Here is a 138,104-nt window from a genome sequence, read left to right as displayed (position 1 = left end):
TTGTCCTTGTGGCCCTCTGCCTCGTTTACTCCTTTACTGTCCTGGGCTGCAGGGAGGGAGTGGAGATCAATCTGCCATGTTCTTCTAGAAGTCGCTCAGTGTGGGGTTTAAATGTGTGTGTGTGTGGGGGGGGGGGGGGTGGGGGGCGCTGGCCCCCGACGGAGGAGGCATTGCTGGGGTGAGGGAGGAGGCGGAGAGGGGTCGTGGATGATGGTTAGGGCCTGGACTCTGGCCCCGGCTTTTCCTTGTGTTGACAGACGTGTTCCATGGGGCTCGTGACGGGCCTGCCTCTTGGGTGGCTGTGAAGGTTTGGCCCGCAGACACGTCAGTGTCCAGCACGTGGCCATGCACGTGGTTAGCGCTCAGGGCTTCTAACTGGTATCACCACTTGTAAGCCACAGAGAATATGGACCTGAACCAGGGCAGCAGCCTGGGCATGTGGGTCAGGCCTGAAAAACACCCCAGGGGCGTGTCTCCTGCCCCACTTGGGGGCAGAGAACAAGGGGCCAGGCTGGAAGATGCGCTCCCCTCCCCGTAGCTCCCCCAGGGCTGTTCCCAGCGGTCCCCACCCAGGGAGCGCCCCACCCCCGCGCCCTGCCCCCAGGACCCACAGACACACAGGGGTCTCTGTGCTCACATTCAGCTGCTGGGATGCGTGAGGGACTTGGCTTGGGGCCTGGAGCGAGGGGTGGGGTGAGCAGGCCGGGGCCTGGGCCGGCCGGGCACTGAGGAGGGCTGCAGGGGGGCGGTGGCCGGAGAGAGGCGCGCCCGCAGTGGAGGCTCGTCTCCTCAGGCCGGCCCCCCGCGCCTGCCTCCCCAGCCTGGGGGCCCAGGAAAGCTGGAAGGAGGGGGGCTCACGTGGCAGGCGTGGCCCAGCCCGTCCTCAGCCCCTCTGCCCGCCGTGTCCTTGCGGGGGGCTGGGACGGGCTCCACCCTCGGGGAGCGGGGCAGAAGGAAAAGACGCACAGACGGTGCCCAGTGGGATGAGGCAGTGTTCCCTGGGTTTGGGGGAGGCCCCGCGGCGCCCACGGGCCCCCTGGGTCTCCCCCCCGCCCCGGACCAGATGCTTCTTGGCCCCCACCTGTAGCCGCGGGTGTGTGTCCCCCGTGCGAGGAACCTGGCGGTGAGCTGGCCGGAGGGCTGGTGCGGCTGTTTATACCTCTGTGGTTTCGGTCCCACAGGCAGCCTCAGCCTCCTGTGTGAAGGCCCAGGGAAGGTGAGGGACGGCCCAGGCCACGCGACATCTGGAGCTGGGCGGGGAGCCACACTCGGGGCTCCGACTCCCCGTCAGCACTTGGGCCCGAACGCGGCCCTGATTCTGGTGTTGGGTGCTGGAGGGTCCCCCGACGCCCCCAGCCTCTCGCGTACACGCAGAACGGACCAGATGGGCTGTTGTCACTCCAGCCGCCCCGCCCACAGGACCTGACACGTGGCAGGTTCCAGCCAGGAAACAGCCCGGGGGTGGCCCCGGTGTGGCATTGGGGTGAATTAGACTGCAGGTTGGAGGAGCCCCCAGGCTGGGTCTGAGCTCCCCCCAGGCGGTGAGCCCTCCTAGCCCATATCCTGAATTGCAGGACAGAAGGAGTCCCAGGGTCCTGCTGACGCTTTGCCCCAGGGCACAGGCCCAGGGAGCCCCAGACCGAGGTCAGCAGTCAGAACACTGCTTTCTCTCTGCCAGGGCTCAGCTGCCACGGATTTGAACTTGCATTGGGGTGAAGTATTTGAGGTCAGGCTTATGGACGGAGGGGAGGAGCTGTGCACCGGGCAGCCCAGCAAGTGGACGCGTGTGGCCACTGGCGGCTTGGGCCTGGCCTCAGACTCTGACGTTACCGCTCTCCGGTGTGACCCAGGGCCAGTGACGCTCTGCCCTGGGGGCCCTGTGTGCGTGAGAAGGGGATTAGATTCTGCCCAGGGTGTTTGAGGAGCAAGCGAGGACCTGGCCTGTGGTCACCTGGGGCAGAGGGCTGGGTCCCACAGCTGCTCTTTTGCCACCGCCCGCCTGACAGGGTCTGTTTTCTGCTAGCACGGATGGTCCAGGTGATTTGGGGGGAGGGGTCCTCAGGACCCTCAGCGGGAGTCCGGTCTCAGTGTTCACTGCAGCTCTGGGTGGAGCTTGGGGCCTGCCACCGGCTGGGGGACTGAGGAGACCCCAGACCCCCACCGCATCTCACCCACGGTCCCGGGGGCTGACGGCCCCCGGCCTCTCCCCACACCCGCCTGTGCGCTGGCCTGCGTCCATCTCCCAGCCTGTCCCCATCCTGTGGTGTCTCCTCTGTGCCTCCGCACCAGACCCCAGCACCCACCCCCTCCAGCCTTCTGACCCTAACCAGGACCCTCCACTCATCTGGCGCGCCGCACCTCAGGCTGGAACACCGGAGGGCTTCTGCCTCCCCCTGCCCTGCCTGGCTGGGGTGTCCGTGCTGCCCGGGCCGGCTACCCATCACCCCCGACCCCAGTTCTCCCCAGCCACTGCCGCCCCGAGGGAGGGAGGCCCCCAGACACCTTTCTGCCTCCTGCATGATGGCAGTGAGCCCTGGGCTCGTTGGTCAGCATGTGGGCCTGGCAAGGGCAGCAGGATGGTCACTGGCCCCCAGAGGCAGTAGCTGCGCACGAGGTGCCCGTGGAGAGATGCGCTGGCATAAGCGGGCCCGAGCTGGGCCTGGGATACCTTCTGTCTCTGTGCCCCCTGCCTGCCTGCCTGCCTGCCTGCCGATCAGGGTTCCCTGTGCTTCCAGGGGGAAGGCAGGAGTAAACGAGGGAGTGATGGGCAGGCAGGGCTGCCCCAGGCTCTCCCAGGCTGTGGTCCCCCGCAGAGACCCTAGAGCTCAGCCTGGGGTGGGGTGTCAGAGGCGCTGGCTGCTGGATCAGCTGTGGCCTGATGCTCTCCAGATCCCTCGCTGACGTGGCCGGGGCCCCACGCGGTGGCGGGGGTGGGGGGAGGCGGGGGGGGGGGTGGAGGGTGGAGCCTGCAGGAATTGAGAGCAGGGCCAGGAGGGGGCTTGGTGGTCTGGAGGCTTCCGAGGCCGGGCCTCTGGGCTGGGAATCCAGGAGACAGTCCTCACCGGAGAGTGCTAGAGCACCGTGGGTGGGAACCGTGGCCCTGGGGGTGGGGCCAGTTGGTTAGGGAGCCTGAGTGTGTCCGGAGACCCGGAGACCCGGAGACCCGGAGGGAGCAGGAAGGCCCGAATGCTGGGCCGGGGGGGGGGGTCTGGGCTGGAGGTCGGAGGGGAGGCTGGGGTGAGCGAGGAGGCTGCAGTTTTCCTACAGGTTTAGTGCTCTTCCCTCCCCGCCGCGCCCCGCCCTCGCCCCGCCCTCGCCCCGCCCCTCCGAGGCCTCCCTGATGGGTCTCTCAGGCTGTCCCCTGTCCCATCTCTGCAGCCGGGGGTGGGGCCTGTGCTTGGACGATGCTCCCACCAAGGATGTCATCGACTTCCCCTCGGTGCCACCCGGGGTCCTCTACGACGTGGGCCACCAGTGCCGCCTCCAGTATGGGGCCTATTCGGCCTTCTGTGAGGACATGGACGTGAGTGTGGGCACAGGTGGGGGCGGGGCTACCCTCCGCAGCCTGCAGCGCCTGCGCTCGGCCCACACCCCACACGTGATGCTGGGGGACTCGGCCTGTGGGATCCGCCTCGGGCTGGGGGGCTACACACCCAGCTCTGAATTCTGGGTGGACCATTTGCCAACTGTGCGGCTTTGGGCGAGACCGTCACCTCCCAGGGCTGGGTTAGAAGAGGCAAAATAAAACCCTGGGGGAGACCCCCCTCCCTGGGGGAGACCCCCCTCCCTGGGGGAGACCCCCCTCCCTGGGGGAGACCCCCCTCCCTGGGGGAGACCTGCCCGAAGTGAAGGCCTTCGTAGCCTTGTTAGAGACCCCGGGTTTGGTGGGGGTGAGGGTCTTTCTAAGGGAGTGGGTGGGGCTGGGAGAGGTGAGGGCGGGTGAGGGGTGGAGCTGGGAGAGGTATGGGCGGGGCTGGGAGAGGTAAGTGGGGGAGGGGGTGGAGCTGGGAGAGGTGTGGGTGGGGCTGTGAGGGGTGTGGGTGGGAGGCTGGGCGGGGGAGTAGGCGGGGCTGGGAGAGGTAAGGGCGGGGAGGGGGTGGAGATGGGAGAGGTGTGGGCGGGGCTGCAAGTGGTGTGGGCGGGAGGCTGGGCGGGGGAGTAGGCGGGGCTGGGAGATGTATGGGCAGGGCTTGGAGAGGTGGGCGGGAGGCTGGGCGGGGGAGTAGGCGGGGCTGGGAGATGTGTGGGCAGGGCTTGGAGAGGTGGGCGGGAGGCGGGGGAGGGGCGGGGGCGGGGCTGGAGGCCGTTCTGAACAAGCCCCAGTGCCGGGTGCCCCCAGCACCCCTTGTTTGGGAGAAGATGGGAAGGGCCCTCTGGGAATCCCATTTTCAGACCCCCACCCTGTGCCAGCCCCACGCAGGGTGGTGAGGGGTGGGCGGGTGGAGGCAGCAGGGAGGGGTCAGGGCATGGCCTGTGTCCTCCCTGCAGAATGTGTGCCACACACTCTGGTGCTCCGTGGGGACCACCTGTCACTCCAAGCTGGATGCAGCTGTGGACGGCACCAGGTGTGGGGAGAGCAAGGTAGGGGGCAGTGTCAGGTGGGGGGGGAGGGGTGGGGCTCCCAGCGTGCCTCTGCTCTGCAGGCAGCCTTGGCTCACGCTGGCTCAGGCTCTCGGAGCCCAGCCTCTCTGCCCTGTCCTGCCTGCGCGCTGGACCAGGAAGTCTCGGCACCTGGGCCCTGTCGTTCCTGTGCGCTTCTACCACTGGGAGGAGTCTCCTCTCTCCTTGGTCTTGTCCTCTGCCTGCCCCGTCCCCCCAGCTGCCACAGTGTCACCAGGGCGGGGATAGCCGACTGGCCTGGGTGCGCGTCTCCACCTGGTCGGCTGTCTCGGTAGTGGTGTCTGAACGGGGAGTGTGTTCCTGTCGGCTTCCGGCCTGAGGCTGTGGACGGTGGCTGGTCGGGCTGGAGCGCCTGGTCCGTCTGCTCGCGGAGCTGTGGTGTGGGCGTGCAGAGTGCTGAACGGCGGTGCACACAGCCTGTGTGAGTGTGGGGCTGGGGCCACCCGGGGACGCGGCGGCACCGCGCTCACCGTGCGCTCACTCTGCCTCCCCCCCCCCCCCAACAGGCCCAAGTACAAGGGCAAGTACTGTGTGGGCGAGCGGAAGCGCTTCCGTCTGTGCAACCTGCAGGCCTGCCCCCCCGGCCGCCCCTCGTTCCGCCACGTCCAGTGCAGCCACTTTGACGCCATGCTCTACAAGGGCCAGCTACACACCTGGGTGCCGGTGCTCAACGACGGTGAGTCCTGCCGACCACGGGGAGGGGCCGGGGGGCGGGTGGCAGGAGCCGGGACCCCACCCCAGCCGGGCCGGGCCGTCCCTGGAGCCTCCAGCCCGTTCCTGACACACAGTGCGACGCCCGCCCCGGCTGTCCCTCACGGCTCTCCCTTTGGGCCCCCAGCCAGCCCCTGTGAGCTGCACTGCCGGCCTTCGAGCGAGTACTTTGCTGAGAAGCTCAGGGACGCTGTGGTGGATGGCACCCCCTGCCACCAGGGCCGGCCCGGCCACGACCTCTGCATCAATGGCATCTGCAAGGTATGCCCGACAGGAGGGGCGTCTCCCACACCGGCTGCCCCGGGTTCCCTCCTGGTCGCTCTCTGGCCCCCGTCAGCAAAGGCCACCCCCCCCACCAGCACTGGAGCCCCTCACAGGTGGATCTTGTACCCCCAGCCCCTGCACCCCCAGCCCCTGCACCCCCAGCCCCTGCACCGTGGCCCTCCTCCCCTCCTCCCTGCCTGCTGTCTGAGCCTCTGAAGCTCGGCCCGCACCTGCACAGCCCCTGCCGGGAAGCCAGAGCCCGGGTCAGCCTCCTACTGGCTGAATGACCCCAGGCAGTGGTGTCCTCTGTGTCCTCTGAGAGAGAAAGTGGCCGGTTCTGCACCCCTTTCACCGGGTTCGGTGACGCCGCTGCAGGGGCATGCAGGGCCCCGAACCTGGCAGATGAGTGTCAGTAATGCCGGCAGCGTGTATGCTCGCTTCTGGCGTCAGCCCCGGCCTCTTCCCCACCCGTGTCCCAGCCACTGTCCCCCACCCGAAGCACTGGGGCCCAGAGTGGCAGGGACACGCTTGCCCGGGGCCTCTGATACAGATTCCTGTTTCCGGGAAACTTTCGTCCACACTGGGGGAGCTCCTGGGGTGCCAGTGCCCCGCCTGCTGTAGCTCTTTGTGAAAGGCCCCCCCCCCCCGTACCTCGTGCCCCCTCAGCATGGCCTCGCTACACGCGTGGATCCCCCCGTGTCACGCCCGGGGACAGGCGGAGTGGGGGCCTGCTCCCACCCCGGCGGACCCCGGCGGACCCTGGCGGCAGGGGCCAGGGAGGGCTGCTGGCTGGTGGCCAGGCACTGGGGCCTCCCTCCCGTGTGTTCCAGAACGTGGGCTGTGACTTCGAGATTGACTCGGGTGCTGTCGAGGACCGCTGTGGCGTGTGCCACGGCAACGGCTCCACCTGCCACACCGTGAGCGGGACCTTCGAGGAGTCTGAGGGCCTGGGTACGCGGGGGTGGGGGGGGTGGGGGGGTTCTCCTAACTCGGCAGCCCTGCCTGATCCCCAGGGTCCCGCCCGGGCTAGAGACTGGAGGCAGGGAGACCACCCCGCTGGGTCCTCTCGGGCGTCGGGCACCTCGGCCCAGACACAGAGACGTGTACTCAGGGGAGTCCTCCTGCCCCGGGGACCCCGGGTTGGCTGATGAGGCTTATGGGTGGCGCCAGCCCCTTCAGAGGCTACCGCCTTCTTGTGAGGCTTCAGGGAGCCGCCCCCCCCCCCCAACTCCACCCCCTCAGCCGCGCGAGTGCCGGCTGCGTGTGCTGGGTGAGGGGGGCTTGAAGGTGAGGAGCTCACGGCGACAGGTGACGAAAGCTTTCGGTGTGGCAGGTGCGGTTGTGGGGGGCCCAGCAGGCTGTGAGGAAGGAGGTCCTGACCCAGGGAGGTGAGGGGAGACTTCCTGGAGGAGGGGGGAGTTTAGCTGGTGCGTGAAAGACCCAGGTGAGATGGGAGGAGCGATTCACGCAGGAAAGAGCTGTGTCCCCAAGGCCCGGGTGCATCTCTGTGCAGGCACCTGTAAGGAGCGGGGCCTCGGGCGCTGGGCCAGGACGCTCGGACCCTGGAGCCCCATTCATACCCCAGCAGGACCCTCGGGCACGTTACTTAATCTGTGTGGGCCTCAGTTTCCTCATCGGTCAGATGGGGGTGACGGCAGCCCCTGCGTCACCGGGTAAAGCGCATATAGAGTCAGTGAAGGAACGGGAACGGGCTGTGTGGGCGGCACGGAGGGCGTCCCCGGGAAGGGCCCAGCTAGCCTAGGCATCCAGGAGAGGCGTGAAGGGGCATGGGTCACGGGGGCAGGGTTTGGGGGTCCCCTCTAGGTTCAGGTGACCTGGGACGCGTGGGACCCTCTGCCTTCTGGAGGAGCTCGGGCCCCCGGGCTGGTGGTGGGACCTTTGCCGTCGGCAGGCCGGGTGGAGCGGGAAGGGGGCGAGGGAAGGGGACGGCGAGCCTCTTCGCGTCTGTACACCCCCTGGCCAACAGGGTACGTGGACGTGGGGCTGATCCCGGCTGGCGCCCGTGAGATCCGCATCGAGGAGGTGGCTGAGGCCGCCAACTTCCTGGCCCTGCGGAGCGAGGACCCTCACAAGTACTTCCTCAACGGGGGCTGGACCATCCAGTGGGGCGGGGACTACCCGGTGGCGGGCACCACCTTCACGTATGCGCGCACAGGCAACTGGGAGAACCTCACGGCCCCCGGCCCTACCGACGAGCCCGTCTGGATTCAGGTGCCTGCCTCCTGAGGCCCGGGGTGGGGGCAAGAGCCGGGCCCCGGGGGCCCAGCACCGCCTGCCCCGTGGCGAGACAGGGCCCTGGGCCTCCGCCTCCCTTCCCCCGTCTCTAGGACAGCCCCACGTCGTAGCCCCACGTCGTAGCCCCACGTCGTAGCCCCACGTCGTAGCCCCACGTCGTAGCGCCAGGTCCCAGAGGTGGCTGGGGCTGGGTCCCTTCCAGTGATCGCTCTGGGCAGGTGGCAGGACGCCTCGCGCTCGTGGCCCCGGGTGGGCGGTGGGGACGCCTCGTGCTCATGGCCCTGGGTGGGCGGTGGGGACGCCTCGTGCTCATGGGGCCACCTCGTGCTCGTGGCCCCATGTGGGTGGTGGGGCCACCTCGTGCTCGTGGGGCCCCGGGTGGGCAGTGGGGACGCCTCGTGCTCATGGCCCCGGGTGGGCGGTGGGGACGCCTCGTGCTCATGGCCCCGGGTGGGCGGTGGGGACGCCTCGTGCTCGTGGCCCCAGGTGGGTGGTGGGGACACCTCGTGCTCGTGGGGCCCTGGGTGGGCGGTGGGGACGCCTCGTGCTCACGGGGCCCCTTGCCCACCCGCCTTAGCTGCTGTTCCAGGAGAGCAACCCCGGGGTGCGCTACGAGTACACCATCCACAGGGAGGAGGATGGCCACGGCCACGGCCAGCCGCCCGAGTTCTCCTGGAGCTACGGGCCCTGGAGCCAGTGCACGGTCACCTGTGGCACAGGTGAGGAAAGGGGTGGGCGCGGTGCCCGGCTTCAGCCTCCGGCTGGCTGCTTACGTGTGGTTCTCGGGCCCCCGTGTCCAGAGCGGGGCCGCCGGCAGCCCTGTCCCTGGGTCCTTCGGGGGAGAGGCCGGCACAGGTCGGACACGGGCTGAGCGCCCGGTGTGTCTCAGCTGCTGGCACTGTGTCCCCAGAGACGCGCCGGCTGCCCCTTCCTTCGTTCTCGCTGCTCGGCAGGCCCCTCACCGGTGCTTCTGTCCCACGCCGGACACCGGACTCTCATCCTCACAGTCTTCCGTGGGCTCCTTCCTCCACCTCCTGCTGCAGACGGGCTTTGCGGCTCCTTCCTGGGCGGCCCAGAGCCTGGTGCCCCCTGGCTGCTGCCCCAGGAGGGGCTTCGCAGGGGGGATCGGGAGGAGGAGGAGAGGTGGGGAGGAGGGAGCCAGGACCACCAGCGTGTCCCCACCCCCGCTCTGAGCCTCCGGGCCCCGTGGCCCGTTCCCCACACGCACTCATTCCTTCCAACTCTGTGAGACGTGTGACAGTGTCGCTGACCCCTGTTCCCCGCGGCTCGTCACCCCCAGTGCCCCTCAGTGTCCAGGGATCTCAGCACCAGGAGTCTGGGACAGACGCCTGCTCGTTCCTTTTTAGTTTTCAGTTTTTTGTTTTGAGAGACAGCACGAGTCAGGGAGGGGCAGAGAGGGGGTGGGGGGAGAGGGAGAATCCCAAGCAGGGTCCACGCTGTCCACGCAGAGCCCGACTCGGGGCTCAAACCCACGAGCCACGAGATCATGACCTGAGCCGAATAAAAAATTGGACACTTCATCGACTCAGCCACCCAGGTACCCCTCACACATTCCTTAAAAACCTTGTGTGACGATAAAGTGGAAACCGACACACGGAAACCTGGCAGAAATTTTCAAAAGCTCTTAAAAAGTATCCTGTCCCATAGAGCGTCTTGACGTTTACAAACGTGACCGCAAACCCGTTAGACCGGGCCCTGGGGGTCAGCGGACGGCCGCTCCACAGGTGGGCGGCTGAGGGGCGTGTGGCGCTGCAGGTCGTGGGGTGCCAGCTGGAGCACCAGTGCAGGTGGCTCGGGGTGGCCTTAGGGACCCAGGGCCTCTCTCCCCATCCGAGTGTTCCCCTCACGTGTGTCAAGGTAGCCCCGCCCTCCCCCTTCTCGGGGTCCAGGCAGGAAGAAGGAAGGGGCGAGGGGCTGACCCCCAGGGGAGAGACTCGTGTCCTTTCTCCCTGTGTCCTTCCCTCGCACACGGGAACTCCCATGGGGAGTGTTCTTAGCAGGTCCTCGCAGAGAACCAGAATTCTGTTAGGGGAGGAGGAGTGGACAGGACGGAAGGCTCAGGCCAAGGAGACCTGGTCTTCTGGCCTGTGAGGGAAGCAGGGGAAGGCAGGGCCTGCTGGACGGTCCCACCACTGGAGACAGTGTGGGGTACGTGTCCGAGGGGAAGGGTACAGTCGTGCAAAGGCCCAGAGGCAGGTGGTGGCTGGGGGACAGGAACAGTGACAAAGGCGGGCTGGAGAGGAATGTCTGTTCGGGGGTCTGGTGAGTGGCCTCGCTCCGCCTTTTCTGAGCGCTGACCCTGCTGGGAGGGGAGGCTGGGTTTGCACGACCACGTGTTGTCCTCACACCCTGGCTTCGAGGCGGGTGTTACTCTTCCTCCCACTTACAGATAAATACACGGAGGTTCAGAGAGGCCAGGTGAGCCGCCCAAGCCTCCCAGCTAGGACGCCAAGGGGCTGGGCCCTCAACGCCACGAACCTCCACGCTCTGGTCCCCATCTAGGGGTGGAGGCGGAGGCCTTGTTCTGGGAGGGTTCTAGAGGAGCGGGTGTGGCCTTGTCTCTGGGTGCGGGGCAGCCCGGGCAGGGGGCACCCTGGGGGCCGGGCCCAGGCTGAGCCCCCGCGGCCCCCCAGGTATGCAGAGGCAGACCGTGCACTGTACCGAGCGACAGGTGGGGCCCGTGGACGAGAGACACTGTGACCCCCTGGTCCGGCCTGATGACCGCCACAGGCAGTGCAGCGAGGAGCCGTGCCCTGCCCGGTGAGCCCGCCCTGACCGCTCCTGGCCCTGCCACAGACCCCGCATCCTGGGCCCACAGGAGGGGCTGAGGGAGTGGGGCTAAAGGCCCAGGTCGTGGCCACCACCACCCCAGCCTGGAGCAGCTGGCCTAGGATGTCCCTGGTCACTAGGGTTTGGGTCTTGCCCAGCCCCCCGGGGAGGTCCTGTCACTGGGCTTCGGGGCTTGCAGCTCTGGGAGATTGTCCCCTGGGCCCTGACCCAACCAGCCTGCACCCCGAGTGCCTGGGAGATTGTCCCCTGGGCCCTGACCCGACCCGCCTGCACCCCGAGTGCCTGGGAGATTGTCCCCTGGGCCCTGACCTGACCCGCCTGCACCCCAAGTGCCTGGGAGATTGTCCCCTGCGTCCTGACCCGACCCGCCTGCACCCCGAGTGCCTGGGAGATTGTCCCCTGGGCCCTGACCCGACCAGCCTGCACCCCGAGTGCCTGGGAGATTGTCCCCTGCGTCCTGACCCACCTGCACCCCGAGTGCCTGGGAGATTGTCCCCTGGGCCCTGACCCGACCCGCCTGCACCCCGAGTGCCTGGGAGATTGTCCCCTGCGTCCTGACCCGACCCGCCTGCACCCCGAGTGCCTGGGAGATTGTCCCCTGGGCCCTGACCTGACCCGCCTGCACCCCGAGTGCCTGGGAGATTGTCCCCTGGGCCCTGACCCGACCAGCCTGCACCCCGAGTGCCTGGGAGATTGTCCCCTGCGTCCTGACCCACCTGCACCCCGAGTGCCTGGGAGATTGTCCCCTGCGTCCTGACCCGACCTGCCTGCACCCCGAATGCCTGGGAGATTGTCCCTGGGCCCCAACCCACCCCACCCCGCCTGCACCCCGAATGCCTGGGAGATTGTCCCTGGGCCCCAACCCACCCCACCCCGCCTGCACCCCCAGTGCCTGGGAGCGCGGCCAGGCTCTGCTGATGTGGCCCGTGTGCCTCACAGGTGGTGGGCAGGGGAGTGGCAGGCGTGTTCCCACTCCTGCGGGCCCGCGGGCCTCTCCCGCCGCTCTGTGCTCTGCATCCGCGGTGTGGGGCCGGATGAGCAGAGGGCCCTGCAGCCGCCTGCCTGCGAGCACCTCCCCCGGCCCCCTGCCGAAAGTCCTTGTAACCGTGAGGTGCCCTGCCCCGCCACCTGGGCCGTGGGGAACTGGTCTCAGGTGAGTGTCAGGATGGGGGGCCCGCCCCCAGCTCCACCATCGGTCTTCAGGGGGCCCTTCCTGGCGGGCCTCACGGTGGGAGGGCGGTGGGGGCGTCCCCCGAAGCCTCGGGGACTAGGCTGCCCTGGAGAGCCACCACCGCACGCCACGGTCTGGGGCTGGACAGGCCCAGAGTCGGCTGGCTGAGGCCTCCCGCTCTGCCCTCGGCCAGCAGGCAGGGCGCCCTGGGCCCTGACCTCCCCTGGCCCGAGCCCCTCTCTCCGGCCTCCTCTCCAGTGCTCGGCTACGTGCGGGGATGGCGCCCGGCTCCGAAGCGTCCTCTGCACCAACGACACCGGCGTCCCCTGTGACGAGGCGCGGCGGCCGGCCGGCAAGGCTACCTGCTCTCTGCCGCCCTGTCCGCGGACCCTGGACGTGCTGGGCCCCGAAGGCTCGGGCAGCGGCTCCTCCTCCAGCCACGAGTTCCTCAACGAGATCGACTTCATCCCCCCGCGCCTGGCCCCCCGCCCCCCGCCCCCCTCGTCACCCGAGCCGACCGGCGTGGGCAACGCCATCGAGGAGGACCCTGGGCTGGGCCCGCCGGGGCCCGTGTTCGTTGACGATTTCTACTACGACTACAATTTCATTAACTTCCATGAGGACCTCTCTTACGGGCCCTTGGAGGACCCCGCCCCAGACCTGGCAGGTGCGGGGGACCGGACACCCCCGCCCCTGAGCGGTCCCGCTGAGCCCCCCACAGCCACCCCCCTGCCGGCCTCAGAGCTTCCTGGGACGCCGGGAGGCGGGTCGCCTGCCCCTTGGCCCGGCCAGGCTGGCCTCTCCCCGCCCCCACCCTCAGAGCAGACCCCCGGGGACCCCCTGGTCAATTTCTTGCCTGAGGAAGACACCCCTGTCGAGGCCCCAGACTCTGGGCTCCCCAGCTTGCCCCGGCCCCCCACTCCAGCCGGTGGCACGGAGAAACCGGCTGCCCCTGGGAGCCAAAACAGAGTCCTGGGAGGGGAAGACAGCCAGAGCTGGACGTCCCCTCCGTGGTGGGAGAGGACCAACGAGCTGTCCGAGGAGGAGGGTACCGGCCCCCCCCAAGGGCCCCACCCCACCCCACCCGCCTCACCCGCCACGGGCCCCAGCCACTCCTCCCCCAGTCCCGACGCAGGATCGCTGTGGACAGCTGGGACTGTGGCCTGGGAGCCAACTCTGAACGGTGGCCTGGGGCCTGCGGACAGTGAGCTGTGGCCCAGCACTGGGGGGGCTCCTGCCCCTCCTCCTCCGCCGGTCGCTCAGCCAGAGACCCGGGACGGGGACGGCACCCTGGAGCCGGGGCCTCCCACCCCTTGGACCCCGGCAGCACCAGGAGCCTTCCTCCTGCCGGCCCCGGGCCCAGGACTTGTGGGCCCCGAGTCCCCTGGTTCCGTGGTGTTCACACCAGCTCAGGACGGCTCGGCCAATGGCAGCATCATCCCTGAGGCCCAGCCAGACCCCAGCCTGGCCGTGCACCTGCCCCCCGCTGGGAATGCCAGCTGGGAAGTGGGCAACTGGAGTGAGGTAGGGGCCTCACCACCTCTATCTCCTCCTCTGGGACCCGGGGACCAAACCCTGCCTGTGCGGGGGGGGGGGGGGGGGGGGGCGGGAAATGTCTCAGGTCACGCCCTCCGTGTGCCCCCGGGGGCAGTCCACCCCATCAGGCCCGTTTCTTGTCTGAGTGGTGAGGTGTCCGGGGAGGCGCCCATCCCTGGAGTCCCCAGAGGCCCCCAGTGGCACGGGGGTCCGCCGGGAGGGCAGGTAGCACAGATGGGGGCAGCCGGGGGCAGCGTCCCTCACACCCGGCTGGCAAGCTCCCTGGACGGGGCGGCCATAGCCCCCTGCCCCCCGCGGCCCCTCCCCGCTCAGGCCGGCGAGGGTCTGAACTTGACAGGAAGAAGCTGGCAGGTGCCCCCCCCCAGTGTCACTGTTCAGTTCTGTTCAGACCCCTCATCCTGGGTGGGGAGGGACAGGCAGAGACGGGAATCCAGACTCCCTTCCTCCGTGACTCTGGGGAGCAGTGAGCCTGGTCACGACGGCTGGGTCACCTCGTGCGTCCCCTGTGGGCACAGACCGTGGCTTGTGACTTTTGGTCCTCACGCACGGTCTTCTTGGGAGGTGGGTGGAGAGCCCCCCTCTGCAGAGGGGGAGACTGAGGCCCTGGCTGCACCAGGGTCCCCGCCCCCCACCTGGATGGGCAGCCCCTGGCTGGGGATCTGCCCGCCCTCACGGCCCATGCCCTGGTCCCCAGTGCTCCACCACCTGCGGCCTGGGTGCCGTGTGGAGGCCCGTGCGCTGCAGTTCGGGCCGGGAGGACGACTGTGCCCCCGAGGGCCGGCCCCAGCCCGCCCGCCACTGCCACCTGAGGCCGTGTGCCGCCTGGCATGCGGGCAACTGGAGTAAGGTACGCGGGCCTGGGGTGGGAGGCTCCCGGCTGCCGTCCTGTGCTCATCCGGTCCCCTGCCTGGTCCCTTCTCGGTTCCCTGTGACCTGCCCCAGCACCGCCCCCCCCCTCCCCCCCCGTACCTGCCGTCACCCTCGGGACCTCATCGTCACCCGCTCTACGTTGCACTCTGTCCACCTGCCCCGGGCCGGGCGGAGGATGGGGTTCCGCGGGCCGCGTGCGCATGTGCGTGGGGTACGCTCACCCGTGCTGCTCGGCCCGCAGTGCTCCCGCAGCTGTGGCGGAGGGTCCTCGACGCGGGACGTGCAGTGCGTGGACACGCAGGACCTCCGGCCTCTGCGGCCCTTCCACTGCCAGCCGGGGCCGGCCATGCCACCGGCCCGCCGTCCCTGCGGCGCCCAGCCCTGCCTCAGCTGGTACGTCTCTTCCTGGAGAGAGGTGAGGCCTGGGGGCCGGGGCGGGGCAGGGGTGGGGGTGGCCTCGGCCCCTAGAAGCGCCCTCAGCCCGTTCCCTGCCGTCGCGCCCTCCTAGTGCTCAGAGGCTTGTGGCGGTGGCGAGCAGCGGCGTCTGGTGACCTGCCCGGAGCCGGGCCTCTGCGAGGAGGCCCTGAGACCCAACAGCACGCGGTCCTGCAACACCCAGCCCTGTACCAAGTGGGTGGTGGGGCCCTGGGGCCAGGTGAGCCGCACGCGGAGGAGGGGCGGGACAGGTGCCCGGCAGCCACCGCTCGGTCCTCCGCCCCAGGCGTTCCTTCTGGTCACCGCAGATGCGGGCGGTGGCCACACAAGGTCCCCGCCCTGCTGCTGGGGAGAGAGGAAGAGGACCGGGCGGGTCCTCTGGCGCGGAGGACTCTGGGGGTGAGGCCCGAGGGGAGCACCCGACGCAGGGGGGCGGCAACGGAAGCCGTGAGCCTTCAGGGACCCGAGCAGAGGCCTAGGCGGCAGCTGGGGTGGAGGAGGGGCCGGCGGGGGGCAGCTCGGGGGTTGCAGCACCTCCGGCCACCCAGTGACTCTGGGCCGGTGGCTCTGCCTTGCTGGGCCGCTGTTTCTTCGTCTTCGACGGCGGGGTGTGAGGGTTAACACGATGAGGCCCTCAGCCCAGGGCCTGGCACCGAGTGGCAGAGATGAAACCTGTTTGTAGGGTTTTTTACAACCTCAGACCCTAACAAATCAGAATAAAGCCCGACTCCGGACGGAGGGCTCCCCTTGAGAAACTTTCTGCCTCCCCCCCTCCCCCACCGCGCTGCCCGGGGCCATGGTGGGTCCTCCGGGCCCTGGCTCTGGCCCTGGCCTCCACGCAGGTGTACCTCCTGCAGGTGAATGCCAGGTGGGCTCTGAGGGGGCATGGGGGGGGCCGTCAGGTGCAGGGACTGGCTCCAGGCGACGCCCCTCCTCCCCCCTCACCTCTGCCCCCCCCCACAGTGCTCATCCCGTCACCTCTGCCCCCCCCCACAGTGCTCATCCCGTCACCTCTGCCCCCCCCCACAGTGCTCATCCCGTCACCTCTGCCCCCCCCACAGTGCTCATCCCGTCACCTCTGCCCCCCCCCACAGTGCTCATCCCGTCACCTCTGCCCCCCCCCACAGTGCTCATCCCGTCACCTCTGCCCCCCCCCACAGTGCTCATCCCGTCACCTCTGCCCCCCCCCACAGTGCTCATCCCGTCACCTCTGCCCCCCCCCACAGTGCTCATCCCGTCACCTCTGCCCCCCCCACAGTGCTCATCCCGTCACCTCTGCCCCCCCCCCACAGTGCTCATCCCGTCACCTCTGCCCCCCCCCACAGTGCTCATCCCGTCACCTCTGCCCCCCCCCACAGTGCTCATTCCCGTCACCTCTGCCCCCCCCACAGTGCTCATCCCGTCACCTCTGCCCCCCCCCACAGTGCTCATCCCGTCACCTCTGCCCCCCCCCACAGTGCTCATCCCGTCACCTCTGCCCCCCCCCACAGTGCTCATCCCGTCACCTCTGCCCCCCCCCACAGTGCTCATCCCGTCACCTCTGCCCCCCCCCCACAGTGCTCATCCCGTCACCTCTGCCCCCCCCCACAGTGCTCATCCCGTCACCTCTGCCCCCCCCCACAGTGCTCATCCCGTCACCTCTGCCCCCCCCCACAGTGCTCATCCCGTCACCTCTGCCCCCCCCCACAGTGCTCTTCCCGTCACCTCTGCCCCCCCCCACAGTGCTCATCCCGTCACCTCTGCCCCCCCCCACAGTGCTCATCCCGTCACCTCTGCCCCCCCCCACAGTGCTCATCCCGTCACCTCTGCCCCCCCCCACAGTGCTCATCCCGTCACCTCTGCCCCCCCCCACAGTGCTCATCCCGTCACCTCTGCCCCCCCCCACAGTGCTCATCCCGTCACCTCTGCCCCCCCCCACAGTGCTCATCCCGTCACCTCTGCCCCCCCCCACAGTGCTCATCCCGTCACCTCTGCCCCCCCCCACAGTGCTCATCCCGTCACCTCTGCCCCCCCCCACAGTGCTCATCCCGTCACCTCTGCCCCCCCCCACAGTGCTCATCCCGTCACCTCTGCCCCCCCCCAGTGCTCATCCCGTCACCTCTGCCCCCCCCCACAGTGCTCATCCCGTCACCTCTGCCCCCCCCACAGTGCTCATCCCGTCACCTCTGCCCCCCCCACAGTGCTCATCCCGTCACCTCTGCCCCCCCCCACAGTGCTCATCCCGTCACCTCTGCCCCCCCCCACAGTGCTCATCCCGTCACCTCTGCCCCCCCCACAGTGCTCATCCCGTCACCTCTGCCCCCCCCCACAGTGCTCATCCCGTCACCTCTGCCCCCCCCACAGTGCTCATCCCGTCACCTCTGCCCCCCCCACAGTGCTCATCCCGTCACCTCTGCCCCCCCCACAGCGCTCATCCCGTCACCTCTGCCCCCCCCACAGCGCTCATCCCGTCACCTCTGCCCCCCCCACAGCGCTCATCCCGTCACCTCTGCCCCCCCCCCACAGCGCTCATCCCGTCACCTCTGCCCCCCCCCACAGCGCTCAGCCCGTCACCTCTGCCCCCCCCCACAGCGCTCAGCCCGTCACCTCTGTCCCACCCACAGCGCTCAGCCCCCTCACCTCTGCCCCCCCCACAGCGCTCAGCCCCTCACCTCTGCCCCCGCCACAGCGCTCAGCCCCTCACCTCTGCCCCCCCCACAGCGCTCAGCTCAACTCTGACACCCCCACAGTGCTCAACCCCTCAATCTGCCCCCCCTCAGTGCACAACCCCTCACCTCTGACCACCCCCACAGTGCTCATCCCTTCACCTCTGTCCCACCCACAGTGCTCAGCCCCTCACCTCTGCCCCCCCCCACAGCGCTCAGCCCCTCACCTCTGCCCCCCCCCACAGCGCTCAGCCCCTCACCTCTGCCCCCCCCACAGCGCTCAGCCCCCTCACCTCTGCCCCCCCACAGTGCTCAACCCCCTCACCTCTGCCCCCGCACAGTGCTCAGGCCCCTACCTCTGCCCCCCCGCACAGTGCTCGGCCCCCTCACCTCTGTCCCCCCCCACAGTGCTCAGGCCCCTACCTCTGCCCCCCCCTCAGTGCTCAGCTCAACTCTGACACCCCCACAGTGCTCAACCCCTCAATCTGCCCCCCCTCAGTGCGCAACCCCTCACCTCTGACCACCCCCACAGTGCTCATCCCCCTCATCTCTGCTCCCCTACAGTGCTCGGCCCCTCACCCCTGCCCCCTCCCCCCCCACAGTGCTCGGCCCCTCACCCCTGCCCCCTCCTCCCCCCACAGTGCTCGGCCCCTCACCCCTGCCCCCTCCTCCCCCCACAGTGCTCGGCCCCTCACCCCTGCCCCCTCCCCCCCCACAGTGCTCGGCCCCTCACCCCTGCCCCCTCCTCCCCCCACAGTGCTCGGCCCTTCACCCCTGCCCCCTCCCCCCGCCACAGTGCTCGGCCCCTCACCCCTGCCCCCTCCTCCCCCCACAGTGCTCGGCCCTTCACCCCTGCCCCCTCCCCCCGCCACAGTGCTCGGCCCCTCACCCCTGCCCCCTCCTCCCCCCACAGTGCTCGGCCCCTCATCTCTGCCCCCCTCCCCCCCCCACAGTGCTCGGCCCCCTGCGGTGGCGGTGTGCAGAGACGCCTGGTCAGGTGTGTCAACACCCAGACCGGGCTGCCCGAGGAGGACAGTGACCAGTGTGGCCACGAGGCCTGGCCCGAGAGCTCCCGGCCGTGCGGCACCCAAGACTGTGAGCTCGGCGAGGCTCCACGTGAGTGCTTCCTTGCGGTGGCTGTGCTGGGGTGGGACGGGGCACGAGGGAGACGGGACCCTCCGTCCAGCTGCCGCCCCCACGGCACTGGCTGGCTGAGAACGGTGAGGCCGCGGGTACCAGGCAGGAGCCGGGGCCGGGCGAGGGTCGGAGGCAAGGGGGTCCGGCCCACCGCACCCCGCGGGCGGCTCCCTCTGGCACAGGAAGAGGGGCGGCGGCCGACCTGGCCCCCAAGTTGCCTTGTGGCCTGGAGCAAGCTCCTCCTTCCTCTGGGTCTCGGTCACCTGCCGAGTGAGGCCAGGGACGTCCCTGGGACGGTGGAGCCCCGGCTCTGGCTGAGCCCCCCGCCCCCCCGCCCCGGGCTGGAGGAGGGTGGCGGTGCAGTCACACACAGCCGCCTCCCTTCCAGGGTCCTGCTGGCTGCTTCCCGGCCAGCTGCGTCCTGCTGGAGGCGGGCCCGGCCAGAGGTGGCTCTGCACACACGCGGGCGCACAGCCGCCTTCCGGCAGCCCCGGCGGCCCGAGCTGTGCCGAGCACGGGAGACCGGGCTCCTCACCGGCCGTGCGGCCTCGGGCCCCTCTTCCCGGTGCATAGAGGGGCCGAGGGCCCCCGTGCTCGGGGACGGGGTGGGTAGAGCAGAAGCCAGGTCCCGGGCGGGGGAGGGCGGCCCTCTCTCTCTCTGCTGCCCGGTCCCCGTCAGCTGCTGCCGCCACTGCACCCGGGGGGTCAGGAGGAGAGCCCAGCTGCTTCTGTGCCCGTCAGCTGCCCGCCCCCCCCCCCCCCGGGACATAGGACAGTGTGCGGTGCTCAGGCTGGCATTCGGGGCCTCCGGGCTGTGCCCCCCACCCCGGCTGCTCCCTTGGGCAGTTCCACCCAGGCCGCTGCGAGGGGCGGTCTGGCCTCCTCAAATCCCAGCCTCAAGGCCCAGCGGAGACGCCACCCGCCCTGACCCCCAGCATCTACTCAGCAGCAGCTCACGGCCCCTGCTGCACGCAGCCCGGGCCCCAGCTCCTTCCTGCCCTTCACGCTTGGGCTCAGGGCCAGGGGCACTCGGGCAGCCGTGCTGTCTGGGGGAGAGGGTAGCAACAGAGGCCTTTGGGGCCTACAGCCAAGCTGGCCAGGTGTCCCGGGGGCCAGGGGGCGGGCTGCGAGGAGGCGACGGGGGGAGGGGGGCTAGGTGTTTCCTGACCAAGTGAGTAGTTGAGGGTGGAGGCCAGCTGGGGGTACTTGGACACCGAGATCCTGGAGCCCCAGGATGTTTTGACGGTTTGTGGGCTGGTGTGGCAGGACGTTCAGAAAGCCTGGAAACTCCGGGGTGTGCGGTCACCGTGGTGAGGCAGCTGACATAGCGTGGCCCACATCCGCCTGTCTGTGGAGGTGGGGGTTGTTGGCAGAGGACGGAAGTGCCCCCCCAGGGGTGAAGAAGCTCGCCTGAGGTCGCACAGTGGGAACAGGATGCAGGCCCGCAGACGCCGCAGCTCAGACCCACGGCCAGGAGTCGGGGCGGAGGAGCCAGCCTGCTGCCACGTGCCCTCTGTGTGGCCTGGGGGACGTCCCAGGCCCGCAGCGTGGCTGCCTTCTTGCTCCTCCCGCACCCGGGCGTCTGCGGCACCGAGCCGGGCAGCCGGGGGACGTCAGTGGCAGCGGGGGCGAGGCCGGGAGGGCTGGAAGCAAACCACTTCCCGAAATAGCTCCGATAAGCACAGGGCGGGAGGGCCAGCCAGGCCCCGGTCTGCCGCCTCCCTCTGTCCCTCCGTCCCTCCTCGGGGGTTTGTGTGGCCCAGGTCACGCCAGGGAAGGGGAGGGGCAGCAGGCTCTTTGCCTTCTCAGGAGCCTTTGAGATGGTCCCGGGTGGAGTCTCGGGGCCTTTCTTCTGGAACCCTGAGGGCAGGCAGGTGGGATGGGGCCACAGCAACTGGGGACTGGCACCTCCGGGCCCAGAGGGCTCAAGCCCTTGGGGGTGGCCGCCAAGCCCCTGAGGCTCCTGGCCACCCTGATCCTGGGGACAGCCCAGGTGGAGGAGGGAGGGGTGCAGGTGTGAGGGGAAGGGAGCAGGTGTGGCTCCTCCTGAGGACCCCACCCCACCCCACCCCACCCCAGGCTGCGAGCGGGATCGCCTGTCCTTCGGCTTCTGTGAGACCCTCCGCCTGCTGGGCCGCTGCCAGCTGCCTGCCGTCCGCACCCAGTGCTGCCGCTCCTGCCCCCTACCAGGCCACGGGGTCCCCTCCCGCGGCCATCAGCGTGTCGCCCGCCGCTGACCCACTCCAGCCAGGCCAGGCCGCACGAACAGACCGTCCCAGACGCACGGACCTCATGCCCCAGTGCGGGCTGCACCCCAAAGGTGCTAACCCGGCCCGCTGACGGCGGGCTAGGGATCTCTCACCCCAAGAAAGGTATTTTTTTAACAGTCTGCAGAACGTTATTATTGTTATACATAAACGAGCACTATGGTTTCGAGCACGGCGTGACTTCCTCTTGGATTGGGAGAATTTCAGGTCAGACCCCCTGGTCTCTATCCTCCTGACTCACCACCCTTCACGTGCTCCTCGGGGAAACCCTAGAATAGGTGCTCGGGGGCCTCCTTGGGAGGTGTTATGGCAGGAGTACAGCTTGGCAAAGGCGGGGGTGGGGCGGGGGTCCTGGGCCACGCTCTTTCTGCCCCTTCAAGTCGCTCGCCCACCCCCCACGTCTCCACTCCAGGAGAGACCTGTGTTTCACAGTGAACGGGTCACACCCTCCCTCGAGCAGTAAGGCCCTCTGGTCTCCAGCAGCGGCTGTCCCCTGGGATGACCGCGATGGGGTCCGGGACTCCCTGTCTGGTTCCTGGATGATGGCGATGGGGTCCGGGACGCCCTGTCTGGTTCCTGGCCCTCGCCACTTCGGCTGTTACCTGCACCAGGGGGAGAGACGGGGTGCAGGTAGGAGCAGATGGGCGGCCCCATCCTTCCTGGTCCCCGCTTGTCCCTTTCCCACATCTCCATGTTCAGAGACAGATTTGGGGGGGGGGGTTCCTGCCCCACCAACCCCAGCTGCTGGGCTCCTGTGACACTGACCCGTGACCTAGCACCTGCCCACCAGAGCTCCCTTCTTGCCGGACAGACCTAGGTCCGTGGAGGCAGGCGTGAACAGCAGATGGCAGGTGGGCACCAGGTGCTCTGGGGAGTGTTCTGGGCTTGAACCAGGAATGAGGAGGCGGGGGGAGGGGGGGGCGGCCCAGCTGCTCCTCCAGGAAGTGGCCTGGGTAGGCGCCAACCCTTACCTCTGGCCGTGAGTCTTGAACTTGACCCTCTTACACGGTGCTCACAAGCCCTACTCCTGGAGAGTGTAGACCCCTTCTTCACTGGGGGACACCGAGGCTGAGAGAGGCCCCGGCCCCCGGCCCCCAGCCCCGTGCACACCGGCGGACACCACATTCAGTTCCACGGCATGTGCCGTTCACAGCGGTCCTTGGGCCGTGGTAGCGAGGGCCACGTGGCCACTTGTGCATCAGAGGCTGAAGCCACCAGCAGGCGTCTGTCCCGGGGACTGGTCCCCACGTGGAAGGCACGGAGGGAGAGGTGCCCAGCTGCTCCCGGCTTCCCGTTCTCCGCACACAGCACCCCTTCCGGTAACACCCCTTCGCCGCCGGCTGCAGAGCCCCGCCCGCTCCGCGTGGGTCTGGCCCAAGCCCCCTTCCACCTGAGCTCTGGGCTGCCCCCAGCGGGAAGACGGCTTTGGCAGAGCTAGTCACTCTGAGGTCACTTCAGGAAAGCGAGTCACGGGGGCTTGAGAGAGTCCCAGGATCCTGCACCGGGGGAGGGGCAGCAGGCTTCCTTCCTGTGTTTGCAGTAGCTCTGGGGACCCACGCTCTGTGACGGCCTCTGTCCGGGCGCCTGACCCACACTGAGCAGGGGCGAGAGCCAGAGGGCACGGCACGGGGGTCCCGGGGGTCCCAGTGCCGGCTCCGCTCCCGCTGCTGTGGTCGTAGGAACCCCCAGCCTCACAGAGTCTGACCTGGAGACTCTCAGCGGGCCCTCGTCTGCTCTGTCCGGGAACCCTCCCTGGAGCCCCCTCCCCCACACCGTGGAAAGACATTTGGTCTTAATCACTGTGGTGTGTTTTTCCGATGATGGGGGCTGAGGGGGATGGTGTCCCCGGTGGCAGCCGAGCGGTCAGCCCAGACGAGAGGCAAACAACCCATGACTCAGGCGGGGCACGGCACAGCTGTGACCCGGGGGGGCTGCTCCAGACACAGGGCGGCTCCCGGCCGAGGCCCCCCATTTGCCAGCTCGGCCTCGGCTCCCGGGGCTGCACCGCTGACCGAGGCGAGGCGTCTCGTCCCTCACGCCCCGAAAGAGCAAACCAAGGGCACGGACCTAAACACCCTGTCCCCCCAAGCCCTGGGGTGAGCCCCGCCACGAGTGATTATAACCACGTTTCAAACCACAATGTTATACAAATTAGTAGTTTATTTGGTGTTTTAGTAGGACCGTTCCAAAGTTTAACTGGAAGACGAGCACAGAAGCTGCAGAGACATGAAGGAAAGTCACCTGCCAGCAGCCCCCCTGCCGGCACACCCCCTCCCGCCCCAGGCTGACCGCCGCCCAGGGCACCTGGGGAAGACCACGCGGCACAAAGCCAAGGGTGGGGATTTGTGCAGTACACACGTTTAGCTTCAAAAAGGAAAACGCGCTGGCTATCTGCCTAGAATATTTCCTATATGGATACAGTGGAGGGAGAATCCAGTCTCGGTCCAGCCCCAGCGGGTGCCGGACAGCTGCCCGCATGGCCGCAAGTGACCAGGGAGGTGCTACCTGGGGAAGCAGCCCCAGCATGAGCCAGAGGCGGGATGCCCGGGGCCCGGGAGTGGGGAGCCACGTCGTGCTCAGGTTTATACACAAATACAGGGAGCCGTACACAAGACTCGTTATATAAAATAGATGTACGTCATCTAGAAAAACCTCGATACAAAGTCTATAAAAATATAAACTGTAGTGAAAAAATATACAAAAGTATTAACACGTTCAACCCATGAAACAAAAACACATCCACGTGCAAGCTGGCGGGTGCCCCCCCCAACACGCTGAGGGAATCCCCTTGGCCACGGTACACGCGTTTGGGCAAGAAGTGTCGCCACGAGACCCAGCCTGCAGGGGCCCTGGGCCGGTGCCGAGGCCGCCCCATCGGGACGCTGCCCGCCCGGTGGAGGGGGCAGGAGAGGGGGCCGTTCCGGGCCCTGTGGTTCTGGAGCGACGGCCCCATCCTGTCCCGTCCGGACCAGGCCAAGCTCCCCTCCTGCCCTCCGGACACCCAGAGGCCAGCACCCCTGGCCCGTTCCCCCGACCCCTCGGCTTTCACACCAACTTCCGGCCTCGGACGACCGCCTGGAGGCAGCAGCACAGCCCGGCCAGCCGCTCCCTGAAACCACGACTCCAGCCACATACAGTGGGAACCTGGGCCCGATCCACGTCTTTAAGATGCGTCTTTCTGGGGCAAGAAGGACAAAACCAGCAGCACCGTCCCCTCCGGGAAATCGATCCGGAGACTACGGTCTGATCCGGCCGCACATCCTCACCGCTGTCCCCAGGCCGGCAGCTGCGTGGGGGCCAGGGCAGGGGGTCCGCGAATGGCAGTGAGGACGCCACCAGCCACCCCCAGGAAACGAACAACGGTGCAACGTGTGTGATACCCGAAAATCAAGTCAACCAACCTACGGACGCAAACTCAGTCTGTGGAGATGCGGACCCGGCTTGGACCCCGCTCAACGCTGGTGACAGGACATCCCTACTTGGGAAAAAAGCGCTTCAAATTCCATCGGTTCAGCACTCAGGCTGCATCGAACACATCAACTAAGGGCTGTTTCCAACTTCTCCAGGTAGTGTAAAAATCCCACTTGAAGTCATTTCTTTCCTATTTGAGCAATACTGTGCCAGGAAACAGTGTCACACGTCCGCATCAGGGACGGTCCTCGCTGTGATAAAGCAGAGGTCCACTTCCTTGGGCAAGGCCTCTCTCCGGGGCTTCAAACGGCTAGCGCTCCGCCCCCGGAGCTGCCTGGGCGGTGTGACCCCCACGGCCTCGGGGATGGACAAGGACGCTGCCAGAGAGGACGCCCGTGGGCAGCACCGGGGAGGGGACCCGAGCGGTGCCCCAAGCCCCGGCAGCCGCCTCCCCCCACACCAGCAGGTGGAGGAGACCTCGACTGTCACCCGGAACCTGCACCACGGCCCTGCTCTGTCCCCTCTACCGAGGCCCCAGGGCAGGGCCTGCTTTGCGGGACGGCTCCCTCCACAGACGGTGACTCGGAGCCCGCCAAAAAGAAGGATTTCACAGAGATCTGCGCCAGGCAGAGGGCAGGCTGAGGGCAGGCGAGCCCAGCTGGTGCCCAGGAGGGAGTGTGGGCTGTCTGGAAAGCCAGGCCCTTCGCTGCTTGGAACGCTGTGCACGGAAGGGCCAGTGCTGTTCCAGAGTTGAGGCGAGGCCGCTCGCCCGCAGGGAAGGCGTGTGGGTTTTCTACAGGCCGCTTCTGAGCGTGGGACGCACTTGCTTTTCTAGGAAAGGCCCCTTTTCACCACCCTCGTGCCCCCGGAGCAGCCACACTGTGGCCCGGGAGCGCGCGAAGCACAGTGTGGCTGCTCGGCGGAGGCCCTCAGCGGCGCCGGGTGCAGGAGGAGCGAGACAGGGAGGCGCCTGGGACGGGGTCCCGAGGGCGCGAGCCAGTGACCAACCCAGCTGACACGTGCAGTAAACAGGGCCTGGAAAACATCCAGCCAGTTCACCTGGGGGCGCACAGACCACGCGAGCCGGGGACAGGCGCAGCCACGTGCCACGGCACGGAAGACAGTTGTAAACAGGACAGACCCCACCGCGAGTGGAAAAGGAGAAAGTGCGGTGTGGCCCTGGATGTCTGCCCGGCAGATCTCCAGAGACCACGGGCGTTACATTCGGGCTTTTAAAGGAGCAGAGACGTCTCTGCGGTCACCCTTTGGCACACTTTGGTTGTGAAGGCAAGAGCAGCATCGTGGGGGGTGGGGACGGGGGACTCAGGTGTCCTCCTCATCGCTGACCAGCTCACCCTTATCAGGGCTGGCATCCCGTTCACGCAGGAAGTCCTCCCGGATGGCCTCGAGCTCCGTCAGCTCCAGCCGGACCTTCTCCAGGTGGTAGGCGCGCCGGTTCCGGATCTGGCGCAGGGGGAACGGGTTGAGGTCCCCAAAGGAGATACCGATCAGTTTCCTGGAAGGACACAGGACAGGCACGGAGCGTCAGCAGGGCAGGACACAGGATGGGACCCCAGCAGGTGTATCACCTGGAGGCCAGCCCTTCTCACGCACAGGCTACGGGGCTGGCCCTGAGCCACGGCCTGGACTCAGACACGCTCGCTCTGTCGTGGGGCAGGTGACGTCCCTTCCCTTCCTGGTTTCTGATTCCTCGTCGATAGGCTGGGATAAGTTAGTGACCTTCCTGAGGTCTGGGGTCACCAGAGCTGCCACCACAACACGCACACAAGGACAGCGCCTGGCACTTGCCTGTGACTGCAGGGCCGGCGAGCCTGAGCCTTCGGGACCAGCAGAAGGATGGCCCGGAGGGCTGTCCCGGGCCTGACCGGGGAGCAGCGGATACCCAGGCCCACCTGACAGGCACCGTCATACCCAGGAGCCACACGACGAGGCTCCAACACGTCTGCAGACAGATGTGCACTCTATGGGTTTCCTACTCTCCTGGGATCAAGGCACTGATTTACAGTAAACGGTTTAAAATCACAGAAACGGGGCTGTAGCTGCTGGCCAGTGGTTTAATAAGATCAGAATGAGAAGGTGCCCCAGGGCCTGGGGCCGGGTGCAGCCCCCGATTCATCCAGCCCAGGGGCTTCTCTTCCCAGCCACAGGGCCCTGGCGCACCTCCAGACCCAGGAGAGGCGGTGAGGACAGAGCCAGCGGCCACAGGTGGCCTGCCACCATCCACCCACGTGCGCTGCCTTGATGTAAGTTTATTCTAGAAGGTGTAACGTTAAGGGAGGGTGCAGCCTTTGGCATTTCTCCCTACTGAATTTCCAAACACCTACTCCTTAGCCGGACTCCAGAGGACTCCAGAGGACTCCCTGCGTGAGGTCAAAGGTCAGGAAGGCCACCTTCAAATGCCAAGCTTCCCAGACTGTTCTAGAACACGGGCACGTGGGAGAACAGGACAGGCCTGCACAGAGCCGTGCCTCCTACTGGGCTCCACCGGCCGGGGCCGCAGGGGTCTGTGAACGGAAATGTGAGCGCAGACCCGGGACCCAGGGCCACACGACCAGCCCCTTTTCCTACAGCCACGAGTCGCAGACTCCACGCACCTGAGAGCTGGCCTCCAGCCCCCTCTATGGGAGGCAAACAACACTAGGTTATTTTCACAGAGCCTCTGGTGGGACCGTGCTGCCGGGGCCTGTTGGCCCAGCGGGCAGGGCAGAACACTCAGCTCTGCGGCCCGGTCAGGAGATGAGAGATATCCCATGGTCAGCCCAGGCTGAAGGCCCCAGGGGCCCCGACTCGAGACTGGTTTAATCCGTTGACCCGCTGTCTCCTGGGCACACGGGACTCAGCACCCGCGCCCTCCTTTCTCACGGAGCCGCTCGGTTATGTGGAATTGCTCCCCTGGACCCACCAGCCCGGGGAGCTGAGTGAAACCCCCGGGTCGCCACCCAGCCACGGGGACTGAGTTCCTGAGGCCAACGGCCGGGCGGCTGTGCCCGAGGCCGCTCACGAGGTGGCGCTGCAGAGCTTGCGGGAGGCGCTGCCGGGAGGGTGGGGGGGGCACATCCTGCAGCCTGGGCCTGAAGGGAGGTTAGGGGACCCCGACCTGATGGAAGGGTAGCACACGCTCTCGGCCTGCTCTGTCTCAGGCTTTGCTCCCTGGCTTTTCATTTGGCGAAACCGAGGCCACTGTCGCCGATACGTCAAGCTGCCTGAAAATCCTTACAAACCGCGATGCCTTCTGGGCTGTCGGGCGTGGCCTCAGCCATCAGCCCCTTGGCTCGCAGCGTCCCCTCCCCGGGACCTGGGCCCAGCCCCTGCCCCAGAGCCCTCCTGCGGCCGGGCTCCCCCGGCGCCGGGGCCCTGAGGGCCTGCGGCTTCTCGCGGGGCCAGCCAAGAAGAGGGGCACCTGCCAGCTTGCTGGGGGGCCCTGCGGGCTTTCAAGCAGGTTGTGACACATCAGTGGATGAGAAACCCACGTGGTGAATCATGACGAGCGTTTTGTAACAGGAAGTTAGAAACCTCAACATCTAACACAGACCTTTAGCAAGAACCACAAACATTTCAACAAACCGTTTCACTTCTGTACGCTCTGGCACGGGCAGCTCACATTCTGATATGAAATGGTCTTACGAGCTACAGTCCAAAAAGTCTGAGGGGCGCCGGGGGGGCTCAGTCGGCTAAGCGTCCAACTTTGGCTCAGGTCACGATCTGGCAGTCTGAGTTCGAGCCCTGCATCGGGCTCTGCGCTGACACCGCAGAGCCTGCTTCGGACCCTCTCTCTCTCTCTCTCTTCCTCTGCCCCCGCCCCCGCTTGCATTCTTTCTCTCAGAAATAATTTAAAAAATAGTCTGAAAACGTACGTGAGCCACAGACACTTCTCTGCGGAAAGACTCATGGCTTCCTCACGGGTAGACAAGCCTGACGTGGAACACGGTCATGTGCAGGGAAAGGCGGCCGGCCCTGTACCACACGGACAGCAGTGAACCGTACCCCGCCTTGGCCGTGGGAGCCCCTGGCGAGTTCCCAGGACAGCCGCCAAACGCGGTCGGGGGCACACGCACAACACGGACACGATCCGCCGAGGCCTGGTGCCCGGGCCAGAAGCCCAGGGTTCCCCAAGCTCCACTTCCTGTCCCATGCTCTAGTCTACCCCCTCCGCCCCCCGCCCCCCGCCCCCTTTCCCCAGGCCCCGGGTCTCCTCTCCGATGCCAGCCCTCCTGTCTTCCCGACACTTGGGGGATGAAGCCCGTCCTGCTCCGCCACGGCCCCAGACACGCTGCCTCTCCCCTCCACTCCTCAGGATCCCTTTGCCCAGGACACCCTCTCCTTGGGGTCCCCCCGGCCCCGCTCACCCCCACCTTTCCCCTGCACTTGTCCCATCTGGGCTCCCCCCACGGCAGCCCTGAGCCTGTCACGCCAGTGGTCTCCCCTAGGTTGTTCACGGGAGATGTCCGTCCTTGGTCACCGTGCCCCCCTGTGCCCCGGACGCTCGGTAAAGGCTTGCTGGACAAATAAAAATGCTGCTTTGCTGCTGGGACTGATGTTCATTGGAGAAAAAAATAAACTGTCCTCCTCTATCCTCCCCCCGCCCCTCCCCATCACTGGAAGCCACCTGGTGTCCCCAGCCCGTCCCCACCCTTTCCTCGGGAAGCAGGGACCAGCGCTCCCGCTCTCGCCACGCCCCCCCGCCCCCAAGGACGCACCTGGCGTCGAGGACAGTGCGCGTGAAGTGACGGAGATACTTGAAAATGGACATGGAGTCCTGCAACCTCAGGATCTCCTCCTCCTTGTACTTAAAAAGGGCCAGGGCGAAGCGGAAAATGACCTGTGGGCGGGACAGAGACACCTGTGAGCAGAGGCACGCCTCGGCCCGGGGCGGCCGCTTCCCGTGACCCCGGCCCCACGGTGGCCCCTCACGCACCCGGGCAGCTGGCCACCACCGTGCTGCCCGGAAACCCGGCGAGCACACCCACCTTCGGTCCCTCATAGAGGAAGGAGTCCCAGATCTTAAAGAGGACGTCACTCACGACGCTGTCCACGAACACCACCAGAAACCAGTTGAACGTGATGAGGGTGCAGTCGACTTTGTGCTGTTCCAGGTGGCTGTGCAGACGGGGTAGCTTCTCGCTCAGGAGGTCTCTGAACACCCGCTGGTCCACCTGCGGAGGGGGGCGGGGCGGGGGGCGGGGGTGCGCCGGGCCTGAGACCCACTCGTGTGCCCCAAACACCCAAGAACACAGGCCGCTCTGATCCGCTCCTGAGCCGGGGGAAGAGTCGGCCCGGCCGCCGCACGCGAGATCTAGGGTATACGGGTCACAACCGAGTCCCAGGCCCAAGAGTCAGTGGGTGGGACAGCAGCACGGCCGTCCCACGGATGTCACGGGGCGCGAAGCGCTGCCTGCACCTCCCAGCCGCCGCCGCCCCAGGACACCTGCACGGACCGCTCCAGGGCACGCGAGGGCGCCATGTGATGCAGCCGGTGCCTGCTCCCCTAGAGGGGTCTCCCCGGAAGCCTCGCCCCTCTCAGTGGGCAGGGTCAGCACCACCCGCTAAAGACAGCGCCTGCGCATTTGAACGACGGCCTAGGGACAGCACGCGCCTGAGGCCGGGGCCCAGGCCAGTGCCGGCCACCTTCAGGGGCTGAAGGTGGGCAAGGGAGGGCAGCAGACTGTGGGACGTGACCCCGGGATGAGTGACCACCGGACAAGTGCCCACATAACAAGTGACTGTGGGACGAGTGACGCCAGGACGAGTGTCTGCGGGACGAGTGACCACGGGACGAGTGACCATGGGATGAGTGCGGGACAAGTGCCCCCAGAATGAGTGTCTGTGGGACAAGTGCCCACGGGATCAGTGGCCCTGGGACGAGTGACCACGGGACAAGTGACCCCAGAATGAATGACCGTGGGACGAGTGACCATGGAACAAGTGACCACGGAAAGAGTGACCGTGGAACGAGTGACCACGGGATGAGAGCAGGACAAGTGCCCCCAGAACGGGTGTCTGCGGGACAAGTGCCCTCAGGACGAGTGCCCACAGGACAAGTGACCATGGAACGAGTGACCGCGGGATAAGTGACCCTGGGATGAGTGACCACGGCACGAGTGACCCCAGAATGAGTGACCGCGGAACGAGTGACCACGGGATGAATGCGGGACAAGTGCCCCCAGAACGAGTGACCACAGGACGAGTGACCATGGAACGAGTGACCGCGGGATGAGTGACCCTGGGATGAGTGACCACGGAACGAGTGACCACGGGATGAATGCGGGACAAGTGACCGCAGAATGAGTGACCACGGGATGAGTGAAGGGCAAGTGCCCCCAGAACGAGTAACCGCGGGATGAGTGACGGGAACAGACTCCTTCTGCCAGGAGGGGTGGGACTGGGCTGAAGAGGAGGGGCGAGAAGCCGCCCCCACAGCGCGAGAAGCGCCCTGTATCCGTCGGGCGGCAGGTGGCACCTTGCGCTCGAGGCTGTCCAGGCGCAGAGGGCCGGGTGCAGAGCAGCCGGCAGCAAGCACCGCTCGACCCGTGTTCAGCCCCAGCCCCGCCGGCTCGGGAGGTGGCGGGGTGCGGGGGGGGAAGGAACGCGCCGGGGGACACCGGGGGACACCAGGGGACACCGGGGGACGGGGTCCTCGGCGCCGGCCGGGTCCCGGTGCACGGCGGATGGAACGATGGAGAAGCCGCGAGCAGCTGGCAGGGATCTGGGAGGCAGGGTGCCGTGGGGGCAGAGGGGCACACAAGCTGTCCCCGCTTCGGGGCGGCCCACGCGGTGCCCCCTGTAGGACACATACAGTCCACGCACTGCCCCGACGGGACGCGGCAGCCACCGAACGGGGCAACTCGCCGGAGCCGTGACGCGAAGCAGCCAGGACACCTCACGCCCCCAACGTCCATACCTAAGGGGAGGTGGTGGGGGAGGAGCAAAAAGGGAGCACATCAAAATGCCAACCGTGGTCTCCCTGGTAGAGTAACGCGGTTTTCGTCCTCCTCTTACCGTCTTTCTGTGTCACCTGCTTGCTCCTCGGGAGCTTCTGCGACTTTCTCAGTTGGGGAGAGAGTCTCTTCAGTTTACGATTCCCTTTCCGTGACAACACGAGGCACAGTTCATCTCAAATCCACATACTTAAGATAGGTCTTTCCCTTCTGCCTGTTGTAACTGCGAGTTTTTTTTTAATTCTGAACATTATGACAGACCCTTAAAGCATCGTCTGAATCTGACGTCAAGCACTCCACAGGAGGGGAGTCTGACGCTCATCTTACAGATGTGGAAACTGGGGCACGGGGCGCCCGGCAACGTGGCCACGCCCCACAGGGGGGCGGGCCTGGCTCAAGGGAACGAAGACAAAGGCTCCTTCCTGCCGCTGGAGTAAGTTTCGGAGTGAGACCTTCTTGTTCTGAAACACAGTCATCTGAGATTTTGAGTCTCTGAAGCTACTGGCTCCCAGGCGTCTGTGATACACAGAACATTATTTACTGGCCCCCTCACTCCCACAAAACAGTGACTGCTGCCTGTTAACTGCTCACTTCCTAGTTTACACACTGGCGAAACTAGCCTCTCAGTCGCTTAGCAAACTGAAGCGGTCACCGGAGGACCAGATGACTCTCCTGGGATCACTGGGCCCAGAGCCCAGGCCCTGCTCTCCTCCCCGGCCTTCCAGGAGGAGTGGACAGAGGTCCAGACCCCAGCCTGGGCCTTGGTGGTAGCTCCTCAGGCAAGGCACTTAGCGTCTCTGAGCTCCGCTTGTCTCCCAAGGAGGAGGGGGACCGTGATGCCTGCCTCCGGATGGTTTTGTGCAGACGCGAGGGGGGCTCGCTAAGTGCCCCCGGCCGGAGAGCTCGCTCACACACGCTCCGCGCGCACCGTGCCGCGTGCCCGCGATATTGAAATGAACGTCAGGGCTGCTGACCAGCTACAGGACCAGCAGGCACACGGGGAGGGTCCCGTCAGACAAGCGCTGTCCCCGAGGCCCCGGACCAGAGCAGCGGGCGGCCCCAGAGGGGCAGGAAGCGGCACCGAGGAAGCGGTGCTCAGCGCTCAGAGCAGGTGCTCTCCAGGATGCAGGCGGGCCAACGGTGACCTAGGGAGTCACGTCTTCACCCGAGGTCAGGGCGTGACGGGCGAGCAGGTGTTCCGTCACAAGGGGGCACGGCAGACCCCAAGAGTGACAGTTATACAGGAAAGCAGGGCACCCTGGCAAGGGTCAGGGGTCAAGGGGGAGCAGGGATGAGAGCCACCAGGCAGGTGGCAACGACCAGAAGCTAACCGCAGGGATGCAGGGGGCGAGAAATGAGGGGAGTCCAGGCTGGTGGGCTGGCGGGCGCAGAGGGCAGGCAGTGACAGAGGCCACGATGGACCCGGTCTGAAGGCAGATGTGCAAATCTAAAGCAAAACTCAGGCAGGGGCCAGCCAGGCGGACAGAACCTACTCCCAGCATTTACAACCGAGACCCTGAGGGATTTTACCCAGGCAAGTCACACAGTGACAGAGAAGCTGAGAAGCCAGGCGGCTGCTGGTGGCCCAGAGGCAAGGGCAGGAAGTCACCCCCAGACTGGAACAGGGAGGTCCCTCCCGCACGGGGGCGGGGATGGGGGACAGGAGACAGGAGCGGGCACCGCGGAGTCAGACCCGCTGACGGGCGGTGCCCGTGATGAGCGAGGAGAGAACTGCCGGTGCCCGTGATGAGCGAGGAGAGAACTGCCGTCAGTCCCCTCCTGCCACCCGCCCATCCCCCGCCGGTGCCTCTGCTGCCTCCGCAGGGCCGTGAGGGTCAGGCCGACGAGCAGGACTGCTAGTTGGGGAGCAGGGACGGCGGCCCCAGCCCGGCCCAGGGGAGGGGCCCCGGGCTGCTCTGGAGCCAGAACCGCCCCCAGGAGACAAGCCTGGGCTCTCCCGCCCCCTCGCCCTCGGGCCCCCTCGCCCTCGGGCGCCGGGTGCTGTGGGCACGTCTCCCGCCGGGGGGGGGGGGGGTGACTGCCAGCCCCGCTGCCAGCTCCCAGGAAGGGAGTGACCACGGCGGAGCCCCGATGCAGATGCAGCCTGTCGGCATGAGACACAGGTCTGTCACAGGGGTCCCTGCTGGCCTGGCCGAGACTTCCTGAGAACCACGCGGCCATCTGGGACCCGTCCCACTCGAGCCACCTTCCTGTCCCTGGTCCGGGGGCTCCCCCGCCTCCCTGCTCCCTCCCTGGTCCTTCGCAGGTGCCCCCCCTCAGAAATCTCTGGCTTGCCTACTCCTGTCCCCGGGCTCCCCAGGAAGGCTGCACTGGGGAGAGGGCACGGCTATGGGGGGGGGACACCTGTGCTCAGGGAGGGAGACAGCAGGACTGCAGGGGATGGGGGGAGGGGGGGACAGCGTGTGCTGGGGAGAGAGCAGGGCTATGGGGGGGGGACACCTGTGCTCAGGGAGGGAGACAGCAGGACTGCAGGGGATGGGGGATGGGGGGGACAGCGTGTGCTGGGGAGAGAGCAGGGCTATGGGGGGGGACACCTGTGCTCAGGGAGGGAGACAGCAGGACTGCAGGGGATGGGGGATGGGGGGGGCAGCGTGTGCTGGGGAGAGAGCAGGGCTATGGGGGGGGGACACCTGTGCTCAGGGAGGGAGACAGCAGGACTGCAGGGGATGGGGGGAGGGGGGGACAGCGTGTGCTGGGGAGAGAGCAGGGCTGGGGGGGGGACACCTGTGCTCAGGGAGGGAGACAGCAGGACTGCAGGGGATGGGGGATGGGGGGGACAGCGTGTGCTGGGGAGAGAGCAGGGCTATGGGGGGGACACCTGTGCTCAGGGAGGGAGACAGCAGGACTGCAGGGGATGGGGGGAGGGGGGGACAGCGTGTGCTGGGGAGAGAGCAGGGCTGGGGTGGGGACACCTGTGCTCAGGGAGGGAGACAGCAGGACTGCAGGGGATGGGGGGGGACAGCGTGTGCTGGGGAGAGAGCAGGGCTATGGGGGGGGGACACCTGTGCTCAGGGAGGGAGACAGCAGGACTGCAGGGGATGGGGGGAGGGGGGGACAGCGTGTGCTGGGGAGAGAGCAGGGCTATGGGGGGGGGACACCTGTGCTCAGGGAGGGAGACAGCAGGACTGCAGGGGATGGGGGGGGGGGACAGCGTGTGCTGGGGAGAGAGCAGGGCTATGGGGGGGGGGACACCTGTGCTCAGGGAGGGAGACAGCAGGACTGCAGGGGATGGGGGATGGGGGGGACAGCGTGTGCTGGGGAGAGAGCAGGGCTGGGGTGGGGACACCTGTGCTCAGGGAGGGAGACAGCAGGACTGCAGGGGATGGGGGGGGGACAGCGTGTGCTGGGGAGAGGGCACGGCTATGGGGGGGGGACACCTGTGCTCAGGGAGGGAGACAGCAGGACTGCAGGGGATGGGGGGAGGGGGGGACAGCGTGTGCTGGGGAGAGAGCAGGGCTATGGGGGGGGGACACCTGTGCTCAGGGAGGGAGACAGCAGGACTGCAGGGGATGGGGGATGGGGGGGACAGCGTGTGCTGGGGAGAGAGCAGGGCTATGGGGGGGGGACACCTGTGCTCAGGGAGGGAGACAGCAGGACTGCAGGGGATGGGGGATGGGGGGGCAGCGTGTGCTGGGGAGAGAGCAGGGCTATGGGGGGGGGACACCTGTGCTCAGGGAGGGAGACAGCAGGACTGCAGGGGATGGGGGGAGGGGGGGGACAGCGTGTGCTGGGGAGAGAGCAGGGCTGGGGGGGGGGGACACCTGTGCTCAGGGAGGGAGACAGCAGGACTGCAGGGGATGGGGGATGGGGGGACAGCGTGTGCTGGGGAGAGAGCAGGGCTATGGGGGGGGGACACCTGTGCTCAGGGAGGGAGACAGCAGGACTGCAGGGGATGGGGGATGGGGGGGGACAGCGTGTGCTGGGGAGAGAGCAGGGCTATGGGGGGGGACACCTGTGCTCAGGGAGGGAGACAGCAGGACTGCAGGGGATGGGGGGGACAGCGTGTGCTGGGGAGAGAGCAGGGCTGGGGGGGGGGACACCTGTGCTCAGGGAGGGAGACAGCAGGACTGCAGGGGATGGGGGGGGACAGCGTGTGCTGGGGAGAGAGCAGGGCTGGGGGGGGGGACACCTGTGCTCAGGGAGGGAGACAGCAGGACTGCAGGGGATGGGGGGAGGGGGGGACAGCGTGTGCTGGGGAGAGAGCAGGGCTATGGCGGGGGGGGACACCTGTGCCCAGGGAGGGAGACAGCAGGACTGCAGGGGATTGGGGAGGGGACAGCGTGTGCTGGGGAGAGAGCAGGGCTATGGAGAGGACACCTGTGCTCAGGGAGGGAGACAGCAGGACTGCAGGGGATGGGGGGGGGGGGACAGCTGTGCCCGGTGGGACTTTCCCCGCCCGGTCACACTCAGCCAGGCCCGGGGTCTGCAGCACGCCCTCCTCCTCGTACGTCTGTTTCAAGGCCCAGCACGCACGGGAGCCCCTCCCCCACCGAAGTTAAATTCACCACGTGTCGGCTGGACTCTCCAGGCCGCTGACTGACACGCGGCGTTTCTAGCCGTACCTGGGACCCCAGCAGCGTCTTGGTGTAATAGTCTCGAGGCATGAAAACTTCCACTATGGTGACCAGACACCAGAACGCGTCTTCTTGCTCCAGGTACAGGAGGGCCACCGCCACCAACCTGTAAACAGACGGACAGCGGACAGCAAGGTGAGGGCCAGCACCCCGCACACCGGGGCCCGGGCCACACGGCTGGTCAGCCGCAACGCGCCGTCTGCTTACACAGCCGCGGCCATCTCCGGTCCCCCAGCAGAGAACAAGCAACTTCCTGCACGAGCTACACATTCGTCCTTTTCTTTCTTTTTTAAGTCATCTCTGCCCCCAACGTGGGGCTCAACCTCACAACCCCGAGATCAAGAGTCACGTGTTCCACCAACCGAGCCAGCCGGGTGCCCCAAGCGAGGCACGTCCGACTCTGGATTTCAGCTCACGTCATGACTGCATGGTTCATGGGTTCGAGACCCGTGTTGGGCTCTGTGCTGACAGCACAGGGCCTGCTTGGGATTCTCTCTCTCTCTCTCTCTCTCTCTCTCTCTCTCTCTCTGCCCCTTCCCCCTCTCAAAATAAACACTAAGATAAATGATGTTTAAGAAACAAAGGTACTGCTCCCGCCAACCCTTTCATTTGGTTTTCGTTTAAGGATGCTGAAATTCTTTCCCAATGATCAACCAGCCTCGTTAAAAAAAAAAAAAATGCTTAGCTAATGCAGCTCTTTTGTGCACAGAAAGTCCAGGGGTGAGTGTACGATGGGCTACAGACAACCACTCCGAGGGGCTTTCAGAAGGAGCTGCGGCCACGGTGTGCGTGCACGTGGGGGCAGGAGCCTGAACAATGGTCAGCTTGCTCGTAAAGGAAACCTGGGTTCAGCCGTTACACTGTCCCCAGTCACGGACCTGTCCAGTGATCCCAGGCTTGACTCCCAGTAGGCATTCAGGCAGGATCTGGACACAAAGCAACGAGAAAAAAAGCCCTTCTCTCTGCATCTGAAATCCAAGCGCCTCTGCTCTGACAGCTTCTGTGCCTCGCTTACGGGAAACCCTAACCCTACTTCTCCAAGGCCGGTTACGGTCTTTTTCTTCCTCACGTAAAATTACGATGGGTTCACCTCGAATTAAGACCTTAAAACGAGGGACGTGGGGTCGGCGGAAGGGGACGCCTCAGGCAGGCCTGACCGCACGGGCGCAGGCAGGTGGCCACGGCAGGGACGGACAGGAGAGACAGCAAGTCCACAGCACCCAAAGGTGTGGGGAGCGGGGCCAGGGGTCTGCAGTCAGCGCAGCCTGCAGGACGTCACTTTAACCAAGTTTCAAGAAGGTAGGCCTGGATCACTCACAAAGGCTAACATTCTTCTACCCGAGTTCTGGGTTCTCAGGAGGCACATGTAAAATATTTGGGGGAAAACCCCAATAAAATGGTTAAAGTTAAGAGGCCCTAAGGGTGACGGGGTGCGGATGATGGGGGCAATTTTCTGGAAGTTTTACTGTGGAAGAGGAGGTTCCACGGCAGCGCCAGACGAACGGGGCGCCAGCGTCGCCCCCAAACAGGCGTGCCGGAGGGATCCGCTGGCCTTCAGAGGGTCGTGGCTTCTGGAAACTGTTAGACTGGGTGTTCCACATGAATCGTGGATTCAAAGAGAACTAAACCGTTCCTTACACAGCATCCTGTTTACAGCTTTTTTTCTTGTAACGGGGGCGCGAAGGGGCAGCCGAATCCATCGCTTTCGGGGCACAGACAGCAGCATATCCGTCCTCCCCACCACAGAGGCAGGTGACTTCCTTGGCAACTGCCTAGTGTGAACACGCCAGCTGAAACCTTCCTTCTGCAGCACGGCCACTCAGACACAAACACACGGCCCTTACTGGAGGTCAGTATCTGGCACAGAGCGGGAGTCAGGGCCTGCGAGCGGCCAGAATTAACCGTCAGCATCCACAACTCAACGCGTGCCCTTGGCTTATGGCAAAACTCCTAACGCACGCAAGCACACACGGCTTCTTCACGCCTCGACGGATCTCCCGCTCCCACTGCGCGGACAGAGCATCACTGGACGAGCGCGGGGCCAGCGAGTGCAGAAAGCACGTCAGCCACAGACGCCAGGCGCCAAGCAGCCACGGCACGCAGCCCCCTGCGGCGCAGACCCCGGGGCCTCCGGTGGCCTCGTCCCGCCCCAGCCCGGCTCCGAACGACGAGCGACGAGGTGGGCGGCCTCCCAGTGTCCTCCGCCTATGGGAGCAGGGACGTGCGTGAGACCCGCAGACTCTCGTCCACAGGTGCCAGGTTCCAGCCAGCCGCAGAACCATCTGGGGCAACTTCTCAACTCACGAAGATGCTGGATGAACGAGGAATGGCCACCAGCATCCGCTTCGTGCGTCATGAGCGTAGAATCGTATAAAATTATAATTGAAAAGTATAGTCAGATCAAACTTCTGGTCGAACCCTGAACCTCGTGAGGAACCGGAACAAGAAACGCAGTTGCTTCAGATAACGTGAGTTTGGCAGTGGTGTTGTCTTCGTATTTTACTTTTTTCAACTTTATTCAAGAGAGAGACGGAGAGAGATCCCGAGCGAGGGAGGAGCAGAGAGAGATGGAGAGAGAATCCCGAACAGGTTCTGAGCGGTCAGCACAGAGCCCAACACGGGGCCTGAACTCACGAACAGGGAGATGGTGAGCCGAGCCGAAATCCAGAGTCGGCTGCTCGAGGGACCGAGCCAGCAGGCGCCCCAGGGGACACCGCGTCACTCAACCTAGCTGACTGCAACTTCCCCGCAGGGGAGGGGCCCGTCCCGGCCGGTGGGGGGCACGCAGGAGCAGCGTGGGGCCGACACCCACCTGTTCAGACCCTGGCAGTAGCCGATGTCCGGGTTCCGCCAGGAGAAGGCCAGCAGGACGTTGCGAAGCTTCTGTATGCCCTCCGAGGTGGGGCAGGAGTAGTGCTTGTTGTTGGGCAGGGTCCGCAGCAGGTCAAGCTCGATCTGCTTGGAGGCCGGGTTCTGCTTCTCCAGCGCCTTCTGGAGCAGCGTCTGGAAGTACCCGGGCTCGGTGCTGCCCTTGAACTTCCGGGTGTGGAGGTCCACGCACCACTTCCACACCTTGGAACGGTGCTCGTGCGGGATGCCCGCCCGGATCAGGTTCTTCAGCTCCGGAGAGCACGCCATCTCCCTGTTCATCGTGCTCGCGAAGTAGTTTTCCCACTTGACGCCGGTGGACACTTCCTGGTTTTCCGTGAGGTGCAGCGTCTTCAGGTCCAGCGCGCGGACCTTGGCCACCAGCTTCTCCTCCTCGTCGTCCTCTGGGACGGTCCTGAACCCGTAGATGTCGTACTCGCTGTTGAGAAAAACGGGAGGAAGATAAAATGATGTGACTTCCACAAAAACAGCACGACGGCAAAGAGCGCCAGCCACGTGCACGTGGCCCCGTGACCAGGGCCCGGGCGCTGGAGCGGCCAGGAGAGACGGAACTTCTCCGTAAACGGGGTCAGGACGACCGGCTGTCTGCGCGGGGGCAAGTTAGACTAGACCTCTTCTTGATACCAAGAGAAAAAGGGAATCCGAGGGTGTGGAAAGCACAGGGAAGACGCCGGCGTTACTGGGAGATTCGGCCGCGCCGATGCACGCGTGTGTGTGTACGTCACACCTGGACGGACGAGAAACTTTTGTGTTGGAAAAGCGTCATTTTAAAAAGCGGAAAGACGAGGGAGAAAACATCTGTGTGGATATCAGGGATGTGGAAGGCAGGACAGCGGCCCCAAGGACGTCAAACCCCAGGGCCTCACACCCGTGACGAGGTCACCTCACAAAAGGCATTCACGGCGGGGAGCTCACCCCGGGTGTTCCAGGGGCCAGCGTGTGCACAGGAGCCCTTCACGGTGGGGGTCAAAGGAGAGGGGCCGCGTGGCCCACTGTCGCCGGCTGCGGAAGGAAGCGGGGGCCGGAGCCCGGGGACGCAGCGGCCTCCAGAAGCAGGGGCTGAACGCCACGCCCGGCGGCCCGGGGAATGCGTTCTGCCGACAATCCCGTGACCATGTGCCGCGGGGAAGGAGCGCAGCCCAGGACACGTCGGCCGCCGGCAGGAGCCTACGTGCGGCGTTGGAAGCCGCGAAGCGTGTGGCGACCCGCCAGGCCGGCCACGGGAAAACCGGCACGCGGGCCTCCCGTGCCCTGCTGCTCCGGAAACCCGCCCTGGCGCGGCTGCAGCCGTGTTCCCTGCAGGTCGGGGATCCCCCTTCCAGTCTACACCCGGCGGGACGGGAGCTCGCACACAGACAGGCAGACCCACGAACCACGTGTTCGCCCGCCTCATCTGGTAAAGGGAGCACGGAAGGAACCACGAGGGGAAGGAATGAAGACACCGAGGTCGGGGCACCACACGTCCACCCCTACCGGGAAGGTACACGAGGCAAGAACGACATGCCAGGAGCCACACGTATCCCCCTGTGCGATTTCAGGAAGTTAACGCTGAGGGCAGGCAGCTGCGAAAACACAGAACGTGGTGGGATGCGCATATTAAAAAGTGTCATCAGGGGCGCCTGGGTGGCTCGGTCGGTTGAGCATCTGACTCTGGATTTTGGCTCAGGTCGTGATCTCGCGGTTCGCGGGTTCGAGCCCCGCGTCGTGCTCTGCGCTGACAGCGTGGAGCCTGCTGGGGATCCCCTCTCTCTCCCTCCCTCTCTGCCCCTCCCTGGCGCATGTGCACACCCAGACACACTTCCTCTCTCCAAGTAGATACACTTACGAAAGAGGGCCATCAGTCAGAAGTTAGAAACGCGCCCTGGAGTGTTTTAAGGTGAAAAGACAAAACGAGTGGCGTTTGCCTTAAAGTAACTGCAGGAAAAAACCTTGGGGGAGGGGAAGACGAAACCAGACCGGCCAAACACTGGTAACTGCTGACGGTACACGTGGGGTGTTGCTGGCCGTCACTCCGTAGGCTTGAAATTTTCATCAAGTAAAAACGAGTCCGTGCGTACAGTCAGCGTCCTAGTTACACGCGGTTTGAACACGTACGATGGACACAGCGAGGGCCCGACGGCGCACGAGGGGGGGAGGAAGGACGGTGTCTCCAGAGCCGCCGGCCGGGGGGCTGTCCGCGGGCCCTGTCCTCGCCCCCGGGCACCATGACCGTGGCCGGCACGTCTCCCCCAGAGCCTCAGCCTCCCGTGCGGCACGAAGGTACACGCACCCGCCTCGCCGAGCCCGCACGGCTCCCGGAGCACAGGCCTCGGCAGCGCGGGTGCCGCGCCTGAGCGCAGACGCGGGGAGGCCGTGCTGACCAGGCTTCACCGGGGCGGGAGGTGCGAGGCCCCTGCAGCAGGGCCGTCCCGGTGCGGCCGGCGGAGGAGACAAGAGGAGACGGGACCGAGTCTGCAGGTTTCTCCGTGTCCAACGTCTCACGGATCTCATTTTTCAGAAACTACTACTTAAGGACCCCAGGGGGAGAGCCGGCACGGGCTTCCAGACTCCGCCATTTTCTAACATGTGCGACGCCGCGCGTGTCCAAGTGTGTCCGCGGCACACGTCGGAGCCTCGGTGGGAGCTGGGCCGCCGAGCCAGGCCACCCAAGCGTTTTCCCCACTCGGGGGCCCCCGTGCTCTCAGACGCGGCGACGGCTGCCATGTTCACGCTGCCTTTCCCGCCACGATGCCGTCGGGTGCAGCTGTGTCTCGGGACGGGGCGCCCACTCGCCGGGACACGGCCTCGTGTCCCGCTCCCCGTCAACGGCCGCCGTGGCTGCAGCAGGGGGCTTCAGGAGGGGGTCCCGCCGCCCGCCAGCGCCTTTACCTGACGAGACGAGGCTTCACGGATGCCTGCTCCGGCTGCTCGGGGCCCTCCACCTGCAGAGCGTCCTCCAGCAGCTGGGCTATGACCTCGCGGGAGGGCCCCTGCTCTTCCGAGCACACGGGCGTCTTCACTTCTTGCAGCAGAATCAGGTATTTGCTTTCTATCTGGCAGAGCTTGGCTTCCAGGCTGGAATACTACAGACACGTGGCGGTTACCTCCGTCCCGACCGACGCGGGACGCGCAACCCTTAGGTCCGTCCGGCGGCCGGCGAACGACAAGCCCCCAGCTACCAGGAGGAGAGGCGGGGGGGGGGGCCGTGTGGAGGACAAGAGATTGATTCATGTCACCGGCCACCCGTCACGTCCCCTCCCTCCCGGGGCTCCGGCACCAAGGACCCGATGCCAACACCCACATGGGTCCTGGACGGCCGAAGGGAGCAACGGGAACCAGGGCACGAGCCGGTTCCTGAGGTCATGTCGTGTCCCTGGCACGTGGGCCGTGAGCAGGCGCCCGCGTGGCACCCACACTTTCCCAGGGCCCCGTGCCTGGGACCAGCTCCCGTCCGCCGCCGCCTCAGACAAGACAGACGCCGAGGAGAACACGCAGGCAAAGGTCGGGGGACGGGGGTGACGGCTGTCACGTTCACGCTGCCTTTCCCGCCACAATGCCATCAGACTCTCGCACCGCCACCATTGGGCTGGCAGCGAGGTGTTCTCCCCCTTCCCCGTTTACAGGTGGGAAATCGACCCCCACCACAGCTAAAATCACAATCCGAGGGCCTTCATTTGGGGGCCTCAGAATAGGATTTAAGCCGTTCTGTGAATCCCGTTATACGTGCAGACGGGACACAGCAGGGCGCCTCGGATGAGACCAAGCACCCAGCACTCTGCGCTCCCAACGTTTCAGACACGATTCGGGGTCGTGACCACACCCCCACCGGCAGCAGGACAGGGTTGCGGGCACCCGCTTCCGGAAGGCTTGAGTCCCCCGCCACCAGGACACAGAGCCGCGCCCGACCCACCTTGGCCATCAGATCCCGCTCCCTCCTTTCTGCGTTTCTCCGCAGCGCCGAGAGCTCCAGAATTTCCTTGTTGAGAAACTTATTCTGGGTTTTATACCCCTGGAGGCTGTCCTGTTGGAAGAGAAAACCCGTCGATTCACACCAGCTGAAGGCTGATTATTCTACACGATTAATATTCCGCCCCTGCAATCAAACGGTCCCGCTGAATGAGTGCCGACACCCCGACCACCGCCGCGGCCACCAGGACCCACGTCCCCGCTCTGTGCAGACACCTGCCTGCACTCACGTCCCTCACGCTCCATTCTTTCCTAAGCAGAGAGACAGCACACTTTCTGCGGGTGCTCATTTTTACTCACCCACTTTGCACACCGCACACGCCCTCAACTAGAGACCCACACCTGCAACTGACAGCGGGTGAGGCGCTCCGGAGAGCACGTCCCTCCCGTGTCCACGTGGAAGACGTCAAACTCTGGCCCAGCTGGAAGGGAAGTACAGCGAACCCAACATACCCTTCACCTAAATTCACCAATGGTTAATGTCTGCTGCATCTGCCATGTTTTAAGAGGCCTCACGGGCCGGCGACAAGCTCTACCAAACGTGGGGACACGTTTGGCTCTGGCCTTGAAGCCTGAGGACAGGAAGCCTGAGCCGGACACGTGCTGCCGAGCGCAGCCCTTCATCAGTGTGCTTCTCCCGCTCTGCCGGGGCTCCCAGGGAGGCTCTGGCCCCTCGGCCTTGGCCACAGCCACAGGAAAATTCCGGGGCCGGCCGGGAGTGGCCAGGGAAGCCGCGGGCTCCTGGACCCTCACGGGACAGAAGCCAGGGCCGTTCCCCGAGACGTGCCCCACGCTGGACATCGCCGTGGGGCTGGCGGCCCATAACCAGCCTAAAACCCGCAGAAAATGACGTGTCCGTGATCCCTTCAATCGCTAACATTTGTGGGGCACTTGCTAGGGATTATGGGTCGGCATGACACTCCTGATCTGCCTGCACCACGACAATTGCTGGGCAGCCGTCCCCAGGTCTCCGCTGCCCAGGTGAAGACGGAGCCTAGGGGCCGGGATCCGGCCTCTGAGAGCCAGGCCGCTGGACTCCGGGCCACTGGCCACGCCTGACTGATACACGCACACCTTCTGAGTCCGTGGGACCACATGTCATGACAGGCCCGCGAGACACCTAAATCTAGCCCCACAGAAGGCCCCGATCCCCTTCCGCGGCCTCAGTCTCGCCCTCCTGGTGGGTGAGAGCTGCTGGCGGCAGATGGAGGAGAGGGAGCGCCGGGCCAAGCGCAGCACGTGCCCGAGCCCGACGGACCGAGGCCGAGTGACACAAGGGGGTGGGTGACAGCAGGAGAGCAGACTAACAGTGTCTTCCTTGGGAGGGCCTGACTGTTCATCACAAGGACGGTCTCCCTGCGGTGACGATCACAGCAGGGAAGCCCCGTGAGGCACCAGGAGCCCGATCCCCGCGAGACCCCCGAGGGGAGGGCTGGGTCTCAGGTGAACACACTGGGCAGAGAAGGGGCCCAACCCGCCGTGGGGGGGCTCACAGGCGCCACAGCTGGGCTCGAACGCAGGCCAGGTCTGGCTCCAGAGCTGCGTCTACACCACCACGAGTGCCGGCCCACGTCTCTTCCCCGCTGCTCACCCTCAGTGCAGCTGTGGTTCTGCCTCTGTCTCTGCTCTCAAGCCACACTGGGTGCCACGGGGGCGGGGGGGCGGGGTGGGGAGGGACACACCGTGCGCTTCCAGCAGAGCGCAGAGCCCGGCGCGTGGCCGGACAAACGAACGAGGCCGCAAGCGTGAAGGCCCACGCGGAAGGAGCAAATCGCAGGAAGGAGGACAGGGCGGCACAAGGGGATGGGGACACGGTCACAGGACGGGCAGCCCCAAGTCACAGCGAGGACAGCACCCGCCGAGCCGGGCTATGGTGCCGGACAAAGCAGGGATCGACCTGCTCCGGGCACAGAATTACGGAGCCACGGAAAAGGTCTGGAAGGAAGCATGAGAAAGATAAACTCCTTAAATTCTAGGCTGGAGAAATATGACGACCAACGTTTACTCCCTCCTCAAAATACCCCGGAAAGTGACCCTGTCTGTATCAGACCAATGAGAAGAGCCCGCAGGTTCCAAACAGCACGAACCTGCGGGCTGCAGACACGGACTCTTGACTGAGAAACCCGGAAATGACGGTGACAGTGACATGACAGAGTGCCGCCGACACACACAGACGGTCCCCCACAAGGACGTTTAACTCGGGGACAAAGGGAGCAATCAGCGTGGGAACCACGCAGCATTAAGTGCTGGAGGACACAGAGGACAGCAAGTCCCTACTTCCATCCACAACCCCTCACGCTGCGTTCAATTCCTGCAGTGCCACGGAGAGCCACGTAGGTGAGCGTGTGGGGCCGGAGAGCCAGCGCAGGGGAGAGGGTGTGGGGCCGGAGAGCCAGCACGGGGGAGAGGGTGTGGAGCCGGAGAGCCAGCACGGGGGAGAGGGTGTGGGGCCGGAGAGCCAGTGCAGGGTAGAGGGTGTGGGGCTGGAGAGCCAGCACAGGGGTGAGAATGCGAGGCTGAAGAACCAGCACAGGGGTGAGCGTGTAGGGCCGGAGAGCCAGAGCGGGGGTGAGGGTGTGGAACTGGAGAGCCAGTACAAGGGTAAGCGTGTTGGGCTGGAGAACCAGCACGGGGGTGAGGGTGTGGGGCTGGAGAGCCAGCACAGGGGTGAGGGTGTGGGGCCGGAGAGCCAGCGTAGGGGACAGCATGTGGGGCCGGAGAGCCAGCGCAGGGGAGAGCGTGTGGGGCCAGGGAGCCAGTGCAGGGGTGAGGGTGAGCATGTAGGACTGGAGAGCCAGCGGAGGGGTGAGCATGTGGGGCTGGAAAGCCAGTACAGGGGTGAGCGTGTGGGGCCGGAGAGCCAGCGCAGGGGAGAGGGTGTGGGGCCGGAGAGCCAGTGCAGGGGTGAGGGTGTGGGGCCGGAGTGCCAGCGCAGGGGTGAGGGTTTGGAACTGGAGAGCCAGTACAGGGGTAAGAGTGTGGGGCTGGAGAGCCAGCACAGGGGTGAGGGTATGGGGCCGGAGAGCCAGCACAAGGGTAAGCGCGTTGGGCTGGAGAGCCAGCACAGGGGTGAGGGTGTGGGGCTGGAGAGGCAGCACAGGGGTGAGAATGCGACGCTGGAGAACTGGCACAGGGGTGAGCGTGTAAGGCTGGAGAGCCTGGGCAGGGCTGAGCGTGTGGGGCCGGAGAGCCAGCACAGGGGAGAGGGTGTGGGGCCGGAGAGCCAGCACAGGGGAGAGGGTGTGGGGCCGGAGAGCCAGCGTAGGGGTGAGCATGTGGGGCCAGAGAGCCAGTGCAGGGGTGAGGGTATGGAACTGGAGAGCCAGCGCAGGGGTGAGGGTGTGGGGCCGGAGAGCCAGCGCAGGGGTGAGGGTGTGGGGCTGGAGAGCCAGCGTAGGGGACAGCATGTGGGGCCGGAGAGCCAGCGTAGGGGACAGCGTGTGGGGCCGGAGAGCCAGCGCAGGGGAGAGGGTGTGGGGCCGGAGAGCCAGCGCAGGGGAGAGCGTGTGGGGCCAGGGAGCCAGTGCAGGGGTGAGGGTGAGCATGTAGGACTGGAGAGCCAGCGGAGGGGTGAGCATGTGGGGCTGGAAAGCCAGTACAGGGGTGAGCGTGTGGGGCCGGAGAGCGAGCACAGGGGAGAGGGTGTGGGGCCGGAGTGCCAGCGCAGGGGTGAGGGTTTGGAACTGGAGAGCCAGTACAGGGGTAAGAGTGTGGGGCTGGAGAGCCAGCACAGGGGTGAGGGTATGGGGCCGGAGAGCCAGCACAAGGGTAAGCGCGTTGGGCTGGAGAGCCAGCACAGGGGTGAGGGTGTGGGGCTGGAGAGGCAGCACAGGGGTGAGAATGCGACGCTGGAGAACTGGCACAGGGGTGAGCGTGTAAGGCTGGAGAGCCTGGGCAGGGCTGAGCGTGTGGGGCCGGAGAGCCAGCACAGGGGAGAGGGTGTGGGGCCGGAGAGCCAGTGCAGGGGTGAGGGTATGGAACTGGAGAGCCAGCGCAGGGGTGAGGGTGTGGGGCCGGAGAGCCAGCGCAGGGGTGAGGGTGTGGGGCTGGAGAGCCAGCACAGGGGTGAGGGTGTGGGGCCGGAGAGCCAGCGTAGGGGACAGCATGTGGGGCCGGAGAGCCAGCGCAGGGGAGAGGGTGTGGGGCCGGAGAGCCAGCGCAGGGGAGAGCGTGTGGGGCCAGGGAGCCAGTGCAGGGGTGAGGGTGAGCATGTAGGACTGGAGAGCCAGCGGAGGGGTGAGCATGTGGGGCTGGAGAGCCAGCACAGGGGTGAGGGTGTGGGGCCGGAGAGCCAGCGTACGGGACAGCGTGTGGGGCCGGAGAGCCAGCGCAGGGGTGAGGGTGTGGGGCTGGAGAGCCAGTACAGGGGTGAGCGTGTGGGGCCGGAGAGCCAGCGCAGGAGTGATCATGTTGGGCTGGAGAACCAGCACAGGGGTGAGGGTGTGGGGCTGGAGAGCCAGCACAGGGGTGAGAATGTGAGGCTGGAGCACCAGCACAGGGGTGAGGGTGTGGGGCCGGAGAGCCAACGTAGGGGTGAGCGTGTGGGGCCAAGGAGCCAGCGCAGGGGTGAGCGTGTGGGGCCAAGGAGCCAGTGCAGGGGTGAGCGTGTGGGGCCGGAGAGCCAGCGCAGGAGTGATCATGTTGGGCTGGAGAACCAGCACAGGGGTGAGGGTGTGGGGCTGGAGAGCCAGCACAGGGGTGAGGGTGTGGGGCTGGAGAGCCAGCACAGGGGTGAGGGTGTGGGGCCGGAGAGCCAGCACAGGGGTGAGCGTGTGGGGCCAAGGAGCCAGTGCAGGGGTGAGCGTGTGGGGCCGGAGAGCCAGCGCAGGAGTGATCGTGCTGGGCTGGAGAACCAGCACAGGGGTGAGGGTGTGGGGCTGGAGAGCCAGCACAGGGGTGAGAATGTGAGGCTGGAGCACCAGCACAGGGGTGAGGGTGTGGGGCCGGAGAGCCAACGTAGGGGTGAGCGTGTGGGGCCAGCGAGCCAGTGCAGGGATGAGGGTATGGAACTGGAGAGGCAGCGCAGGGGTGAGGGTTTGGAACTGGAGAGCCAGTACAGGGGTAAGCGTGTGGGGCTGGAGAGCGAGCACAGGGGTGAGGGTGTGGACGTGGAGAGCCAGCACGGGGGCGAGCGTGTGGCGCTGGTGGCCGACCATCCCGCCTGGACCCCAGGGCCACACAGAGGCTCCAGAGAACCTTCCTCCTTCTTGAGCTCTCGTGGACTTTGGAGCCACAGGCTTCAAAAACTGGGGACAAATGTTGGAGGAAAAGGTCACGAAATCACCAGGTGACCGAAACCAGCCTGCCCACCGTACCACAGAAACGAGAGAGTAAATAAGGGCGAGAAACCTAACCCGGATCAACTCTGTGGGTCCCCACAGGGAGCTGCGTGGACACAGGACAAGCCGCTCCATCCCGCACGTGCTCTGGCTGGGCCCGCGTGTGTCCCCACAGAGCATGCTCGGCGGGGCCGGCAGGCAGGCGCTGCCAACACAGGCACGCTCACAAAACGTCAACTCCAGTCCACGTTGAACAAGGTGGCGTGAAACGCACATCACCCGCGCGGCGCGGGTCGGGCACGTTCCAGGCCGTGTGCGCAAGCAAGGCCGGCCCACTGGCAACGCTGCCTGAGACGTGTCGCCGAGAAGCCGTCACTACGGAGGCCCTGCACGTGTCCCAGCGATGCTGCTTCAGCCCAGTGTTAAGTCCTGTTTTAGGGTTCTCTGAGAGACCCCCCCCCCCCCGCCCCGCCGCCACGCCTGCCACTTGCCATCCTCTGCACTGGCGGGGGCAGGCGCTCCCGGGCACACAGCGGGGCCTCGCCGACAACCTCAAGGTGGCGGACCTTGGCCTCCGAGGATACACTACAGTCAGGGGCCAAACACCCTCGGTGCCAAGGCGTCTACACAACGAGGGTAGCCAGGTGAGGAGCGTGTTGGGGACGGGACACACCTGCGGCTGGAGACCCGCGTGGGGTCGACTGGACTACACCCAGGGTCCCTGCGGGGCCTGACGGACAGACCACGGGCCCTCAGCTCTCCTGGCGGGGGGGCGGGGGGGGGCGGGCTGGCAGGCCCCTCCGCAGGCACGGAGACCACCCCTGCCTCACCCCTGCCTCCCACAGCAGCGCGCTCCCCCGACCTGCCAACGGGTCCGCATCCTGGGGACGACCCAGAGACCCAACGTGCTCAGGAAGCAGCGCCCTCCCCAGGGCCAGCGTGGCCACAGGGGCGCCGGCTCCGAGCGGGCCTGTGGGGCAGCCGACCCCACGCTCCGCTCCCCCACCAGGCACTGAGGCCGGCACCCCTGCGCGACATCGAGGGGCCGCCCGCACCGCCCGTCTGAGCCCCGCCCAGCAGCCGGAGCCCACACCCCACTTACTTTCAGCCTGTCCAGCTCCGGCTGCTCCCTGCCGGCGGGGGAGCCGGGCACCCCCGTGGGGGATGACGTACTGTCCTCGCTCTCGCTGAGCTGGCGCGAGAGCTTCATGATGACCTCGTCCTTGGCCTGGATGGTCTCCACCAGCATCCCCAGCTGCTCGCTGAGCTCGCCCACCTTGCCCTTGAGCGTCCTCACTTCCTGCTGCAGACTCTCCCTCTCCAGGGTGAGCCTCTCCAGCTGGCCGCTGAGGCCCAGGATCTGGTCGTCCTTGCGGTGCAGAAGGTCGAGCGCGTCCTTCGGGACCCCCTCGGAGAGCCGGCTGCTGGCGAAGTACTTGTCATACTGGGACGACCGGACCGTCTGCTGCAGCAGCCGCACAAGCTCCTGGAGCCGGAGGGGAGAGCGGGGACCGTGAACAGGTGCAGGGGGCAAGGCGGGGCGGAGGGAATGCGGAAACCCCGCTGGGAGCGTGTTAGTAGCGAACCTCCTCTCGAGGGGTCTCGGAAACAGGGAGGAAGAGACGTTAGCCGGCGGAGCCTGTCTGCAGAGAACGGTAATAGGAAACAGGAAACAAACACGCGAACTGTGACCAGCAGCAGGTCCCAGTGAGCGCACATCGGTGTTTAGAAAACGGGGCTCTAACACCTTAAGCCTCAGCTCCGGTCGGAGCAATCAAGCGCGCTCAGTTTCGGAAGAAACGGTGTTGTCTGACAGCACGTGGAGACTGTTCCCACCGGGAAGGGACTCTGGGCCAGCGCCGTGTCGAGAGAGACTGATGTACTCGTGTCTGAACGCGTGACCTGGGGCACCAGAGTGCCCACAACGTAACACCCCGAGGGGAGCCCCCCCCGGGGAACAAAACATCCAGAGACCCACGAAAGCCAGGCTTTGCCCCTCTGGTCCCGGCGGCCGATGTGGGGGGACACACATGCGCAGAAGGGAAGTCACCTTCTGACTGGACAGGTCCTTCTTCAGCCGCTCCAGCTCCTCCTGCTGGCTCTGCAACTGCGTTTCGGGAGCCGGCTTGCTGACGCCGCCACTGCTCTGCGGCCCCTCGGCGGAAGGGTCACCACTGACGTGACGGTTCTTGTAGGACCCGATCATGTCTCTCAAAGGGCGCTTTCCTTTGTAGGGAATACGTCCAAAATCAAAGGGAAATCCTGAGCTGGTTCCTCCTACGTAAAAACAAAACTGTTTTAGGTGCAGGACAAATCCTCATTCTGGGAAGTCCGGTGAAACACATCAGCTTCCCATCCGTCATCCTCCAGAAAGCTGTGTGTCCCTCGCGCAGGGGACACAGGCGGGGGCGCCTCTCGCCCGACTCCTCCTTGATGAAAACCAAGCCTAAACTCAAGGAGCGGGACCCTTCCGTACTACACTTGTCACATGATCACTGCTAAAGAAAACGCTCTCTCTGCTTGCTCAGTTTCTAAGATGAGGCCTGGTGGCGCTAACGAGTCTATGACACGGCTTCCCTGCACCTTCTCTCAGGACTCATAAGTTCCTTTTCCAAAAGGTCAGTTCACGTCACCGTTCTCCCACGTCATCCACTTTTAGGACCAAACAGAAAGAGAACAGGCCAGGGAGGAGCATGGTGCCGGAGTCCTTGCAGGGTCCCCACCTGCACAGACAGCGGGTTCCCCGTGGGACTCCCACACCTCGGGGATCCCTGGCTTCCTTTTGCTCATCTGTTCCCAGCAAAATAAAAACAAGACAAAACCCCTCCCTAAATGTACGTTTTCTTAATTGTGAACACATGCTTTAGAGCATGACTACCTTCTCTTTCTTAAAAAAAAAAAAAGGGTATTTAAAGGGGCGCCTGGGGGGCTCAGTCGGTTGAGCTCAGGTCATGAACTCGCAGTTCGTGGGTTCGAGCCCCACGTCGGGCTCTGTGCCGACAGCTCGGAGCCTGGAGCTGCTTCAGATTCTGTGTCTCCCTCTTTCTCTGCCCCTCCCCCGCTCACACTCTCTCAAAATAAGTTTTTAAAAAAATGGGTACTTAAAAATACTAAAGGACCCAAATACATTTCTGCATCAATGGATTCAAATACATATTCAAGCTATAAGGAGGCAATGTGAAATAGTACAAACCACGTAGGTCCCTTAAAGCTAGGAAACAAGGCCCTGACTCCCTGCTGTTTTGGGACAGGGGCCACCCTGGGAGAGGCCAGTGACTGGGTGGGTCCGGTCTTGTCCTGTCGAAGTGTGTGCTCACAGGGAAAATCCGCTGAGTACTCATTTGCAATCAGGGAACTTTGTGTGTGTTACGCTTTCGATTAAAAAGTCCACTTAGCAGGGGCGCCTGGGTGGCTCAGTCAGTTGGGCATCCAACTTGGGCTCAGGTCGTGATCTCACAGTTTGGGAGTTCGAGCCCCCTGTCGGGCTCTGTGCTGACAGCTTGGAGCCTGGAGCTGCTTTAGAGTCTGTGTCTCCCTCTCTCTGCCCCTCCCCCGCTTGCTCTCTCTCAAAAAAATAAACGTTAAAAAATTTTTTTTTTAGAAAGTCCACTTAGCAAACCCTAAGAGACTCTTAAATACAGAGAATAAACCAAGGGTTCTCGGGGTGGGGGGGGGGGTTGGATGGGGGATGGGCATTAAGGGGACACTTGTTGGGATGAACACTGGGTGCTGCACGTAAGTGATGAATCACTAGATTCTACTCCTGAAACCATTATTACCAACTATATACAAGTAACTTGGATTTTAGTAAAAGTTTGAGAAGAAAAAAAAAAAAATCCACCTACACAGCAGGGGAACAAACACAAAGGAGAGCGGCTGGGTGGCCCCGAGCGACAGGGCGACAAGCTGGTGGGCTGACTCACAGCCGGTACAGGACGGGTCTGCAGACCCCTGCTGCCTCTCAAGGGCGACTCCCGTCAGGAAGGTGCCCACAGGCCCCGGGAGTCTCCTGCCCACCTGGCCGCTCAGCTTTGCTGACCCCTCCTTCCTTTTCACTCCAGGACCCTCTACCAGAAGTCGGAGCCAAGGCGGCCCATCCGCCAGGACCCAGGTCCCCTTCCTTCCTCAGGAGGCGCTCCCGCTCAGGTGGGCCCCCCTCTGGCGTCGCACCCACCGAGCCGGTCCCGGGGAGCACAGCACGCCCGTCTGGCCGCATCTCACACCCCGTCACGTGGGACTGAGGGCCCCAAAGGATGACCCAGCGAACAGAAGCAAGTCTCGGCCACCCTCCCCAGGGGATGGGAAAGGTCTCTCCTTTAGTAAATACTTGCCCCCCGCCCCATAAACATTTCCTAAAATCCCGCCTCCTCCTGCCAGCCCACGCTAGAATCACACATAAGGCAAAATTTCAGTATTATTGTCGTTTTACGTGAAAACATCAACATTCCCTCGTGGATCCCTGGACAGAGCGTCACAACCGGCTGTACAGACAGGGTCAGGCTGACAAATCCCCGAACAGAAATCCAGCCCCAAACCCGCGGGAACAGGACAGGGTGTGGTTCCAGGGGGCGGGGCCGGAGCCGGAGGGGTACACGGCCCCAGAGTGCCCTCGTCCCCTGGCGTCGCCTCCTGGTCACGCAGCTGTGGAACGAGTGCAGGGTTAGACTATTAGATCAGACTCACTGTTTCTACGTGTAATAACACGCTGCCATAACTTTAAGATGAGTCGTTATGTCTTAGGGATACATACTGGGTGAAATATTTACATATAATGGAGTGACGTCTAGAATTTACTTTGAGGGGCGCCTGGGTGGCGCAGTCGGTTAAGCGTCCGACTTCAGCCAGGTCACGATCTTGCGGTCCGTGAGTTCGAGCCCTGCGTCGGGCTCTGGGCTGACGGCTCGGAGCCTGGAGCCTGTTTCCGATTCTGTGTCTCCCTCTCTCTCTGCCCCTCCCCCGTTCATGCTCTGTCTCTCTCTGTCCCAAAAATAAATAAATGTTGAAAAAAAAAAAATTTAGAATTTACTTTGAAATAATGGTGGGTGAGCACGGGGAGGGGAAGGGGCTGGGAAGAAAGAGAGGCCCTGATTTCTTTTTTTTTTTTTTTTTAAATTTTTTTTTTCAACGTTTATTTATTTTTGGGACAAAGAGAGACAGAGCATGAACGGGGGAGGGGCAGAGAGAGAGGGAGACACAGAATCGGAAACAGGCTCCAGGCTCCGAGCCATCAGCCCAGAGCCCGACGCGGGGCTCGAACTCACGGACAGCGAGATCGTGACCTGGCTGAAGTCGGACGCTTAACCGACTGCGCCACCCAGGCGCCCCTGAGAGGCCCTGATTTCACAACGGCACAACAAAGTCAGACGAGGCCACACCAGAATCCGTGACCTTGCACGTTCTACCTTCATGTCTGTCACAGAATTCTGTAAACACAAGGTTTAAAAAAAAAAATCAATACACCTGTAAAGAGCACCAGGACCCCCGGATGTCCCGTCCCTGACTTCACAGGCCCTCACGACTCATCTCCCACAGACAGGATGCAAATCCCTGCGCCTCCTGCTTCCGGGACCGCCTGCTACGGAAGGGTCCCCGCGCCCCTGGGGGCCGGCGGAGGGGGGGTCAGGCAGCAGGGACCGTCCTACCTTTGTTTCCTTCGGGCGCCTGCTTCCTCCTCTCCTCCTGCACCATTGACTCCTCCAGGTCCTTAGGGTTCGGGTCTAAAAGCTCCCACTCTTCGTTGGTATAAAACACACTCTTGCGACTCTCACCGTGTCCTCTCCCAGGACGGAAAGATGACATTGAATTTCTGTCCGGAAAGAGGAAGCGTGTTGTTGAAAGAACCGTGCGACAAGATGTAACTTCCCGTCTACAACCGTGAAAACGAACGCAGGCAACGGAGGGAGGGGCGGTCCCCGCGCGGACTCGGCAGCACGCGGCTCAGTTTAAGAGCGGCCAGCCCGTGACCCGGCAGCTCCCAAGTGCCCAGACGCGGGCGGGAAGACGGAGGGCAGTGCCCGCGGCAGCACCGCTCACTCAGACGCGGCAAACACACCGCCGCGGGACGGGAGCGCGTCCACCCCGCAAACGCCCGCTTGTGCCCGTGGCCACCGCTCGAGGTGCCAAGATCCGCCAGAGACGGAGACGCGCTCCCGCCCTGGCGCGGAGTACCCCAGAGGAAGCGACACGTGGCACAGGGCAAGTGTGCTTTAAAAGCTGAGCGAAGAAAGAAAGAAGATCGAACAATGACGTGCACACGTGACGTGTTTTAAAATTAAAAAAAAACACAAAACTTTCTAACGTTTACTTGCTTTTGAGAGACAGAGAGAGACAGAGCGTGAGCAGGGGAGGGGCAGAGAGAGAGGGGGGCACAGAATCCGAAGCGGGCTCCGGGCGCCGAGCTCTCAGCACAGAGCCCGAGGCGGGGCTCGAACTCACGGACCGCGAGATCACGACCTGAGCCGAAGTCGGACGCTTAACCCACTGAGCCCCCCAAGCGCCCCTAAAGTGACGTATTTTAAATCTTCAAGGTCATAGTGGTAACAGATGCTGCACATGCGCGTGTGGTCAAGACTTGTAAGTGACCAGTCGCCCGCGGGAAGGTCAAGGCGAGGAGGCATGTGCGGGGCCGAAGATGCGCAGCTTACACCGCCGGATCGACACATAGCTGAGCGACCCCACAACTGACCCCGAGCCCAGGTGTTCACCTGCAGGAACAAGACCGTGTCTGCACACAGGACCGGACCTTATTCATAGCAGCCACAAACGGGGTACAAGCCCCAAGCTCATCCGTGGTGAGGGGGTCACCCAGCGGGACACGTCCACACACTCTACATGCTGTTCAGCGATAAAAGGGAACGAAATATGAAACTCTCCCCCATGCGCAAGAGTCCCAGAGAGACCGTGCTCAGTGAAGGATGAGGACAAAAGAATACACACAGCGTGACTTCGTCCACGTGACTCACCAGAGACGACGGCGGAGCACGGACCAGGGGCTGCAGGGACCAGGGTTTGGGAGAGGTCGGTGCAAGGGGCCCAGGGGGCTGGGGGGGGCCACGGAAATGCTCCAAGCCTCCATCACGGAGGGGTTTACACAACCACGTACGGTTCCTGAAACCCACCAGCCTGTACACCTAATACAAGTGAGTTTATTGTAGGTAGATTACACCCGATAAGGTGGTTAAATTACAGACGAGGGAGAAACGTGTCGTGTGGCTGAAGGCACTGGGGCGGGAGCGGTGGCCGCACGTCTGTGGGGAGCAGACGGAGGGCACCCTCACGTACGACAGTCATGTCTCAATGCTCTAGGTGTTTCTAAAGCATGACTGTCTTTCCCTGATACGAACCGTATCAAAGTGCTTTAAAAATACGAACGCAGAGAAACTACTTAACGCGCTTCGGTTTCTGCCGCTGCATCAGCACGTACCCCCCCCCCCCCCCCCCCAGCTCCACCGAGCAGCCCCGAGAGCCGGGCACGGACACCTGCTCACAGGCTCAGTGTCTACTCGGGACCACGGGCAGCGTCTTCCCTGTGCTGTGTATCCCGGTGGCGGTGACCGCGGTGCCCGCACGGGTGCCCACCATCGCCCCAGCAAGACCTCTCACAAGGGTGGCCGTGTTTGCAGAAAAAGCCATTGCAGAGCAGCTGCTCAGAAAGAGAAACAGAAACAGAAAGAGAAAGAAAATCTGCTCATTTCTTGGACACGACTGGCTCGTTACTTGGCCGAGTGCGGGCCCTGCCGGACCCACGACACAGCGGTTTCAGTGGCCCGGCCGTGGCTGCCGCGGACATGCCGCGCGTGGGCACCAGCACCCCCAACGGGAGGAGTGAGGAGCGCTGAGCCCCGGTTCTCACGGGGAGAGCGCGGAAAGGATGCGCAGGGCGGGAGGAGGTGGTCTGGGGAAAGAACAGCTATTTACACAACCTGGACCTTGCACACACACCCCACAGGGTTTCCCCATCTCCACCCTCGGCCGGGTTCTCCCTCGCGGGGACGCGCGCCTACCCCGCCCCAGGTAAGGAAGCAATGGGATCAGGCTCAAAGCGGAAGTTCAAGCCAAAACAGCAAAGAGCCCATGTGAGGTTCAGAGGTTCTGTGACTGCGACACGAGGCCTGGCTTGCACACACGACCCGGCTCGCAGCTGTCTACACAGGGCCTCCTGGCGGAGGTTCGAGGCCCCTCCCCAGGCAGCCCTCGCTCTTTGAAGACCCCACTCTCGACTGACAAACCTTTGAGACGGCCTTCCATGCCCCCCAGGCACTCTGCCAGGTACCCGCGCTTTTGTTCAATAAATGAACCGGCACGGACAGTGAGAGGCCACCAGGAAGGCCAAACGGCACCTTGAGACCTGCCACGTTCAGCCTGAACTTTCTGTAAACACCAGCAACCTCCAGAATCAACAAGAAAAGCTTTGTTTCCAAATTTACATATTTCAGACTGACTTCTCCACATACATTTACAATCTAACAGAGAAATAACTTTTTTTTTTTTTTTTTTTTGAGAGAGAGACAGAGCGTGAGTGGGGGAGGGGCTGAGAGGGAGGGAGACACATAATCCGAAGCAGCCCCAGGCTCCGAGCCATCAGCACAGAGCCCGATGCGGGGTGGGGCTTGAACTCGTGAACTGTGAGATCATGACCTGAGTTGAAGTCGGATGCTTAACGCTGACCTACCCGGGTGCCCTGGGAAATAGTTTATTCAACACTCATTCGAGCTAGGATTCCAGATGTGATGGGACCACGGGGAAGCACCCTGCCAGCTCGGGTCTGGGCTCCGCCAGCCCCACCAGCGGCAGGAAGGCTCCCCGCCCTGGACACAGGCCGCCTCAGGGTCACCAACGGAGGGGACCCGACAGCTGCCCCCCCCAGTGACGGTGACACAGCCCATCCTCTGGTACCGATCAATTCTCAGACAGACTGCCCCAAGAACACGGACACACACAAGGGTATCCGGAGATGCCATCTGAAAGGAAACAGGCAGAAGTGACCAGAAGGGGCCTGTGGATGCGACCAGGGACCTCAAGATGGGGAGCAGCAGTGTCACACGGGAGGGAGGAGGAGGAGGGGGCCCAGCACAGAGGATGGCGGGTGACGTGCCACAGGCCCGGGGTGGCCGCAGCCACCCGGAGCCGGAAGAGGCCACAGACGGACTCCCTGTGGGGCTCCGGGAGGAGCCAGCCTCGGACGCCCTGAAGGTGGCCTTGGGACACGGATCTTGGACTCCTGGGCCCTGTTATGGCGATCCGCCTGCCCGCCCACCACACTTCTCGTGCCAAACCTCAGCAGGCACTCAGGCGTGGGCCGCCACGTCTACAGGCAGAACGCATTACCGCCAACAGGACGACGTGGCAAAGCGGTGTCGTCAGGAAGGCGCGCTGCAGAGGGCCCGGCCACCTGACGCGCATCCATGCGCACACCGCCGTCATACACACGCCATGGCATCCAGCACAATGTGCGCTGCCTTGAGAGCCCCGTCAAAGGAGAAATGCTCCTATCGCGGAACCCCAGGCAGGCGGAGCCGCTCCAGGTCCCCACGGCCCAGAGCACAGAACCTGCACCCACCCCCGCGCCACCCGTGCCCAGCGCCCGAGCTCCGGGCACGTGGACCCGGGGACTCAGGAAACCCTGTCCTCACCGCCTTCCCTCCTGCAGGTGCCTCCGTGCGCTTCAACGCCTAAGTCAACCCCGCCGTCCTACAGGGCCCTCCCCGCAACCCCTCAGCGTAGCCAGGGGTGCGGTGACCGCCGGCACAGCCCTCCCCTGCGCCCCACCCGCCCCCAGCCTCCCCTGACGGCACGGTGCTTGATGGCAGGACGCAGAGGGCACGGGAGGGCACGGAGGTGACTGGGACAGACGCCGGGCTGCACGGCTGGGGCGGCCCTTCAGAGACCGCTTCTCAGAGCGGGCGGCAACCCCAGCAAGCCCCGAACTCTGAGGATCGTGAGGAGCACGCTGTCAACGCACCAGAAGAAAAGACACTGCTTAGCTTTACTGCCTAACGCTGACATTCTCCGGGGTTGGTCCGGGTTTTGCGTGCTCACAAAGGGCACGTGTCCACACAGAAGCGTGCGTCCTTCACGGTGGCTCCCGGGCAGAAAGGCGGACGCTGCTCACACCCGCTCACACCCAGCACAGCAGGCGCAGGGGCAGAGCGCTCCGGCCACGACGGCTGTGGAGGAGCCCAGGGGTGGGGGTCCCCAGGAGAGAGAAGGCTCCCGGCAGGGGGACGGCCTGAGGAGGGGCCTGGGGGCAAGACCCAGCGGGTGGAGAACTGACAGAAGCCAGGCAGGCCGGCAGTGGAGGCGAGGAGCCCAGCGGACAGGGAAGGCCTTGCGCCCGAGGCAAGGAGAAGGAAGGGAGGAAGGAGGGATTTGGGATCACAGGGACTGGGGTCCCCGCACCAGGAGGGTCCAGGACCAGCACACGATGCAGACAGGGTCCTCTTCCCACCCCCCAGCGCCAAATACAACAGGAGACACGGGCCACTCATGGCCTGGGAGGCCCTGGACGAGGCTCTGGCGTCCTCTGAGCCTGTCCCACGGCCAGCAGCTGGCCGAGTGCACTTTCCAGCTGGGCCTGACGGGCTGGAGCCTCTCGTGGCCGTCGTGGTTTCTGGGGAGCGGCATCACTCGGCCACAGCCCTGGTGATGCATGGCCTCAAAAGTGAAGTTTGGGGACAGTCGAGGTCGAGACAGCTGCGAGATGATGTGCGGAACACGCCCTCATGCTCCCCGGGGGCTGTCAGCCCCTCGGACCCCGCAACCACCGCACCCCATGGGGGCCAGAGGCCAGCTACCCCTTCTTTGTGCTGTCCTAATGTCAGTGCAGGGGTGCCCGGGGGGCTCAGTTGGTTGAGCCTCCCACTCTTTTTTTTATTATAAAACTTTTGTTTAAATGCTAATTTTTGAGAGAGAGCACGAGCAGGGGAGAGTGAGAGAGAGGGAGACACAAAATCTGAAGCAGGCTCCAGGCTCTGAGGTGTCCGACACGGGGCTTGAACTCACAGACTGTGAGACCACGACCTGAGCAGAGGTCGGATGCTTAAGTGACTGAGCCACCCAGGCCCCGCCAGCACCCAACTCTTGACTTCAGCTCAGGCCACGATACGGTTCGTTAAGCTCAAGCCCTGCGCTGTCGGGCTCTGTACTGACAGCATGGAGCCTGCCTGGGATTCTCATTCTCTCTCTCTCTCTCTCTCTCTCTCTCTCTCTCTCTCTCTCTCTCCCCCCACCCCCACCCCCACTCTGCACCAACTTGTACTCGCCAACCCGTATCTGTCAAAATAAATAAACTCAAAAAAATTATTAAATAAAATAGCCGTGTGACTGTACTCCTTGTGCTTTTTCTTTTTTGAGGTCTGAGGCGTTTATGTAAAAGTCTGTATTATTCATTCCTGTGTGCGTTCGTTCTACGTTATTACATCTAAACACTCATCAAAACCGGAAAAGTCTGTTAAGAACTTTCAGATGCTGCACTGGGGCTTTGGCACCTCGTCTCCCGACGTGGACGGAGCTGTGCCTGTGAGGAAGGCCGCGTCCTAACTCCACGTCACAGCCAGGTCAGCCACCTCCCCAAGCCACCAAGCCTCTGGGTGCCGGCGTCGGGCACTCTGGCACGGCCCTAGTCCCCAAGACTGCACGGTCTCCCCAGATCACCAGCTGGGCACGCACGTGACCACTTCCACCAGGCCTGAGGTCAGGAGAGAAGCTAGAGCAAAGGAGCAGGGCAGGGCCGGGCATGAGACTAGCGGGCTAGCGTGGTCCCTATGGCCACCGTCCCCGATGGGGCCCGACAGACACCGTGGAGAGCGCAGCAGGACCGGGTGACTTCACCACCGCTGAACATTCACACACACACACACACACACACACACACACACACACACACACACACACCAACATACTAATGGAGAATACAGAGCTCAGAGAGGTTAGGTGACTGGCTCAACACCACACAGCCAGTGTGTAACCTGGCTGACTGTACAGAGCGCCAATGGAGGGAGAGCTCAGCACCTGACAGCGGATCTTTTGCGTCCAGGCCACAAGGCACTGCTCACGGTCGCCACACAACCTGTGACACCGTGGCAGCCCACACACACCTCCTGCACAAACCCGTCTCCCTCACGCCCGGCACAAGCTCCGGAGCACATATTTACCACATGCCCAGGCCTACGCTCTCCCCGTCCCGCCCACACACCCACCCCCGGCCCCGAGCCCCCACTCCCACACGGACCAGCCCCAGCCCCCAGCCCTGAGCCCCCGCTCCCATGTGGACCAGCCCCCAGCCCCGAGCCCCCACTCCCACGCATAACAGCCCCCAGCCCTGAGCCCCCACTCCCACTCGGACCAGCCCCAGCCCTGAGCCCCGAGCCCCCACTCCCACGCGGACCAGCCCCAGCCCTGAGCCCCCAGCCCCCGCTCCCACGCGGACCAGCCCCAGCCCTGAGCCCCCAGCCCCCGCTCCCACGCGGACCAGCCCCAGCCCTGAGCCCCGAGCCCCCGCTCCCACGCATAACAGCCCCCAGCCCTGAGCCCCCACTCCCACTCGGACCAGCCCCAGCCCTGAGCCCCGAGCCCCCACTCCCACGCGGACCAGCCCCAGCCCTGAGCCCCCAGCCCCCGCTCCCACGCGGACCAGCCCCAGCCCTGAGCCCCCAGCCCCCGCTCCCACGCGGACCAGCCCCAGCCCTGAGCCCCCAGCCCCCGCTCCCACGCGGACCAGCCCCAGCCCTGAGCCCCGAGCCCCCGCTCCCACGCGGACCAGCCCCAGCCCTGAGCCCCGAGCCCCCGCTCCCACGCATAACAGCCCCCAGCCCTGAGCCCCCAGCCCCTGCTCCCACGCGGACCAGCCCCAGCCCTGAGCCCCGAGCCCCCGCTCCCACGCAGACCAGCCCCAGCCCTGAGCCCCCGCTCCCACGCGGACCAGCCCCAGCCCTGAGCCCCCGCTCCCACGCGGACCAGCCCCAGCCCTGAGCCCCCAGCCCCCGCTCCCACGCGGACCAGCCCCAGCCCTGAGCCCCCAGCCCCCGCTCCCACGCGGACCAGCCCCAGCCCTGAGCCCCGAGCCCCCGCTCCCACGCATAACAGCCCCCAGCCCTGAGCCCCCAGCCCCTGCTCCCACGCGGACCAGCCCCAGCCCTGAGCCCCGAGCCCCCGCTCCCATGCAGACCAGCCCCAGCCCTGAGCCCCCGCTCCCACGCGGACCAGCCCCAGCCCTGAGCCCCGAGCCCCCGCTCCCACGCATAACAGCCCCCAGCCCTGAGCCCCCACTCCCACACGGACCAGCCCCAGCCCTGAGCCCCGAGCCCCCACTCCCACGTGGACCAGCCCCAGCCCTGAGCCCCCAGCCCCCGCTCCCACGCGGACCAGCCCCAGCCCTGAGCCCCGAGCCCCCGCTCCCACGCATAACAGCCCCCAGCCCTGAGCCCCCAGCCCCCGCTCCCACGTGGACCAGCCCCAGCCCTGAGCCCCGAGCCCCCGCTCCCACGCAGACCAGCCCCAGCCCTGAGCCCCCGCTCCCACGCGGACCAGCCCCAGACCTGAGCCCCGAGCCCCTGCTCCCATGCAGACCAGCCCCAGCCCTGAGCCCTGAGCCCCGACTCCCACGCGGACCGGCCTGGAGTTCAGAGCACACCCAGCTCTCTTACTGAAGGTGATCTGAACTGTTGGGGGTAATGAAAAGGGTGGTAAAAGCAGGAACCACCGGGAAGCAACTTCATGCCAACGCATGCACCTGTCCAGGTATGGGCACCTGTGTGGCGTTCTGGGGTCAGCAGCCAAGGCCTCTTCCCGAGCCCGGGCCCCAGCCTGGACTCTCCCGATGACCCGCACCCACACGACATCATCAAGCTCGTCCAGGTCTGTTGATTCTTTCTGAGTGTGGAACGTGGACTTACAGCCTCAAACAACCTACAGTCTGCAGATTTTCCACCATTTTCTCCCCTTGCACATGTTGCCCGTGTCCCGGGGGCAATATTTTAGTGACTCACTTTTATCAAATCTCCCCCAAGTGTTCAACTTCTTTTTCATACCTAAAAAATTCCCAAGGTGCCTGAGTGGCTCAGTTGGTTGAGCGTCTGACTTCAGCTCAGGTCATGATCTCAGGGCTCAGGGGTTCAAGCCCCACGTCGGGCTCTGTGCTGACAGCTTGGAGCCTGGAGCCTGCTTCGGATTCTGTGCTGCCCCCTCTCTCTGCCCCTCCCCCACTTGGGCTGTGTGTGTGTGTGTGTGTGTGTGTGTGTGTGTGTCTCTCTCACAAATAAATGATAAAAAAAAAAAATTCCCTTTCATACATACGGGCTTATTAAGTATTTCCATGATACAGACAAGGACACAGGCAGTGACCGGCAAGGAGCAAACCCAGGCAAGTCCTGGAAGCCAGCGGCGGCCTCGCGCACTCCTGTGACTTAAAACGCCGTTCACTGGGAGCCGGTGGAAGGGACGCTGGGTGGGGTCTGCCCTGGAAACCCTGACTACGTTCTGAATAAAACGCCGTTTTGAATTCATACACGTACATGCAATTGTTGAGGCTTTAGCTTCCAATACAGGAATACGATTTCTGTGGTCGTTAAAGTCGCTCCGTGCCCCTAAAGTGTTTCACGTGAACCTTCATGAAGCATGCCGTAAGTACCACAACCCCCTACAGTTTCTACAGGAGGGGCCGCTGCGGACAGCGGCTCTGTCACAGCTGTGCCCCCACTCCGGCTCCGGCTCCCCGCGTCTGGGACTCAGCGGGGGCGGCTCTGTCACACGGCCTCCCGGTGGCGGGCCCTCAGGATGTGATCACCACCCCCGCTTCACAAATGAGAAACAGAGGCCCCGAGGTCGCAGAGCTGGGACTGCCACGTGGACAAGGCCGCCCTGTGTAGGTACAGGCGGCGGACGGTGACCCCAAACGATGATGAGCCGAGTGTTGTGACCACAAGGAGGGACAACAGCACTTTCCCCAGGCCCAGCCGTCCTCGGGCAAGGACACGGGAGCACCGGGGGGTTATGGGCTGCCGCCCCCGGTTCCACTGCTAAGTGAGGGCAGACGAGAATGGTCAGGCATGAAAATCCGGCAAAACCAACGGTTTCCCAAATTACACCCTTATGCTGAACAGTGGGACCTACCGAGGGCCCCCGGGCATCCTGCCGTGCGCTTGCCTGACCTTGGACAGGCCGCCTTCCTGCTCCAAGCCTCAACTGTTTTGCCTGTAACAGAGAGACGGTCTCTTGGTGGCCCTACCACCTCTCCAGGAGCACCTGCCGGGGGCCGGCAGACAAGCTGGTGCCTCGGAGGGGGCACCGTGCGCGAAGGGCCCAGTGGACCGAGGTGCCGTGGCTGCGTGCCATGGCTCAGGGAGTCGGCAGGCGGGGACACGGGGGCCTAGGGAGCCGACCGCATGCAGACCAACAAGGCTCCTGTGGCGGGGGGAGCGGGAGCATCAGGGGAAGAGGGGGGGAGGAGAGCAGGGGTGAGAGCCTCCTGCAGGCCGGGTGCGTGGCCACACCCCCTTCACTGTCCACGTGAACCTTGTGTCAGCAACTGACAACACACTGAGAAGGGGTTTCTTCTTAAACCGAACCCAGCCAGAAAGGGAAAAAGGGGCCACCGGGTGAAACATGTCCCCCGACGTACGTGGTGCCTGTGACAGCTCTCCCCACACACACCTCAAAGCCCCGGGGGAGCAGCTGGCCAACAGCACGCGGTCCCGGGGGGCCCCACAGCAGCCTCCCCCTCCACCAGGTGCCCAAGCCCCGGGGGTCCGTGGCCACCACCAAGGTCGAGTCGATGAGTAGAAACGCTGCCCCTCGGGTCCTCAGGGGACAGGGGATATGGGGCCACTGCTGTCCCCAAGACAGGAGAGCACGGGAGCCCCAGCGTCCTGGAGCAGCTGGGGCGGGGCCCTGAACAGAACCGGGGTCCCTGGAGGCTCGTGCAGCCCCTCCGAGGGCACCAACCCCAGGGGCCCCCGAAGGGCTGTGACTCACCCTCCAGGAGCTCCACCGGGGTCCCACAGAGAATATGGGAGAACTGCCCTCAGAGCGCTCTGAACCCTCCAGAATGCCCTGCTCCTAACAAGGCCGGTCCTTGGGGCCAACTGGCCGGCCAGAGCCCATCCGGCCAGGCTGGGCTGGTATCAGAAGGGACCCCCACCCGGCTCCGGCCCCTCCCGCCATCCTGCCCACCTACGGGGGAAGGGAGGGCAGAGAGACGCAAGTGGGGCCACGGTGCAGGGGCCCGCGCTCGCCTGTCACAGGACGAAGGCCCTTCCTCCCTCCCCGCATCACTACGTCACAAGGGGCCTCTGACGCGGCTCCTGTCACCCCGTGTGGCACACCTGCCATCAAGAACAGTGACGGGGCCAAACAGCCTGATGTGAAGAGAGTGAGCAGAACCAGACAAGGCGGGGATGCTGGACACTCTGACCGAAATTTAAAAGAACTCAGGGCTCTGACGGGCAGAGAGCACGGCACGCGGTGCCAGGCGGGCAACATGAGCAGAGAGCTGGAGGCCCCAAGGAAGAACCAAAAAGAAATGACAGAGACATTGAAATGACAAAACACCACGAAAGAAATGAAAAGGCTCCCAAAGGGCCTGTTCGTAGGACGGACACGGCCGAGGAGACAGCCTGGGAGCTGGGGGGCGCGTCCGCAGACTGGGGTCGACGGGAGAACGGACCATCTGCGGAGCGAGGGCAAGTGCGCCAGGGGACGACAGAGAAACAGGAGCAGGATGTCCCCAGATTAGAGTCAGACACCAAACCACAGAGAACACCTAGCAAAATAAACTCCAAGAAACCGTAACTTGGCAGGACGTTCCCAAATTACAGCAAACTGAAGGTGAAGGAAAAATCCAGAGAGAAGCCCGAGGAAAACACCTGACCCACATCACTGCCTCCTCAGAAACCACACAAGGAAGACGTGAGTGGAGGGAAACGTTTGCGGTCTGGAGAGAAAACCACCGAGCTCGAATTCTCCTCTGCAAAATCAGCCTCACAACGAAGGAGAAACGGACTCTCTCAGATGAACAGAAATGGCGGGAACTTGTTGCCAGGGGACTTGCCTCGCAGAAGAAAGTTAAGTTCTTTAGGCAGAAAAAAACGATATAGGTCAGAAACTCAGACCCGGAAGACGGGGCAGGGGAAGTCAAACACAGAACTTTATTTTTCGTATTCTGATCGATCCACCAGATAACCGCTCGTTCAAGATACTAACACCAGTGACGTGTTCGCTGATGTGTGCGTGTTGTGTGCACGTGCTCTGTGCGCCCCACACGATGACAGTGGCGACACAGGGACGGACGCAGGAAGTGAGAAGGCTTCGCTGTCTAAGGCACGCACCCACCTGTGGAGCAGCACAGCATGACTTTAAAGTGAACCTGGATTAGCGGGAAAGGTGTGTTGCAAACTCCAGGACACTTAAAAAAAAAAAAAAAAAGGCTGATACCTTAAAAGAGAAAATGGAAAGCTGTAAGATGCTCGACGAAAACCACGAGAGGAAGGGGAGCCCGGCTGGCTGTTGGTAGAGCACGCAACTCTCGATCTCGAGGCTGTGACTTCAAGCCCCACGTTGCGTGTTGAGATCACTTAAAAAAATAAAATAAAATAAAACCACAAAATGCAGAAAAAGAGTGGAAGACAAAAACAGGACTAACTGCGTGTTGTCTTCAGGAACCCGCTTCAAACGTAAGCACTTACAGATTAAAAGTAAATGGAGGGGCGCCTGGGCGGCTCAGCCTGTTGAGCGTCCGACTTCACTCGGCTCAGGTCACGATCTCATAGTTCGCGAGTTCGCACCCTGTGTCGGGCTCTGTGCTGACATCTCGGAGCCTGGAGCCTGTTTTGGATTCCGTGTCTCCCTCTCTCTCTGCCCCTCCCCCGTTCATACGCTGTCTCTCTCTCAAAAAGAAGCATTTTTAAAAAAAGGTAAATGGAGAAAAACACACCGTGCTAACGCTAATCAAAAGAAAGCAGGAGCAGTTGTATGATTTTCAGACAGAGCCAACTTCAAAAGAAAGGAAGTCGTGAGGGATAAAGAAGGCATTTCATAATGAGACGAGGTCAAGTCTCCAAGAAGACAACAGTTCTTAACGCATATACCCGATCAGCAGTGTCGGTAAAACCACAGGAAAAATAGAAGAACAAACTACTGTGGTCTGAGACTTTGATACCCTGGGTCAGAAATGAAAGGAGCCAGGGGCACCTGGGGGGCTCAGTTGGTTGAGCATCTGACTTTGGCTCAGGTCACGATCTCACTGTTTGTGGGTTCGAGCCCCGCGTCGGGCTCTGTGCCGACAGCTCGGAGCCTGGAGCCTGCTTCGGATTCTGAGTCTCCCTCTCTCTCTGCCCCTCCCCCACTTGCACTCTCTGTCTCTCAAAAAGTGAATAAACATTAAAATAATTAATTTTTAAAACTCTGAAAGAATAATAAAAACCTCCTGAAATTAATAAGTGATTACAGCAAGGTTACAGGATATAAGACTAATATACAAAAATCAACTGTTTTCCTGTATACCGACAATGACCAAGCGGAATTTGAAATTAAAAACACATTACCGTTTACACTGGCACCCAAGAAGATGAAACACTTAGATATAAATCTAAAAACGTAGAGAGTATCTGTGAGGAAAACTATAAAACGGGCTAATGAAATCAAAGAAGAATAAAATTACGGAGATAGTCCATGTTCGTGGGCAGGAAGACTCAGTATTGTCCAGAGGTCAGTTCTTCCAAAATCGATCTATAGACGCAATGAAACCCCAACCAAAATCCCAGCCAGTTATTCTGTGGCTATCAACAAACTGATTCTCAAGTTTAAATGAAGAGGCAAAAGACTCAAATTCTCCACGATACTGAAGAAGACCAAAGCCGGAGGACTAATACTACCCGACTTGGAGACTCAGTACAGTGTAAAGCTGCAGCCGTCAAAACGGTGTGACACCAAGAGTAAGAACAGACACATACGTGGATGGAACAGAGTGAAGAGCTCAGAAACAACCCCCCATGAATACGACCCATCAATCTTTGACAGAGCAGCCAAGGTGGTACAAAGGAGCCAAGACAGTCTCTCCAACAAATGGTGCCGGAACAGCTGGCCGTCCACGTGCAGATTAACGAATTTAGATGCGGACCTTACGCCCTTCGCAAAAATCCACTCAAAATGGGCCAGAGACCAAAATGTAAAATGCAAAACTAGAAAACTCCCGGAAGATCACGGAAGAGAAAACCCCGATGACCTTGGGTGTGGTGATGCCGTTTTAGATACACCACCAAAGACACAACTCGTGAAAGAAATAACGTTTCACTGGACTTCATTAAAATTAAAACCGTCTGCTCTGTGAAACACACGGTCAAGAAATTAGAAGACAAGCCACAGACCGGGAGAAAACGTTTGCACGAGACACATCTGACAAAGGACTGTTATGCAAAACACACAAAGAACTCTTAAAACTCAACGATAAGAAAACGGACGATCCATTACAAGTGGGCCAAACACCTTAACAGACGCCCCACCGCGGAAGATACACGACGCCACGTAAGCATACAGAGCGATGTTCCACGTCACAGGTCACCGGGGAAACGCAAACGAAAACATGAGGGAGCCACCACCACGCATCTGGAAGAATGGCCAAAATCTGGAACCACGACGACACCAGACGCCGACGGGGACGTGCAGCGACAGGAACCCCCATTCTCCGCTGGCGGGAACATGGGGCGGCCCCTTGGGAAGACAGTCGGCAGTTTCTGACAAAAGCGCACACACTCTTACACACAATCCGGCAATCACGCTCCGTGCCGTTTACCCAAAGGAGCTGAAAACTCACGTCCACACGAAAACCTGCACGCGGATGTCTACGGCAGCTTTGTTCATAATCGCCGAAACTTGGGAGCAACGAAGATGTCCTTCAGCGGGTGAGTGGATTAATAAACCGTCTCCATCTACACAACGGAATATGACTCAGCACTAAAAACAAATGAGCCATGAGGCTCAAAAGACACGGAGGAAACTTAAATGCGTATTACTCGGCGCAAGAAGTCAATCTGAAAAGGCCAACCCCCTATGATTCCAACAAAATCGACATTCCGGACAGAGCAAGAGCGCGGAGAAATTTTGGGCCAGAGAAAACACTCTGCATAGTACTCTGCTGGATGTGTGTCATATGTGTGTCCAGACGCACAGAACCCACACCACCAAGAGTGACCCTAACGTAAGCCGTGGACTCTGGGTCGTTACAATTAACACAGGCTCATCCTTGGTAAAAGATGTTCCTCTCTGGTGATAACGGGGGTGGGGGTACACATGTGTGGGGAAAGGGATGTATAAAGATCTCTAGCTTCCTCTCAAGTTTACCGTCACCCTAAAGCCTCCCTTAAAAAATTAAGTATTAAAAAAAAAGACAGGGCGCCTGGGTGGCCGGGTTGAGTGTCTGACCAGCTCAGGTCATGGTCTGGTGGTTTGTTAGTCCAAGCCCCAGTTCATCCAAGTTTTGGATCCTCTGTCTCCCTCTCTCTGCCCTCCCGGTTTGTGCTCTCTCTCAACAATAAATAAAATACCTAAAAACTAAAAATTTAAATAAAAATTAAAAAAAAAAGACAATGCAGTTAAAAGCGGACAAAGGATCTGAGCAGAGTTCTTTCCGAAGATCCCCAAGTGGCCCATAGGCACATGAAGCTTCCTGATATTGTTAGTCACCAGGGAAATGCACGTCACAACCACGAGCCCGTACTTCACCACCAACGACGGCGAGAACCACAAGGAGGGTAACGGGCTCCGGTGAGGATGTGGGGACCACGCCGCAGGTCCTCACATAAACCCAGCGTTCCCAGACGACCCGGCAGTTCCGCTCCAGGTACGTACCCAACAGGGACAACCACACGTCCCCCGTGGGCCCGGTGCCCCGGCAGCACCGCTCACAGCAACCACAAAGAGAAACAGCCCACATGTGCGTCACCAGAAGAGCGGACACACAGAACGTGGTCTCTCCGAACAACGGAGCGTTTTCCACAATAAAGAGAAACGAAGCGCTAACAGCTGCCAGAACACAGACGGACCGGAAAACGTCTGCTCGGTGGAAGGAGCCAGGCAGGCACCAAGTCTCCCACGCGGGAGGCCATTTACACGAAACGTCCAGGGCAGGCAAACCCACAGCCACAAAAAGTGAATTAGTGGACACGGGGCCGCGGGGAAATGGCAAGAGGTTGCTAGCGGCTTTCTTTTCGGGGTGACGGAACTGCCCCGTAACTGACCACGGTGACGGCTGTCCAACCGTGAGGATGTACTAAAAACCACTGCGCTGTACATTTTAAATGGGTGAGTTGGACGGTCCAGGAGTTGTATCTCAACAAAGCATTTCTTAAAAACACAAACACACACGAGCCCACCTCCCCTCCCCTCTCCCTCACTCGAGCCCGCGCCCTGGGGCAACCCTGGGGGCCCGGGGAGGGGGCTGGCTCCCCGGGGAGACTGTTGGATGGGCAGCCTGGGGGCCCGGAGACCCCAGACAAGGACTCTTCCCGAGCCGGTCTGTTTCTGCAGAACTCGACCATCTGACCTCACAGAGTCAAGCGAATTAAAACACACCACAGGTGTGAAAACATTTGGCACGCTATGAGCCACACGACAGGCGCTTTCTGCGAGCTAGAAAAACAACCAAGTACCTGAAAGGACCTTGACAAAGACCCTCGTAAATGTAAGGCAGCTTTGCAATTTCATATATAAAATTATAACACGTCATCAGAAATAACCCACGATCAGTTTCATACGTTGCTTTCCAAAGACTCACTTGAGCTCAGTGCCCCACTGTTTGAAAGAGAAATTACTGGAATTGGGGTGCCCTGCGGCTGGCTGGTGAGCTGCTTGCTCCAGCTCTCCGGGGGCGGTTTCCACAGCGAGGACATTTCTGGCTTTTTCTGCAGAGGCATCTGGGTGCGGGTAAATTACATCTGAAAGACAGGCAAACAAACGTCAGTTCCTCAGAGCTCCCACGTGGGACGCGGCATGCTACAGGGTACTCGTAACGTCACCTGCACGACAGGGTGCAGCTTGTGCAGCCGCGGTCACCTAGAGTACTTCTGTGTTTGTCACAGAAAGGCCGTGACATGCCTCAAGGCACCACGTGCCCGGGACAGGAGAGCCAGGGTCCCCTCCGTGGTCCTGCAGATCAGCGAGCTGGCACAGAGCCGTGGCCCAGCACGCTCACCGCAGTAATAAGGAACAACCCCTGGGACAGGCCAGTAGGGTGAAAAAGCAAAGTACAGATCAGCTTACACTACCACTCTCTCCCCGAGAAAACAGGGGAATAGGAGTATCCTGCACACATTTGCTAATATCTGCAATCGTGACCCTGAGACAACAGGCGTGCACCTCCCAGGGGAGCGGCTCACTAAAGTCACAGAAGCACTGATGCTAAATCATGACCAGATTTCAGAATAGCTTTAAAATGGAAGCTTCTGAAGTACTGAAGGTTGAAACAGTACGATGTCTGGGATTTCCTTTAAAATAACTATATTTGGTTATTTAAGAAATAATAACATTCAGGGGCGCCTGGGTGGCTCAGTCGGTTAAGCGACCGACTTCAGCTCAGGTCACGACCTCACGGTTCGTGAGTTCGAGCCCCACATCAGGCTCTGTGCTGACAGCTTGGAGCTTGCTTCGGATTCTGTGTGTGTGTGTGTCTCTCTCTCTGCCCCTCCCCTGCTCGTGCTCTGTGTCTGTCTCAAAAATAAATAAAAACATTAAAAAAAAAAAAGAAATAATAACATTTGCTTCAAATAACACAAAGTGGGCAGGGCTGTCCATGAACCAGCGCAGGTCCAGGAAATATTAATTGTGGCAATTACCCAGTAAACACGGGGATGGTATTATAGTATTCTCTCTTTGTGTAAAAATTCCAATAAAAACTTATTTTTTTGAAGAACCTTCTTTTAAACATATATTTACTTTTGAGAAAGAAAGAGGGAGAAGCCCAAGCAGGCTCCCCACTGCCAGTGCAGAGCCCTACACGGGGCTCGAACTCACAAACCGTGAGCTCATGACCTGAGCCAAGGTCAAGAGTCAGACGCTTAAACGACTGAGCCACCGAGGTGCCCCAATAAAAACTTATTCTCAAGATCTGACAAAAACGTACCCGACTACAAATACTCTGTACTCTCCCACACGGCACCCTTCTTTCTGAGAACAGGGCATCGGGGCATGTTTGCAAACAGAAGCGAGCCAGATACAGTTGGCTCTACGCTGCCCTTTCCTGAAGTGCCTGCACACTGCCATTATCAACCGTTCTTCTCCGTGAAAGCAAACTCAGAACGGCCTGCTGAACATGGACGTCCAGGAAAAGGCCGCTTCTGGTCAGGGGAGTGCAGGACCGGAGAGGCTCGGGCCGGGTGTCGGTGGAGCTCACAGAGCACGCGTGCAGGGAACGCGGGGCCGCAGGCCCTGGGCTCTCGCTGTGCAGACGGCTCACTGACTGACCTCGGCAGCCTGAGAAGAGCTCTGAGTGTGACACAAAGAAGGACGGTTGTGTGCCCTTCCAGGGAACGTGGCTCCGGCCCCGAGGGTCAGCACGCGGCTCGAGCAGGGTTCTGAGCAGGCAAAGCGGGAGGGGTGTCGGGAGACAGAAAACACGTGGGCTGGCAACGGCTTACGCGACTCCGGGAAGGCAGCCAGAAGTTGCCGGTGACCACGGATTCCCACCTCTTGGTTCCAAATTACTGCCACGTGGCGAATGCCACGTGCTCAGGGTACCTCAGACAAGACCAAGCACCTGCCCCCCACGGGAACCCATCTCAGGAAGAGACACAGAATAACAAGACATCAAGCAGGATGCACTGAGCCCCTGGCCTCCAGGGCCCTACGGTCCCCAAAGACGCATTCCCGGAGGATCTCGTCCTAGGCTCCAACCGCCGCCTTCCTCTTCACTCTTTATAGACCGGAGTCCCCCTAAGATTTCACCTGGAAAGAGTTCCAGTAAACAAACAAGTTCAAACACTATTAACCGGGCCCAGTCCCCTGTACCTGCCTCATCTATTAAGACACTGAGCCCAGAGCCAGGGCCGGAGAGAAGGAGCCTGTGCCCTGGAAGACGGACACAGCAGGTGCAGCGACCACAGCTGTGAGAAGGCACCTCTGTTCCTCCAGAGCGGGGGACGCGGAAGCCTGGGCTCCCCTGATGGGGGGGCTTCCACACACGCTCGGGGAGGGCACCACAGGCCGGGCCAGGGGGTGAACACAGCACGCTGCACCCATGTCCACGACGAGCTGGCCGCCTCTCCTTCCTGTGCAGGCTGGGGGAGCGAGGAGAACAGCCCCTGTGGGCGCAGAGCATGCCTGGCCCGCACCGGAAACCTTCCCGAGGAGCTCTGGGCCCCGGGGCCCGGCTGGAGCAAAGGGCCGGGGGCCGGAGAGGGCACTGGCAGAACAGACCGACGCTGCAAGTCATTACCGAACGTGAAAAAGAAGCAGTTTCCCAGGTTTGGCTGTTCTTGTCAGTTTGCCTTGTTTTCGATGTTTAGAAGACAGCGGGAGATTTACTAAATTCAGAGCGAGCGGCTGGCTTTGCGTCCACACGAGTCCTCACATCAGCATTCAGGAACCGCCTCGAGGACACAAACTAGGTCACAGCAGCATTTCCTTGAAGTCCTGAATGGCAGTGAGCGGACCCACCAGCTGGCGCAGGGTCCTGCGGCTTCGCTCGGGAGGGACGGTCGGCGCGTTCAGACATTTTCTGTTCCTTTCAGACGCTTCCATGCGCCTTCGTGGTGGCCCCGGCTTCCCGGACCTGGAGCCCTGGGCCCATGGGCCACTCGGACGTGTCCCGACAGCGGCCGCCCTCCTCTCCCACTCCTGGCCTGCTGCCCCGTCCGTGAAAGCGGGCAAAGCGATGGGAAAAGGCCATTCCCACAGGTGACGGAGCAGACGCTGCAGGAGAGACAGCTCTGTGGGAGCGGGACAGCGGGGTCTTGGCAGGAAAAGCCTCTTCCCGCGCCATCGAGCGAGTCTCCGGACTGAGCAGCGGCGGTCGGCGGCCACAGAAAGACCTGGGAGCAGAGTGTCCACCCAGGCACCAACGCGGAGGGGCTCTCAGGGCCCCCGGGGGGGCTGGTCCACACGTCTGGGTTGGCTGCTCCCACGGCAGACAGAAGTCTCGTGAACAGTAGAGAAGACGGGCCCAGTGACGCCTGGGAACCAGACGAACAACAAGCGAACGACCGGCGGATGAAGAGCCGGCACGGGAGGGCCCGGGGGCTCACGCGCCTGCCCTCTGACCTGCGTGTCCTGCCACCTCCCTCTGAGAGACCCCTGAGTCTCGGGGGAGGCCCCACACCCGGCCGATGGCTCCTCTCTCTGGTCTGCACCACCTCCCCTCTCCTGCAAGACGCTCAGACCCCACCCTCGCCAACACCCCCCAGCTCACCTCTCCCACCCTCCCCAACGCCCCACCAGCTTACCTCTCCCCCCAACACCCCTCCAGCTCACCTGCCCCCTTCCCCACACTCACCTCCCACCCTCCACAGTAACACCTCCCAGCTCACCTCCCCCACCCTCCCCAACACCCCCCCAGCTCACCTCCCCCCTTCCCACCAACACCCACCCCCCACAATAACACCCCCCAGCTCACCTCCCCCCTTCCCACCAACACCCACCCCCCACAGTAACACCCCCCAGCTCACCTCACGCACCCTCCCCAACACCCACCTCCCACCCCCCACAGTAACACCCCCCCAGCTCACCTCCCCCACCCTCCCCAACGCCCCCCCAGCTCACCTCCCCCACCCTCCCCAACACCCCCCCAGCTCACCTCCCCCCTTCCCACCAACACCCACCCCCCACAATAACACCCCCCAGCTCACCTCCCCCCTTCCCACCAACACCCACCCCCCACAGTAACACCCCCCAGCTCACCTCACGCACCCTCCCCAACACCCCACCAGCTTACCTCTCCCCCCAACACCCCTCCAGCTCACCTCCCCCCTTCCCAACACTCACCTCCCACCCTCCACAGTAACACCCCCCAGCTCACCTCCCCCACCCTCCCCAACACCCCCCCAGCTCACCTCCCCCCTTCCCACCAACACCCACCCCCCACAATAACACCCCCCAGCTCACCTCCCCCCTTCCCACCAACACCCACCCCCCACAATAACACCCTCCAGCTCACCTCACGCACCCTCCCCAACACCCACCTCCCACCCCCCACAGTAACACCCCCCCAGCTCACCTCCCCCACCCTCCCCAACACCCCCCCAGCTCACCTCCCCCCCTTCCCACCAACACCCACCCCCCACAATAACACCCCCCAGCTCACCTCACCCACCCTCCCCAACACCCACCTCCCACCCCCCACAGTAACACCCCCCCAGCCCACCTCCCCCCACCCTCCCCAACACCCCACCAGCTTACCTCTCCCCCCAACACCCCTCCAGCTCACCTCCCCCCTTCCCAACACTCACCTCCCACCCTCCACAGTAACACCTCCCAGCTCACCTCCCCCACCCTCCCCAACACCCACCTCCCACCCCCCACAGTAACACCCCCCCAGCCCACCTCCCCCCACCCTCCCCAACACCCCACCAGCTTACCTCTCCCCCCAACACCCCCCCAGCTCACCTCCCCCCCTTCCCACCAACACCCACCCCCCACAATAACACCCCCCAGCTCACCTCACTCACCCTCCCCAACACCCACCTCCCACCCCCCACAGTAACACCCCCCCAGCCCACCTCCCCCCACCCTCCCCAGCCCACCTGCACCCCATCTGCCCGCAGCCCCAAGGAGGCTCCTCCCAGGTACACCTGGAATCCAACCTCCGGCACGCACTCCCTTTCCCGATCTGATTTGAGAAATCCCGTTTAGAGCAGAAGTCGCAGAGAGCGTCCCGTTCACAGACGCGGAAGCGCCGTCAGCCCTCAGTCCTGAGGGCTTTCCCCGCAGGGACAGGCTGCCTCTCAGACACGGCGTGGAGTACCGCGACTGGTGGCATCCTGCGGACGGGATCAGAGAAGCACAGCTGCTGGGGTCACCTCGCGGGGCGGACAGCTCAAGTGAGCACGTGGACCTGGGGTGGCTCCACAGGGCCGGGGGCGCATCGGCGTGCGCCCGGGCCCGTGGCACAGGCTGTGGGGCTCCTCCGAGCCGCTGACGGCTGCCCGCCCCACGAGCCCCCTCCGAGAGGGAAACGTGCGGTCCCGTCTGTTCTGCCACTTTCCGCAAGATACGCCCCCGTCCGCAGACGGGCACCCGGGCCGCACACAGTCTGGCATCCCTGCTCATCTGCCGATCGGTTTACGCGGGACAGAAGCGAGAACGAGCCGGGCGCGCCGCTCACCACGAGCTCTCAGCTGTTCGTGGGGCCTCCTGCGGGTCCAGCCGCCTCACGCCCCACGGCCGGGAAGGTCTCCGCAAAGCATGCCTTCGTGCTGAAACTAGGTCTCGGTCGCGCGAGCACAGAGACGCGCAGAGCCGTGCCTGAGGCACGGCGCGCTTCCGGAGGCCAGGCCCCGGGGTGGAGGCAGGAGAGGAGACGGATGCAGCCAGGCCGTCCCCTCGTCCCGCAGCCGGGCTGACCTGAAGCTGCAGACCCCAGGCACGAGAACAGACTCTCACCCGGAAGACGAGAGCCCCAGAAAGCAAACCTCGGCGATCGCGGGACGGTGCGCGCCGCCTCTCCGAGCTCACCGCGGCCTTCCCTCCCTTACGACGCCGGTTCTGATCGGGCCACGTGCTCAGCTCCAACACCTGCTTCCCCACCTCGCTTCCGGCCAGGGGAGGCCACGTGGCAGCGTCCCAGCTCCTGAGGCTCGGGCGGAGGGCTCCCTCCTGACACGGGGCCGCCCCCCCCCCCCCGCCGCCCCCTCCCCGCCCCCGAGCAGGAAAGCGGATGCAGTCAGGACGGCGAACGCTGTGCCAGGAAGCAGCCCACCGCGAGGCAAACACGTCCCTGTTGGTGAGGTTTCCTGTCGACCGCAGCTGGACGCGATCCGCACCCCAGGCAGCCTGCCGTCTGACCCGCGTAACAGGGCTGCAGGGGGGCCTCCCCTCCCCCACACTCTCCCCGCCGCCCGCCTCTTTCCACCTGCTCTGCCGCAGCCCTCACCGTGACCGCTGTGGTTTCCGGGCCGATCCCAGCCCCCCATCCGGCCGACAGGTCCCTTCCTCACTCGGCACGTCTGACCCATGGCTCACCGTGCTCTTGCTTGTCGAGCCACCGCGGGTCTGGCCCCTGACCGTCCGTCCAGCTTTCTTGGGGCTGGGGGGGGGGTGGAAACTCTTGCCCCCGCTTGGCCTCGGAACCCGGCGCCCGAAACGGCCGCGCCTTCCGCTTCCTGAGGCCAGCCCTGTGCCTCTGAACTGGCCTGGCCTCGCCGGGCCACACACTCCTCGGAAACACAGACCGTGGCTCCATGGTCCCTAAAGGGCAGGTATGCGGCACTGCCCAGAGCACAGGCTGCCGGAGGAGACGGCACCACGCTCTCCGTCCCTCAGACGAGGAGACCAAGGCTCCGAAGGATAGACACGCCCAGGGCCCCAGAGCGAGGTCGGCAAACTTCCTGAAGGCCCAGGTAGCAGTACTATCGGCTCACGAGCCGCGTGGTCTTGGCTGCTGATCGATTCTTGTACAAAAGCGCCAAAGGTGACGTGCAGATGAACTGCAGCTCCAGGAAAACACCTCGCGGCAGGAGACCGGACTCAGGCCGTAAACCCTGGAGGCGCAACACGAACCCGGGCTCCGGGGCTTCTCCCACCCGACGGAGCGGCCTCCCGAGGTGCACCACTGCTTGCCACGGGGAGGTGTCCACGCCCGTGACGCCGCCCCCAGCAGCTCGGGGCCGGGTGGCGCCGGACACCTGGAAATACCCCGGACGGCGGGTGACGAGGCAGAGCGGGACAGCGTCATTCCTCGTGCAGATCAGAGTCCCAAACAACGGTGGCTCCAGCGGCATCACAGGGCGCCCTGCCCACGCCTGCCATCCTGCCCTCGCACACCCGCCTTCCCCGCCCTCGTGCGCTTCATCCTCTGACCAAGCCCTCTCTCTGATGACAAAAAGGCGAAAATACAGCCTCTTCTTGACTTCCCACACGACAAGAGTCTCACAACCGCCCAGCAGTCCAAACTTATCTCTCCGTAGATGCCAAAATCCAGGTCTGCGGTGAGAGTCACGTCCACACGTGGAACTGCCCTGAGGATGCAGCCCCGAGTGCCAAACCCACAGGGAGAGGCGCTCTCGCGCTGCCCCCACGCCCCGCTCGGCCCCCTCTGGCTCCTCAGAGGCAGCTGCTGGGGGCCTCGCTGGACTCCTCCCCCGCCCCAGGTCATCCTCAGGCCCTGGCCTAGACTCCGCTTCCGCGGAGGGGACCCGCTGTGGGCTCCGTCCCATGCACCCCTGCTACCCACACCTCCCGTCCCACGGTTCCCTGACTTTATCTTCACACAGCGTGACTGGAACGTCGCGAGAGGAGGGACCAGGCCCACCCTGCGTGCCCACCCTGCGTGCCCACCCTGCCGAACAAACAAGCAAACGTCAGAGGCCCCGCTTGGCCCCGAACCAAATAAAGAGAACCAGCCGTGGGCTTCAGATGCTTCCTCGGCTCCCCGGCCACAGACGTGGCTCCGAGAAAGGAAGGATTTATGTTACAGACCTACTCCCTCCGGTCTGGCGCCCTGGGTCTGTCAGACCCACTGCGTCCTCAGGACAAAGAACCAGGCGGTGCCTAGCTGGCTCGGTCAGCGGGGCCTGTGACTCTTGATCTCGGGGTTGTGAGTTCAAGCTCCGTGTTAGGTGCACAGATTATAATAAACTTGAACAAAGAAACAGGGGCACAAGGCACCCGCGGCACCAGTCCGCCCGCTTCCCGGCAGCGTTTCCAATGCTCACGTGGCATCCAGGCCGAGCTACGGAGCCTCTTCTCGTCAAAAGTCCTAGAACGGCGGCTCCCAACACCCCAGCCGACACAGAACCGGGCACTAGACGCAGGGACGTCCCTTCGGTGTCGGCGTCCGTGAGAAGCACGCACCGGACAGGCGTGGCCGACGTTCAGCCGTGCCTCACTGACCGGAGCCGAGCTGCAGAAGACACTGTGGTCGGGGAACACGTGGCAGGCGGGACGTCGGGTTTGCAGGGGGAAGACTTGGAGGAGTCCCAGCACCCGTGTCCGAAACGAGGGCCGCGAGGATGCCGGGACCGGCTGCGGCTAGCGGGGGACCAAGCAGGCCCGCGGGCGTCATGAAGCACCGGCCACACGTCTCCGTAGGCGTGAGAAGCGGCCCTCGCTGGCCAGGCTCCGGCGTCGGCGTCTCTGATCGTCAAGACACGCGGGTGCAACGGCCTCGGTGGCCTGCTTCTTCCCGGTGGCCCTCTGCGCCGCGGGGAGACAGGAGCCACGAACACGGCCCGCCCACGCTCTCTGCAGGGATGGTCCGCGAGTAACGGCCACCTGCTGTGTTCCGTGAGGGCCTCCACACCACCAGGCCCGAGAAGACCCTGCAGCCGTAAGTCTGATGTTTGAACGTAAAGCCACGTGACCTCCACACTTTGACTCGCCCAGAGTCGTGGAGATGCCACAGACCTAGAATACGGAATCGCATCTAACGGTCACTCTCCCTCAGGGACGTGACGGTGCCACGGGCCAAGCACGTCGAGAACCAAGTGCACACAAACATGGGTGACCTCGGGCCACGAGCACGTCAGCGGGGCAGACACGAGGTCTGGCCCTGCAGTCAGGACGGGGGTCACGGCCCGCAGACCCCCATCGCCAATCCGCTCAGGGTGCTGGGCACGGACCTCGCTGAGCCCCGAGGTCATTATCGGGTGGAACGGGATTCTGCGCGAGGAAGCACGCAGGCGCCAGGAGTGCCATCGGAGGGGTCATCGCCGTCACTTTTGTTCCGGGCTTCTACGCTGTCCTGCCCTGCCCGGTCACACGGCCACGCCCAAGGAAGTGCCACCGGCCCCCCGCCTCTGACTTACCTGAGTTGTCTCTGGCTACCAGACCCTGCGAGAAGTCCCCCGGGGCCGGGGAGGGCCTGCTGTCCCACGTGGCGGCGTCCAGGCCGTTGCAGTACTCCCACCTCTTCTGCTGGAGCTCCTGCAGCCAGTAGGCCATGAGCTGGCGGTTAGGAGCCTACGAGAGGAAGGAGAGAGCGAGTCAAGGCCAACGACGGGACCGAGGGCCGGGACAAACCACGTCCCGCGAGGACAGACGCACACCCTGCCCCTCGAGGGGAGCGTCAGGAAGAACAGGCCAAGGACATCTCCCCGCCAGGGTGAGCGGCTTTGCTCACCCGGCCAGTAAACAGCACGAACACCAGGAATCCAGCCCTGATGAGAATCTTCCCACATCCCAAGATGACACAACACCCTCCACGGAAGCCTGGAGGACGGCATGGTCTCGCCGCCCTTTCACGCTGCACACACACACGTCCTGTCTCAAGAACTCACACCTCGTGCACGTGTGGCTGCATCCTGGCCGCGTCACATCAAACGACAGTGGTTCCAGCTGATGGCACCTGGAGAGCATACAAATACCTCTGCAGACTGAAAACCGGGCGGCACGTCCAATGGCTAAAACTTTTAACACCAAGGACAGCAAGTGCCAGAAAGGGCACAGGGCAACCAAACCCGTCACAAGCCTCTCTCCCAGCCCCTGCAGACACGGCGAAAGCTGTGCTTGTGCGAGAATGCTCTGATTTAAAGGGAAACATCTGACGGGGGAACAGTCAGTAACCTCGTGAGCATCTCTCACTAAATTCCTGGGCAAAAACAAACGTTAAAGTCACATGTTTTCAACGTCTGACTTACTACTCGTGTTACAAAAACCTGGTCGGGAAGGCACCCAAAACCACCTCGAGGCAACGACTGACTGGGGCTCCTTCCCTTTTGGGGCGCCCGGGAGGCTCAGCCAGTGAGCATCTAACTCTTGGTTTCAGCTCAGGTCATCGTCTTACAGTTTGTGGGTTTGAGCCCCGCATCGGGCTCTGCACTGTGAAGAACCTGCTTGGGATTCTCTCTCTCCCTCTCTCTGCCCCTCCCTCACTCACGCACCCTCGCTCAAAATAATGAACAAGCAAGCATAAATAAGTAAAGAGGATCCAGAAATCACTGAAAGCACCCCGACTTCGATCCCGTGTGCTGCCATCAGGGAGACAGGAGACCGCGAGGGCCCCGCCGTCAGGCGCTCAGACCAGACACAAAAGCGCAGGCTGGCAGGCAGGGCGGCCCCGTCAGTCGAAGCACCGCCTCCATGTCCTCCCTCTGGTCTCCCCGCATGGAGGACTGAACGGAGATCCGACCTGACTCAGCCCGGATTGAATCAGAATCACAAACGAAATCTCTCAGGCGCCCGGGTCCAGTCTGGGTCCGACACGTAACGTTGGTCCCGATCTGCCAGGTCCAGCACAGTGGCCACTGAGCATGCGAAACGCGGCCGGTGCCACACGATCGAAGATGTTTTGGAGACGGTGGATTAAATAACATATATTAAAGCTACCTCATCTGTATCCGAAAACTTACGAGCATCTGTTACGGCTCGTACCGTATTCATGTTGACAGCACTGGTCTAGAGGTAACAGTAAATTCAGTCCGTTTTGAGAGCCAAGGTTGGCAGAAACCCAGGGGGTGGGCAGTGGCCTCAAGGACTGGAACGCAGGCCAAAGGCAGCAGGTTCCTGAGTGTGGGGCAGCCACCACTGCTCCTCCCAAGGACACTATGACTTGAGAAGGCTTCTCAGTTCTTTACCTACAGAGATGCCAACACTCTTCAGGGACCACAACAACAGGCCCGGCTCATCTGGCTCACAGATGCCCTTCCTGGACGGGGCAGCAGGACCCCCAAGTGATGTGGTGTCACAGAACACCCCAGCGAGTCTGTCACCAGGGTCTCACCGCTGAGCTCCAGCCCCGCTGGTGACGAACGAGCCAGTCGGTACTAAAGCCTATCGCCACCACATCTGCCAAGCACCCACCCACCGGCCAGAGGGGTGGGGAGCAGGACTGGGAGAGAGTGGGTATCTGCCCCACACCACCCCCAATTTAAATGCTCTGACCCCAAATTCTGGAGAGCCACACGGGCATTCCAATCATGCTGCAAGGGGCAGAGCCCAGGCTCGGCTCAGCACACAGAAGGTGCCTGCATGAGACATGTGACCACCATCAGTCTGAAGACTCACGGGAACCACACCGAGTCTCCCAGAACACCGGTCTCTGTGACCCCTACACGTCCCTCAAAGCCCAGCACAGATGCTACCTCCAGAGCTCACACCAGCACGCACCCGAGGTGAGCTTCCCACGGAGGCGGGCGCACTCCTTTCGTGTCCCTCGTTAGTCTGCCCTAGCTGCTCCCGCGGGCCTCTGTCCCCAGACCTCCACCAGCCCCAAACCCAGAAGCCCCCACGCCTGAGGGAGCAGGGCCCCACCTGTCCCTTCCCCTGGACCCCGGGACGCTCCCCACCCAGCCTGTCTCTGTCCCCAGGGCTCAGAACTGTCCCGCATTAATCGGTCCAAGTGAATTCATTTCAACACGTGCTCACTCAGGGCCCACGCTCCTGGCAGGGGGCGTGCTACTGGGGGAGGGGCGGGTCTCAGGCCTTGTCCCCCAGCCACATTCCCCTACCCCCCGGATCCCAGCCCTTCGCTCCCCTGGTAAAGGGTCCCCGCCCATCAAAGCACACCCTCGCCTGCTTGGACTCCGTGACCTTCCTGGAGACCTATCTCGACTTATCCATCCAAAAAAAGGAAAAGGGAACGATGCCACGCACACACAAATGTTTGTTCATTCCCTTGACAAATATTTACCGAGCGCCAACGAGGGCCGAGTGTCGCCGTTCGCACACAACTGGGGGAGACGTGGTCTCCCGAGACACTCCCAGTGAGCTGTCTCCTTTACAGCAGCGACAACCAGCTAGAGTCAGATTCACAATTACAAACAAACTACGAAATACCTGGTTGAAGAAATCCTCATGCATCACAGAAACTTCCCAAAAATCCGGTCAAAATTCTAAAGGAGCTCTTCAAAGCACAGCACAGAAATTCTGAAATTCATCTGCAGTTTAACCTGCAAGATTCTGAACAAAAAACACAAGGCCTGGGGCTATGCCCTACGAGGCTGGGAGGCGCGTGACAAAGGCCCGCGCGGCCAGCAAATTGAACACAGCAGATACCAAATGTCGCACTTCAAGGAAAATCAGCAGGGAAAAGACCTTAGTTATTGAGCGATGGCATCAGGACAACCGGTTAAAAGTTTGGAAGAGAAGAAAATGGATTCAAATTTGATTCACGATTTGAATGTACAACAAAAGTCATTTAAGTCACCAGGAAACGCCTAAAGGATTAAAATCAAGTTTGTCTCCTTCTGCCTCTGGCGACAGGAACCTCGTAGATGGAAGGGCTGAAGGGCTGACTCGGCGTCGGCAAAAATTCGGGGGAAGGTTCCCGCCGAGCCGTGAGCCGCGCCCCCGAGGCGCCCGGGAGGCCCCGAGGACCCTGCGCGCCAGGGAAGAGCCCAGGACTGCGAGCCACAGGGACAGACGGACGCCCGGGCGGGCGGAGCGCGTCACGGGGCTGATTCCTGTCCAGGCAACAAAAGAGCCGTGGCTACTGCAACATGCCCGTAATCGTGGACCGCAGAGGCCTTTCTAGTCCCGAGAAGGCCTGCAGAGGAAACGTCTATGCGTCCCCTCCCCCACTCATGCTTTCTCTCTCAAAAATAAACATTTTTAAAAAACAGCGTACTTTAGACTTTCATTTTTTTTAATATGAAATTTGTCAAATTGGTTTCCATACGACACCCAGTGCTCATCCCAACTGGTGTCCTCCTCAATGCCCATCACCCACCCACCCCTCCCTCCCATCCCCCATCGACCCTCAGATTGTCCTCAGTTTTCAAGAGTCTCTTACGGTTTGGCTCCCTCCCTCCCTTTTTTCCCCTTCCCCTCCCCCATGGTCTTCTGTTAAGTTTCTCAGGATCCACATAAGAGTGAAAACATATGGTATCTGTCTTTCTAGACTTTTATTTCAAAGAATAGTAACATGCGCATTTGCTGTGCAAAATGTGGGAAAGGAGGAAAAAGAGGGAAACGAACTCGACCTTGCGGGGTGCGTCCTCTCACGCGCTCCTCGTGCGTAAACACACGCCGGAAGAACACGTTGGGCCTCGACGTGACGTGCACGTGGGCGAGGGGGGGAGGGGGGTGCGCTGTCACGTGAGCACGGGCCACGTGCCAGACATCAACCTGAACGCTGGGCACCTGCGGCCAGGGCGGTATCACCCGCTGAGCCCGGGCTCGCGCACGGTGCCTGGAGCCTCACTGTCCGCCCACTCCCCACCCCCTCCCACCCCCGTGCCGCGTGCTGTTAGGCAACGTGTGCAACCGGCCGGCGGGTGGGACGGGAAGGGAGGAACCGACCTGCTGAGCCGGCTCTGAGGGTCACAGGAGGTCGCGCACGTCCGGCTCAGAACGGGGCCCCACAAGCAGCTCCCTGGGCAGCCACGACCCGCGTCCCCTCCGCCACCCAAGACCTCGCTGGCTGGCCCCGCCAGAGCTCCAGCCCGCGTCTGTCCCTCGTCTATCCCTCGAAGAGGAGGAGGACGACCGCGCCCATCTCCGCATCTCCCCGCGGCACCTCCCCAATACTGACACGGTGCACGTAAAATCCGGAGCGGTTCGCGCCAAAGGTAGCTTCCGCGCCAGGGGCGACACAGAGCGGGGTCCCAGGGAGCACGGCCGTCGGTCCGCAGGGTCCACTGGACGCTCTCGGCCACGACTCTGAGCTGAGCACGCGACTTGCGGACCCACTGCGGGGAACGACGGGAGCGCCGTGCGCGACGCACGAGGCACGAGGCACTGAAGACAGAAGCCGCTCTCCAGCCTGAGGGTGTCGCCAGCTCTCCAAGGTCAAGGTCTGTCCAGCTCCCGGCTCGCGCTCCTGGCATTCTCCTGGCTCATCCGCCTCGGCCCCCCGCGGCAGCAGCGTGCCCCAAAGCCTCTTCTCACGCCCACCCGGTGAGGTCACCCGCACCCCAAGCTTCAAGACTCTGATGGCTTCCGCGGGCCGTGCAGTGCGCACGCTAACCGGCCCACGCCTCACCCCACTCCGCGGAACGGCAGCCCTCCCCACACCACATGCAAGCAGAGCCCAAGTCGGCTTCCACGGCCCGCGCTCCGCCTGCCCCACCAACCACCTGCGAACTCCGATGCACGCCTCAAGCCCCGGTCCAGACGTCCCACCTGCCGTCCTTGGCAGGACCGGTCTTGCCCTATGTGACGACACAGCATGTCGGTCGCGCGCTCAGAGTGCAGGCCCTGGGCTCCTCCCCAGAAGGTCGGGGCCCACCCACGTCTGCAGGGCGGGAAGAATCGGCGTGATCACCAGTCTCCGAAGAGCCACAGAAAGGAGGGTGCGCAGAGGGACGGACCCGGTCTGCACCTCTCCGGCCTCGTTGCTTAAAAGGACACGATGTCTGCTTGTCATGAGGGAATCTTGTTTCTTAAGCCCGGAAAAGCCCTAGATCCCCAAGGCGCATCTAAGGTAATTCTTCCATAAGGAATAAAAAGCACAACAATAGGGGCGCCTGGGTGGCGCAGTCGGTTAAGCGTCCGACTTCAGCCAGGTCACGATCTCGCGGTGCGTGAGTTCGAGCCCCGCATCAGGCTCTGGGCTGACGGCTCAGAGCCTGGAGCCTGTTTCCGATTCTGTGTCTCCCTCTCTCTCTGCCCCTCCCCCGTTCATGCTCTGTCTCTCTCTGTCCCAAAAATAAATAAACGTTGAAAAAAAAAATTTTTAAATAAAAAAAAAAAAAAGCACAACAATATTGTAAGTGGTCTGATGATACAAGACTCCGAGGAAAAACAGACAACAACCCAAATCTGATAAATAACTTTAGGTTCCAAATTTTCTTCTGAATGTTTCGAAATCACGAGCCTGGCCAGGATCTCAGGAGATCTGGCCCCGTACCAATGAAACAGATGTAGTTGTTCCCTGGGAGGGCGCTGAAGCCTGAGTCCACGCCAGTGGCAGACACGGAGAAGGGCGTCCGTGCGGGCCCTCCGGCCCCCGGAAAGCGGACGCGTCTGCACCGACCTTCATCCTCTGGTGGTGCCACGAGCTCATACCTCCTACCTTTCCAAACTGCTAACTCGAAATGAGCATTTTCATGTTAGCTATGAAAAAAATTACATGAGTTGTGGTCTCCATCCTGTTCAAAGGCTGGGCAAGAACCCAGACCCCACCTCCCACCCACTCGGGGACACAGACACCAGAGGGGTTCCCCCTTCACCACTCAAGCACCCTCTTTCAAAGAGCAAATCCCCCGAGACAGACCCACCTGTCAGCTGACATCTTTCCAGCTTCAGCGACGTCACAGAGATGAGCAACCGAGGGCAAGGGTCAGGGAAGGAGGGCCCAGACAAGGAACGCGGCAAAGCAAATGCACGCTCACAGATGAGGCGGCACCACAGATAAGGGATCGTGGGGGGCCGGGCCAGGTGATGGACTTCGCCAAGAAAAGGGCAAGGCCACTCTCTGGGTCTGCTCTCCCCGCAGGAAGTGCGGAAGCCCACCAAGGCGCTTTCTGTTTCAGAGAGAAAGGGGCACGTGGCCTCCGAGTGGCCACAGGGTTGCATTCCTGTGGCTCCCTATCAGCTCTGCTGTTGCACAATCAGGGAGAGCCAGGGTTTTACGGACTCAGGAGAAATGCAGACTGCAGCCACAGCCAGCAGCCCGTGGACAGCCCCGCACCACCCTGCCTATGATGTTTCCACACACCACACAGCACTGCGCTGTTCCGGCTTCAGTTTTTAACTTAAAAGTAGGACACGGGAGGGGCACATGAGTGGTTCAGTCGGTTAAGCGTCGGACTCTTTTTTATAAAATTTTTTTTGTTTAATTTTTTTTTTTTTTCTTTCCACGTTTTTATTTATTTTTGGGACAGAGAGAGACAGAGCATGAACGGGGGAGGGGCAGAGAGAGAGGGAGACACAGAATCGGAAACAGGCTCCAGGCTCTGAGCCATCAGCCCAGAGCCCGATGCGGGGCTCGAACTCACGGACCGCGAGATCGTGACCTGGCTGAAGTCGGACGCTTAACCGACTGCGCCACCCAGGCGCCCCTAAAATTTTTTTTTTTTAATGGTTATTTATTTTTGAGAGAGAGAGACCAGAGCATGAGCAGGGGAGGGGCAGAGACAGAGGAAGACAGAATCCAAAGCAGGCTCCAGGCTCCGAGCTGTCAGCACAGAGCCTGACGTGGGGCTCGAACTCACAGACTGCGGGATCGTGACCTAAGCTGAAGTCAAACGCTTAACCGACTGAGCCACCCAGGCGCCGCAAGAGTCAGACTCTTGATCTCACGGTTCTTGGGATCAAGCCCCGCATCTGGTTCTGTCCTGACAGCACAGAGCCTGCCTGGGATTCTCTCTCTCCCCCTCCCCACGCTCTCTCTCAAAATAAATAAACTTAAAAAAAAAAATAGGACACAGGAATGAATGACTTAATATGAAGTTTTAGGAACTGGGGCTTGGGAAGGGGAGGCTCCAGGCCCCACACACCAGAGACCCGGGGGGGTCAGGGGAACGTGGCACCAGAGATCCTACCCTTTAAGCGAGTTTGCGAGCCATCTGGGAGGCGTGCTGATTTCTAACAGTCTTCTGGGCAGAGCTGGTGTCTCAGGAAAGTGTTGGGTGGCTCCCCTAGGCCACTCTGTTACTCACCCTTTGCTGGGTGAGAATCTGGGGGCTCTACAAGTCCTTATGAGCTCCTCAGTGGAGTCGATCACTAAACCGCACCCCCCAGAAATACCCCCAGGACGCTGGGCAGCACTACTGGCCCAGGAGACACAAACCTCAGGGCCTGGGGGAATTGGGGCGGGGTGCCAGGCCCCAAACCACTGCTCGTAGAAACTCAGAATGCAAAGCAGATGCGCAGGCAGAAACCACAGGGCGTCAACCTGAGGGTAAGGGGCTCACGCCTCACTGGTCTCCGTCCACACAACTGCTTCCAGTCGCTCAGAAAACCATCAGCAGCCCGGCCCCTCTGGACTTCACAGCCAGGGGGAAGTCACGATCCGGAGGACGGCAGTGGTTCCCGAAGAGAGGCCCCCAGAGCTGCAGCGGGAGGGCCGGGGCGACGGATAAACATGCGGATTCCCGAGGTGCACTCCGGCCTACCAACCGAGTCAGGATCCCTGGGGCAGGACCGACAGTGTGCAGAAACAGGCTCCCAGGAGGCTCCTTTCCTACATGCAGTTTGAGAACCACGGTTCCGAAAAAGATGGTTCCTTTAAACAGCAGATTTGAAAGAAAGACCACCGGGACAGGGTCTGCGGGGGCGCCGGGCACGGCTCCCAGGCAGCAGAGGTCTGTCCCCCTCTGGCACACGCCTCGTCCCTGCCGGGAGACACCACCGCCTCACTCACGGCTAAGGCAGCCCCATGGGGAAGCTTATCGTCCACACCGTCCATTTCCAAACCTCCCGTGGCTAATCCTCTTAAGCCTAGGCTGCAGCACGGGTTGGGTACGGGGCGGTTCAGGTGTCTGTGCACCACCCGCCACACGTGAGCCTAACTTCCTACCGATGGATTAAAGTCGAAATACGAAGCAAGTGCCACAAACTGCTAGGTTTAGATAATGACACATCCCTCGTGTGTCTGGGGAAGACTCTAGCGCCCAAGCGGCTGCCGCCCCGCTACGGGACCCCAATCCCTCACTCGGCCCCCGGGGTCAGGGCACGCTGCCCTCTGAGGGCCCGAGCAATCCTGACTCGGGGATGAATGACCCTTAGAGCAAAAGCACGTCATGACTTCCTCCGACCCACAGAGCCACTGAGGACAATGCCCCAATCACACCTCAGAACAGGACAGGACAAGCTCCCCGAGGCCGGAGACAGCGCCTGACTCTCACCAGGCGCCCATCACGGCCTCGCTCGACAAGATCCGTTAGGCGAAAGGCTGACTGACCGCGTCACTCCTGGAAAGTCAGGCCACCTTGTCTGCAAGCACAGTCTTTCCTCGACATCACAGACCTGAAGGGACAGGAAAATCGGGCCCACTGCCTACAAATAATTCCTATAATGCAAGGTGAACACCTCTGACGGCATGGCCTTGCCCACCCCCATCCACCACCAGGCCTGCCACCCGACACTCAGACCCGTTCTGAGGGGCGGACCGAGCGCACACGGAGCACTGCTCCCTTCTGGGGGGCCTGGGAAGGGCCCGAAGTCTGAAGGACTCGGCTCCGGACCCCTCCCCACCAGATTCCGGTTCTCCCACAAAATCAGCCTGGGAAAGGTAAGCAAATGACTGGGAACACGTCCCGCTGGCCCAAGAGGAGCTCCGTCTGTGAGCAGCTACGCAGTCGTACCAAAACCCAACCACTCCCCGGCCGACCTCCTGTGGGGAGCCCTCGATGACCGTCACAAGGTCTCCCCAGTGCTGCAGTATTCACAGGATTATCACACGGACCACAGACGTCTGGCTCCGGGCCACATGCAAATCGGTCCTGCACATACAGGACCCCTCCTGTTCGCTTACTCTGGGAAGATGCCACCCCCGCCCCCCAGAATCAAGACACCGGCAGGCATCCCACCTGCACGCCCAGCGCTGAATCCTGCAGCCAAACACGGCTTCTCTGCGAAGGTTTTCCAAAGGCATCAGGTGCTAGACTGTTTTTCAAGTCCCGATACTATAGTTTCTTCAATGCGTGGAAAAACTATCGCCACATCTGCAGGAAAAGCATAACCTTACAGCACAGCAGATGCTCTCGAGGCACTCGCTGACGACCACACAGACACTGCGACAGGAGCATCCGGTCACACTGAGCACCTGCGACACGCCTGCCACTCCCCTGAATGCTGGGGAGGCAGTGCTCCCAGACAGTCTCTGCCCGCGGCCACGTACCCTGGTAGGACACAGCATCGGCGCTCCGATACCCGAACGGGACTGGACCCGCCTCCAGGAGCGACAGCACCGAACCTCTGTCTGCTCAGGGTTTCCGGCGCGGCCTGGTGAGCTACAGCTTATCTGGGAAATTGTGGGATCCGCAGGTTCCCCAGGGATGGTCCTGGCCTCTTCCCACCCAGGGGGCCTCGCACGTCACCGACCGCTGCAGGCCGAGTATTTAGGGGCTTAGGGGGCGCGAGTTAGAAGCGTCGCCATCCACACTGCGCTCACTCTGTGACAGCTGAGGACTGGACCTCGGGGATGTAGGCAGACGCCCACCCCGGTGTCACCCAGACCCTACCGCATAAACCTCTAAGAGAAATGATGGTTCCTAATCAAGCCCCACTTCGAGAGTCATTTCTACAATAACAGGGTTCTTTGCTTTCCTTGGAGGGATTTCGCTCTGGTCAGACAGGAAGACTGAAACCCAGCGGCTGATGGGTAAAGGCGCCCGAACAAGGACACCTGTCCGCCCCTCCGAAGCTGGCACTTGGTGTCCACACCTCAACCCCGGACGCGTTCGGCCCTCCTCTTCTCGGGGAAACGGCCACGTCCAAAGGGGAAGGAAACTGGTAACGTGCATACGAGCAGAAGCGGAACAGGAGAGAATTTGGTGAAGGTGGATTTGGGAATGTTCTAGCAAAGGCAGTCCACCGGGTGGGGCAGCTTCCCAGACCCCGCTGCCCCCGAAATGCGGCGCTTAAGCAGCACAGGGCAACCGTATCTCCAGTCTCACAATTCAAACCTTCCTGCCAGCGTGGGACATAAACGCTTCAACCCTTACTACGCAGACTAGATAATCGTCCAACGTACCTAGATGGAAATATCAGACACGACCCAACCACCGGTGTGGAAGAGGAAAAAACAAGGTTGAACCCCTGCTGGAAACTGCTGGTTCCTGTGGCCTCGGCCCCAAAGGCCTCCCCTGCCAAAAGCTGTGCCCCCCATCTCCCTGGCTGACACCTGGCCCTCGCTGGCATTCCCCCGTCATTCCCTTCCCCCTCCACCCCTGCAAGTCTTTCCCAGCGCCCCCCCCACACACACACACACCGGGACCCCTGTCCCCTCCACAGTGTGCAGCACTGGTTGGTGTTATCCGTATCTCCCCACACTCCAGAAAGCCCCACAAGGACAGGATTGTTTTGTTCAGCTGAGCCCCCAGGGCCTAAGCAGAGGGAACGCGTGAGCGGACGAGAAGTGCCCCAGGCCCTCCTAAAACAGGAGGTTCAAGCAACCCCAGCCCAGGGCCACCCCCAGCCCACCGCCTATGTTCATACACCTGTGAGCCGGGAATGGTTTTTACACTTTTAAATGGTTGGGGGAAAAAGACGGAAAGAACATATTTTGCGACATGTGAAAACCACATGCAATTCAAATCTCAGGCCACAGATAAAAATTACAGAAATGCTGCCACGCTCGCTTCTTGGTTGTTTCTGTCCCAGGAGAGCGGAGCAGTCAGAGAAACAGCACGGTTACGAGACCTAAACTATTTAGTCGGTGGCCTTGTCGTTAAAACCTTCCCCCTCCAACTACACCAGCTCCTCAGAGTCCAGCCACGGACGTGAAACACAACAGACCGAAAATCGGGACCGGCCGGAATCGGGGTGAAGCTCTCTGAAGAGCGGACGCCTGTTGTATTCGTGGGTGCTGCGCGCCACGACAGTCAGCTCGCCTGAGGGGTCTGGCTCACCCTTCTAGAGGGCCGAGGCCTGCCCCCAAACCAGAAGGTGATCCCCTTCTATGCTTTCACTCCACAGACGTCTGCCTGGCACCTACTCTGCGGGCAGCGTCCGCGAGGTGAGGATACAAACATCAGGAAATGATGGGGCGCCTGGGTGGCTCAGTCGGTTAAGCATCCGACTTCGGCTCAGGTCACGATCTCACTGTCCATGAGTTCGAGCCCCGCGTCGGGCTCTGTGCTGACTGCTCAGAGCCCGGAGCCTGTTTCAGATTCTGTGTCTCGCTCTCTCTCTGACCCTCCCCCGTTCATGCTCTGTCTCTCTCTATCTCAAAAATAAATAAACGTTAAAAAAATTTAAAAAACAAACAAACAAACAAACATCAGGAAATGGGGTGCAGGCCACGCCGTGGATGATGGATCAGAGGAAGCCACGGTGACGTCACACGATGACACAGCACCTGCTTCTTAGGAGCTTATTAACTGGGAGACCGAGACGAACCCATGAGAAGTCAGGTCTTGATAAAACAGCTAAATGACACTTGAAGACCGCCGAGTGGACCTCTAGGGCCCGACAGCCGAGCAGAACCATTCAGCCCAGAAGGCCGGTTCAGCACCTCCATTCTGTGTGGGACACACCAGGCTCCCCCGAGCTAACACATGCCTGTCGTTAAGCTGCGAGGGGTTTCAACACCAGAGAAATGTGCATCCTTCCCACAAAAGTGGGTTAAGAATAAGGACGCATGCCTGTGTAGTTGCGCGTGGCTCAGAAACTGACACCACGTCTGTTTGAGCACCAAATAGCTCCAAGAAAGGGGCCCAGGGAGGGGGATGCATCTGCTGACAGTCTGGTGATGCTCGGAGCGCCCCAGGCTGCAGAGACCTGGCGGAGGAGAGGGACTCCTGCTCTGTTTTACCCGCAGTCAGTCCTCCCTGCGCGCCAGCTCGCTCCACAACTGTCCCCCGCACCGGGGAGAAGCCTCCAGAACACCAGACTCGCCGGCCCCAGAAGCATCGGCCTCTGCCTGACCACTGTACCAACTTCCAAGTGCAGAATGTTCCCGGTGCCTTTTTACTACATGAAAAAGGCAGAAATCAAATGCAGTAAAGGGAAAACTACTACACCTTATCTAATCCCAAACCACTGGTATTCAAAGTCAAAGAAGGTACACTTGTCAGAACAGATAACACAATTAGATACTCTGCGTTTTGAACGCTCAACTATTCCTGGAGTCTCTGCTTTCAAAGAGGGTCTGAGTCTAACTTCCAATCTCTGGCAAATCACAGCCCCTCTCTGGCCTCCATTCCTTGTAAAATCTGTAAAATAAGGCGCTGGATCAGATCCCTGAATTCAGGAATAGAGAAGTTTAGCAAGAAATTCCAGTATCAGCTTTCATTAAGACTCAAGCAGTAAAACATTCTGAAAAAGCCAGCGAAACCACAGCTTTGCCAGAGAGGGCTGACCGATGCTTTAAAACAAGAAACACATGATAACACGGTAAGCAAACTGCTGATTCTTCTTTTCCTCAACTCATCTGTCAAAAGAAATGGTATCTGTAAAATGATACCCAACCAGCCGGAGCCAAAGCCTCCTCACTAACCTGAGGCTCCCCTCTGCAAGTCAGAGGCTCCCCCATGGCCGAGGACCCTGAAACGAAGCATCAGCACTTACAGGAATCAGTTCTCGGACCTGAAAAGTGGGAGGAACATAAATTACTAATTTCCGCTTTTACCACCACAGAAGTTTTACGCCCGCAGCTCAAAAGTTATCACTATACGCTAAAATTCCGCCTCCAAGTGAGCCCCTACTCTGGAACCCGGCCTTGCCTGTGTCTCCGTTCCCACGGTTTTTGTAAGGCAGACCCTCAGCTTTACAGATTCGTCACAGTCGGTGATCCCCATGAAATCCACATCAAAACTCATTTCCTTCTTTAAAATACTCTGAATGCACACAAAGGTGGACAGGATACCGTAAGAAGCACGGTGCACCCACCACCCGTCCCAGACATAAACACCGCAAGGGGTAAACTCCATCCTGAGTCCGGGGCTCATCACCCCACGCGGCTCCCCACTCAGCACACAGACATCTGCGTGACCTTTTTAACCGGCCCGTAAACGGTACCGTCTGTGTGCAACCATTCTGTAACCTTTTCTTGCTCCGTTTTACGAGCCAAGCGTGTCGACAGCCGTTTCTTTACGTTCGCTGCTGCATAATACTCTGTTACGTGACCATACCATGTACTTGGCCACGGACACTGCCTGTTTCACGTGGCTGCCGCGTGGTGCCCGCTCTGCGCCAGCCATTTCCCACGACATTTCCTGGACGCTCACAACTCGAGGAAGGGGAGACTCTCACTGGGCTGAAAAGGACGCTGGGACAGACGGGTGGCGTAAGCCGCCCAGCACAAGCGCACGGCAGACCCGGGCGAGTTCCAGACCACTCACCTCTCCCACCACGGTCTTCAGGCTCAACCTCAAAGCCCCACTCAGGTCCACACCAACATTATTCGCATTTTTCTAAATGACAAACCTCATAGAGGACTCGGAAGTCCTCTAAGACAATCTGGAAGAGGATGCTCTATTTCGTTCTTCAACAAACAATCCCACAGTAAATGCATCTGACGCAGGGCCGTCCACACGCAGTGAGGACAAGCCTTTCTCTGGCACAAGTCCGGGTGCTCCTGGAGTCATTCCCAAGTTTACACAAACGGTTTCTAAGTCAGCCTGAGCTGAACTGCAGCCCTGCCTGGCTTCCTCTGGAGGAACAGGCCGTCTGCACCCACTTGGAGCGGTGTGGAAGGGCCTGGAAGAACCCGGGACGCAGAGTCTCCTTGAACCGCAACAGCTGAGCTGCGGCGGCTCTGAGAATGGCTCCAGCTCCAGCTCCAGCTGCTGCCGGCTCGGCTCGGAGGTCCGGCAACAGCTGTGCGCTCACCAGGCCCAGGGACTCCGCAAGGCCCCCGCCGCTCTGCACTTGGCCGGGGCCGGCGCAGCCCTGCTGCTCCGCGACACGGAAGACGGTTGAGGGTGGGGGCTCGGGGGAGGGGGGCGGGGGCCGAGGCCAGGAAGGAGATGCGGACTTCAGCAGGAGGGCCCCCGGGACCTGAGGGCGGGGAGGCCTGTGCGTCTCCCACCCCGTCTCGGCTACAAGATTAAGGAAGCCTTGCTCGGGCGGACCCGGTTAAAGCAACCCCTTCCCACCTCTCCCAAGAAAACAGGCTCCGCCACTTTCGGGCTGTGCGACCCCGACAGAGCGCCCCTGCCCGCCAGGAGGGGCTGCAGTGAGTGACCTCTAAGGGCCCCGCCGCCCCCGACTGTGCGCAGGGCGAGGGCAACCGGCGGATCCCACTCAACCCCACGCCCCACGAGGGAGACGCACCGTTACCCCCACGTTACAAAAGAGGCAGCGGAGGCACAAAGGGGTCGTAACCCAGGCCAGTCAAGGAGCCCTCAGTCGCGAACTCCCGGGAGGGCGCGGGGAGCCCAAGAGAGCGGCGGGGGCGAAGGACGGGTCCGGGCACTGCGCAGCCCGCAGCCCCAAGCCCGGGTCCGCTGGGCCCCGGGGCGGGCGGGGAAGGGAGGGACGAGGGCGCCAGGGGCGGGGAGGGCCGGGGACGCCCGGGACGGGGGCGGTAGGGGAGGGGACTCCAGGGACGGGCGGGCGTAGGGGAGGGACGGGGGCGCCCGCGCCGGGGTCGCCAGGGAGGGACGGGGACGCCGGGGGCGGGGGCCGGGAAGCGACCGGGGTGCCGGAGGGGCGGGGGCGCGCTCCCACCTTGAGCACCGTGACGGCGCCCGCGCTGTGCACCTGGAAGTGCGCGGGCGGCTCGGCGCCGGGTTCGGCCGCGTCGTCGGGGCCCTGGTAGCTGAAGCAGGCGTCCGCGATGTCTAGGTGGCCGAGGGGCAGCGCGTCCTGCGGGCTCTTGAAGTAATAGAGGTAGCAGCGGCGCGCGTCGAACACGAACCAGCGGCTGCGGTAGCCGCGCAGCGGGCCCTTGCCCGACAGCTTCTGCAGGTAGCCGCACAGCCGCGCCGGCCCCGCCGCCGCGCCCTCCCGCTCCTCCTCCTCGGCCCGCGCCCCGGGCCCCGGCATCGCCGCCCAGCCGCCGCCGCCGCCGCCGCCCCGGCTTCGCGCGCCCCCGTCAGCGCGCCCCCGCGCCGCCCCCGCGCGCCCCGCCCCGCCGCTGCGCACGGCCCGCGGGCACGCAAGGCCGCCTGGGACTTGTAGTTCGCCGCCCCCGCCGCCCCCGCCGACTCCGTCCCGGCCCCAGCGAGCGTGGCGGTCCCCGACCCGGCCCTGTGGGCAGCTCGCGTCTTGCGCGGGGGAACGAGGGCCGCGGCACCTGCCCCGGGCCGCCTGTGCGCGCCATTCGCCCGGGGCCCGCAGCACCTGCGGGAGGGGGCGGGGTGCGGGGAGGCGGCCGACGGCGGGAGTTGGGGGGGGCGGGGCCCCGGCCTGGGGAACGGTCGCGGAGGGCGGGGCGGCCCGGTAGAGGCCACGACCGTGCAGACCGGCCGCCGCCAGAAGAGAGGAAGCGTGAGAAACGACGACACCCTGCCGGTGGCGACAACGTGGACCCAAGGCCCTCGTGTACAAACTGAAAAACACACACACACACAACGTCGGATCAGAGAAGAATCTGGCGCTCGCCGGAGGGGGGCGGGGATGGGGGTGTCCAGGCTTCCAGGTGCAGCTCAGGGAACAGTCGGTGCTGATGTAGCAGCGACACCGGCGGGTCACTGTCGTGCACCTGAGACCAGTGGAGCACGTGTGCCAAGTGCACTTCCGCTGAAAGAGGAAGGTAATAGCCGAGTTTCTGAAAGGGCCAACTCAAAGCAAATACCGCGCCGTCTTCCTTCCGCGTTTTTTTACACAGGTCCGTTAACAGACTCAGTAAAAGGCGGACAGCTGAGCCTTCTGAGATGGGCAGGGCACCACCAGTTTCCGGGAAGAGAGAGCTCAGCCAGCCAGACATGCCCCCTACCTTCACTGTCGCGGGACATAGCTTTGGTGGGCGCCCCCCACCCCCACCCCAAGGATCTGCCCGGCGTGGCCCCCACCTTCATGCCCTGGGTTCTCTTTGAGCACAGAACACAGGTGTTGAGGGTGATCTCTGGAGCCAGACTGAGGGGATCCGTCTTCTAGCTCTGCTACTAACCAGAGGTGTGACCTTGGGCAAGTTACTTAACCTCTCTGAGTCTCAGCTTCTTCACCCAGGGAATGGGGATAATACAGTTCGTACTACTGTCCTTGTGAGGGTTACAGGAGAAATGCACAGCAAAGTGCTCAGCACGTGCCTAGCACATAGTAGGCCCTCCATAGGTCCCAGCTGTCATTACTATCGTTGTATAGTGAACACGACTGTCCTAAGCAGCGTCTGAGAGGGCAGTCCTGCAGCAGACCAGCCAGCATGGGGGAGGCGAGAGAGCAGGAGTGGGATGGGCCACACTGTGGAGTCAGGGAACCAAGTTCCATCTGGGCCTCGCCCTATGGGTGAGAGGGGCAGTGACTAATGGGCTTGCAGGGTGAGGCGGCAGTGTGGGACGCGACCGGGAAATCCTATGGGAAAGGGACCAGCTGGGAGTGCTGGATCCTACTAGATCCGCGTGGCTGCAGGAGGCACAGGGAAGAGCAGGGGACAGCCACTGTCCTCAGCCCTGTGGGCCAGTTCTGCAAATGTGGGGCGGCCGTGGCCTGTGGCAGAGACAGAGTTCTGCGAAGCATGAGGAAGGCCCCCTCCCAGGAACAGGGCTGAGCCCCCAGCCGGACAGACGGGACCCGACCCGGGTCGGCCTCTGTGACCCGCCGAGCGTGACCGTCCCGCACCAGAGCCTCCACTCCCTCCCACGTCACCCGTGGGGGAGCAGTGGTGCCCTGTTCCTTGTGCGGGGCCACACCCCACACCGCAGCAAACATGTTCAAATGCCCCACGTCCTATGATAAACTTTGCTCTAAAAACCTTTGAAGGAATTTTTATAATTGTGATCTTGATGTTGTCTGACCGTGAGGAATCCCTGGCGAGTGAGAGAAGTCCAGCCTACACATGGTTTTCCAAGGGGGTGACATTTTTAAAAGTTTTTTAAGTCATCTCTACACCCAACCCGGGGCTCAAACTCACGACCCCAAGATCAACAATGGCTCGCTCCACCGGCCAAGCCGGCCAGGCGCCCCAGGAGTGACGTTTTTATGATTACTGTGATGCTGACATAATGTCACGCTTTGTAGACATCTAACGAAGTGTTTATTAATTTGGATGTTGCTCCTCTTGGGTTTTGGAGCTCGGGTATATTTGTCCTCGGCTACAGACAGTTCGTGGGCCCCTTGAAAGCCACAGAGCCGGGCACTGGGCCTGCAGAGTCTAGGGAGCGAAGCGCCCTGTCCAGGCCCAGAATGTGGCCCTGTGCGGGGAGTGGGGAGTGCTCAGCCTCACCCTGAATCCCCTTGAGGGGCCAAGTGGCCACAACATCTCAGCAGAGTCCCTGGGGAAGTGGCCGGAGCCTCCAGGACCAACCCCAACGCGCTCTCAACGCCCACCCCCGCCCCCAGACCTCTCCCAGGCCACTGGCCCTGCACACTGTCTCACGGCCGCTCTACCGTGCTGGTTTTCCACGAACAAACCCCGCGTTGTGTCAGGCCTCGTTCCTGAGGGCCTCAAGCCGAAGGGCTGCAGGATGGAGCCCCTCCCGCGTCCTGCGGCACCTCCCCCACCCTCCACGTGCACAGTTTTTACAGCTGATGTAAAATGCTGAACCAGGCCCTCCCCCCTCCGAAGGCCTTCCTCCACGGAGACTCTGGGGCCAGTTCCCTTCTTTTCTAACCACCCCCCCCCGCCCCTGGTGGCTCCTGATTTCTCCCTGGGAACCCCTTTTTGAACGGACATTTTGCAGTTCCCAGAGTCTCTGAGATTGCATGTCAATGTCCTGTTGGGCAGGGGGCAGCCTTACGCGGCCTGCATCCCTCCCCTGTGTGCAGGACAGGCGTGCTTGGTGCCTCTTGGAGCCCAGTGGCCAGAGGAAGTGGCTGCTGTTTACCGAAAAGGGGAAATTTGGGCAGTGAACTTGCTCCCACATGGCCAGCCTCTGGGCAAGCCCCGGGAGAACACACAGCCAGTGACTCATCCTGGGCCCGTTTCCTTCGAGAGGGATGGGGTGAGAGGCCCAGCCACGCACAGCCTCTGCGCCTCTCAGACCCCAGAGATGCCAGCCAGCCACAGGAGGAGCTCGCGGTCCAGTGGGGAGTCCAGAAAGGAAAGTAGGCTTCACCACCTGGCACGCTGTGTGTCCTTAGACACGTGTGTGCCCTCCCTGGGCTGCGGGTACGTTTCCCACCCGTACCACGAGGGGCCCTGTCCTGCCTGCTAGGAAATGATCAGTGGCCCGAGGCACAGCCGTGAGGCCTGTGGTCTTCCTCCCGTAGCTCCCCGGGCCAGACGGCACAGATGGGGCACCCCTGTCCCTGAGGCATAGAGCACAGAGATGGCTCTATTATTTGGAGGTCAGGCACTGTCTCGGTAGGGCCTTGTTAACCCCAGAGCATGTCTGGAGGAAGCTGTCCTGGTCGGGGAGGGGACTGGAGCTCACAGGCCAGGGGGCGGTGCCGGGGAGGGAACAGGAAGAACGGGGCAGGCAGGCGGCAGAGCAGAGGCTGCAGTGACCAGGGAACAGCCCCCTCCCCACCCCACAGGGAGACCCCCTCTGGGAAGAAGGCTGTCCACATGGTCCCGCTAGGTCTCGTGCCTCCTGCCCTGATAGGGCCAGCGGGAGGGGGCCAAAGTAAGGGAGGGGCCGTGTGACTCCGGGCGTATCACCCGCCTGCCTGTGCCTTGGTTTCCTCATCTGCAGGATGGGGCCAGCTGTGGCGTTTACCTCCTAGAGCTGTCGTACAGCTTGAGTTAACAAACGTGGAGTGCTTGGCACAGCATCCGGTGCTCAGTGAGTCCCCAGGGTGGCCGCTACTTCAACAAGTCTCCAGCCCCGGCTCCTTGCCTCCACCTCCCACGGGTGCTGGCCCCGGGCGGGCGGGGGAGCCGCAGAGACAGGAGCCCCGCCGGGGACCCTCTGAGCCCGGATTTGCAGACTCTGGCTTCCAGGAGGCCTCGTTTCCCTACCAAATGGGCAGGCAAATCTCCACACATTGTGGTTCCCTTTCCCAGAGGGCGGGCACCTGGGGCGCTGGCCACCCTCCCAGCCCCGGGGGGGCCAGGGCACCAGGGCTCAGACGGGCGGAGGCCCGGGAGCTCGTGGAGGGCAGAGGGTTGGCAGGGGCTGGGGCCTGCCCAGGGGTTAGGGGGAGTCACACAGCCCAGGGAGCAGGTGAGGACTGGACCCCGGCGGGGCAGGGAGGGAGGCCGTGCCGGCGGAGGCCCTGGGTCCTTCCTGTTTCCTGTCCTGCTCCTCAGCCTGGCTCTGTGCTCAGGACTCGGGCCCATCTGCCTTCGGGACTCCTCTCCCCAGGCCCCCTGCCCTCAGATTCCACCCCCCTCCTCACACAACTTCTAGGCACCGAATTCTCTGCCTGTGAGGCCCGCCTGGGCGGTGGGGGCATTTCAAGTGACCACTCGAAGAGGGGCTGTTCGAACAGAGTTCAGACACCACCCTGATTCAGTGAAGGGGCCTCCAAAAGGAGTTTAAGAGATGCTCACGCAAGCCAAGCACCGAGGAGCCAGGAGCTGGGAGGGAGCCCCCTGAAGACAGGGTGTGATGACAGGCAGTAAGGAGACCCCGAAAGAGCCTATCTGGACTTTCTTTTGTATTTGGAAGTTTGAATATATTGGCTAAATATCTATTAATTTTGATTCGATGTATTGTTGAGGTGCGCACGGAATTTGAGTAGCAGGGCAAGAGCCCCGGGCGGGGGCAGTGGCGGGAGCAAGGGGGGGGGGCGGGCAGGCGGGTGCAGCGTATCTGTCTCTAGTCCCGGGTCTCAGTTTCCTGTCTTCACAGTGGAGACAAGCAGGCTCCGTCGTCCACCTCTAGTGCCTGAGCCAAACGTGAAATCGTGTGTGCTTGTATTTGACGTGCCTGGCGCACAGTAGGGACTCAAGCATCCTTACAGACCCGCTGTCGGGCTGTTGTCCCAGCTGTGGGGGAGGGGGCAGGTGTCCTGTGTGCCAGGCCCCAGGGCAGCCATCTGGCCTCCGAGGCAGTAGCACAAGTGTTCTTTTTTTTTTTTTTAATGTTTTTATTTTTATTTTTGAGACACAGACAGAGCATGGGCGGGGAAGGGGCAGAGAGAGAGAGAGAGAGACAGAATCGGAAGCAGGCTCCAGGCTCCGAGCTGTCGGCACAGAGCCCGACGCGGGGCTCGAACTCACGGACTGTGAGATCATGACCTGAGCCGAAGTCAGACGCTTAACTGACCGAGCCACCCAGGTGCCCCACCATCGTTTTTTTTGTTTAATGTTTTCATTATTTTAGAGAGAGAGAGACAGAACATAAAAGGGGGAGGTGCAGACGGAAAGGGAGACACAGAATCCAAAGCAGGCTCCAGGCTCTGAGCTGTCAGCACAGAACCCGACGCAGGGCTTGAACCCATGAACTGCGAAATCGTGACCTGGGCCGAAGTGAGACGCTTAACCGACTGAGCCACCCAGGCGCCCCAACAAGGGTTCTTAACATGTGCTCTTAGAGCCCTGCTCTTGCCGGTGGGCCCTAAGCTGGCCTCGCACTGGCTGTCCCTTACTCAGGCCTCACGAGCACACAGCATGCAAATCCTGCAGATTTTCATTTTTGTGCCGGGCTCAGAACTCCTCACTGGGGAGGCCAGATAATCTATAGAGAAATTAACTCATCTTTGCCGTGAAAACCGACAGTCGACGGGGAAGCCCGCTGGTCTGAGGGGGTTTCCCTTCCCTCTGGGTGGTCAGGAGCCCACAGCAGGGGCTTGTGGAGCAGGTGCGCTGGCCGTGCCCTTAAGACCGTGGGAGGCCCGAGGCGCTCTTTGGAATCCTCCTATCACTTCATAGCAAATGTGTCTAATTTTGTAATGGCAGTCACATTTTACATGATAAACTGTGTGTAAACATATACACATATTTCTTTTGCTTTGAGCTTTTGGGAAAATATTATGTTTATGCATTTGCTTTGGAACGATTTGGCTTTGAGAATTCATTGAACTGACAACTGGTGACGATGTCTTGGCAGTTTTCCCACACACTCGGGGACTCTGGTGGGGTCAGATAATCTGACCCCCAAACCATCATCGAATGCGATGAACCTTCCATGAATATTCCATCGCATAGACGTTTACTCACACACGTATTCATTGTGACTTTACAACTTTCTCTTGGGTCTTCAGAGCCAGTACTGTTTCGGGTTGGAGGTGTTTCCTCATTCGGGTCACAGACGTTTTTGGTTTTTTTGCTTTTTTTTTTTTAATTTGTTTTAATTAAAAAAATTTTTTTAACGTTTATTCATTTTTGAGAGACAGGGAGAGACAGAGCATGAGCAGGGGAGGGGCAGAGAGAAAGGGAGACACAGAATCTGAAGCAGCTCCAGGCTCCGAGCTGTCAGCACAGAGCCGGACGTGGGGCTCGAACCCACGAACTGTGAGATCATGACCTGAGCCGAAGTCAGACGCTCAACCGACTGAGCCACCCAGGCGCCCCAGGTTACAGACGTTTTTATAGGCCCTTGTCAGGTTCCCAGTGCTCTGCCAGTGTGCTGTGGGTACAGCCGAGCTGCCCGTGTGGGGTGGGAGGGTGGCCGGAATGGCATCTCTGGGTACCCCCCCACACACACACCCCAGTAGCTGTGCAGAAACAAACTTGCTCAGCTGCACCGAGGGGCCGGAAAAGCTCGTAGTGACAGTGGCGACCCCTCCGGATCCGCAGCAGCCCCTCCCCCAGTTTTCCTTGCAAGCCAGCGGCCGCGCAATGACTAAGCTCGAAAATATTACCCATTCATCTACCCGTTCATTCAGCGTTACCGAGCGTTAATGAATCCAGCCCTCAAAGAAGGCAATCAAGCTGGCGACATCTATCAGAACTCCAAATGCAAGCGCCCTCTGAACGGAGGGACCCCGCTGGTGGGAAGGCATCCGTGGGTGTTCTCACTCTCGTGCAGTCAAGTCCGTGCTGCAAATAGGAGCGTCTTAGAAACCACCAAATGGCCTCCCGTGGGGGCGGGTTACAAAACTTACGGTGCGAGGAAACCGTAGCTGCCCCGCGAGTCCTCTTGCAGCCGAGCTCCCAGGTACAGAATTAACGTGCTTTACAAAGCAAACCTCTGGACATACACTAAGCACCGTGTAGACCCTGCCCTTTACGTAAGAGAAGAGACATACATACAGACTTGGTCGTGCGCAGAGAAACCCAGGAAGGACGGTCAGGAGAGGGTAGTGCCTGTGGGGTCGAGGAGGACCTGGGCACAACGGCGTTTAATGCTTGGGGGGAAATGTTTTTATGGATACTTTTTAATATATTTAAAAAAATTTGTTTTAATGTTTGTATTTGAGAGAGTGAGAGACAGAGTGTGAGTGGGGGGAGGGGCAGAGACAGAGGGAGACACAGAATCCGAAGCAGGCTCCAGGCTCTGAGCTGTCGGCACAGGACCCGACGCGGGGCTCGAACCGACTAGCTGAGCCCCCGGCTCATAACCTGAGCCGAAGTCAGACACTCGACCGCCTGAGCCGCCCAGGCGTGCCAACTTTTTAATATTTTTTTTTATTTTTTAAAGGCATGTGGGTGTATCATGCATCGGAATAATAATTTAAAACACGCCTGTCAAGCGCCTGACCGTAGCCAGGCCCGTTCTCGGCACGGAGGAGAGTAGAGACTGAGGCGGACAATTTGAGAAGAAAGAAAACGGCCTGTTTGTTCTCCACCCCCTCGTGTTAGGGAGCAAATCCGTGCCCACTGCCAGGACATCAAGGGTGTGAGAACGGCCACGCGCATGACCAGGATTCCCTGAAAAGGCCTCGCTGGCATCCCGTCCCCGGTACGTGGACTCACGGAGGGTTGGTGTGGGGTCCTCGGGCAGACCTGGGGGTGGCCTCCCGGGAGGGCGAGCTAGGCCCCCGCAGGCAGGAGTCACTTCCTGGATGGCCCATGAGCATCCCTGGGTCCTACGGGAGGAGCGTGACCCGGGGAGGAGAGCCCAGCGCGGGGAGGTTTTGGTCAGACAGACAGACAGACGTGGCTTCGGAAGACTCCCCAGCCGACAGATGCAGCTGCCTTCCTGCTGCCCTATCATCTGGACCGGCTTCTGAGTCCCCAAACCCTGCTGGGTGGGCTTCTCCCCTCCGTCGTTGACAGAGACGCCGAGCGGGGAGGCTAGGCGCCCCCTCAAAGCCGCAGAGCCAGCAAGGGGCCGGGGTCCTAGGCCCGTCAGCGTGACCCTAGAGCCTGTGCCCCTCAGGGCACCCGGGGAGGGGGGCTGTAAGGGGCAGGGCCACGCCAGGGTCACCTCTGTGCCTGGCCCGGCCCAAAGGTAAGCACAGGTCACGGCGGGGCGGGGGTGGGGGGGCAAGGCTGAGCAGTGGGGTGCGAAGCACCGTCAGAGATCACCCACCCCAGTCCTTCGGGGGGCTCCTGATGCCGCCAGACCTGGGCCCGGGGTTCCTCTGAGCACAGACACAGGCTCCCAGCTGTTTGCCTGACTTGAGAACCCTGGCCCCGGCCCCTCTGTCACAAACCGCCTTTGTCTTCTCATGCAAACGACCAGGTTCTGCTCACCACGGTGCCCTGCCTGAAAGGGAGGTGGGAAGACAGAACCTGATGGAAAATTGTAGAAACACATTTCTTTGCATTTGAATACTTGCAGGGCTCCACTCCGGTGGTAAACCCCAGCTTCCCTCACCTTTGCTGAGCCCCGGGCCCCCTTGGTGCCGGTGAAGGCCGCACGCTTCTTCTCGGAAAAGTGTTTTCAAACACGCGTAGGAAAACACGTAGCATTAGGGTGGAGATCAATTACCCTGGAATAGGGTTGGTGAAATATCTGTGGTGTAGAAACGCCGTGTTTCTTTATTAGCGTGTTAAAAACCGAGATCCCGCGTCGGGTCCAACTACTATCGTTTTGACGGAACGAGGAGAAAAATCCAGCGTCTCCACATGTCTGCAGTAGCTGGACATGCAAACGTCTCGTCATTTCTGTTGGTGACAAAGTCACAGGTGACGTGAGCACGAATGAGCCTTGTTCCCCACACTAGTCATGGGAGAAATTGCTGAATTTCAGTTAGAGATTAGGGAAAATAAAGATATAACCCACACACCGCCCCCCCGCGCCCCCCGTCCCCACGTAGAAAATTTTCGTCCTTGGGATTTCCATTCTGAGCCCAGTATTTTCCAGGCTTGTATCTGTGGCAGGAGGACCGGTTAGAACTGCCTGCGCACCTGTGTCGGTCCCCGGCCCCCTGGCTGGAGCGTCGCTATCAAGGCTGCAAATTAACTGTTCCTGAAGGTGATGTGCCCAGTTAGCCGACCCTCCGGAAGCACTTGGTGGGGCTGGTGCGCCTGTCCCTGTGCAGAGGACACGCACGCCCTGCGGATGTCTCTCCGTCCCTGGGGGGGGGGGGCGACTGGACCGCCTGGCACCCTTTCTGTGGACGTGGAAATGGAGACTCCGAGGTGGGGGGGGGGAGTTTCACAACTGTGTGCGTCACACGGTCGCCAGAGGCTTTTGGTCTTGACTCGGGATGAGCTCTAAACAACCGCGATTCAGAGCCGTGAGGTCAGGGCACGCTCACGGTCAAAGTAGCGGCTGGTTCTGTCTCTTTCCGAGACTCCCAGCACCATCACTGGGACTTTGCTCGTCCACCTTCCCACCACGGGACCGTTGGCCCTGCTGCAGAGACAACGCTGCAGCCCAGCGAAGGTCAATCCCTTGCTCAGGGTCCCACGGCCGGAACATAAACGGCAGAGGGCCAGACCCGGGGTGCAGAGCTCCAGGAACCACGGGGGGACACGTTGCAGTCACGCGGCGCCCAGACCCAGGGAAGGATACCAGTGGCTCCCGGCCACTCCTTGCGCCTCCTGGCCACGAGCTCCCCCAGGGCGCCGCTGTCCCCGCGTCTGCCACCACCTTGCAGCGCCGTCTGCATTTGAATGTCCACGTGTGTCACCTTAACCGTCTGTCCTCACGGCCCCGCAGTCCAAGAGCGGCTGCTGCTTCTGCTCCCATTTTACACGCGACGAAATGGAGCTCCCTCCCTGCAGCAACGTAGTCGCGAAGGGCCTGGGGTCTCGTGGAGGTAGGACCCCCAACCTGGAGCCTCTCCCTGGGGCTGGCCCTGCGCACCTGCTGCCCAGACGTCGACCAGGCCTGGGTTTCCGCTGTGGGGCTCAGGATCACGCGAGGGATTCACGGATGAGCAGGTATCCTGTACCCTAACCTCCTCCTGGCCCTTCCAGGGGGCCCGTCTACACCAGAGGCCCCTCGGCTCCCAGACATGAGCCTCCGGCAAAGACCCTCCTCATCCCTCTGCTGGCGAGCAGCGTCTCTCCCCAGGGAACCTGCCCGCTCCAGGGCCTCCCCCTGGGCAAGGCTCCTGCGGCCCCCGCCCCTGTCCCTACCCCCATCTGAGTGGTGCGAGCCCCTCCTCCCTCTCCCTCGTCATCGGGATGCACGCTACCCCCCACGGCACATTCTCTGTGTGGACCCCTCAGGTCTCCGTCCCACCCTCCCGCCCCAGCTAGAACGTACGTGCCGGGAGGGCGAAATGCTGTTTGGGGCACGACTTTATGCCGACAGCCCGGGGTTCGTGCACACAGTAGACATTCAATAAATCTTGAGTGGAAGGAGATTAATCAGCACGGAACTTCACCAAAACACAAGTGGCCTCCATGCGGGAGAGGGAACTAGAATTTAGTTCCACTGCCCAGCTAATAACGGTGGCTGGGCTGAGGACGTCGGCCAGGGCAGAGACTGGAGGTTGGGGGCGAGGGGCCAGGAAGTCTGAGGTCTCCTCCCCTATCCACCACCCCCCGCTCACTACTAATGTGACCAGGTGTCCGCCCCAGAGTCAGGAAGGAGAGCCGGCCAGAGGTGACAATAGGGCTCCTGTGCGGCGGGCGGCGGGGAGGGCAGGGACTCAGGCAAATGAGCGGGGCGCGCAGATATAGAGGCGTGTGGGCGGTCTGCCCTCTGCTTCCGGGGGTGCTGGCCACGATGGAGGGCGGCCTGAAGCAGCCCGGCCAGGGGAAGGGGCCCAAAGAGGTGGGGGACGGCCAGGTCCTGGCCAAGCTGCAGGAGCTGGCCTGGACGTGGTTCATGGAGACACAGGCGCCCCTCATTCTGCACGACGGAGCCCTGCCCCCCTGGTTTCACGGATTCGTCACCCGCAAGTAAGGCTGCCCCGTCCACATGCCCAGCGAGACCCACAGCCCCTTGGGGCCACGAGAGTGGTCTGGGGGCCCTGGGACAAGCCTGGCTCCTGGGTCCGCTCGTGGGGGCAGGGCGGGGGGCACGCCGGCCCCCACTCTGACAGAGAGGGCAGGCAGGCGCAGGGCGAGGGCAGACCGGGCCCGGAGAACCGGGTGAGTGACCGGGGGCCGTGTCACCCGTCCCCCAACCAGAACACTGCTCATAAGGAGGCCGACAGAGCCATTTGGGGTGGGGGTCGTCCCGGGCAAACCTGGACGTGCACTCACTCCGGAATAAAGGCTGCGGTGTGGGATCTGCAAGCTTCCGGAGCAGGAGAGGAGGGACAGCAGTCCAGCCTGGCCGTCCCACAGCACACGCCGGCCAGCAGCCCTCGGGGGTCCCGCACTCAACTTAGCCCTCTGCGGTCCCCGTCTTGAAATGCTTACTTTTTGAGCAAGGGGATCCACACTTTCTTTTTTAATTTTTTTAAACGTTTATTTTTGAGAGAGAGGCAGAGCGTGAACAGGGGAGGGGCAGAGAGAGGGAGACACAGAATCCGAAGCAGGCTCCAGGCTCCGAGCTGTCGGCACACAGCCCGACGCGAGGCTTGAACTCACAAACCGTGAGATCGTGACCTGAGCCGTCGTCGGATGCTTAACTGACGGAGCCCCCGGGCACCCCGGGGCTCCGCATTTTCATGCAGTGCTGGGCTGGGTAAAACCTGCAGTAGGCCTTCACAGAGTAGGTGCTCAGTATCTGGGGAGCAAGTGGTCTACCTACTGCCAAGACAGAAGATAGCTGGAATTTTCCACCACGTCTCCAAAACACTTGGCACCATTCAGGAGTACCCAGAGCTGCCTAGGGCCGGAAGGGACATGCAGGGGAGACGAGGACCTAGGGGTTGCTGTTGTGACCGGGCTCCAGACATAATAGCACCTCCTCCCTGCAGAAACTTCTTGTGTAGTGCACAACGTGCACAACTGTACAGGGTGGTCCTGTGGCAGGGAGCTCCCCGAAACTAAAGATCTCTAGCTGTGTGGATTCATTCTTACCACAGAGCCATTCAGGTGGAGAGTGGGTGGCCGGGGTCAGCGGCTATTGTGCTGCCAGTGAGGCTGCAGTGGAGGGTGGGGCATGGCGGTGGGGGCGGTGGGGGCGGGACTCCACCCAGCCCAAGAGTAAGGCTTGAGTTTGCCTGACTGAGCCGGGACAGAGCTCGGTCCCAGCCGAAGGTCTGAGAGAGCCTTCTACAGAGGGTTGGAGGGGTGTGCACTGGGTCTGGTGCCCAAGGGCATGGCCAGCAGGGACTCTGAGGCAGGCCCGGGGCCAGCCAGCCGGAAGGGCACAGGCCCCGGTTAACTGCGCATCCTCTGCCCAGGCAGACGGAGAAGCTGCTTGGGGACAAAGCTCTGGGCTCCTTCCTCATCCGCCTCAGCGACCGGGCCACCAGCTACATCTTGTCCTACAGGTAGGAGAGGAGCCGTCTGTGAGGCCCCGCAACGCGGCCGTGCAGATCATCACAGGGGCCCGACGGGCCACAGGGCGCGGCTCTCCCATCCCGTCCGCCGATCACAGGCTCAGCGGACGTTTCCCGAGCAGCACTGGCCCTAGGAGGCAGCCCCGGCCTTCAACGGGAGCGGACCGGGAGCAGGAGAGAGCGTCCCCTGGGGGGGGCTGGGGGGCTTCCGGGAAGTGAAGCTTGAGCCATCTGCCGGGGATGAAAGAGGGTAGGATGGGAGTCCAGGAGGGCCTTTCCAGCCGACGGGGCCACACGTGCAAAGGTACAGGGGCAGGGGAGACTGCGGGCTTGGGGGAGGCGCGGTGGCCGGGGAGGCAGGGCGCAGGCTCCTGCGGAGGGGGGCTCGCACGGTTCGAGGGCTCTCCGGGCAGCCTGCGCGGGGAGGCCCAAGCGCCCCGTGAGATGACGAGGGCTGGGCTACGGTGCAGGAGAGGGGGCAGGACAGCCAGGACGGAGCGGAGATGGTGACATCAGACCCGGTCCGGAGAGGAGGTTGGGTGGGGGAAGGCAGGAAGAGAGAAGTCCCCTCCCCCGGTCAGGAAGGGGGGCCAGGGCTCCAGGGCCCACCTCGGAGGCCTGGGATCAGATTCAAAATTATCGCCTGCTCAGACCGCTGCACCTCAGGTCCTAACCTTGCCTCTGCGCCTCCGTTTCTTCATCTGTGAAATGGGAACATTGTAGTATCTTCTTGGTAGGATTGCCGAACGTGTTGGATGAGTGTATACGTTGAACAGTGCTTGGAACATCGTAAGGACTAAATAAACATCAGTCATTATTAAGACACTACTATTCTACGTGCCCAGTACTACGCTAAGTACTTTGAAACACGTGAGCTCAGCAGTTTTCAAATGTCTTTTTAGCATCGAGGCTCTTTTTTCCAAACACGGTCTTTGGTGGACTACTGCTCAGCTCTGGGAATGGATCGATCCGTGGAGCACCACCCGGTCCAGAAACAGTCCCCCACATTCGGTCGCCTGATGTACAGCAGTCCTGTGGGGAAGGCAGTAAGTGGTGGGGAAGCAACTAGACGTCCAGCCGGAAAGCAAGGGCCCGCCCATCCCACACCGCACGCAAAAACTAATTCTAGACGGACCACAGACCCCGGTGAGAAAAGCAAAGTAGTACATTTCTCTTTTCTCTAAGTTTATTTATTTATTTTGAGAGAAAGAGCTTGTGTGAGCGAGCAGGGGAGGGGCAGAGGGAGAGAGAGAGAGAGAGAGAGAGAGAGAGAGAGAGAATCCCAAGCAGGCTCCATGATTTCAACACAGAGCCCAACATGGGGCTCAAACTCACAAACCATGAGATCATGACCTGAGCCCAAATCACGAGTTGGACGCTCAACCGACTGAGCCACCCAGGTGCCCCAAAACAGTACAATCCTAAAAGAAAACGGGAAAGTTTTTCAAGACTTTGAGAAAGGCAAACAATTCTTAAGACACAAGCCTACTAACCATAAAAGAGAAGGTTGATACATCTGATTTCTTTCAAACTGAGTCTTTTGTTAATCAAAAGATGTCATCAAGCGAATAAAGGGACAAACCAGAGTGTTGGAGAAGTTATGTATTGTAATACACGTATCTAACAAAGGACTCGTACCGGAATATATCAAGAGCTCCCGCAAATCAATAACACAAAGACAGGGGCGCCTGGGTGGCACAGTAGGTTAAGCGTCCGACTTCAGCCAGGTCACGATCTCGCGGTGCGTGAGTTCGAGCCCCGCGTCGGGCTCTGGGCTGATGGCTCGGAGCCTGGAGCCTGTTTCCGGTTCTGTGTCTCCCTCTCTCTCTGCCCCTCCCCCATTCATGCTCTGTCTCTCTCTGTCCCAAAAATAAATAAACGTTGAAAAAAAAATTAAAAAAAAAAATAACACAAAGACAATACGATAAAGGCAAAAGACTTGACAGGCGCTTCACAAAAGAGGATACGCCAAGGACCGTAATATGTCGGCATTCAGCGGCATCAGTGACAGGGAGATACAAATGGAACCCACAACGAAGGGCTACAAGGGAAGGACGGGGGTGCCGGCCCCACCAGCATACTCCTTGGTGTACTCCCAGCATAAGTGAGCGCACACGTTCGCCAAAACACACGTACAACAATGTCCACGGCAGCTGTATTTATAGCACCCCCCAATCTGGAAAGGACCCAAACGTCCACCAGCATAATGGGTAGATTGTGGATCTTTTCATTAAATGGAATTCTACACATCGGTGGGGGAGGAAGGAAGCTAATTCCACGCCGACAGGAATCAATCTCAAAGACACAATGTTGAGTCAAAGAAGAAAAACTGATTCCATTTATGTGACGTTCCACGACCCGCAAACTGATCTCTGACGGCGGGGTCGGGGCCCAGGCTGGAAGGGGGCAGGAGGGGGTCTTTGGGGAGCTGGACGTGTTTCCGGTTCTGCTCTGGGTGCTGGTCCCTTGGGCGTGTTCATGTGTGGAAATCTGTCGCTGCCCACGGTTGGGACGTGTGTGTGTCGCTGTAGAATTATCCTTCCATGAAAGAGGACAGGAGGGGGGCAGGTTACAGCGGGGATGGGAGGGGGGGGGGACGGACAAGTGAGGCTGAGTGTGTGTGTGCCCAGGGTCGGACCTTGTCTTGTTTTGAGACTTTGTCCATCACAGAACTTCTGGTATTGATTTTAATTTTGTAGAATATTGCCTTACTGGTTATTTTGATTACGGAGCTTTGTGGTGACCCTTCAAATTCTGCACCCCAGTGAGTGCACCCCCCCCCCCCCCGCTGCTGGAGCAGGCTCAGGCACTCTCCAGGGGTGCAGACCCTGCACGGCCACCTGCCAGGCTGGAGCCCCCGCCCCGCACCCTCGGGGGCCCCGAGTCCCGGCCCCGAAGCCCCCACCCCGCGCCCTCCCGGCCCACAGCCCCAGGCCACACGTGCTTGTGTTGCAGGGGCAGTGACCGCTGTCGGCACTTTGTCATCAACCAGCTCCCCGACCGGCGCTACCTCGTCTCGGGGGACACGTGCAGCCACGGCACGCTGGCCGAGCTTGTGCGCCATTACCAGGAGGTCCAGTTTGAGCCTTTTGGGGAGACCCTGTCTGCTGCCTGCCCCCGGGTACGCACCCCTCTCCTCCTGAGTGGGGGTGGTGGGGCCGGGCGCCCAGGCCTGGGGTGTCCACCGCGGGGGCACATGACTGCACTCGCCTTCCCCACTCACCGCCATCCGGGGGCACTCGGTGCCGGCTCGGGGTCCCTGTTTGGAAAGGGGAGACCGAGGCAGCATCCCACCTGAGGTCAGGGGCCTGGTGGGCACGTGGCAATCTCCGGCAGGAGGCTGGAGGCCGGCCGGGGGTGCGTGACCACACGCCTGCTGTGCCCCCACCACCCCAGCCGGAGGACAGCGATCTGTACGATGCCATCACCCCTGGCCTGGAAAATCCGCCTGCCACGGCGTCCGCCCCGGGGGGCCCAGTCGAGGCTGCCAGCCCCTGCCCCTGTCCAAAGCCACCCGTGTCCTTCCTCCACACAAAGAAGAACCTGGACGTGAGTTCCTGCAGCTTCTCTGAGGACGAATGCATGGCGGTGAGGAGCCTCTCGGGGCGGGGCTGTGCCCGTGTCCCCAGGCCCGGCCCCTGGGCTGCGGGGTGTGAGAGCCAGGCCCGGAGCGGTGCGGGCTCACCCACGCCAGGGCCTGCCTCCGGCCAGCCGGATGTGTTCAAGCCTCCGCTGGGTCTTTCTAGCTGTGTGCCTCAGTTTACCATTCCTAAGGTCCCCTGACGCTTGAATGAGAAAATGAGTAAGAAATGCCCGAAAGGAGGCCCCTGGGGGCTCAGTCAGTTGAGCATCTGACTTCAGCTCAGGTCGTGATCTCACGGTTGGTGGGTTTTCGAGCGCCGCATCTGGCCCTGCGCTGTCAGTGCAGAACCTGCTTGGGATCCTCTCTCTCTCTCTCTCTCTCTCTCCCTCTCTCTCTGCCCTTCCCTCTCCCCTCTCTCTCGAAAATATTTTTAAAAATTTATGTACAAAAAAAAATGCCTGAAAATTTCTCTAAACTGTAGGGGAGGTGCCTTCACCTCCTGAGAGGGGCTCAGGGAGGTTTTCCTCCTACACAGATCACAGCACACCCCAGGCCTGAGGCCTTCCCCAGGGTCCGTGGGGGCTCCTGCACCGCCCCCCCCCTCGCTCTTGTCCAGCCTCACTGGCCTGTGGATCTTCCCCGATCACACCAACCTCGCTCCTACCTCAGGGCCTTTGCACTTGCTGTGCCCTTGCTGCAATGTCCTTCCTGCAGATGCCTGCAGCTCGCACTCCATTCCCTGCTTGCATGCCATCTTTCCAGAAAGCCCAGAGGCTGCCCTGCCCACCCGTCATCGTGCCCATCCCATTACCCTGCCTCACTCTTCTTCGTCCCACCCATCCTGACCCGACAGTCAATCATCTCGTGGCCTGTTATCGTGAGTCAGTCGCATTAGATGACGTAACAGGGTGGGTCGTTGCCCGTCTCCCAGCTTAGAGTGGGAATGCTCGCCACGCAGTCCTTGGCACCCGGGACAGCGTGTGGCACACAGTTTGCTCAGTAAACGTTGGTGGAATAAATACCCGAATGACGGACTCGGGGGTGGTCTGTTCTAGAGGGAGGGAGCGGCGCGTGAGTGGGCTCAGGGGCTCTGAGGGACCAGTGGACCACTGTGCAGGGAGGACAGGGCAGGACGAGTCTGGGCGTCGACGGCAGGCCTCGGATGCCAAGGCAGAGGCCAGACTCAGGAGTACGGGGGCGGCAGGGACCTGAATGGCAACGAATGCCGACACACAGCAGGTAGACGGAGCCAGTGCGGGGCTCTCAGCTTGTCCGAGACAGTCTTCCGCTCACCTGAGGGCATCTTAGCGACAAGGCCACCTGCAAGACGCCCAGTTTCTTTCCTGTCTCCCCAGGTCCCTGTCAGGGTGCCTCCCGTCCCTGAGAGGAGTGCCCTCCTTCTGGACGAGTCTTTCGGAAGCCCCAACGACATCATCTACTCAGACCTGAGGAAGATGAACCAGGCACGGCCAGGCCTGGGCGCGGAGGTGTCCAGCAGGCACGGCCTGGGCCCAGTTGGCAGCCTGGCTTGCTCCCCAGGCAAGGGGCCCCCGAGGAGGCGCTCGGATGGAGGCCGGGACAGGCCTGACGGCCCAGGGCCCGCCCTCTCTGGGGCGAGCCCAGACCGGGGTCCTGTGGTGCCTCCCACTTCCCGGGGCTGCCTCCCGGCCCCCCCTTCTGAGGCCCTAGGATCCTCTGCCGCCACCTGGAGCCAGGCGTCCCCAAAGCTGAGCCACAGGGCTCAGCCCTGCTCCCAGGACAGCCCGGCAGACGCCTACGAGCTCCTACAGACGGCAGGTCCCCCACCAGAGCCCGGCAACGTGCCAGACCAAGAAGGCGGCACCTGGGCACCGGCCCCAGTTTGCTGGGGCAGCTCAGCTGGGCCCCCGTGTCCTGGAACGGGCGCCCCGTCCGGCAAGCTGCCAGGATCCACAGTCTACGGTTACGGGAGCCTCTCGGGGGCCCCGGGGCTCCCCGAGCCCAGAAACACCTATGAACAAATCCCAGCGGCCAGGAGCAAGGAGACCGGACGGACACACAAGGTGGGCTCCGTGGTGGGAGGGGGTGGCCGCCAGCCCCTGCTGGTGAGAGGGACCTGTGGCCCTCATGCGTGAGCAGCTCAGGTCACTGCTACTGCCCGGAGGGACCCAGAGTTTTCCAGCTCTGTCATTTGCTCACAGGTGCTCGGTTTGAATGTAGGGTGGGGGGTCTCTGGGCCCTTCCGAGGTCCTCCTCTACAGACCAGGTTTCCCTGTCCAGGCCACTGCCGGGGTCTCAGAGCCTGTGAGACGTAGATTGGGAGCTGTGCCCCCCACCCCCACCCCACATATCCTGGGACCCGGGTCACCCAGGGCGGGGCCCTGACTCTCCCGGGACCACAGACCCTGCCCGTGGGCAGGCCCTCTAGGAATCCCGTGGCAGCTCCCCCCACCCCTGCAAAGTCCCGCACCCTCTCTGGTCCCTGTTGGTGCCACGGACACCCCCACCCTACCCCCGCCCCCCGGGTACCGGCCCGGCCGCACCCCAGCTCTGGGAGACCCCTCCTCCCCTCAGCCACAAGGGACAGAGCCCTCATCCAGAACCGGGGACTGGAGGTGGGATTTGGGGCACCGTGCGGCCTTCCCCGGGCTGGGGCCCCAGTCTGTGGTCAGCAGGCCGTGCCGGGCCTCCCCCTGTCCAGGGGCCCCGGGCTCCAGCATCTTCTCCCTCTTTGCAGCCCGACAAGCACCGGAGGATCTTCTTCACAGACAAGAAGCACAGAGCGTGAGGAGTGCCTGCCGGGGGGCTTCCCGGGGAGCCCGCGGCCCCCCCCGCCCCCCCAGGGCCCCCCACTGGCCCCAAGGGGGGTGGAGGCCCGGGAGGCGGGGGACTGACCACAGGTAGGGTCAGCACCCCCATCCCCAAGGTGAGCACCCTGAGGCCCGGGCTCGCCGACCGCCCGCCCCTCCCCCCACCCCGCTGACCGTCCCCGAGCACGCGGCCGGCCCTGCGCTAGGGCACGGGCAAGGCCACACGGTTGTTCCTGAGACCCAAGCCGGTTCCCTCCTGTGGCCCCGTCGGCAGAAAGGGGCGGCCGGCCGGAGGCCTGAGGCAACAGTTCTGAGCCTGGCGGGCCGGGCTCCCGGGGGCAGCCCCCCTGGGCCCTTCTCTGCCCCCCGCCCATCCCAGCCGGATCATGCAGGCCGGGCAGCCCCGACCCAAGCCCTTCCTGGCGCGGACGGGAAATCCCAGGCCCGGAGGGGAGCGGGAGGCTGCCTGGCATGACGCTGACGGCCTGCGCACACACCCCCGTCAAGCAGGCCGGGCCCGGCTGGCTGCGGGGCTCGGCCCGGCTGCACGCCGGGGCCACCCTCCCCTGCCCCCTGCCTCCGGCCGGTCTTGGCCTCTCCGGCTAGTTCTCAGACCTCTCCCGAGACCCAGCCCCGACGGGCGGCCCGACCGGGCGATCGGCTCTGGACGCAGGCGCTCCTGTCTCCCGCTCTCCCTGGGTCCCCGCCCACAGGGTCCCTCTTGCCCACGCGTCCCCCTCGTGTAAGACTGAGCAGGTGGCGGAGGCAGAAAGCCGACTGACCCTCCCCAGAGGGAGTGCCGTGGCCCCCGCCCGTGGCCCCGAGCTGGCTCAGGCCACGCCTGTGGACTGTGGCGGGCTGTGCGGCCGAGAGGCCCCCTCCAGGGGCCTTGTAGGACAGGGGTACAGCCAGCAGCCCCATTCAGACACATGGTTAGCAAACGCTCCATAAACTGTCACTGGAACGACCACGGTCATGAGGGAAATGGACACGGTTGTCACCTTGGGGATCTGGGGCACCAATGTGTTTTCCTCCCAAAGGCACAAAGGTTGAAATAAAAGTTCGTGCCCAAAGCCGGAGGGCAACACTTGACCCTGAGGTGACGCGCTGGCCGTGGGATTTCAAGGGTCAGGAGAAAGGGGCCACTGAGCACGTCCTAATGATGGCAGGCAGAGCACAGGGACGCAAAAGTGCTTTACTCCCAGAAGTTCACCAGTGTGTGGACAGCACGCACCAGTGAGGATTCTGTCTCGGTGCCCAGAGCCGGGGACAGGGATGGAGCCCTCTGCCCAGCGTCCACACAGCTTCGCACTGGGTTCTGGAGAAAGACCGCGCAGCTCATAAGACCTTGGTCTCTTTCATTTTTCACTTTGCCCTGGGCGACCAGGACGCCTGCCCAGCACCGGGACGCGTCCGTATCCCCTGCCCCGCGAGGCCTGTGCCTTCCCCCCTCGGGGCAGCCATTTCCGGTGGGGAGAGGATGAGGGTCTGGGGAGCTCGGGGGGGACGGAGGAGGGCCTGTGGTGGGGTCTGGGGTCTGGGAAGGGCCCTGCCCTCACACCCCCCATTCCCTGGTTAAGGATTTTTTTGCTGAAAGGGCCAAGGAAATGTTGGTATGACCCCAGAGGCCACAGCGTCTTTTCCGGGCAGCTTGGAGGTCACTCGTGTAGACAGCAGAGCCAGAGGGTCAGCTTCTGGGCCCCGCACCCTCAGCAGTGTCCTCAGATCCGGATGTGGAAGGTGCTAGAAAGAGAGGAGGGCTGTCTGGGTGAGGGCCCCTCGGTGGAACGCCGACAGGCCCCTGGCCCGTGCTGGACGGTCCCTTAGGGAGGGTGCAGAGGACACAACTGAGCAACCCCAAGGACAGGCAGAAAGCTGGACACGCAGCTGTCCCCGGGACCCCAGCCCCCAGCCACGGCCGCAGGGCCACACCTGAGGAAGTCGGGGGCCTTGGCGATCATGTCCTCAAAGTCGGCGAAGCCCAGCTTGCCGTCCCCGTCCAGGTCGGCCTCCTCGATGACCTTGTCGCACACGAGCACCACCTCGTCCTCGTCCAGCTCAGACTTGGTGAGCCGGGCCAGGGTCCGCGTTAGGTCCTCCTTGCAGATGAAGTTGTCTGTGTTGAAGTCTGGGGGCGGGTGGAGGTGCTCAGGCCGGGGGTCCCGCCCGGCACCCCACGGCCCTCAGCCCGTTCACACTCCGGGGCCCCCGGACCCCGTGCCCAGCCGACGGGGGCCAAGGGGGCACAAGACGAACACCACATCCGCCAAGTCAACATCTATGACCCTGTTGAGTCCCCACAATGGCCACAGGTACAAACCTGGTCTGAGACACTTCAGAGTCTGAATCTGAGGCTTGTGGGGACACCAGGACCTCCCGGCCGCACCCCACAGCAGGCCCTGTGCCGCCCCCGGAGCGGAGGAAACTGAGGCCCAGAAAGGCCAAGTGACCGAATCCAGGTCTGAGGGTGGCTTGGAGGGGGAACTGGCCGCCAGCCGAGCCCGTTGCCCAGTAAGCACACCCTTCCCTAAACTGCACCCTGCAGCCTCCCGCAGGTGCCCCACCCCCCGCCCCCCTGCACCGCCCGGCACCACGGGCACCAGGACTCAGAAGCCCTTCGGAGGGAGGCCCAGGCTGGCCATTGTGCACAGAGCCGGGCGCATGGTTTGATTCTGCTGCCCGCAGCACAGCCGCACAGCTCAGAGAGGCATGTGATCACGGCAGTGACCCCGACACGGGCCCCGGTCTCCAGCCTAGCTCCCAGATGTCTGCCCTTCTTCCGCCCAGACTGTCCCCCACTTGTCTGTCCTGCAAATTCCCGTTGGTCCTTCCAGTTTCCGCTCAAACACCACCTTCAGGGGGCTTTCTAGACCTCCGGGCTCCTCCTGCTGAGCCCCCTGCACGGGCCGCACCCAGACGCTGACAGTGATGAAGAGTGTGGCTGCTGGGGGGACATCACGCGTTCCGCCTCATGCCCCCCCTCACCCCCCACCAAACACCAGCTGATTGGCAGGTCCAGCAGAGTCCCCATTGTGCAAGGATGAAGCACTGGGGTCCTGCAGTGACATCCCCGGTCAGCACTGGACCCCAGCGTCTCGCCACGTGCCCACAGCACCGCCTCTGGGACAGGCAGGGGTGGGACTCACCTCCGCCCCACAGGGGCGCCCAGCAAGCCCTGTGCAGATGTGCGGCTGCTGGCTGGATTCCTGTGCCCGTTTCACGTGCACAGGCTGAGGCGGGGGGGGGGGTGTGTGTGTGTGTGTGTGACCCTCGCTGGAAGTCAGGTCCTGATTCTCCCCAGCACCAAACCCCCTCTGTCCGGAAGCAGGGCAGCAAGGGGCCTGCCCCTCCTGCCCGGCTGCACCCCCACCCCCCGGCTGGCAGACAGCAGCCTTCCCCGGGAGCGATGTCGGGGCCCTGGGACTGGAGGGTAGACCAGCTGCTGTCTTTCTGATGTGCGCACACAGGGGTGCATGCGTGGACCCGGACCAGGCCTCTGAAACGGACAGGCTGACTACAACAAAGTGAAAAAGCCTGAGAGGCCCGGGAGCCACCAGCCGATCAAAGGTGCTGGGACAGGAGGTCTGCCCACGGCTCCTCTGGTCCACGATGGGTCCCAGCCCCTCCCTGGGCCTCAGTGTTCCCACTGAGGACCACCGGCCCTGGGCAGGCCCAGCTCATGGGGTTCTCTCCTCTGGGGGTCCAGCGCCCTCTGGTGGCCGTGTGACCACCGTCACAGGCTGGGCCGGGGTGAGAAGTCAGGCCGCCCACCTCCACCTCCAGGGGGTGGGTGGGAGGGCCTGGGAACCTCTCTGCCTGGCAGAGGCGCCCTCCCCTGCCCCTGGTCTCCAGTTCACACCTCTAGGACGCCCAGTGACCTCTCCAGAGCCCAGAACTGTCCTGCCCTCCCTGGAACCCTGCAGTGGACCCGCAGTCCTGGGCACCAGATTCAAACTCGTGGCTGGCTCCTCACAGCCTGTCCTGTGACCCCCCTGGGCTCACACCACCTGGGTGCGTCTCACCTCCTCAAGCCTGGCACGTCCTTGTCATTCCCTCCACTGGGCACGCCCACCCCCACTGGTCCTATCCTGGGACACCCCCCCCCCCGCCCCCAGGGAGCCAGGACCTCCCTCCCCCCCAGGACCCCTGGTGTCCTCACACGCTATCTGTCCCCACAGGTCAGGCACTCTCCCGGGGTCCCTGAGCACCCCACCACCAGCAGCGCACAGCCCGAGGGGAGCACCCAACCACCAGCACGCAGCCCCTGAGGGGAGCACCCCCACCACCAGCACTCAGCCCGAGGGGAGCACCCCCACCACCAGCACGCGGTCCCTGAGGGGAGCACCCCCACCACCAGCACTCAGCCCGAGGGGAGCACCCCACCACTAGCACGCGGTCCCTGAGGGGAGCACCCCCACCACCAGCACTCAGCCCGAGGGGAGCACCCCCACCACCAGCACGCAGCCCCTGAGGGGAGCACCCCCACCACCAACACTCAGCCCGAGGGGAGCACCCCCACCACCAACACTCAGCCCGAGGGGAGCACCCCCACCACCAGCACTCAGCCCATGAGGGGAGCACCCCACCACTAGCACGCGGTCCCTGAGGGGAGCACCCCCACCACCAGCACGCGGTCCCTGAGGGGAGCACCCCCACCACCAGCACTCAGCCCGAGGGGAGCACCCCCACCACCAGCACGCAGCCCGAGGGGAGCACCCCCACCACCAGCACTCAGCCCCTGAGGGGAGCACCCCCACCACCAACACTCAGCCTGAGGGGAGCACCCCCACCACCACCAATCAGCCCGATGGGAGCACCCCCACCACCAGCACTCAGCCCGAGGGGAGCACCCCCACCACCAACACTCAGCCCGAGGGGAGCACCCAACCACCAACAACACTCAGCCCGAGGGGAGCACCCCCACCACCAGCACTCAGCCCGAGGGGAGCACCCCCACCACCAGCACGCAGCCCCTGAGGGGAGCACCCCCACCACCAACACTCAGCCCGAGGGGAGCACCCCCACCACCAACACTCAGCCCGAGGGGAGCACCCCCACCACCAGCACGCAGCCCCTGAGGGGAGCACCCCCACCACCAACACTCAGCCCGAGGGGAGCACCCCCACCACCAGCACTCAGCCCGAGGGGAGCACCCCCACCACCAGCACAGTCCCTGAGGGGAGCACCCCCACCACCAGCACGCGGTCCCTGAGGGGAGCACCTCCACCACCAGCACTCAGCCCGAGGGGAGCACCCCCACCACCAGCACGCGGTCCCTGAGGGGAGCACCTCCACCACCAGCACTCAGCCCGAGGGGAGCACCCCCACCACCAGCACGCAGCCCGAGGGGAGCACCCCCACCACCAGCACTCAGCCCGAGGGGAGCACCCCCACCACCAGCACACAGCCCGAGGGGAGCACCCCCACCACCAGCACACAGCCCGAGGGGAGCACCGCCACCACCAGCACAGTCCCTGAGGGGAGCACCCCCACCACCAGCACGCAGCCCCTGAGGGGAGCACCCCCACCACCAACACTCAGCCCGAGGGGAGCACCCCCACCACCAACACTCAGCCCGAGGGGAGCACCCCCACCACCAGCACTCAGCCCATGAGGGGAGCACCCCACCACTAGCACGCGGTCCCTGAGGGGAGCACCCCCACCACCAGCAGGCGGTCCCTGAGGGGAGCACCCCCACCACCAGCACTCAGCCCGAGGGGAGCACCCCCACCACCAGCACTCAGCCCGATGGGAGCACCCCCACCACCAGCACTCAGCCCGAGGGGAGCACCCCCACCACCAACACTCAGCCCGAGGGGAGCACCCAACCACCAACAACACTCAGCCCGAGGGGAGCACCCCCACCACCAGCACTCAGCCCGAGGGGAGCACCCCCACCACCAGCACGCAGCCCCTGAGGGGAGCACCCCCACCACCAACACTCAGCCCGAGGGGAGCACCCCCACCACCAACACTCAGCCCGAGGGGAGCACCCCCACCACCAGCACGCAGCCCCTGAGGGGAGCACCCCCACCACCAGCACTCAGCCCGAGGGGAGCACCCCCACCACCAGCACAGTCCCTGAGGGGAGCACCCCCACCACCAGCACAGTCCCTGAGGGGAGCACCCCCACCACCAGCACTCAGCCCATGAGGGGAGCACCCCACCACTAGCACGCGGTCCCTGAGGGGAGCACCCCCACCACCAGCACGCGGTCCCTGAGGGGAGCACCCCCACCACCAGCACTCAGCCCATGAGGGGAGCACCCCACCACTAGCACGCGGTCCCTGAGGGGAGCACCCCCACCACCAGCAGGCGGTCCCTGAGGGGAGCACCCCCACCACCAGCACTCAGCCCGAGGGGAGCACCCCCACCACCAGCACTCAGCCCGATGGGAGCACCCCCACCACCAGCACTCAGCCCGAGGGGAGCACCCCCACCACCAACACTCAGCCCGAGGGGAGCACCCAACCACCAACAACACTCAGCCCGAGGGGAGCACCCCCACCACCAGCACTCAGCCCGAGGGGAGCACCCCCACCACCAGCACGCAGCCCCTGAGGGGAGCACCCCCACCACCAACACTCAGCCCGAGGGGAGCACCCCCACCACCAACACTCAGCCCGAGGGGAGCACCCCCACCACCAGCACGCAGCCCCTGAGGGGAGCACCCCCACCACCAGCACTCAGCCCGAGGGGAGCACCCCCACCACCAGCACAGTCCCTGAGGGGAGCACCCCCACCACCAGCACAGTCCCTGAGGGGAGCACCCCCACCACCAGCACTCAGCCCATGAGGGGAGCACCCCACCACTAGCACGCGGTCCCTGAGGGGAGCACCCCCACCACCAGCAGGCGGTCCCTGAGGGGAGCACCCCCACCACCAGCACTCAGCCCGAGGGGAGCACCCCCACCACCAGCACGCAGCCCGAGGGGAGCACCCCCACCACCAGCACTCAGCCCCTGAGGGGAGCACCCCCACCACCAGCACTCAGCCTGAGGGGAGCACCCCCACCACCAGCACTCAGGCCCCATGGGAGCACCCCCACCACCAGCACTCAGCCCGAGGGGAGCACCCCCACCACCAACACTCATCCCGAGGGGAGCACCCAACCACCAACAACACTCAGCCCGAGGGGAGCACCCCCACCGCCAGCACTCAGCCCGAGGGGAGCACCCCCACCACCAGCACGCAGCCCCTGAGGGGAGCACCCCCACCACCAGCACTCAGCCCGAGGGGAGCACCCAACCACCAGCACGCGGTCCCTGAGGGGAGCACCCCCACCACCAGCACTCAGCCCGAGGGGAGCACCCCCACCACCAGCACAGTCCCTGAGGGGAGCACCCCACCACCAGCACGCGGTACCTGAGGGGAGCACCCCCACCACCAGCACACGGTCCCCGAGGGGAGCACCCCCACCACCAGCACGCAGCCCCTGAGGGGAGCACCCCCACCACCAGCACTCAGCCCGAGGGGAGCACCCAACCACCAGCACGCGGTCCCTGAGGGGAGCACCCCCCACCACCAGCACTCAGCCCGAGGGGAGCACCCCCACCACCAGCACAGTCCCTGAGGGGAGCACCCCACCACCAGCACGCGGTACCTGAGGGGAGCACCCCCACCACCAGCACACGGTCCCCGAGGGGAGCACCCCCACCACCAGCACGCAGCCCCTGAGGGGAGCACCCCCACCACCAGCACTCAGCCTGAGGGGAGCACCCCCCACCACCAGCACTCAGCCCGTGGGGAGCACCCCCACCACCAGCACACAGTCCCTGAGGGGAGAATCCCCACCACCAGCATGCAGCCCCTGAGGGGAGCACCCCCACCACCAGCGCGCAGCCCCTGAGGGGAGAACCCCCACCACCAGCACGCGGTACCTGAGGGGAGCACCCCCACCACCAGAACTCAGCCTGAGGGGAGCACCCAACCACCAGCACTCAGCCCGAGGGGAGCACCCCCACCACCAGCACACAGTCCCTGAGGGGAGCACCCCCACCACCAGCACGCAGCCCCTGAGGGGGAGCAACCCCCACCACCAGCACACAGTCCCCGAGGGGAGCACCCCCACCACCAGCACTCAGCCTGAGGGGAGCACCCCCACCACCAGCACTCAGCCCGAGGGGAGCACCCCCACCACCAGCACGCAGCCCGAGGGGAGCACCCCCACCACCAGCACTCAGCCCGAGGGGAGCACCCCCCACCACCAGCACACAGTCCCTGAGGGGAGCACCCCCACCACCAGCACGCAGCCCCTGAGGGGGAGCAACCCCCACCACCAGCACAAGGTCCCTGAGGGGAGCACCCCCACCACCAGCACTCAGCCTGAGGGGAGCACCCCCACCACCAGCACTCAGCCCGAGGGGAGCACCCCCACCACCAGCACGCAGCCCCTGAGGGGAGCACCCCCACCACCAGCACTCAGCCCGAGGGGAGCACCCAACCACCAGCACTCAGCCCGAGGGGAGCACCCCCACCACCAGCACGCAGCCCCTGAGGGGAGCACCCCCACCACCAGCACGCAGCCCCTGAGGGGAGCATCCCCACCACCAGCACGCAGCCCCTGAGGGGAGCACCCCCACCACCAGCACGCAGCCCCTGAGGGGGAGCACCCCCACCACCAGCACACAGTCCCCGAGGGGAGCACCCCCACCACCAGCACGCAGCCCCTGAGGGGAGCACCCCCACCACCAGCACTCAGCCTGAGGGGAGCACCCCCACCACCAGCACTCAGCCTGAGGGGAGCACCCCCACCACCAGCGCGCAGCCCCCGAGGGGAGCACCCCCACCACCAGCACGCAGCCCCTGAGGGGAGCACCCCCACCACCAGCACACAGTCCCCGAGGGGAGCACCCCCAACAGCAGCAGCCCCCGAGGGGAGCACCCCCACCACCAGCACTCAGCCCGAGGGGAGCATCCCCACCACCAGCGCGCAGCCCCCGAGGGGAGCACCCCCACCATCCGCACTCAGCCCGAGGGGAGCACCCCCACCACCAGCACACAGTCCCTGAGGGGAGCACCCCCACCACCAGCACGCAGCCCGAGGGGAGCACCCCCACCACCAGCACACAGTCCCCGAGGGGAGCACCCCCAACAGCAGCAGCCCCCGAGGGGAGCACCCCCACCACCAGCACGCAGCCCGAGGGCCCTACCGTAGATCTTGAAGGCATAGTTTGCCTTGAGCTCGCGGGGAGCCGACTCACAGAGCACGGAGAACATGTCCACAAAGTCGTTGAAGGTGAGGTTGCCTTCACCATCCTCTGAAAAAGCCTCTACGATCCTTTCCTTGAAGGGGTTCTCCTGGAGGAAACAGCCACAGTGGTTGTGTGGGTGCAGGGTGACCCTGGACGAGTGACCTGACCCCGAGCAACCCTCCACCCCGTCCCACCCGCAAAGTGGGAATCACCACACCTGCGTGACTGGTTTGTGAGGGCAGACAAAGCACGGAAGGTGTGGATGCCCGTCCAGGCACCGCACTTCGTGTCCCACCCATCGCTCAGACCTGCACGGAGCAGGGCCAAGGTGTGCTCCCCACTGCCCCAAGGGGTACACAGGGGTGCCTGCCGCCATGGGGAGGAGAAGGGGAGGCCCAGGGCGCAGGCAGCCCTTGGCTATGCGAGGTCAGGGCCAGGGTCCTGCCGGGCAGAAGTGGGGCCCCAAAGGCTCGGAGAAATGAGCCCGGACAAGCAGTCAGACCCCGGGCCTCGATCAGCTCCAGGGGGCCCCTCCTCCGGGGAGCCACACCCGACTCCTCCCTCTGATCCCAGGTCTCTGGGGGCTCGTGTTTCCTGGAGCCCCCACCCTAGCCCCCACTCTGTGCCGAGCCCAGGAGGCTCTGGAACAGCCGAGGGGCTGCTGCCAGACTGCCCACCCCTCCAGGTACCCTCTGAGCCGTGGCCAGGCCGGTGCCTCACTACCCTTGGGACAGAGGCGCCGGAGTGGATGCCACGTGGTGCCCTGACCCCGGGAACACACCACCCAAGGGCTGGCAGGGGGCTGCTGGCAGAGTTGCACAGCTGTGTGGAGTTGTGCCCCGAAAGCCAACCTTCCCTACTGTGGGACTGCCCTCGACGTACTACAGGCAAGGAGCTTGTGAAATGAAACCTTCGTGTCAAATACCCACGTGGTGTGGCGTCCAGCAGGTACAGCCTCACCTAGGAACATGCTGCAAAACAGATCTTAGTGCCCACCTGCTGGCCCAGACCGGCTGACCTTGACCTGCCGGCCCTGACCTGCTGACCCACACATGCTGGCTCTGACCTGCTGGCCCTGACCCTGAATTCTTGACCCAGACCTGCTGACCTTGACCTGCTGACCCACACCTGGTGGCTCTGACCTGCTGACCCTGACCCTGACCTCCTGACGTTGACCCTGCTGGCCCAGACCTCCTAGCCCTGACCTGCTGACCCCACACCTGCTGGCTCAGACCTGCTGACCCCACACATGCTGGCTCTGACCTGCTGGCCCTGACCCTGACCTCCTGACCTTGACCTGCTGCCCCAGACATGCTGACCTTGACCTGCTGACCCATACCTGGTGGCTCTGACCTGCTGGCCCTGACCCTGACCTCCTGACATTGACCTGCTGGCCCAGACGTGCTGACCCACACCTGCTGGCTCTGACCCTGACCTCCTGACCTTGACCTGCTGACCCACACCTGCTGGCTCTGACCTGATGGCCCTGACACTGACCTCCTGGCCCAGACCTGCTGACCTTGACTTGCTGGCTCAGACCTGCTGACCCTGACCTGCTGGCCTTGACCTGTTGGCCCTGACCTGCTCACCCAGACCTTCCGACCTTGACCCGCTGACCCTGACCTCCTGGCCCAGACCTGCTGGCCCTGACAAGATCTGCAGGCAGCCCTGTGCACGTTCAAGTCTGAGAAGTGATGGTGTGGATAGCCGTGCTAGAGAGGCTAATGCCAGACAGGGAGACAGAGGAATCTAGAAAAGCAGACATAAGGTCGGCCATGCGCAGATGACCAGCCGTGTCACAAAGGGGCAAGCAGGTGACACAGACCATAGGGCAGCACTGACCACCCGTATGCAGTCCCCACACGTGTGGCTCATTTATTCAGAGAGTGCAGGGGAGGAAACAGGCACAGAGAGGTCCAGTGATCCTCTCAGGACCACACAGCCACCAAGGGCGGAGCCGGCTTCCACCAGGTCTGGGTGCCTCCGCTGCCTGCCCCCCAGCCCACCTGCCCAGCAGCAGCGGCCTCTGTCGTACCCGGAGTTCTGGCATCTGGATGATGAGGCTCATGGGCACGTGGACGATGGGGCTCTTCCTATAGTCCATGGGGACGAGGTTGGGGGCCAGCTCGTAGAACCGTGCGTGCAACCTGCGAGGGAGGCAGAGGGAAAGAGCTGGGCGGGGGTGGGGTGGGGGTGCGTGTGTATCCCCTGAGTCCCCCTCGGCCGATGCTGCCCCACCTGCACCCGGCCCCCCGCTCCGCACAGGCCCCCATGCTGATAACCGGGTCGTGTCCCCCACCCCCAGGTCTCCGTGTTCCCTCTCTGGGCCCCATAAAGGCCTTCTGTATGCCAGCGGTGTCGCCCCATTAATTCTGCCCCCGGCCGTGCACACAGGTGAGCTGCGCCCCCAGCTCTCAGCGTGGCAAACCGAGGCCTGAAGAGGTTAAGAGCCGTCTGTCCAGGGCCACACAACTGGAGGTACGAGGGACGTGGCTGGAACGAAGGCCTGGACATCCAGGGCATTCACCCCTCCTCCCCAGTCCTTAAGCTGTCGAGCCCCGGCCGTTTGCTGCTGGGTCCCGAGCAGGCTCCGAGGGTTGGGTCTCTGGAATGGCCACCGGCAGCCCTCACGCCCACAGGCAGGCCCTGCCGGGGGGCCCCCGTCACTCCCACCTCCCGCCCTGCCGGCAGCCCGGTCAGTGCTCAGGTGGCCCCAGGACACAAGCTGGCCTGAACGACCCGAGGACCCTCCAGGGTGTGGGACCTCCTGCTGCTAGCTCACGGGGAGGCCCATCCTCCATTATTCAGTCCTCTTCTGCCCCTGACATCCGGGAGAATAGCCCCCAAGTCCCGCCCCACACAAATGCAGCTCAGGTCAGATGAAATCGTGTCCAAGACGTGCTGCCAGATGGGGGGACGAGTTCAGGGGGCACCGACCAGGGGCTGAGGCGGGTGACCCACCCAACGGGGGGCCTAGGACTCTTGGGAATCGGACCAAAGCACCCCCAGAGCCCCCGCCCTGCCTGGCCCACTCCCCTAAAGCCAGTGTTCTAAGTGGCTGGCCCACAGACACACCCCGGGTCCCCGCAACAGGCCCGCAGCCCTCTCCGGCGAAGCACTTTACTACCCGCCCGGTGCACACGTAACACCAGCCCCGTTTAGCGAGTCCTCACTCTGTGCCAGGCTCTGGGTCGATTCCCCCGTGTGGATGACTCCGTTTAATCCCTCAACCACCCTGGGAGGTGGACGCTGGTGTCTCTATCAGGCCGCCCTGGCTCCGCACCGCACCGGCGGGGTGCACGCAGAGCAAACGCCATGAGGCCACTCCCCCAGCCACAAGTCCCCACGACCGTCCCGGAATCGCACAGAAGCGCCACCACTGGGAAACACAGGGCTGGAGGGAGATCCCAAAGCCCGACCCTCGTCAGCAGATACCCGAGTGACAGCATGGGGCCAGGACTCTCCGCCAGGGGCATTCAAGGGCTATCTTCGCTCTCGCTCTCTGAGTTGAGGAAAAACCTGTCCTTGTTTACTGTCCCCAAACACAGAACCAGCACTTGCATATCACAATTTACACAGCTGGCTTCGCGTTCTTGACAGACATGCTAAACTTCTGTTGCATTTCACCCTGCCCTTGACCTTTGACATGTGGGGTGTGATGCTGGGTGCCGTGGGCATTGCCCTCCACCTCCAAAGGCATGCAGGGTGGCCGCAGCACGAGCCACATGGCAGACTGAGGTCGGACCCCCACGGACCTCCCTATCAGCGAATGGGGGCTGTCCTGCTGTCCTCACACTTGCGGGGTCAGGGAGGATGGCATTAGCAAGGCCACCTGGCCCTCAGCTGCCTGCCCGCCAGGGGCACCCCACCAGGGAGGTGGGGAGAGGGCCGAGCGCTGGCAGATTGGGGTGTCCCCTGGGGCGGGAGGGCCGACTCCTGCCCTGACGCCAGGACTAAGGTGGCCCTGCTATTTTATTTACTTATTTTTTCTAAGGCAAACTCAGAATTTGGAAGGCTGAATCACTGTGGGGAAACCGAACAGTCACCCCGTCCCAGTACAGGGCATGCTGGCCCTGTCCTAAGACCCCGGGGCAGAAGCCACACCTGTGCTGCTTCAACTCCCCGGAGCACGGCGCAGTCGGGGAGGCGTCTCCCCGTTCATTTTAGAAACTGAGTAAGAACCTTGCTCGCTGAACCTGACGGGTGGCATCCAAAAGGGACCAACGACGCGCACACAGATGCAAAACTCTCATGAAATATTGGTAAATCAAGTCCCACGGTATTGAGAGAGTGACACATTCAGACCGTGTAGGATTTAAGCCAGGAATACACCGTTGGACTAACCCTTCGAAAATCTGTGACTACGAATCATATTAGTCGGCAAAAAAACTGTCTTGTCAAGTTGGTAGCTACATTTATGACCTGATGGGTGTACGGACACAGGAAAAAAGGCCAAAATGTGCACCACACATTTACACTGTTGGCCCCTGCGAGGTGGGGGCAGATAGGAGCGAGAAGAAGGGGCCAGCTTTCACTTGTCACTTCACCTGCTCCCAAACTGTTTGAATTTTTAAAGTGGTCACTAAAATATAAATATTTTTAAGTAGTAATTTTATCAATAATAAAGCTTAAAATCCTCAGTAAAACAGAAACAAAGGGATGCTCTACCCCAAATCAACACCCAACACCACACCAGAGCCATCCCCAGAAAAGCCGGAGGCCGCCTATCACCACCGCTACACGGCATCGCCCCGTGACCGCTGGCCATGGTGGTCAGTGCGGGAAGAGACGGTATATTTAAATATTGGAAAGGAGGAGAATTATTATTTGCCAGAAAACCAAAAATAATCAGTTAAAAAACTATTTGAATGAGAAAGGGCTCAGTAGCCCTTCTGCACAAAATAGTTTTCTTTTTTTTAATGTTTTATTTATTTTGAGACAGAGACAGAGCATGAGTCCCGGGGACGGGCAGAGAGAGAGGGAGACACAGAATCCGAAGCAGGCTCCAGGCTCTGAGTTGTCAGCACAGAACCCAACAAGGGGCTCGAACCCACGAACCATGAGGTCATGACCGGAGCCGAAGTCAGATGCTTAACTGACCGAGCCACCCAGGTGCCCTCAAAATAGTTTTCTATGTACCAGCATCAGCCTTAAGATATAAAAGAACTAAATCACAATAGGAAAAAAAAATCATCCCCCCCAACAACAACTAAGTATGAAAACCAAGTGTGTAAAAAGATGTAAAGTATCTATCTGGGTGGCAAGGTAAGTGCCTCTATTTCCTGTCTCCACATTTCTGCCAAATGAAGACGGTCCTAACTGAAACCTGCAGCGGTTTGTTTGAGAACTTGCCGACCACAATCAAAAAGAATGAAATCTTGCCATTTGCAACTACGTGGATGGAACTGGGGGGATTATGCTAGTCAGTCAGCGAAAGACAAACATCATATGACTTCACTCATATGAGGACTTTAAGAGACAAGACAGATGAACAGAAGGGAAGGGAAGCAAAAATAATATAAAAACAGGGAGGGGGACAAACCAGAAGAGGTTCATAAATATGGGAAACAAACTGAGGGTTACTAGAGGGACTGTGGGAGGGGGGATGGGCTAAATGGGGAAGGGGCACTAAGGAATCTACTCCTGAAATCATTGCTTCGCTATATACTAACTTGGATGTAAATTTAAAAAAATAATTAAATTAGAAAATGAAACAAAGAACTTGCCGACCAGATTCAAAAGTCTGTGTGAAAGCACCAGTGTGGGAGGGGGGGAGGGACTGAAAGAGGGCACCCGGCGGGGGGGGGGGGCGTCTGCCCCTCAGCTGTGACAAGAGAGTCTGAGGGGACAGCCGGTCACCTCGCGGACCCGAGCGGCACAGACACAGCGCAGCACGGGTGTGAGGACAGTCCACGACAAAGAGCATTTGAAATCACTGGGAGAAGCGGATTCTTCTGGAAGTCACAGACTGGTTGGTGGTCTGCATTTGGGCTCAGCGCTCACGTACATATAATTAAATTAAATTGAAACAGTAATCCAAACTTTGGTTGCCAAAACTTACAAGTGAAAACAGGACAGGAAAAGTCTGGACTGGCCCCGGGCCAATGAGCGGCGGTTCCTGCAGAGTCCCCCTAAAGCCACCACCGTGCGGGTGGGCCCGACTGTGGGCTAGAACCCCGGGGCAGTCAGTAAATGACTGGGGGAACGGAAGACAAAGATGCAACGGCCAGCGTGACTGAGGAAGGAGGGAGATGGGACCTCACGCAGGGCAGCTGGCAGAGCAGATGGTTCAAAAGCGCTCTCAGGGGTGGGGGGCAATTTAGCAGTAAAAATCAAAAGCCTTAAGAATGTCTACACCAAGAAAGAGAGAGAGAGAGAGAGAGAGAGAGAGAAAGAAAGAAAGGTCTATACCTTTCAATTCAGAAATCTGTTAGGAACTTATCCCAGGGGCGCCCGGGTGGCTCAGTCAGTTAAGCGGCCGACTTCTGCTTAGGTCATGGTCTCGCGGTCCGTGAGCTCGAGCCCCGCGTCGGGCTCTGGGCGGACGGCTCAGAGCCTGGAGCCTGTTTCCGATTCTGTGTCTCCCTCTCTCTCTGTCCCTCCCCCGCTCATACTCTGTCTCTCTTTCTCTCAAAAATAAATAAACGTTAAAAAAAAGTTTAAAACAAAAAGGAGAAAAAAGAAATTTACCGCAGGGGTGTGGGGCACAGCGTGCTGTCACAAGACTAATTACAATGGTCAAGTGCTGAAAACCTACACGTCCAGCCAAATGAATTAAGGATGTGGCAAGATCATGTTTTTAAACCTATTTTTACAGTTTGCTTAAGGAAAAGCAATTTTGAGCACATTATAAAACGACATGAGACACATTTTTGATACACACACACAGAGGAAAAACACTGACACGAAACACAGCAAAACATCAACGCTCATCGCCACCAAGTGATGGGGTTACAGGTAATCTTCGTCTTCTCTCGACTGGCTTTATTTCTGATTTTCTTTTAATGTTTATTTACTTACTTTGAGAGAGAGAGAGAGAGAGAGTGAGCGAGCAGGGAGGGGCAGAGAGAGGGAGAGAGAGAATCCCAAGCAGGATCTGCACTGTCAGCACAGAGCCCGGCACGGGGCTCGAACTCATGAACCGTGAGATCACGACCTGAGACAAAACCAAGAGTCAGATGCTCACCCGACTGAGCCCCCCAGGCGCCCCTGTTTTCGAATTTCTCTACGGTCATCACGTATCGCATACGAAATAGAAAGCTTAATTAAAACAGAGCCCACAGAGTTTTCAGCACGTTGAGAAACCGAGGTACGAAACACTGACACAGGGAAACACTGCGGTGCTAGCTGGAGGGCCTGTCTGCGCCGGGGGGCCAGGACTCGGGTCCCCTCACCGAGGAGCACAGGCCCACGGGGGGCAGAGGGCAGTCAGAGTGCCAGCTGGGACCTGCTAGGAAGAGGGCTCCGCACGAGGGTGGAAAAGGTGCACGCGAGCAGCTGGGTCCACCTGGTGGGGGGGGGGGGGGACCGCCGATGGTCGTCTGTGACCCAGGGCCGCTGCAAGGAGAACCTGGGCTCGGGTTCCCTCCGCACCACCCACCGGGCCAGGGCTGGGGGCAGCTCACCAGGCGGGGCCGGGGCCCGGCTCTGCCGACGGCCTGCTGCACGCTGCCGAGCGGGGCTCCGGGCCTCGGTTGCCCTGCCTGGACCTGAGGTGTGAACGGCGGAGAGGGAGGGCTCACCCGGCAGGGGTGGTCAGTCCCTGGTAGGTTTCACTGGCCCTCGCTGGGGCCCAGAGAGAAGGTTGGAGAAAAGAGAAGGGGCCAAAACGGAACGGAGCTATCGTGGTTCCTCCAGGGGCCACAGTCCCACGTGCTGCCTGCTCTCACCACCCCTGCCGAGGGTGCACGGGTGGCCATGAAACCCCAAGCGGCCCCGTGTTGTGCTGAACACGGGGGCCTGCTGGGGGCGGGGGGACAGTGCAGAGACAGGGAATGACCCCCAGCAGGCGCTCCATCCCCCGCCCCCTCCTCCCGACATGACCACTTTGCAGAAAAAGCACCGGGTCTGGTCCCGTGGGTCCCCAGTGAGTGTCAACACAGTGGCAGAGCCTGAATGAACCAGGGGCGGGACAAGCAGGAAGGGGCATCCAGCTGCCAGAGGGGATCCTACCCGTGTCTGGACCCCAGGCCCGGCCTGGGCTCTGGGTCGAGCTACAGAGGCTGGGGTGCTGAAGGGTTCAGAGTTGGGCGGGCCAGGGCTGCGGGGCATCCCCCCATCTGCCTGGGGCTCGTCACTTGCCAGGGGACAAGGGACACCCCAAAGACCTACCACGTTTGGTCTAATGCCTGGCCTTCGTGCCACGTGCCCGTACCATGGGCAACCTTGCTGCTCTCAGTGAGACCACTGGAGGTAGGCGTGGGGTGAAGCAGGCCTGCGTCCTTGGCCAGCTCGCCTGGGAAGCTGCTGCAGGCCCTAGCCCCAGCCCGCCCATCGGCCTCCGGGGGAAAGCGGTCCTGTGACCTCGCCGGCTTTTAACGCCACCTGGTAGCTCAGGCACAGGGCCCGTGAGGGGCCGGGCCCGGCATCCTGTGGGTCGTGCTCACTGCCTGGGCCTGGGGCTCCAAGGCTGCCAACCCCCTTCATCTCTTCCCTCAGAGCCCGCCTCCTCCATCCCAAAGAAAGGAGTTGTCCCGGAAAGGGAAGGGCCCCTGGCAGGCAGCTCAGGCATGCTGGGGGCATGCAGGCCAGGCCCTTGACTTCTGGGCCTCCCAGGGCAGAGGGACATCAGGGCTGGAGCCAGAGGGCATCTCAGGGACCCCGAGTCTGACAGATCTCCGGACACGGTCAAATAAACAGCAAGGGGCCTGGAGTCAGAGGCCAGGTCTTCAGGCCCCACAGCCAAAGGACAAGTAGGGACAAAAGGTTTTCCTGTTACGAGGTCGCGGGGAGGATAAAATGAAAACGTGCCTGAAACGGCCCCCCAAAGAGCTGGGCACGCAAGACGGAGACACTTGATTCCTGGCAGAAGGGTCTGGGCGCCGGGCGGGGCGGGAAGTTCTCCAGTTCACAGCGGCCTGCGCTTGGCTCCCGACAGGCAGATGCCCCCCTCGGTCCCAGCCCGTGCAGCCAGCCCACGCGAGGTGCCCGGCCCGGCTCCAGCGGGCGAACCGCAGGCCACACTTACTTGAGGATGTCCTTCTTATTGAAGAAGGTGCAGTCCTGTGAAGGGAAAACACACACACAGTCCGCTGCAGGGCCCACGCCCCGCTTTCCCTCGGGACCTCTCGGGAACCGCCTCGGCCTGGGCAGAGAGCGGCCTGGTGGCCCGGAAGCCACCTCCTGAAGCTGTGGCCTGGCCCAGGGAACTGCGGCATGGTGTGGGGGTCTGTGGGGCAGCCTTGGGGGCGTGCACGCACAGGCGGGGGGACGAGCCGGAGGCGGATGGCACTGACTTGTGGTCTGCTCTGTGGGACGGCGGGGAAAGGGGCTGGGAGACCAGTGAGGAGGTAAGGCCGGCAGGGTCTCAGCTGCAGGGGGCGCCATCCACACTGCAGCGCGAGATCGGTGCCCCGCGTCGTGTGCCGTGTGTCCCAGGCACAGAGATGGAAGGTCCCGGGCACACAGGCTGGGGAAACACCGGCACCTACGTGGCATCTGAAGCCACAGGAATAGAGGGGGTCACACGGGGAGGCGGTGGGGGCCAGGTGAGCGGAAGCGAGGGGAGGAGGAGGCAGGGGGGCAGCGGCTGGGACCCTCAGGGCGGGGGCAGCGCTCGGGTCCTAAGGTCGCCCAGTTATAAACTGGTCTCCGGTGTCCTGCCTTGTCCGTGTCACCTGCCTCTGTCCACGGGCCGGCCTGCCTGGTGGCGGTGGCTGTGGTGCCTGGCCACGGTGCGACGTATGGAGGCAAAAACACCCCAGGGATGAAGGGCTTTTGTGCTTATCCTGGCCCTGGCCCCCCTGCCCTCGCCGCCGTTGCCCCTGGGGATGTGCTGACCAGGGGCTCACAGCCGCGGCCCAGGCTCGCAGCCAGCCAGGCCTGCCCCGCGTGAGACCCGGAGTCCCTGGGCACCGGAGCAGCTGTGCCGCACACTCAGGAAGCCCAGAGAGGAGGGAAGCCCGCGGGAGGGCTGGAAAGGGGGAGCCGGTGGGAACTCCCGGGTCCCCTGCAACCCAGTCTGCCGCCCAGGAGTTAGGCCAAAGGCCCGCAGGCCGCCCTGCCCTTCTCGGACCCCAGGGACCTGTCCTAGCGGGCTAGGCTTTGCCCTAGGCAATAGCTCCTCCGCCCCCACCCTCACCAAGCTCGGAGTCCCTGTCTGCGACTCAGGCGGGGACGCGGGACGGATTTCCTGAAGGCCCTGGAGCCCCAACGGCAGCCTAGCTGAGTCTTCAGGCACAGACCCTCCTCGGCCCCTCCCAACCTGCCTGGTGGGGGTGTCGGCATAACCAGGGACAGGGAGAGGCCCTGGCCTCCCCTCTTCCCCTCTGCTCTCCTTTCTCCCACGCCCTGGGTTGAAAAGGAAATATCTGGGTCCTGACCCAAAGGCCCTACAAGCGAAAGGACCCTGGGCCCTTATCACAACCACTTACACCTGTCTACATCAACCATCCTCAAGGTGTGGTTCCGGGACTGGCCGCACCAGTATCACCTGGGGACTTAGTGCAAATGGAGGTTCTCAGGCTCCACTCCAGACCTGCTGCACCAGAAATTCTGGGGGTGGGGCCCAGGAATCCGAATCTTTCCAAGATGCTCCACCCGCAGTGATGCTGTCGCTAAATCGAGGGCCTCAGCTCTGGAGCAGAATCACCTGGGGTGGAGCCCGGCATCGGAGTTTGCAGAGACTCTATGACTGCAACGTGCAGCCCAGGCTGAGAACCACACCCCACCCCGTCCGTGACCACCGCAGGCCTGGTCCGTGGGGGCTCTGGTTATCCAATTTTGTTCAACCCTCGTCCCTAGCCTGTGGTGGCGGGAGGGGGGGAAGGCAGGCAGGCATCATCTCCCCACTCTACAGATGGGAAAACCGAGGTTCGGTGAAGTTGAATAGCTTGCTCTAAGTTGCACACGCAGCCCAGAGGGCTGACTGCAGCCTGGGGCTTTTGCTTCTTGACCGCAGTCCACAGACTGTAGAGTCCAGCCATGACCACGTCCACTGACCGCTTCGTGTCCTGCCCCGGCCGCGTACTCCACATCCAGCGCCATGCGTGCTCGACACAGGGCTCCGGGACGAGGAACAGGTCTTCCCATGTAAGCCCTCCACACGCTTCACTGGCTGCAGGATGTCTCACGACAGGCATCGGCCCCGCTTAACCGAACTCTCTCCTCGTCCTGAACACGCGGCAGCAGCTGTTTGTAGGTTTTCAACATTACCACCAAACTGCCACGAGCCTGCTCACCCACACTAACGTTTTGCCTTTTCTTCTGTTGACCTTGCCTGGACCTCATCCCAGGGAGGCAGCTCCTGGGGGGTGAGCGTGGCAAGTACCGTAAAGGCCTCTCAGGATTCTGGCAGTGTCGGCAGGGAATCAGGTTTCGTGCTCCGATTCTAAGTGTCTTGTCTTGCCTTGGATCCTTGGGTGGAGACAGAGGAGGGGGTCCCCAGGTGAGTTACAGGGCTTGCTCTTAACTGAAAATGTGGGCTGCCTGTGAGACTTGAATGGCCAGAGGAGCAGTGGTGGGTTCTGGGGGAGGCTGGGAGCCCTGCGCTGCAGTTTGAGGGGTCTGGGAGATTGACCTGGAGGGCAGAGAAGTCTGGAAAGAAACCCGAACTTGGGAATCACTGGCACCTGAGGACTGGGGAAAGGGGGCCGTAACTGGGAGCCTGGCAGGCGTGGGGCTGGATGGAGCGCAGAGGGCGGGGGACTGGGGCTCTCAGGTTTCGTCAGCTCTCGTTCCTCCCACCCTGCCTGGCTCTGGTGGAGGGTCACAACCCAGCCCTGGGACTGGCTCCCAAGTGTAACCCAACGCTAGGCTGGTGTGAGCGGAAACTCAGGCTCCCCACCCCCCATGGGGCTATGCTTCGCTTCTGGGCAGGGTCCGTCCGCCTGCTTGCCTGTGCCACCCCCCAGCCTTCACCCACGTGCCCCCCTCCACCCAGACGCCTCCTTCCGGGCCTGCGGGGGCCTACCTTTCAAAGGCCCTGCTCAAGCACTGCATTCTCTCTGAATCTTGCAGAGCAAAAGTTCCCCTTCCCTCCGGGTCTTCCACGGACCACCAGTACCCTCCTTCCCCGGAGCACCTGGTACTCTCACGAGGCCAAGGTTGACCTCTCCGGGACAAAGAGCACACACAGGCCCTGCCCCCAAACGAAAGCAGTGAGCCTTGGATTAAAGGATTCAAAGTCCAGTTTGAGCCCGGACTGTACCAGGCACTGAGTGGCTCCTCGGCCTTCGTCTACTCTTCTGTGAAATGGGGCTGATAATCCGCCCCATCGTGAGGATCCTTCCTAGAGGGTATCCGTTCCAATGCCTGGCACACAGCAGTGCTCCATGAACGTGGCTTCCTGGTCCTTCTCAGGGCCTCACATGGAGCTGATGACCATTATTGACGGCCAGCGTTTCCGAGGAGAAGGGGCCTCAGAGGACCCACACTTCAGGCCCATTACGAAAAGAAATATTCATGAAGGCAACAGGAGACACTGCCGGTGTGCCTCTCTCCCACAGCACACTCCAAGCAGGCCCCCTCTGCCCAGGGGAGTCGGGCAGAGGCGTCCCCGTTGGGCCCTGAAGGATGAGGGAAATCTGAAGGGGCGTCCCAGAGCATGGGCAAAGGGAGGGAGGAAGGAGGCCAGCGACAGCCCAGGGGTGGCTGCCGCACACAGGGCAGGGAAGGAGCCCCGGAGGCTGGCCAGGGCCCCAGCAAGTCAGGGGGCTGGGCTTCACCCTGCAACCACACAAGCCTCCCCGTGGCAGAAGGGCTTCGGGGCCTCGGATCTGGGCAGTTTCCTGGCTCTGGAGGCAGCAGGTGCTAGGAGGGTCTTAGCAGGTGGCTGCTGGGGGCTGAGGGACCTTGCAGGGGGGCGTGGGAACGGGCACATGGCCTGCCTTCTTGCTCCAATTATTTCCATGCTGGGGCCAGAGGTAGAGACCCCAAACGGGTAAACAGGACACCCCCAACTTAAATCTGACTTGGGGGCCGATACACCTCACTCCCCACCCAGACAGGCCCCCAGGTCATTTCTGCTCTGCTAAGACTCATTCTCCTGGGCTGATTCCTGGGATCGGGGACCCTCCCTGCAGCCCACGTTTCATGACCCTCCAACTCCGTGCCAAGGTGGGCGCTGGGACAGGTGTCTGGGGAGGGGTTCGAGGCCAGCGAGGGGCCGAGAGTAAGGAGGCTAAACGGGGATGAAAAGGAACGGCTACCGCGAGGAAAGCGCTCTCAACGCAAGGGTGGGGAAACTGAGGCTGCAAGTCACATCCCAAGGTCACGCTCCTACCTGAAGGCAGGGACAGAGTCCGAACCCAGTAACTGGCTTTGGGGGCCTCGGCACGCGGCCAAAAGCAGGGGAGGGCGGGCGCCGGCTCACCTGGTAGTTGTCCAGCTGCTCCTCCGTGAAGATGGTCTGCTTGTTGCCCATGGCGGTCGCCGCGCCGTCGTCCGGGCGCCGAGCCCGAGCCCGCGGCCACCCGGAGGCGGGAGTGCGACCGGAGCCGGGCGGGGAGAGGCCGGGCGACCCCGCCCCGCGGTGCGGTGCGCCCACCCCGTCAGGGGGCGGCCCCTTCCCTCCGCGGGAGGTGCTGCCCGGCCTCTCCCCGCCTCACTTCCGGCTGGGCGGGGCCAGGATTGGGGCAGGGCGCAGCCGGGACCTCCAGCTGGGCGGGGCCAGAACTCCCTGCTGGGCGGGGCCAGGACCCCCGGCTGGGCGGGGCCAGGGCTCCTGGCTCGGCGGGCCGGCCCTCCGCTGCAAAGGATGGGTCAGTGAGTTGGCCTTTCTTTGCAGGTGAGCGGACCTCTGGCCGCTGCGCGGGGGGGGGGGGGGGGGGGGGGAGGTGTGTGTGCATCTCGGGCCCTCTGGGTTCCTTAGCGGGACAGGATTCACTAGCCTTTCTTTGCATCTTTGGCTGCACACGAGACCGAGGAGGATTTACAGGACTTACCGTGTCCAGTGAAGTGTGACAAAGGCCAGGAACTTTTAAAATCTTTATTTATTTGTTTTAGAGAGAGAGCGCGTGCGCGAGCAGGAGACGGGGACAGAGGGAGAGAGAGAATCCCAAGCTGACTCTAGGCTCAGTGCAGATGGTCACTGGGCTCCATCCCACAATCCTGGGATCATGGCCTGAGCCGAAATCAAGAGGGTTCCTACACCGGCTGAGCCACCCAGGCGCCTCACCTGGGACTTCTAAGCAAATGCCAAAGACCACAGCAAACAGAGCCACTGCTAAGTCCTTCCAGGAATCCCACCCATACATGTGTTATTTCCAACCCCAGGACGGTTGATCCTACTGGCATTATCTGCATTTTATAGGCGGGGAAACAGGCTGAGAGAGGATCAGTAACACTCCAGGTCCTACAGCTGGGAAGCAGCGGGGCTGGGCTGGACTCAGGTGCTGACTAAGCCTGCTGTTCCACACCTGGACTTCGGTGAACTCAGCATGTTATGCTTTAAAAATAGATGGTTCCTTTCTTTAAGCACGTGGGAGGCTCCACCCCCAGAGTTTCTGATTTAGTATGTCTGGGAAGGCCCAGAATGCAGGGGTCTAACGAGATCCCAGGCGTTGCTGGTGCTGCTGGCCCCGACCACACTTTGAGAATCATCGCTGGAGGTTAGAGGCTCCAAGTTTGGCAGATTTCCCAGGTGTTTCTACACGTTCCTTTTACCTGAGGTTCCTGTTTGGGGTTTACCTAACATTTTGCCACCTTCAGGTGAGAACAGCAGCTATCAGCTAAACAGACAAGCCACCCTGTTCAAATCCAAAGAGTCACGAGAGGCGATCAGAAGGGCAGGAAGCAATTCAGAAGACGTGCGATGGGGTCTCAGCCGTGGGAAAGAAGGCAGGCTATGTGACCAGTAATTCAGAGACTGTGGAATTTTAGAGCAGAGACACCTTTGTAAGAGTCTCTCTGCACCTCCCTTTTCTCCCGTGTGAGAGAGCTGGGGAGACGGGAGCCCCCTTAGACCACACAGTCACTGTTACACGTTTCCTTCTCGTCATCTTCGACGCCACACTGCCCATGAGCAGGCCGGAATTCAGTGTTCAGATCCTGCCCGGGTACGTTGTCTAACACGCTTGCGTATTTGTGTGACATGCGCTCCATGCAGAGAAGCCAGAACCTCTGTGAAGAAGACTAGGTTTTCAGTTCTGTGATTCTGTCTTCACACCCCCGTGAAAGTTCCCTTAAAACGTCCGTGATCACTATT

At 62.6% G+C, this 138,104-nt stretch overlaps 4 protein-coding genes and 1 long non-coding RNA gene across 9 annotated transcripts; 3 read left to right on the top strand and 2 right to left on the bottom strand.

Annotated features, from left to right (window-relative positions):
- Positions 1-406: 406 nt before the first annotated feature.
- Positions 407-20,913, top strand: ADAMTS7 (ADAM metallopeptidase with thrombospondin type 1 motif 7). Its single transcript, XM_047101114.1, has 18 exons — positions 407-442; positions 1,182-1,216; positions 3,379-3,523; positions 4,489-4,581; positions 4,896-5,041; positions 5,127-5,296; positions 5,459-5,592; positions 6,426-6,546; positions 7,583-7,827; positions 8,429-8,570; positions 10,506-10,632; positions 11,602-11,815; positions 12,092-13,357; positions 14,085-14,237; positions 14,502-14,675; positions 14,769-14,915; positions 18,294-18,456; positions 20,557-20,913. The coding sequence occupies exons 1-18, from the start codon at positions 407-409 to the stop codon at positions 20,712-20,714; spliced, it is 3,669 nt and encodes a 1,222-aa protein (XP_046957070.1). The 3' UTR covers positions 20,715-20,913.
- Positions 20,914-22,884: 1,971 nt separating this feature from the next.
- TBC1D2B (TBC1 domain family member 2B) lies at positions 22,885-94,490 on the bottom strand. Of its 3 annotated transcripts, XM_047101117.1 has the most exons (14): positions 91,999-92,049; positions 78,761-78,914; positions 69,583-69,742; positions 53,462-53,625; positions 49,870-50,096; positions 48,922-49,305; positions 42,485-42,595; positions 41,464-41,657; positions 38,519-39,013; positions 35,695-35,812; positions 29,144-29,329; positions 28,874-28,995; positions 28,031-28,130; positions 25,549-25,671 (listed from the first exon to the last, which is right to left on the bottom strand). In XM_047101117.1, exons 1-13 carry the CDS (start codon positions 92,032-92,034, stop codon positions 28,073-28,075), a joined length of 2,409 nt encoding a protein of 802 aa, XP_046957073.1. In that variant the 5' UTR covers positions 92,035-92,049; the 3' UTR covers positions 25,549-25,671; positions 28,031-28,072. The 3 variants fall into 3 exon arrangements, with proteins under 3 accessions (XP_046957071.1, XP_046957072.1, XP_046957073.1); XM_047101115.1 differs by lacking the exons at positions 28,031-28,130; positions 91,999-92,049 and adding an exon at positions 94,173-94,490 and having other exon boundaries at positions 22,885-25,671; XM_047101116.1 differs by lacking the exon at positions 28,031-28,130 and having other exon boundaries at positions 22,885-25,671.
- Positions 94,491-97,550: 3,060 nt separating this feature from the next.
- On the top strand, positions 97,551-103,948 carry LOC124527861 (uncharacterized). Its single transcript, XR_006966014.1, has 3 exons — positions 97,551-97,713; positions 102,074-102,334; positions 103,367-103,948. It is a non-coding gene; the product is annotated as an uncharacterized LOC124527861 (long non-coding RNA).
- A 1,309-nt stretch (positions 103,949-105,257) lies between these two features.
- On the top strand, positions 105,258-113,524 carry SH2D7 (SH2 domain containing 7). Its single transcript, XM_047101113.1, has 6 exons — positions 105,258-105,678; positions 107,076-107,165; positions 110,130-110,295; positions 110,571-110,762; positions 112,113-112,799; positions 113,474-113,524. Exons 1-6 carry the CDS (start codon positions 105,434-105,436, stop codon positions 113,522-113,524), a joined length of 1,431 nt encoding a protein of 476 aa, XP_046957069.1. The 5' UTR covers positions 105,258-105,433.
- Positions 113,525-114,729: 1,205 nt separating this feature from the next.
- On the bottom strand, positions 114,730-136,398 carry CIB2 (calcium and integrin binding family member 2). 3 transcript variants are annotated; one of them, XM_047101126.1, is made up of 6 exons: positions 136,272-136,398; positions 131,928-131,962; positions 124,776-124,887; positions 122,699-122,846; positions 115,479-115,674; positions 114,730-115,289 (listed from the first exon to the last, which is right to left on the bottom strand). In XM_047101126.1, the coding sequence occupies exons 1-6, from the start codon at positions 136,320-136,322 to the stop codon at positions 115,268-115,270; spliced, it is 564 nt and encodes a 187-aa protein (XP_046957082.1). In that variant the 5' UTR covers positions 136,323-136,398; the 3' UTR covers positions 114,730-115,267. The 3 variants fall into 3 exon arrangements, with proteins under 3 accessions (XP_046957082.1, XP_046957083.1, XP_046957084.1); XM_047101127.1 differs by having other exon boundaries at positions 122,750-122,846; XM_047101128.1 differs by lacking the exon at positions 131,928-131,962 and having other exon boundaries at positions 136,272-136,352.
- Between the last annotated feature and the right edge of the window lie 1,706 nt (positions 136,399-138,104).

Source organism: Lynx rufus, unplaced genomic scaffold (assembly GCF_022079265.1).
Source record: "Lynx rufus isolate CCGP_SWC_20201006 ecotype Redwood Valley unplaced genomic scaffold, mLynRuf1.p SCAF_57, whole genome shotgun sequence".
Taxonomy (NCBI): Eukaryota; Metazoa; Chordata; class Mammalia; order Carnivora; family Felidae; genus Lynx; species Lynx rufus.
Note: the sequence above shows the minus strand (reverse complement) of the source record. Positions and strands in the feature narration are given on the sequence as shown.

Excerpts from the sequence above, each read along its gene's own strand:
- TBC1D2B (XM_047101115.1), bottom strand. The coding sequence starts at position 94,490 with ATGCCGGGGCCCGGGGCGCGGGCCGAGGAGGAGGAGCGGGAGGGCGCG. Across the intron at positions 49,306-49,869 it reads AGGACCTGTCCAGTCAGAAG|GAGCTTGTGCGGCTGCTGCA; the intron begins GTGACTTCCCTT and ends CTCCGGCTCCAG. Across the intron at positions 25,672-28,873 it reads CGCACTGTCCTCGACGCCAG|GAAACTGATCGGTATCTCCT; the intron begins GTGCGTCCTTGG and ends GTGTCCTTCCAG.
- SH2D7 (XM_047101113.1), top strand. The coding sequence starts at position 105,434 with ATGAGCGGGGCGCGCAGATATAGAGGCGTGTGGGCGGTCTGCCCTCTG. Across the intron at positions 105,679-107,075 it reads CACGGATTCGTCACCCGCAA|GCAGACGGAGAAGCTGCTTG; the intron begins GTAAGGCTGCCC and ends TCCTCTGCCCAG. Across the intron at positions 112,800-113,473 it reads AGACCGGACGGACACACAAG|CCCGACAAGCACCGGAGGAT; the intron begins GTGGGCTCCGTG and ends CCCTCTTTGCAG.
- CIB2 (XM_047101126.1), bottom strand. The coding sequence starts at position 136,322 with ATGGGCAACAAGCAGACCATCTTCACGGAGGAGCAGCTGGACAACTAC. Across the intron at positions 131,963-136,271 it reads AGCAGCTGGACAACTACCAG|GACTGCACCTTCTTCAATAA; the intron begins GTGAGCCGGCGC and ends TTCCCTTCACAG. Across the intron at positions 124,888-131,927 it reads AATAAGAAGGACATCCTCAA|GTTGCACGCACGGTTCTACG; the intron begins GTAAGTGTGGCC and ends CCTCCCTCGCAG.
- ADAMTS7 (XM_047101114.1), top strand. The coding sequence starts at position 407 with ATGGACCTGAACCAGGGCAGCAGCCTGGGCATGTGG. Across the intron at positions 443-1,181 it reads GCAGCAGCCTGGGCATGTGG|GCAGCCTCAGCCTCCTGTGT; the intron begins GTCAGGCCTGAA and ends TCGGTCCCACAG. Across the intron at positions 14,676-14,768 it reads ACGTCTCTTCCTGGAGAGAG|TGCTCAGAGGCTTGTGGCGG; the intron begins GTGAGGCCTGGG and ends GCGCCCTCCTAG.